The sequence below is a fragment of the Trachypithecus francoisi genome, unplaced genomic scaffold (assembly GCF_009764315.1).
Source record: "Trachypithecus francoisi isolate TF-2019V2 unplaced genomic scaffold, Tfra_2.0 Lachesis_group17, whole genome shotgun sequence".
NCBI classification, from domain to species: domain Eukaryota; kingdom Metazoa; phylum Chordata; class Mammalia; order Primates; family Cercopithecidae; genus Trachypithecus; species Trachypithecus francoisi.
The window spans coordinates 26,144,608-26,288,786 of NW_022681462.1; the positions used below are offsets into that span (position 1 = coordinate 26,144,608).

Sequence of the window (144,179 nt, forward strand, 5' to 3'; positions counted from 1 at the left end):
ATAAACCTTTTTTCTGAGAGCCTCAGCGGTTCCTTGTGTTCTTCAAATAACAGCTAGAAGTGAAGGTTAATTTTAATTTCACTGTCACCACCAGTAGGCTCATCTCTACCTACCACTGAAAGAAAGAAAACGAAAAGGTAATAAATGGTTAGGAAAAGAGAGTTTCTTTTTTTTCTTATTTTATTTTATTTTTAATTGATTTTTTTTTCTTTTTGAGACAGAGTCTTGCTCTGTTCCTACACTGGAGTACAGTGGTGTGATCATAACTTACTGCAGCCTCAAACTCCTGGGCTAAAGTAATCCTCCCACCTCAGCCTCCTGAGTCGCTAGGACTACACGCATGCATCACAACACCTGGCTAATTTTATACTTTTTTGTAGAGACAGGGTCTTGCTATGTTTCCCAGGCTCATCTCCTGGCCACAAGTGAGTCTCTCTAAATGCTGAGTTACAAGCATGAGCCACCTTAGCCAAGACATTTTTGTATATTCCCTATCTCAGTAACTAAATGATGGTTTTTCCCATAGACAGGAGATAAAGTGTGTCTGAGGGTCAAGTGTCTAGACGATATGAGTGAGATTGAGATGGTCTTGAAAGCAGAAATAATGGAATATATGATGTGACTATTTTGCAGACACAAGAGGCATACTTCCAATGTTTAAGTTTTAGAAGTTTACCTTTATTTGTTCAACCCTTGAGGGACTGAGAACCTGTATTTTATGAAGTTAAGAACGGCCAGTGCAATTCAAGAAGAAACGCCAGTGCCTTCAAAACCTGTAAGAATTTTGTAACATTCTGAGTGCTAAATCCAACTTGAAAAAATGCACTGCAAGCTCTATCACACAGTCACATCTAAGTTAATGTAGGAGAGATGGGAGAGACTCTAAAATTGAAAGAGATGAGGAAATGGTTAATGGTAGAGGAAAGAATAAATGAAATCAGATAAAACAGACCTTCACACACTTAAGAAAATTATCTTCATCACGAACAATCAATGCCTTGGCGATCTGTGGAACAGCATGCTGTAACGGGCTCTATTTCAAATTTTCTGAGACTTTATGCATTACTTTATTAACTCAAAAAACATTTGAGGAGACACTACTATGAAACAGGTCCTGCAGGTACACTGAGAAATCAGAGGTAAGATACAGTATAGCTGTCAGGGGCTTAGAGATTAGGGGACAAAGACAGGTACCAAAAAATCACATACAGTGTGTGTGTGCAAGGAGCAGTGGGGATGCAAAGGAAGAATTGACTCTATCTGGAAAAAGAAAGAAGGATATTCTTGTTCCAGGGTGAAAAAGAAATTCATATCTTTAAAATTTACAAAAAAAAGCCATGAGTTTTCAAATGTGCTGTTGACATGGGAAGACTATCACTTTGAAGGCTGATATTTTGGTGTTATTTTTAATGTTACATTTAATATTTAGGACAAGGAATGTATCCTGATATATACTGATTTGGGCTGTGATATAGTATGGCTGTGTGTGGCCCACCCAAATCTCATCTTGAATTGTAATCCCTACCTGTCAAGGGAGGTACCTGTAATCCCCATGTGTCAAGGGACAGAAGTGATTGGATTATGGGGGCAGTTCCCCACATACTGTTCTCAAGATAGTGAGCTGATAGTCACGAGATCTGACGGCTTTATAAATGGTAGTTTTTCCTGTGCTGACACATGCTCTCTCTCATCTGCCACTGTGTAGGACCTGCCTGCTTCCCCTTCTGCCATGATTGTAAGTTTCCTGGGACCTCCCCAGCCATACAGAACTATGAGTCAATTAAGCCTCTTTCCTTCATAAATTACCCATTCTTGGGTATCTCTTTATAGCAGTGTGAAAATGGACTAATACTGTAAATTGGTAACAGGAGTGGGGCGCTGCTATGAAGATACTAGAAAATGTGGAAGTGACTTTGGAACTGAGTAATGGGCAGAGCTTGGAACAGTTTGGAGAGCTCAGAAGAATATAGGAAGATGTAGGAATGTTTGGCCCTTCCTAAAGATTTGCTGAATGGTTTTGGCCAAAATGCTGGTAGTCATGTGGACAATGAAATCCAGGCTGAGATGGACTCACATGGAGATGAGGAATTTATTGCAAACTGCAGCAAAGGTCACATTCACTCTCTCACGTGCTGTCATGTAAGATGTGCCTGCTTCCCCTTCTACCATAATTATAAGTTTTCTGAAGCTTCCCCAGCCATGTGGAACTATGAGTCACTTAAACCTCTTTCCTTTATAAATTATCCAGTCTCAGGTATTTCTTTTTAGGATATTTAGGGTACTTCTTTTAATACAGGTTGGCAAACAATTAAAAGATTGACACCCCATATCTGATCACAGGTTTTCAGAGGAGTTCATTTTATAATTTGTGCAATCTCAACACTGGTTGAGAAGATAAGGAAACACATGGGAAATGAGGCTAATTTTGCTCTGCTCAAAGCTGATTAGAATAGTGAGTTTAGCTGCCTTTATCAGAACTGTCACTCTGATAAACATGATATTAAAGCTTTTGTGACAGCTATGATAATAGGTGGAAGGTATTGCCTGACTCACTTTACTTCAACAAAGTAGAATGTATATATATGTAAATAAAATATTAGAATAAAAAGGGAGAAGTACCATTAAAAGCATATAAATAAATTAGAAACTATTCAGCACAAGGAGCAAAAAGGCAAGGAACACGTTAACTTTGCATGTTCATTATCGTGAATTATTATAAGTGGGGATGAATGAATATCCTTTGTGAACATAAGGTAACTTCAATTGAAGCATAAGAAGTTAAAAGTAGTAAAGGGAAATGGTTACCTAAATAAGAGGATTACTCTGCTCTATAGAATTCCCTTTGAAGTTTTAGGATCAATTTTACTGATGAAGAATGAGTTAGGAATAAGCCTGTCTGAAGATAGAGTTGGAAGCAGAGACTTCAAGAGCCCTTCCAGCCTTCAATTCAGGGTTGTATTTCATCAGCCTCTCTCTCGTAATACAAAATACAATGTGGATGTTCCTGGACGGTGAGTGGCCCACTGTATGGTCATTCAGAAACCCAGGCTTCTTCCATTTTGTGGCTCCACCATCCTCTAGAGCCTCAGAATTCTTTGCTGAATCTTCTGCATCTAGCCAGCAGAGAGGATAGAAGATCATATGAGCCAACCAGCATCGAAATGGCAAATGTCAATTAGGTAGGCCTGCCACATTCCATTGGCAAAACTGTCACACAGCCACATCTACCCAAAATAGTGTCTTGGAAATATAGTCCATCTATGTGTCCAGAAAGCAGAGAGAACAGGGTTTGGTGAATACAATATAGTCTTTACCACAGTTCAACAAATATCTGCTGAAAGCATGTGATGGGTGCATCCTGCTGGGACCCAATAACAAGGCGACTCCCTGCCTTTGAGGTACAAGTGAACAATTTCACAACAGTATGGTAGGAACAAGGGGCATAACAAGCACAGTATATGTGGAAACTTAGAGGACAATACTTAGCCCAGCCTGGAGAAGTCTTGGAAGGCTTCCTGGTAGAGGAAACACTTGTGCTGAGTCTTGAGGATAGGTAGAAAAGTGGGAGAAAGAGGGGAAGGTATTTTAGACAGAAGCAACAATTGGGATAAAAAGTGTGGAAGAGAACTATAAGCCATTCGATATTATCAGAATGTAAAGGAATGAGCAACGAGGGGCAGGTGATGAAGCTGCAGGAGCCTTCTATGGAGAGCCTGGTATGTTATGTAGAAGTATTTGCACATTTTTAATAAGCAATGGGGGAAAAATGGGAGATTTAAAAGAGAGATTGGTATATGAGCAGCCATGCATTTAATAGAGGTCACATTGGTAGCTGTATTCAGTATGGCTTTGCCGGTGGCAAGACTTAGATAACAGTTTGGAGCCTTTTCCAGTTGTTTAGGCAGGAGATGATAAGGGCTTAGACAAAGCTGTACAGGAAGAATCAATGTAAGAAATATTAATGACTTAAAATTGGGAAGATTGTTAATTGTTATACATGAAACTTCAAGGAAAAGAAGGAAACTGGAATGGTCCCAGGCTTCTGATTTGGGTAACCTTGTAATTTGCCTTGTCATTAACTGTATTATTCCATTGTCACATTGCTATAAGAACTACCTGAGACTGGGTAGTTGTTTATAAAGAAAAGAGGAGGCCGGGCGCGGTGGCTCAAGCCTGTAATCCCGGCACTTTGGGAGGCCAAGACGGGCGGATCATGAGGTCAGGAGATTGAGACCATCCTGGCTAACATGGTGAAACCCCGTCTCTACTAAAAAATACAAAAAAACTAGCCGGGCGAGGTGGTGGGCGCCTGTAGTCCCAGCTACTCCGGAGGCTGAGGCAGGAGAATAGCATGAACCCAGGAGGCGGAGCTTGCAGTGAGCTGAGATCGGGCCACTGCACTCCAGCCTGGGCGACAGAGCGAGACTCCGTCTCAAAAAAAGAAAAAAAAGAAAAGAGGAATAATTGGCTCATCATTCCACAGGCTATATAGGAAGCATGGTTGCCAGGCCTCAGGAAACTTACAATGAGAGCAGAAGGTGAAGGAGAAGCAGGCACATCCTACATGGCAGAAGCAGGAGGAAGAGAGAGAAGAGGTGGGTGCTGCAGACTTTTAAATAGCAGGATCTCATGAGAACTCCCTCACTATCATAAAAACAGAAAGAGGCAAACTCACCCCTGTGATACAATCACCTCTGACCAGGCCCGCCCTCCAACATTAGAGATTACAAATTGACATGAGATTTGGGCAGGAGCACAGATCCAAACCATATCATTAACTGACAGAAAATATAGGTAGAAACATAGGTGTAGGGGGAAGATGAGTGCAGTTTTGGGAAGTTGTCCAGCTATCTATTGTAAACTTAGGGGCATACTGCATATAGAAATGTTTGCTCCTCTATCCTTTGGGAACAGTAATACATTCATAACCTGCTACATGTAAAAAGGACTCCTCAGGGTGGCCAACCTTAGGGTAGAGGTTGTATGGTAGTATATTTCTGAGACTTCATAAAAGTGGGAAAATAAACTTAGTGGCATAAAACTACTGCCAATTTACTGTGTTCATGGATTCTGTGGGCTAGGAAGTTGGACAGGGCTCAGCAGGGGTGATTTATCTCTGTTCTACAATGTCTAAGGCTTGGTTGGAAAGAGTCATATGGCTGGGGGCTGGAATAACTTGGAGATTTCTTCACTCACTGCTGGGGCATTGGTGGAGAGGACTGAAAGGCTGGCTTTGGCACTATCAAATGTCTAGCAGCATTCCTAGCCTCTAGCCACTAGATACAAATAGCATCCCACCCACCCAGCAGTAACAACCAAAATGTCTCCCTGACACTGCCAAATTTATCCCGTGGGACAATTGTCTCCTGTGGTTGAGGTCAGTGGGGTATATGAATATGAAACTTAGCCAGGACTGGAAAGAGATTTTTCAAGTCATCAGTGTGTAGGTGGTCTTTAGAGTCACTGCAATATATGAGATGTCTCAGGATGTAGGGTGAGAAGACCAGCGCTTCAAGGTTAGAAGGATGGACCCATATTGAAGGGTTGAGGAAAAGAAGATAAAGCATTAAGAAAAATAAAAAAGAAAACCTGTGAGAGAGAGTAGGAAAACCAAGAAAGACAGAAAAGAGTGGTGCAGTGGCTATTGCGAGTGCCTGCCTAGCATCCTATCTCCACTTTCCTCTTAGAGAAGCTCAGTCTCTTGACCACAATGACTGGTGATGTCATCCATTGACCTACACAAGCCAAGCCATAGATCCTTCCTGTGATTTTATATTTTAAGCCACAGAGTAAGGTGTTTCTTTTCTCTTCTGTCCTTATTTGAAACTATGTAAATCCCGAAGTCCCTATGGTGTGCTCCCTGCCACATGGCAAAGGTTCAGTTGAGTGCCTTTAGAGATGCCATGAGTTGAAAATGACCACCTGTCCCTTGCAGCTCAGGAAGAGGCTCTTAAGGGAAGTTGGTGGCAGCATTAATGCCTGAAGAGGATTTATTGGGCTCCTAAGTCATCTTTACTTCGAAAGTTATCTCAGAATTTTGTCCACTAGTGCTTCTTTGTGAAACTTCCAAAGACCAGGAAACCTGCACCAAAAAAGCATCTCTTCCACATTGTGTCTTGCTTCTGACTTCTGAGCTAAACAAGCCACGAACCTGTGCCAAATATGCACATACATAGTGGGTGAGCTGTGTGGGGGGCTTGATCAGAAGCAAGCACCTGAACACACTATATTACACAAATGTGTTACAATTTCATCTGCAGTAGAAGACAATGAAACCAGCGGCAGAAGGAAGCAAAATGGAGAGCTGAGAAAGAGCAACTTTTTGGTAGCATTTAAGATCCTGGATCCAGTCATCTCTGAAGCCTCAGATCCAGCCATGACCTTCCAGTTGTGTGGATCAATAAATGCTCTTAACTGGAATATCTTTCTGTTGCAAATGCAAGTGTTCTATTACAGAAATTAAAACCAGGTGTGAAGTGATAACCCTAAAATGTGGAATTGGTTGAATCAAGATAGGAAAGGTTGAAAAGCTGTAATCCTTGTTACATGAAAGTGAAGCAGCTGCTACCTGGTGTATTTTATGCCTCAGACAATGTCCCCACCACCATAATTACAAGAACATTATGGACTTGGTCAAAAGGATATGGGAGTGAGAACTGAGACAGGCATACACCCTGGAGCCCTCCCAAACACCTTAGCTACTGCATTCCCTACCCAATAAGGCTCATAATCCCACCCCATAATCAGCTTTGATGCTCCCTGGTGATGGAAATCAGCTCCCAATTGTTCCATTTTTCTAAGAAGTGGAGACAAGGATAGATGACATTAATCTAAAGCCCAGAGGAATCGGATGATTCCTGCAATTGTTGCTAAGGGACTGAAACCACAAGGGCAAGGATCCAGATTCAGGGATGCTGACTCAGCAAGATTTCTGGCACTTGTAACCAGCCAGCCAATGTTGCCAGCCACGCAAAATTATATAATCGGGCCAGCGACTGAGTGTTTCAAGTGAACTTTATTGCCCCCTTGGCAAGCAGAGATTATGATTATGATTGTTCGGTTCTTAAGACAGCCCTCCAAGAGTCCTTAAAACAAAAAGTGGGTTGCTAAAGCAGTAGAGACCTCACCGGAGGAAGTCTCCTGACCATCCTCTTAAACATGGTGACAAAGTCAATGAACAGGGGAGACCCTCGTAGCAGGAAGTCCCTGGAGTACCCAGATAGACTGACTAGGAACCCACTCCACATCAAAAGAAGGGAGTAAACAGAGAGACAGGTCTCACTCTTCCTGTTTACCAGCCTAGGGGATGTTCTGTCCTCTGTAACCTGTTTCTAAATGTGGCAGAGCCTGGCTTCTCTTCCTTCCCTAATAACTTCTTTTCATATAAGGGCTACCATCTTATTTCTAGCTTTAGGTAAGTCTTCTATTCCTCTATCTGCTTAACAACTATAGCAATCATACATATAACCTACAGAAAGTGAAAAGCCCATTATCACACAGGAACCATCTCCCCACTCTAATCCTTGAGGGGGTCTGGCAAAAGCCCATACCCATGTATATAAAAGAGCTGTCATTTAAGGTAAGGGTAACCACAGAGACAGACATGAAACCAAAAAGATTTTATGTAATGTTTATTTTTTTAATTCCCATCCTAACTTTGGCTTTAATCCTTACTTCCCATTTCCATTCTTTTCTTTGAAATCCAAACTTTTTTGAAAAAAACAAAGTGTTTAAAATCACAATTATCTAGAATCATAATAAAATTTTCTTGTCTCCAAAGAGGGGGAAAACACACCACTTTTATTTTTATGCAGCATTTTCAAATATGCATGTCAATATATATTTTATAAACTATTTAAAATAAAAACCCTTCATCCTTTGAGGTTATTGACATTTTCTAGTTCACTGACACATCTCCCATAATACAATAGTTCTATTCATTTTTCATGAATGAGATGGGAAGTATACTAAAAAATAGGATTTTAATCCCTGAGGTGCCAGTTAAAATGGACGGCGTTGCCCTTGCAAATCAAGATTTTAAAAATCAGCCTTAAATAATAAGCATGGATCACGCTATTTGAATCCGAATCACCTCCATGGCATGGAGTCATTTAGGAAATTGCATTTATTGGGTTAAGTTCACCCTGCTGTTCCCAGCCCTCACGCTATAATGATCTTTCCTTTTGCAAAGGAATAACACATAGCAAGGAAGTCTGCAGAAACTTCTGAGATCCTCAGAAATCAAGAGAAACCAAAGTCGCGTTTCTCCGATCTCCATCCACAGTGTTGGAGAGGGTTTTTCAGCACCATTTCAAGACCTGGAAGATTGATGAACTGCTTTGATTTTTCTACTTCTCCATACATTTGGCTAAAAAGGAGCAATCCCCCTGGCTAGAAAAGGGGCATGTCCTGGTTTTTCTCTGAAATCACAATATTAGCAGAGCTGGGTTCAGTTCCTTGTGCCCACTGTCCCTGCAGATCCTCTCCCTTCCAGGCGGCCTCCAGTGGTTTCCGGGGTCCTGCTGCTCCCTAATAGTAGCGGTTCAGGCTCCTGGTCCCGGGCACCTCAGGCTGGCCATTCATCCAGATCTCCCTAATGATGCGCTCGCGCTCCTCCAGCCGCTGGGCGCGCTCCAGCTCCTCCGCGGAGGTGAACACGTTCTTGTTCAAAGTCCTCTCGAAGCGGCGGTGTCTCCGCACGGAGAGATCGGACGCGGTGTCCTCACTACCGTCCTCGCTGTCGCTGCTGTCGCTGCTGCTCTCTCTGTCCTGCAGGAACTTCTTCTTGGGTCGCCGCCTGCAGTCTGTGTGGCAAGAGATCCTTATCACCAAAGCAGCCAGGGTCAGCACCAGCCCGATGCACACGCCAGAAACAAAGTACAAAGCTGCTCGCTCAGGATTTTCTGGAGGAAGAAGAGGAAAAGCAAGCATTTGAGAGATGACAATTCCATAGGCAGAGATCCAATATGACTCCAGCCTACACCTCTCACCAGGCTCCAAAGTTTTGATGGTTACAAATATTGTCCTCCCATGTGACATATTTTATAATGTATTCAAAATATAATTGACAAAGGGTGAATCTGTAAAAGTATATGAGATTCTGTCACTCTTCTTGCAACTTTGATTTAGAGATTATTCCCAAATGAAAAGGTAAAAGAAAGAAAAACAGTAATTATTTAGCACCTACTGTACACAAGCAGCTTTGCTTAGGTGTCATTTGTTTAAGAGATGTATCTTATCTAAAGCCTCTTTTCACCTAGACCAAAACATCTTTACTTGTGAATTTGCTCATGCACCCCAACTGAATTACCCTTTCATCACAGTCGCAGACAGCTTCTGAGATGAACCCCATCTCCTAGTATTCACACCTTTGTGCAATCCTCTCCTCTTAAGGGGTGGACCTAGTGACTGACTTCTAAGAAATACAGTTGACCCTTGAACACCATGGGTTTGAACTGCACAGGATACTTATACATGGATTTTTTTTCAAACAAACATGGATGGATCGAAAATACATTATCTGCGAGATGAGAAATCCACACATAAGGAGTGTCAGCTTTTCAAATACGTGGCTTCTGCAGGGTCAACTGCAGAACTTCAGTATGCATGCATGGATTGGGGTATACACAGGGATGCTGGAACCAATCCCCCGCATATACCAAGGGTCGACTGTAGGATATTGCAAAAAGCAATGGGTGAGTCTAAGATTAGGTTACATAAGACTGTGATTTTGTCTTGTTCTCTTGCTCTCTCCCTCTCTGGGGCTCTTCTTACTTGCTGGTTCTGATGAAGCCAGCTGCCATGTGTAAGCTGCCTTATGGAGAAATCCAAGTGGCAAGGAACTAAGGGTGGCCTCTGCCAACACCCTTTGAGGAACTGAATGGTGCCAACAGCCATGCGAATGAGCTTGGAAGTGAATCATCCCTCCATCTAGTCTTGAGGGGACCACAGTCCCGGCCTTGCAGCAGCCTGTGAAAAACCTTGAACCAAGGATCCCGGCTAAGCCACACCCTATTTCTGATCTGCAGAAACTGGGAGATAATAAATGTGTTCTGTTTTCAGCCACTAAGTTTTGGGGTAGTTTTGTAAAAAGCAATAGTTGCAATCAGTCACACATTGAAAGCCAGTATAGGTAATTAGGAGTGGCCTCAGCAGGTTAACTGATAGGGGAGGAGAAATTTGAGCTCTTTCCTTGGTAAGAGAAGATAACAGTCATTCTGTTGATGATCAGTATGCTTAATGGGCCTAGTTGTGACCCCTGTAAGATGTGCTTAACAGAATGGGAGTGTTTAGGCGAACAACTTTAATTTCTAGGTACCTACCAGGACAAAGCAACAGGCCTGGCCTTGAGGACACTGTACCCAATGTGTAGTCTTTTATCCCTCACCTGCCTCCCACCCATTTCCCCTGAGTCCCCAGAGTCTATTATATTATTCTTACGCCTTTGCATATATTTGGACAATTTTTGTAGGTTCTGGAAATTCAAAGACTTAAATAAGACTCAGTTCTTGCTCTCAGAATGCACCTAGTCTACTGGGGAGACAGATGAAAGCAATGGACAGAAAATAAAATAATGGGCTGTTAATGATGGAAGCACATTGTGGGGGCAACCAGCCCTAGGAGAGAGGGAGTCATGGGGGCATTTTGTGAGCATGAGGATGAGATGGAGACACTTGGACCAAACGCTAGGACGATTAGGTAAATTCAAGCCTACTGAAGACCAATGTGTTCCCCCTTATATGGCAAGTCAACACTAACCTACGTGCTGGTCTAGTGGCTTGTTCCAGGTCACGTTCACAAAGGTAACGGCATTAAGTTGTGTTTTCTATTTCTGTGTGCTACTTATTAGGATTCTTTCCAATTCAAATATAAAAACTTCATTTCGTTTCACCCTGGTTCCAGATTGTTAAGATTTTTTATAATCTTGATGTCGTCATCTAAATTAATCTCTCTGACTACACATTGGGTACAGTATACACTGCTCTGGTGATGGGTACACTAAAACCCCAGAAATCACCACTGAAGAACTTATCCATGTAACCACCACAAACCACCTGTACCCCCAAAAGTATTGAAATAAAAGGAAAGGAAAAAACTATTGTCCAAATATGTTCCTAAAATTTCATGAAATCCATTACATCATCAGCCTCAATCTTTAAAATAGCCCACTTATTTCTTTCTTCTCCTCCTTTCCTCCTTTGTTGGTTGTCTTTTATGAAATAAAAGGCAGAAGTAAAAAGAGGTACTGTTACATCCCTAGGCCACATGACAAGGTAGAAAGGCCCAAGCAAACAAACCCAAGTCTGTCCAGTTTCAAAGCCTATTCCCTTCTCATCATTTCCTGGTGCTTCCACATGGCATCAGTGTCAATGCTGAGGGGCCATATATTACACAAGGCTGTTGGGAGGATCAGCGTAGATAATGCATGTGAAAGTGCTTGGTAAAGGTCCCTTTCAGGGTAAATAAAAGGTGGTCTTGTAAGATCTAGCTAGAGCAATCAAGCAAGAGAAAAAAATAAAAGGCATTCAGATAGCAAGAGAGGAAGTCAAACTATCACTCTTTGCAGACAATACAATTCTATACCCAGAAAACCCTAAAAACTTTGCCAAAAGTCTCCTCAAACAGATAACTGACTTCAGTAAAGTTTCAGGATGCAAAATCAATACAAAAATCAGTAGCATTTCTATGCACCAACAATGTCCAAGCTGAGAGCCAAATCAAAAGGTAATTTCATTTATAATTGCCATAAAAATAATAAAATACCTAAAAAATAGCTACCCAAGGTGAAGGATCTCTACAACAAGAATTACAAAACACTGTTGAAAGAAATTAGAAATGTCACAAACAAATAGAAAAATACTCCATGCTCATGGACTGGAAGAATCAACATTAATAAAATGGCCATACTGCCCAAAGCAATTTACAGATTCAATGCTATTCCTATCAAACTACCAACGTCATTTTTCATAAAATTAGAAAAAAAAATGATTCTAAAATTCATATGGAAACAAAAGAGGGTTCAAATAGCCAAAGCAATCCTCGGGGGGTGGGGGGGGGGGGGGAAGAAAAGCCAGAGGCATCACACTACCCAACTTCCAGCTATATTGTAAGGCTACAGTAAGCAAACAGTATGGTAGTGGTACAAAAACCAACACATGGACCAATGGAACAGGATAAAGAACCCAGAAATAAAGCTGCACACCTATAGCCATCTGATCTCTGACAAAGTCAACAATAACAGCAAAGGGAAAAGATTCTCTATTATATAAATGGTTCTAGGATAACTGGCTAGTTATATGCAGAAGATTGAACCTGGACTCGTTCTTTTTACCATATACAAAAACTAACTCAAGAAGGATTAAAGACTTAAGTGTAAGACCTAAAACTATAAAATCTCTAGAAGAAAACGTAGGAAATACCATTCTGGACACTGGCCTTGGCAAAGAATTAATGGCCAAGTCTCCAAATGCAATTGTGACAAAAAGAAAAACTGACAAGTGGGATCTAACTGAACTAAAGAGCCTCTTCACAGCAAAATACACTATCAACAGAGTAAACAGACAGCCTACAGAATGGGAGAAAACATTCCTAAACTATGCATCTGACAAAGTCCTAATATCTAGAATCTATTTTAAAAACTTAAACAATTGAGTAAGCAAAAAATAAACAACTCCATTAAAAATGAGTATAGGACATGAAAAGACACTTTGCAAAGAAGACATGCATTCGGCTAACAAATATACGAAAAAACGCTTAACATCACTAATCATCAGAGAAATCACGATCAATACCAAAACCACAATGAGATACCATCTTGCATCAGTCAAAATGGCTATTACTAAAAGTAAAAAAATACCATGTTGACAAAGTTGTGCATAAAAGGGAACACCAGGCTGGGCATGGTAGCTCACACCTATAATCTCAACACTTTGAGGGCTGAGGTAGGCAGATCACTTGAGTTCGGGGAGCTTGAGACCAGCCTGGGCAACATGGTGGAAAACTCATCATTACAAAAAACACAAAAATTAACCAGGCATGCTGGTGCACACCTGTAGTCCCAGCTACTTCTGGGGCTGAGGCAGAAGGATCCCTTGAGCCAGGGAAGTAGAGGCTGCAGTGAGCCAAGATTGTACCATTATAATCCAGTCTGGGTGACAAAGTGAGATCCTATCTCAAAAAAAAAAAAAGTAGGAATTATAAATTAGTTCAGCCCCTGTGGAAAGCAGCATGGAGATTTCTCAAAGAACTTAAAACAGTACTATGATTTGACCCAGCAATCCCACTACTGGGTGTAAAGGAAAATAAATCTTTCTACAAAAAAGATACCTGCACTTGTATGTTTATTGCAGCACTAGCACTATTCACAATAGCAAAAACATGGAATCAACCTAGGTGCCCATCAACAGAGGACTGGATAAAGGAAATGTGGTACATATACACCATGGAATACTAAGCAGCCATAAAAGGAATCAAATCATGTGTTTTGCAGCAACATGGATGCAGCTGAAGGCTATTATCTTAAGCAAATTAACACAGGAATAGAAAATCAAATACTACATGTTGTCACTTATAAGTGGGAGCTAAAAGCTGGGTAAACATGGACATAAAGAAGGGAACAATAGACATTAGGAACTGTTAGAGGGGGAGGGTGGGGTGGGGGAATGGATTGGAAAACTACCTATCGGGTACTATGCTCATCACCTAAGTGATGGGATCATTCGTACACCAAACCTCAGTGACATGCAATTTACCCATGTAAGAAAACTGCACAGGTAACCCCAAACCTAAAATAAAAGTTAAAAAAAATCAGAAAAACAAAAAATCCAATAAGGAGGGAGTATGAGAACCTTCTGCACTACCTCTTCAATTTTTATGTTAATTCAAAACAACTGTATACAATGTGTATTAATTTTTTAAAATCTAGCAACACTGTTTCAGGAAAAGATCTGTTTTAGATATTATTTAACAATTAGCTTAATGTCTCACCATTAGATGGACATGCTGTTTACTTTTAAAAGTGAACCAAATGTTAAGTTGTCAATGTATCTGTACATCTAGTTGTAGCACTACTGAGTGACTTAATAAATTTAAATTTGCACCACACACACTTTTTTTTTTAAAGATGGTCTTCTCAGAACTTCTTTGCTTACAAATAGCATATTCCTATGCCAGGCGCTATGGGATCACATCAAAGGCCCCACCTTTATCTTAGGATTGATTTTTTCCTGGAGGAAATAATGACCAGAACAGTCCATGAACTCCACACCAATCTTCATTTATTTGTGATTTGCTCGTGTCTGCCTGATTATAATTAACATGCACAATGTGTACAAAAACATGCTATCTGATGACAGGCTGGAATGGGCTTGAGTCTTATCTAGATTCTAGAGCAACTTAGAAAATTCTTAAGCCCTCAGATAGAGAGAACATGTCTTGGGGCAAATAAAAGCCCTAGACTTGGCCTCCCTGGATTGAGTTAAATCCAATAATTTGCCTTTCTTTTGTAAAGTGGGAGGAAGGCATTGTCATTTATTAGTTAAGCGACCTTGAGCCAATCACAACCTCACTGGACCTTCAAGCCTGACAGGAGAGAGGGACATGCAATAAACATAATTGGAATTGAGCACAACCGAGTGAAATAATGGAAGCGGGCATGAGGTACCACTGGGGCAGTCTCAGAGAGTAAAGAATTGGAGAAAAGTCAGTGGGCACAGGAAATGGAAAACCAAAAAGTCATAAAGGGTCAGTCCAGAGTGGTCTTTACAAAACCTAGTTCTAGTGATAATTCAAAAGTCAAAATCACTGGGATAAAGCAAAATGAAGCCCATTTGCTGGAGAAATGGGTTCTGCTGTTTATCAAGATAAAATATCTCCCAAGGGTCAGGTCTTGGACCTGTCTACTTTGTCCAGAGTTCCCTAGGAGCCCTTTTCCTCTGAAAGAGCCTTGACTCTGCCTCAGAAATCTGCTCCCAATTGCTAACAGAATTGATTTTCTGCCACTAGTTGCATCAGGTAGGAATAAGGTCATTCTACTCAGGGTGACGGCTGGTTAGCTAGCCCAAGGTGCTGCCTCTGCCCACAAACTCATGAAGCCATCAGGCCACTGACTATGCCTAAGTCCCTGTCTGTCTAAAGGGGCCTGAGTTTCATCTCACCGCTCAGCCTTACTCGAGACAAGCAGTCTTCACAGTGGGAACATGTGCCTAAGAGGTGAACAGGCACAGCTGGTTTTAAGGAAATCTATTTCTAGACCTTACACAGCCATTTTCTTTATTCTTTCCTATATTGGATCTGCCTGAGAAGGTGCCTGTGGTGGAAGGCACGGGCTCACCTGTTCTACACCACCCACCACCCACTGCTTCCCCCATTTCACTAAACTCAAGTCAGACCTTTCCCCTACTCCACATCCCATCTTACTATGGTGCGCTGCCCAGAGTGCAAAACTGGCCACCAAGCAAAATAACAGTTCCAAATATTGAAATATTGATGTCAATGACAGGAGGCAAAAGCCCCAACAACTGGTAACACATCCTTTTCCAAGTCAGTTTCCAGTTCTTGGTTTTCAACAAAACTGAAGGAAGGCCTAATCAGGTTGTCAGCTGATAAATCAAAATAACTTTTGATGACGGATCACTCTGATTTTTGGCATATGATGAAAACTGAATTCAAAGACTGGAGTGACTTAATTATAACAAAACTTCTTTTGTTTTTGTCTGCACGTTTATATGAACAAACTTTCTCAGTACCCATAGCTATACAAATAAAAATCAGAAATACAACTGTCACTGAATCATGCCTCCTTCTGGCAATAAGTGATATTTATTCATGAATACATAAATACATAAACAAATTGAGGGGAAAGGAGGAAACTCATCCATCTCTTTAAGAGATACATTTCCTATAAATTTTAATTTGTATGCTTTTTTAATTTTTATGTTTAAAAACTCCTATGTACCTTCCAACTTCATACAGAATGTAACTCACATGATCTCATCCTCTTTTATCTCAAACATCTAGTTATCTCTCTTACCTCTCTCTATTTTTTCTTTCCCCCTCTCCCTTCCTCCCTCCCTCCCCTTTTCAACCTTCCCCTTTCTGCCTGAGGCTCCCTTCAGTCATCTGTGCCCAATGCCCAGAGTCATCTTTTTGACTCACTCTTTGGCTTCTAGTCATAAATTAATTAATCTCAGCCATTCTCATGTCTCTTCCATCTCTTTCCTACTCACTGCCATTTCCCCGCACCTGCAAGTTTTCTAACTCTGGATTCCATTTCCTTCCACCTTCAATTCATTTTGCACATGGATGTCAAAGCAACACTTTAAAATCTGACTCCTATTATTTGCCTTATTACTTTTACAAAAAAAAAAGAGGACACTCAAGGCTGTCAAAAATCTGGTTCCAAACTCCCTTTCAATCATATCCCCCCAAACTCTTCCACAGGAGCCTTTAGTCCAGACAAGCCAAAGACTTCATTGTCCACTCTTGACCCACAAACACACCCTCCTCTTCATGTTCATCCCTGATTGCTGGAATGCCAGAGTGTGGACCCCTTAGTGAATTTTTTCCAATAGATAATTAACCTTCAATAAAACTGAGTCTTTCTTACATTGATGTAGTGCTCAAGTGACATGCCTTGAACTTCACAAACGTTTAATTCCTTCTTTTGACAGTATGAAACATTCTAAAGGAGTTTTCTTAGAGTTCTATTAAAGGTCACTTTATTATGAGTGTGAAATAAAAATTCTACATAAGGTTATTGTGAAAATTCTCCCCTTAGGAAAAGAAGAATTTAAAGTAATCCTGCATATACTTTGGTTTAGGAGGTATGGCTTTGAGTTTATAAATTAGAAATGAGTTTATACTGCTTAGCATGCCCTGGCAACAAAAAAGGTTTTGATTTCTGGCCTTACTTTGGCTTCGCCTCTTTAATCAAGCGAAAGAAACTGAGCCAATTATAGTTACGCCACAGCTTTTCTGAGCTAGAATGAAATGAGCCAAAGAGAGGGACTGGCCCACTTCTGCTATAATGCCCTTGAAGAAGCCGCACAATGGGAAGCTGGCTCTGCTCTCATGGGTAAAGGAAGGGGCCTTGCAGGCAGAGTAAGTGGGAATCAGCAGGCGAAGGTCCTGTGATTGGCACTGTACATCCATTTTCTGTGGATGATCCTTCAGACCAAAGTCTTGTCCTCTGTCTCCTACACCACGAAGACTTGAAGAGAACCTGCTTAGGTAAGCCGTGATTCAGAAGGAGATACCAATACTGCATCTTCCCTCAGTCCCTTCAACCCAAGGAAGACAATTCCCCCACCAAGAGAAAATCTGCCTGGATCCCAGAGTGAGAGAAAGAGGACATGATAGAGAAAGAGTACATCAGTTACACTTGCTTTATTGCCCAACTTATGCAATAACTCAACCTCTCTTTTGTTAGTTTAAGTGTGTAGCATTAAAGGAACTTAATTTAACCAATCCATGTTGGTAGGTTAGAAATAAATTTGGGATAAGCTGTCTTTTAAAGCCTCTAGATAGCTCATGTATCCACTAAGGCAGCAAACATAACCCTGTCCTCTCTGGAGTATGAATCTGGAGCTCCATAAATCTATCTCCATTTCTTGGAGACTCCTATATTCCCTACAAGGGTTTTCAGACCATGAAGGTTTCTAACATAGTAACAATGGCCACATAATCCAGTGAAATACAAGTCAAGAGAAACCTATAAATGCTGAACAGATATAGCAGAGCTTGAGTTATACTCCTTCTACTTCCCAATCCCTTCACAAGTGGCACCTCTACATGCACCTTTTACCTATTCTGGAATCTAAGAATGCTTAAAAATATTAGGGTATATACAGATATACATATTGCATACATGCATGCACAAAGAGACATAGATATGCACTCAAGGGGAAGAAAGGGAGGGATGAGAACAGGAAGAAAGGCAAGAGGAAAAGAGGGAAAGAGGGAGGAAGACATTAAATAGATGATAGATACATACATACATGCATACATACATAGAGTGAGTGAGAGAGTTATCATTCACTGAATGCTTCTCTTTGCCAAGATCTGGAATAATTCCCTTATGCTGATCATCTGCAATACCTTCAGCCATTACCACTGTTTAGCAGGGTAAGTAGGGTTACTCTTGTTTAAAAGCTGAGGCTGAGATGAGGGTGTCAAATGTAATTCTGCCTGATACTCAAAAGTTCATGCTTTGACCAAAACAGAAAACAAAATTAAAGGCAGAAAAACAAGTAATTCTAGCTTTCACATACTGCCCTCACCCCACCTATTACATAGGCGTAACATCAAAGATAGTTTCTGAACTCCATCTTGGAAACCACTGTGCTCCCTCTGTAGCTTAATGAGTCCACCTTGTCCTGCCTCCCAGATCAGAAAACATCCCCTTTTGTCTCTAGCATCCAGATGTGGATTCCTGGACAAGCCCGGTAAGAGCAACCAGACTGGGTAAGGGAGTTCACTGGATCCCAAGTTGGTGACTCAGGTCTGATTTTCACAGCTGATACAATTAATGTCATGCCTCTTCATCCTTTTCCCACAAAATTCAAAACTGAAGCTCTAAGGTGATTGTTTTTTCTCTTCTCTAATACTTTCTGCTCCAGGTCACTTCCTCTTGGCCAGTGATCCACCCTGGTCTTGACTAGATCCAGACAGCTGTTAATTACCCAGGAAGCAGAGTGGGGAGGGCTATTGTCAGTTGTTTTCCCTTAATAAATAAAAATAAATGCATTGCTGTATCTTGTTTCCTGCAGGTCATTGTTTTCACGGGCAGGAAGAGGCCCTATGTAGAGGTCCTGAAGCTAATCTCATTTGCACCTTCAGAGGTCAGATCATGCCCAACGGACTCCTTGTAGGAGAGGGCAGCAGCAGCCAGCCCAGACCAGGCCAGCTGATCTCATGCAAGTGCAACCTTCTCTCTGCCTGGGCTTTCTTCTTGGTTCTGAAGCTTCCGATTCCTTGAGTGAAAAGGAAAAGCTTTTAAAATTGGTTTTGACAAATAGTGCATGTTTTCACTTAAATGTGAGAGCTAAAAAATTTGATCATATGCAGATAGAAAGTGGAAAGACAGATAACAGGCTGGGAAAGGTGAGTGGAGGGTAGCAGGGAGGATGAAGAGAAGCAGGTTACATGGTACAAACATACAGTTAGATAGAAGGAATAAATTCAGTGTTTGATAACAGAGCAGGGTGACTATACTTAATATAAATGTATTGTACTTGGGTTGATAGACACCCTAAATGCCCTGACTAGATCACTACACATTATATACATGTAACAAAATTTCACATGTGCCCCATACATTTGTACTAATAAAACACAATCTTAACCCCTCAAAATAATAAAATAAAAAAGTGGGTATTAAAGAGAATCATGGGGTTTGTGTGTAGTCAGGGAGTGCTCAGCAAAATCTCCTCTCCAAACTCTTTAGGCACTGTAAGAACATCTCTTGCCAGGCGCGGTGGCTCATGCCTGTAATCCCAGCACTTTGGGAGGTCGAGGCAGGCAGATCATGAGGTCAGTAGTTGGAGACCAGCCTGGCCAACATGGTGAAACCCCATCTCTACTAAAAATATAAAAATTGGCAGGGCGTGGTGGTGGGTGCCTATAATCCCAGCTACTTGGGAGGCTAAGGCAGGAGATCATTTGAACCCAGGAGGCAGAGGTTGCAGTGAGCCGAGATAATGCCATTGTACTCCAGTCTGGGCAATAGGGTGAGACTCTGCCAAAAAAAAAAAAAAGAAAAAGAAAAAGAACATCTCTTTATGGCATTCTGCCCCACCCCATAGGAAAGGGAAGACCTCCACTAACACTACTGCCTCTCTAAAATGCTGGAGGAAGCTTCCTTCCTTTTCCTTCCATCTCTGACTTGTTCTTCCCCAGGAAGGAGTATTGAGAAATCTCTGTTCCCATCTGTCTGGCTCTGACGTGTTCTCCTTTGAATTCACTGATTTCAGTTCATGTCCTTCGCAGGGACATCGATGAAGCTGGAAGTCATTATTCTCAGCAAACTAACACAGGAACAGAAAACCAAACACCACATGTTCTCACTCATAACTGGGAGTGGAACAATGAGAACACATGGACACAGGGAGGGGAACATCACACAGGGCCTGTCAGTGGGTGGGGGGCAAGGGGAGGAAGAGCATTAGGACAAATACCTAATGCATGCGGGGCTTGAAACCTAGATGACAGGTTGCTAGGTGCAGCAAACCACCATGGCACATGTATACCTGTGTAACAAACCTGCACGTTCTGCGCACGTATCCCAGAACTTAAAGTTAAATTTAAAAAAAAGAAAAAATTCACTCATTTCATCCCCTCCCACAGGCAATAGACACCCCCCAAGGAAGCATCCATTGCCCTGCCCCTCCTCCCAATCCACTGGCTCACTTTTCTTCCCCTGCAAGGGAAAGACCTACAATCCCATAGCTCCCCTAGAACTCAACAGACTAGGTAGAAGGCCCTGACACATTATTCCGTCCAGCATTACCACTGCTGAAATTGACACTGAAGAGGTCAACTTCAAAATTTGAATGCTTTTCTGGGTCCTTGAGTTTAGAAGAAGGGTGTGATTAATTAGCCCCTCCAGTCTGGGCAGCACTTTATGTGGTTGCGTTATAATTAGTTATGTAACCATTATCTTTCCCACATGACAGTGAGGATTCTGAAGGCAGAATCCATATGATTGATTCACTTTGGATTCTCTGGGCATTCAGCACAGTGTGTTGCTCATGGTGCGTATCTCACAATATTCATTGAATTAAATTATGAAGACACCATTTCCAAAAGTTCAGCTAATAAATTTGTTATATGTAGACACACATGTATGCATATGTATGTGGGTATGTGTATAAATATGTGCCAGTATAACATTAAAAGAGTAGGGAAATTTTGGGAGGCTGAGGCAGGTGGATCATGAGGTCAGGAGTTCAATATCAACCTGGCCAACATGGTGAAACCCTGTCTCTGCTAAAAATATGAAAAGAATTAGCCAGGCATGGTGGCATGCATCTGTAATCCCAGCTATTAGGGAGGCTGAGGCAGGAGAATCACTTGAACCTGGAAGGCAGAGGTTGCAGTGAGCCGAGATTGCACCACTGCACTCCAGTCTGAGTGACAGAGCAAGACTCTGCCTCAAAAAAAAAAAAAAAGTACGGAATTTTTTAAATTATAAAATCACCATAATTTCACAACCTGAATATAACTATACAGTGTGTAGTATAGTGAATTTTCCTTTGTTCTTTCTCTATCATATAAACATGCACATATTTATTCATATTTACCTGCTTATAGCCAGAGTATGTATATAGACATGTATATATAATTCATATATTTTCCTTTGCATACACTCTGCATGTACACTTCACATGTACACAGCATATAACACTATTCAGTATTGCTCCATGGTCTCCCTCCATCATGCCTAATAATGGCTACATAGTATTCTTCCCAGTGAAAGTGCCAGTTTACAAAAACTGCTTCCTGCCTTTGGATATTTAGGTTGTTATTATCTGGACAGAGGGAGGGAGGGAGGGAACAAAAAGAACAAAGGGACTAAAATGGCGCATTTCTGGGTTCTTCAGTTAACTTTCCCGCGCCCAGGAAAGACACAGGTTGACTGCGCAGGCGCAACCCGACCTCCCACGGAGAAAAACCGGAACCCGCCTAGCCGCGCCTACCGCCCTGCCCCTGACCCGCCTATGTCCCGCCCACTGCCCTCCCCCTCCCGGGCCCAGGACATAAAAGCCACTCCCGGCTGGTGCGCGGTGCGAACTTCCTTGGCCCCTGCTCGTGTGCGGACCTAGGAACCTCGACCGAGAATGCCGGAGCAACTTCATTGGTCTCCACCGCCGGAGACCGGTGAACCTCGCCCCTCCTTCACATTGGCAAGTTAATAAAGTTTTATTTTACCCTGCTTACTTGCCTATTCTCTGGCACTTACTCTGGTGGACGTCTGGAGTACTCTGGTGGTCATCTGGAGCAAATCAGGTGGTGCCAAAACCCGGGAGGAGACCCCTCCTCAGGGCCCCCCAAGGTCCGAGGAGCCTCCTCCTTCCACGCCCCAGACGGACCAGGACCTGGACATCGCTTTCCCCACCTCCAAGTCTCCTAGGGGTGAGGACCTTTTGCCTCCCTCTCATATTCCTTGGCCAGAAGTCCTGCACAGGCCCAAGGCTTTTTTCTGGTCACCAGGTGACCCAGGGAAGTTCCCAAAGGCAGAGACGTCTGCCCAAAGGAACTCCATTCCTTTCCGTGGGAGACCCGTCCAGGATGGAGACGTCCGCCTGGAAGTAATATCCATTCCGGCTCCAGGAGCCTCCCGCCGGTCTCTAGTGGCTCCAAAGGACACTTTGTAGCCAGGTAGAGTTCAGTTTCCATTTCCGCCTATAGGCGAGAGGAAGGCAATGGGAAACCCCCAATCCAAAATACCTAGAGACTCCCCTTTAGGGTGTCTTCTAAGAAATCTCAAAACTTTACAATTAGAACAAGATCTCAGGCGAAAGTGACTGGTGTTCCTCTCCACTGTGGCGTGGCCACAATGTAAATTAGACAATCAGTCTCAGTGGCCGCCTGAGGGCACCCTAGACCGTAACATTTTAACCGACCTCAGTAGTTTCTGCCAACGTTTAGGCAAGTGGTCCAAAATTAATTATATACAAGGATTTTGGGCCTTGCGTTCTCGTCCAGACCTGTGTACAGTGTTCCTTGGCTCAAGTCATGTTGGCTAAGGATGCAGGCCTAACAAAGTCCGAAAAAGAGGAGTCATCTTTCCTGTCTGAGTTGCCCGAAGACCTTACTTCCCCTCCCTCCCTTCCACTCCCGCCGTATACCTCACCACCTCTTTCGGCTCCACCTCCCCCTCCCGCTCTGGCGGTTGTTCCGCCTCCCTCCTCAGCCCCTCCCACCATTGTTGAGGCTACACTTCCCTCCGACCCCTCGGCACTTCCGCCTGGTCATCTTAGTTCGCCTATCTCTGCCCATACCCGCTCTAAAGATTGCCTAACTGCCTCCGCTCCTACTCCCACCCTATCCAACCCCCCTGCGGTCTTAGCACCCTTGCATGAGGTGGCCGGAGCAGAGGGTGTAGTTAGAGTTCATGTTCCCTTCTCACTAGCAGATCTTTCAAAGATTGAAAAATGCTTAGGAGATTTTTCTGCCAACCCTACAATTTACACCAAAGAATTTATATACCTTTGCCAGGCCTACGATTTAACCTGGCACGATCTCCAGGTTATTCTTACCTCTACTCTAAACCCTGAGGAGCAAGAGCGCATCCTAGTGGCTGCCAGGCAGCATGCCAACCAATTACACTTAACAGACCCTGCCTTCCCACTAGGGGAACAAGCAGTCCCCTCTATAGACCCAGACTGGAACTATCAAGTAGGCCAGCCAGGCCGCCGAAGACGAGATATGATGACTCAATGTCTTCTGGCTGGTATGCAGGTGGCCTCAAATAAGGTAGTAAACTTTAATAAACTAAAAGAAATTATTCAAGGTCCAGATGAGAATTTGGCCACATTTTTAAACATGCTAACTGAGGCTTTAATTCAATACACTCGGTTAGACCCAGCTTCCCCAGCCGCGGCCACTATTCTAGCATCATATTTTATTTCACAATCGGCCTTGGATATTCGGAAAAAACTCCAAAAGGCAGAGGATGGACCTCAAACTCCTATTCAGGACCTAGTCAAGTCGGCCTTCAAGGTCTATAATTCAAGGGAGGAAAGAGCTGAGGCCCAACGACAGGCCCGCCTGAAACAGAAGGTACAGCTCCAGACTCACGCCTTAGTTGCTGCTTTGCAGCCTAGCCGTAACCCAAAACCGGAGAGCAAAACCCCTGGGGGCTCAAAGACAATAAAAGGGGCTTGCTATAAATGCGATGACCCAGGGCATTGGGCTGATAGATGTTCCCAGAGTCCCCAACCGCCTGAGCCAATGCAGCCGTGCTACAAGTGCAGAGTAGCTGGACACTGGGCTAAAAAGTGTCCTAACCCTCATCTGCCAACAACTCCTTGTCCAGCGTGCCATGAAGAAGGGCACTGGAAGTCTGACTGCCCCACCCTGAAAAGGGGCATGGTGCCTCAACGTGATGTCCCTTCTCAGGACCCTGGGAGCTCCTTCCAGCTCTTACATCTGGATGACGACTGAAGGTGCCAGGACTCGGGGACCCCCATCACCCTCGCCGAGCTGCGGGTAACTCTCCTGGTAGCAGGTAAGACAATTAATTTTTTAATCGACAACGGGGCTACCTACTCTGTTTTGCCGTCTTTCGAAGGGCCTAGCCTTCCCTCCAATAGTTCTGTTGTAGGAGTCAATGGCTTCCTGTCCAGCCCTTGGAAAACCCCACCCCTTAATTGCTGCCTGGCCAACAACTATTTTGCACACTCGTTCCTCATTATCCCCTCATGCCCCACTCCCCTACTGGGCCGAGATGTTTTAAGTCAACTGAAAGCCTGTATCTCCATCCCTACTAGCGCCCCCCCACCCTACCCGCCATCTGCTTCTAGTATTGACTAACTCAAATGACTCCAACAATCCTACTAACCCTTTCCCCGATTTCCCCATTCCTATCGACCCCCAAGTGTGGGACACCTCCATTCCTGTCGTGGCGGACCATCATCCACCAATACGTATAAAACTTAAAAACTCATCTCAGTTTCCAACCCGCCCACAGTTCTCTCTCTCTCTCCACAACACTTACGAGGACTAAAACCAATCATTACTAGGTTACTCAGCCAACACATCCTCATCCCCATTCATTCTCCCTGTAACACCCCAATCCTACCTGTAAAGAAGGCAGATGGAACTTTTCGGTTAGTGCAGGATCTTCATCTTATCAACGAAGCTGTTTGTCCCACGCATCCGGTAGTTCCCAACCCCTATACCCTTCTTTCTCGCATTCCACCTAATACAACACACTTTACTGTACTGGATCTAAAAGATGCATTTTTCACTATTCCCCTACACTCAGATTGTCAGTTTCTCTTTGCTTTTACATGGGAAGACCCAGACACCCAAACCTCCACCCAACTGACATGGACAGTGCTTCCCCAAGGGTTCCAAGACAGCCCCAATTTCTTTGGGCAGGCCCTAGCAAAAGACGTAGCCTCCTGTCCTCTTACCAATAGTAAAATTCTCCAATATGTAGATGACCTTTTACTCTGTAGTCCCTCGGGACAGGACTCTCTTTTAGACACTGCGATCCTCCTTAATCATCTAGGATCCAAAGGTTACCGAATATCCAAACACAAAGATCAACTCTCACAACAATGTGTCATATATTTAGGTATTGAGATCACTCCTACGACGCACTCACTTACCACAGACCGCTTAACTCTAATACAAAATCTTTCTCCTCCTCAAGACGCTAAGGAAATTCAATCCTTCCTAGGCCTAGTAGGATTTTTCAGACACTGGATTCCTAATTTCGGAATCTTGGCTAAGCCTCTATATGCAGCTGTCAAGGAGACTCCCCAAGGACCTTTGTCTAACCCAAAGTTAATCTATAAACATTTCACTCACCTGAAAAACTGTCTTCTCTCACATCCTACTCTCTCACTCCCAGACTTCCAACGCCCCTTCCAGCTTTTCACAGAAGAAAGACAAAAGGTTGCAGTGGGTCTTTTAGCCCAATCTATAGGTGCCACCTACCGCCCCGTGGCCTATCTATCTAAACAATTAGACCCCATCGTACAAGGGTGGCAGCCCTGTCTTCAGGCCCTAGCAGCAGCAGTCTGCCTAACCCAAGAAGCAAAGAAACTCATTAGGGGTGGTAACCTAACAGTCTTCCCTACTCACCGCCTTCAAGATCTTATTGCCCACAGAAGTATTAGCCATCTAACCCCGTCCAGACTCCAACTCTTTCACCTCTTATTCATAGAAGACTCCACCATTGCCCTAGGAGTCTGTTCCTCTCTGAATCCAGCAATCCTACTTCCTGACCCTCTCAAGCAACCTCGCACTGAACACTCCTGTCCAGAACTTTTAGAGGCCCAACCACCTAGTCACTTACATTTACATGACCAGCCATTGGAAGGCTCACAGTTAACTCTATTTGTAGATGGCAGTTCTTTTATAAATTCTCTAGGAAACAGGCAGGAAACACGGTAGTTACATCTTCTGCCATCCTAGAAGCTAAGCCTTTACCACAAGGAACAACATCACAGCAGGCAGAACTTATCGCACTAACTAGGGCTCTCCTCCTATCCAGAGGAAAAACGGTAAACATATACACAGACTCCAAGTATGCCTTCTTGATTGCACACACCCACTCTGTCATCTGGAAAGAGAGAGGGTTCCTAACCACCAGTGGTACCCCTATAGTCAACAAAAAACAGATACTCAAACTGCTAGACGCTTTATCAGCACCTTCCAGAGCAGCCATCATACACTGTAAAGGTCATCAGACTCCATCTAACTCGGTGACGGCTGGCAATAACTTTGCCGACACCACTGCCAAGTCGGCAGCCGGATTCTCCACTCCCACGCTTCCCTCTATTTGTTTTCTCTCTCCTCAATATACCCCTATATACCCAAGAGGAAAAGATCAAACTATTACAAGATTCAACAGCCAAACTAGCTGCAGACACTTGGATTTACCTCAATAATAAATTAGTTGTTCCTGAAACTCAACTCCACACCATTCTAAAAGACATACATAATTCCCTACACATCGGACCCAAAGCTCTATATAACCTCCTAAGCCCCCTCATTCACTGCCCCACACTCATGAAACACCTAATTATAATCAACTGACAGTGCTCCACATGCCTCAAGTCAAACCCTCAAGGCGCATTGCGCAACCCCCATCCGAGCCATCAACTCAGAGGGCACCAACCAGGCGAAGATTGGCAAATTGACTTTACCCACATGCCAAGGCATAAAAAATTCATATATCTCTTAACCCTCGTTGATATGTTTTCAGGATGGATAGAAGCCTATCCTACTATAGGAGAAAGCACCAATATAGTTGCCTCCATACTCATTGAACACATTATTCCTAGGTTTGGCCTCCCGCTCACTCTTCAGTCTGACAATGGCCCAGCATTCATCTCCGAAGTAGTCCAGCAAGTGGCGACCCTTCTATACATTACCTGGAAACTCCACATCCCTTATAGACCTCAGTCCTCCGGTAAAGTAGAGAAGGCCAATGGGCTCATTAAGCAGCAACTCACCAAACTCTCCCTCGAGACTCGACAATCATGGGTAACTCTCCTTCCCCTGGCCCTAACCTGGCTGCGAGCAGCCCCACGCAGTCCAACAGGCCTCAGTCCGTTTGAATTAGTTTACGGCCGGCCCCTCAACCTCCAGCAGTTACCCACCCTTTCTTCCCCACTGGCAACTTATCTTCCATACCTCACCCTCTTGAGGCAACTCCTGAGACAACATGCAGAACTAGCACACCCCCCTCCAACAGACACCTATAGCCCACATCTCTCTCTCAGCCCAGGAGACCAAGTATGCTTAAAAGATATCCAAGCCAAAGATCTTCAGCCCAGGTGGAAAGGCCCCTATACTGTCCTCCTATCCACATACACAGCAGCCAAACTTCTAGGACAAACGCACTGGGTCCATATATCACAATTTAAAAAGGCCCCCACCGAAGACAATCAGTGGACATCTACTAGACTTACCCCTACCCGCCTCAAATTCACCAAACTCCCTCAACCACCACATGTTCCCTGACCTCTTGTGCTTATCCCGATTTCTCGCCATACTCTATATAAACATAACAGAATTCCAATATATTACCCCAGATCCCTACTTGCCTCCGGATGGTAGCCCATCACAGTGGTTTTCCCGCTTACCTTTATAGAACATCTTCAGTGGCAAGGTGTACTCTGTGATTACACTGAAGATGAAGTCTTATCTCATACTTACATCACTATCTTTCTCTTGTATTTCAATCTCTATTACTAACCCAACTTTCATATGGAGATTCTCTATAGTTGAAACTTGGTCATGCAAAAATAAACAGCACTCACAGCTACAAGGCACTGCTGACTGCCCCCCTTCAGGCTGCCAACCCCACCTTACTATAAATTTCACCCGATCGTGTTGCAGTGTGGCCGGAGCTAAGGCTCTCTGCTTCCTGCACAATCAGACACATTACAATTGTAAGACTTACTGGAAACAAAAGAACCTAGGATGCCCTTATATTTATTGTAAGATCCATTATGCAACCTTGAGACAGGCGAAACCCACTGCCCTCTTCACCGCTGCGAATCAATGGACCCCCCCTTCAATACCAATTAAATATCAAAGACCCATGGGACCCCCGATGGGTAGACGGCATCAAAGGTGGACTCTACACAGGCTACACAATTCTTAGTTCATATCCCATGGCTACTCTCCTGATAAAAAGAACACTTGTCCAGCAAAAATCCCTTCCTCAAAACATACAAGTCCTACAGAATTTAACCTTAGCCATACAATCACGAGTCAGGCCTAGTAGACACTAACATCCAAACCCTAAACAGGATTAAAGCAGAATTAAAAACCTACAATACCCTCTTCACCTCTGGACCACCGGTATGGCTGCTGCCTGTAATACAGCAGATGCTCCCATTCCTAATTCCCGTACTAATCCTCTGTCTTGTCTTATGTTTCGCTCCTGTTTTAATCAAATTTCTCCGAGCCAAAGTTCAAGAGATCACCCGTGTCGCCTTCAACCAGATGCTCCTACATCCCTATGTCCAGGTGCCAACCATAGACCCTCATAACAACGCCCCCTAACAGCAGGAAGCAGCTAGACAGACAACGACGCCCCCATCACTATAATCAATAAAAGGTTGGACTGTCTGGACAGAGGGAGGGAGGGAACAAAAAGAACAAAGGGACTAAAATGGCGCATTTCCGGGTTCTTCATTGTTAACTTTCCTGCGCCCGGGAAAGACACGGGTCGACTGCGCAGGCGCAACCCGACCTCCAATGGAGAAAAACCAGAACCCGCCTAGCCTGCGCCTACTGCCCCGCCCCCGACCCGCCTATGTCCCGCCCACTGCCCTCCCACTCTCGGGCCCAGGACATAAAAGCCGCTCCCGGCGGGCGTGGGAACTTCCTTGGCCCCTGCTCGTGTGCGGACCTAGGAACCTCGCCCGAGAATGCAGGAGCGACTTCGTCGGCCTCCACCGCCGGAGACCAGTGAACCTCGCCCCTCCTTCACATTGGCAAGTTAATAAAGTTTTCTTTTACCCTGCTTACTTGTCTATTCTCTGGCACTTACTCTGGTGGTCGTCTGGAGTACTCTGGTGGTCGTTTTTGGAGCAAATCAGTTATGAGGAAATATTTTGAAAAATAATAATAGAATAAATATTTTTGTGCTTAATGCTACTTCCTTTTTTGCTTGTTTATTGCCTTGCAATGGATTCTCAGGAAAGGAATCTCTGTGTCAAACAGGATACATATTATTATAGCTCTTGATACACATTGCCAAGTGCATTTTGAAAAGTGGTACACTAATTTATCTTGCTATCATCTGTGTACGAAAGTACTACTTTCACCAAACCCTCTTTAGCGGAGGATATTCCAACTGTTAAAAAATGTTACAAATTGTGAGCCCCTCCTCAGGGGTAGTACTGGAGGCCTGGGGTCCTGGCATTTCTCAGCCCATGCAGGAAGCTCCCTGATGAGTGTCTGAAACCATTTTTAGATTAACTTTTAGTACTCTACTGCATGCTTCTGAAACCAGAGTAGGCACAGCTTCAATCCTAGGCAGGGAGGATGCACAAAAGCAGAATGTCCATGATACATCTTTCTGGAGCAGCAATTTTACGGTGAGATTTGGAAGAAACAAAGTTTAATCATTTCCAAGAGAACATGTAAGAACTATCAAGTCTTAGGACACATGGCCAGGACCAGAAGGTGCCCAGTGAAGTGCTGGGGTGGGGCCCTGTCCCACAACCCTTGGACCAAATAAGAAGGAAAAGTAGAACCTGGAACTGAGGAAGCCCCAGCAACTCCAGACTCCATAGCCCTTTACCAAGACTCACAGGAAGAACAAAGGCAAAGGCAAGGCAAGAACTGCAGAGGAAGAACCTAGCACAGAAGTTTCCTAGGAGACTTCAACTGATGCATCAGCAAAACTGAAAGGCTAATGCCTGTCCACACATCCAAAAGCAGATCTGTCCTGGATCTGTTTTCAACACGTCAGCCAGCTATCAGGAAACCTGAGATGTGATTCTTCTACCTGGCAGAGCCTCCCATCAAGACATAAACTGGGCTCCCTCTTACCTTGTGGACAGCTGCCGTGTGGAGGTAGATCTATGGATTGGCCTCATGCTGCATTCAAGCACTTTGCCTAGGACCCAACAATCATTGCCAAGATGAAAGTCAGCAGCAGGTCTGAAGTTTGCTTTCATTATGTTCTCTAGCCTGTAACCAAGACAGTAATCCTGGCCACTTCTTCAAACCCGACGCAAGGCTGTGCTGATATAAATGCAAACTCAGCTCTATGCCTATCAACCATCTATGTGGCTAGGACTGCAAACTGAGTATTCAGGCACTAGGCAAGAGGTCTTCCCAGGTTTCCAACTAGACTTTCGAGAATTTCCAAAGATAATGACTTTGCTCCTTTCAGTGCCCATCCTCCAAAAATAATCAGAGGGGGCCTCTGGAAGCCATTTAGACTTTCAAGCCTCCTCCCTAGTGAAAATGGAGTTGGACACAAAAAGGCAACCTACTGACCTCAAAGGCACCAGCCCAGATACTGAGTATAGGGGCCCCCTATGACACACCTCATCTGAGCCACATCAAAGCCCAAACTGTTCCTTAACCTCTATCATCCAGACAGGCCAGAACAGCCCTTCAGAATTGTCTTGAGATGGGACAAGAGACAGTAGAGCTGCAGGTTCAGAATGGCTGCCTCATCCCTCCCTCCTGAAAAGTCTATACCTGCTGATCAGAGCCTCATACCTTAGGGAGGTCAGCCCTCCCAGTAAGTGTCCCCCTAAGAGGACCTTCTGGTCTTTTCCTCCTCTGAGGGGAGGAATGATACCCTCTGTGCCACAAAATATATAACTTCTACTCTCACATGACTTGATTGACTGATGAATGGATGCCCCGAGGAAGAAAGAGATGCAGAGGACAGCCTGTGTCGTGTCTTGTGAATTCCTGTTTCCCTAGCTGTGATGCCTGTGCAAATGGAGGAACCCCAAATAATATGGGGTGGTGGACGCACAGACACTGCCTAATAAAATTTAGTAAATTTAAATTGAATTTAAGGGGAATTTATCATATATCATATAAAAATTTAAGTTGCTGAATTTTATAAGAAAACTGAGTTAAAATGCATAAGGGCATTACAATATAATTTTAATAGGAAGCTATGAAAATTATCTGCACTTGCTGTGTAAATGACAGAATTTTGGGTAACTATGTAAGATCATTGATGGGCTTGAAAAGATATCCATTACTTAATTTTATCAGACATTTACTTTCAAATATTTGCTGTTCACCAGTTAACCAATACCCTCTCATGTTACTAAATTTTTTTTTATTCTGAGGGAGCACTTCTATGAAAACAATATTAAGATTGTGGCTAATTTTGGTTATTAAAATGATCAAATTGTTTGGTTAGTTTATGTTATTGTTAACCAAATGCTCCTATAGATAGCATATTGTATAGATGTTTTGATTCATCCTTTTACTCTAGGTCAATTTTCCTTAATTTTATTCATCAAATTGTATTTACTATAGATAAAAGAAACATTGTAGTTACCATGTACTCTGCAGATCTGCACTCTTTAAAAATACAAATTGTCAGTCAAAACTCACACCTATTTTATAAAAATTTGGATTTTAAATAATACTTTGAGGTAATTTCTATGCACATTAATGATTGTTAAGGGGGGTAATTCAATTCTTAAAAGAGGGGAAGTTTACATGGGTACACTGATTTGTCAGAAAGGTACAATTAAGATTGTACCTTTCAATGTGTAGGCATTTTATCTAAAAAATAATCGAAAACCTAATGAAGTGGAGGGTGGGAAATGGTTTGAAGTATAGATTAAACAAAAACAACATATGACGAATAGATGTTAAAGCTGGGTGACAGGTCTATTATATTTTTTGGTATTTTGTATATGTTTTTCATGTTCTGTAATAAAACACTTACATGAAATGACAGAGTTGATCTATACTTAGTTCTTAAGATTTTGGTTACCTTTGGAAGGAGAAGGAGAATGTGATTATCAGGGGAATGAGGAAGTCTGATTCTATTTCTTAGTTTCACAAGTTTATTTTGTTATAATTCGTCAGCTTTACATAAATGTTTTGTGCATATGTTTCTGTATGCATGTTATAAATCAATAAAAAATTAAATATTAAAAAATTTACAAATTACATATTAATACATGGTTACTTATATTCATTCTATAAACATTTACTGCAAGTCTTCAATGCCTTGGGCATAGCTTAAAGGCTAAGGACACAAAGGCCCTCGGCGCTCACAGGATTCACAGTCTAAAGGGGAATGAGAAAACCCAGAACTACAATACCTTCTCAAATGCCCAAATTTGTGACTATCAGTTGCGGAGGGTGAGGCTCCCTCACTCCTGAGAGACTGCCTCCCTCATACCAATGTCATGGGAAATGTGATTCAAATTCTGGTTAAATACTAAACAGTCAGCATAATTGTGCTTGCAGTTACACATTCAACGAATATTGGTTAAACAGGGAAAAATAATCACCCAAAACTCCTGCTCTGAAAAATATTACTATAAGCAAAGTCAAAAGACAAGTGACAAATTAGGAAAAATATCTGTAATATGTAACAGACACAAAGGACTAATATAGGAAAAGTGCCTAGAAAGAGTATTAAGAAAAAGATCAATAGAAAATGAAAGAGAGATATGGACAGTTCACAGAAAAAGAAATACAAATGGCTCTTTAACATATGAAAAATGGGGACTGGCACACTATAGCTCACAAGCCAAGTCTGCCCAGCCATAAGTTTTTGTAAATAAAATTTTATTGAACACGATGATGTCCATTCATTTGTGCATTATCTATGTCTCCCTTCGTGCGACAATGCAGAGTTGAGTTGTTACAGCAGAGACTGGCTCACAAGGCTGAAAATATTTACTGTCTCACCCTTTAAAGAAAAAGCTTCCTGACCTCTGATCTAGAGAAGCAGAAATTAAATAGCACTTAGATATTATTCTTCATCTATGAGATTGTCAAAGTTCAAAAGTTTGAAAACACTGTTGCAGGGGCTTCTCATATATCTTTTAAGAGTAAATTGGTAAAATTATTTAAATGATAATTTATTAATATTTTTCTCAGTTGATAATTTACATATACTTTGTTCCCACAGTTTTTCTTTGGGGCACTTATTCTACAAGAGCACTTGAACATACACATCATAGTTATTTATTGCAGCTCTGTTTGTTGCTCAGTTTGGAAAGATTTAAACCATTTTCATTGGACTGGTTAAACTATGGATGTCCATCTATATAATGGAATAATATGTAGTTGTCTAAAAGAATGAGGAAGGTCTCCACATGCTGATCTAAAATATCTCCATAATATATCATTCAGTGAAAATCGTGAAGGGCAAAACAGTATGCATGGTGTGCTACCTGTGCATAAAATGGAGGAGGAGAAAACTGTATCCTTGTATTTTCTTAATATCTGCATAAAGAACTCTGGAAGGATGCATAAAGGCCTGATGATGGGTCAAGTTTGGGAACTTGATGGAGGAAGCAGCTCTTGGGTAAGATGCCTCGCTACATGTCTTTTTATAATTATTTGGTTATTGAGCCATATTCATTCACTGATTAACTAAGCATCTGATGGGTGCCAGGCACTATTCTACATGCGCAGGACATAGCAGTCAATGAAAGAAACAAAAATCTCTCTTCTCCTAGGAGCTTATGTTCCAGCAGGGGAGATGATACTAAACAAATAAAATATATAGTATGGTGGATAATGGTAAGGTGATAAGGAGGAAAAATGGGGAAAAAAGGAAGAAGAATACGAAGTGCTGAATGTGTGTTGTGGCGAGAAGTGGATAGTGACGAGCAAAATTTACTGAGAAGGTGATTTATATATTTGCTTATTTTAAAATTTTATGGGTACATAGAAGCTATACATATTTATGGAGTACCCAAAGGTGACTTTTGAGAAACAAAGAAAACTTAAAGGAAATAGAAGAGTGTGGGAGAGTGTGGATGGGTGCCTAAGCCCATTGATTCAAGGTGGGGTAGGCTGAGGAGAGATGACCCTAAGAGAGTTCAGGAGACTGGGAGGGAGTCAACCTGTCCAGGACTAAAAGGGAGAATTCTTGGAAAAGGAAAAGACTGTGCCAAAGAAATGAGGTAAGAAAAAACCTGGCAAGTCGTTTAGAATAACTGGAGCAGAGGTCTTGGTCAGGGAGGGCAGTGACTAAATTAAAGCATGGAGTAGTAAAGGTCAACATTAAAAGCTCTGGTAAGCCACAGAAGGACTTTCAGAATGGGATGCCTCAAACTATCATCAAGTCCTTTCTTCCTTGCCTGCCTCTGCTCTAGGGCACGCTTTCTTAACCTCAGAACTGTTGATGTCTTGCCCCAGTAATTCTTTGTTGCAGGAGATTGTCCTGTGCATTGTAGGATGTTTCTCCATCCATTAGATGCCAGTAGCAGCCTGCACTTCTAAGCTGTGACACCCAAAAATATCTCCAGACATTGCCAGAAGTCCCCTTGCAGAGCAAAATCACACCTGATATGAACCACTGATCTAAAGATTGAAAAAGCTAAAATTCTCATTATTCCAGCCTCCCTTGCAGCTAGAAATGACCATGTGACACAGTCTTGGCCAGTGAAATCTGACAGGAGATCTACTGGAAACTCCTTCCATTTTCTGCCCTTTTTGATCTTGAATCAGCCTGAACAACAGCAGCCATTTGGCAGCCATGAGATAACAAACATAGAAAAAAGGCTTTGAGAATCACAGAGATATTGGCCCCTACATTTTTTATTGTATATATTTAAGGTGTAAAACCTGATGTTTTTCTATACATACATATTGTTAAATGATTATTCAAGTGAATAAACACGTTCATCACCTTCTTTTCATTTTTTGTGTGGTAAAAGCACCTAAAATCTATTCTCTTAGTACATTTTCAGTATACATATATTTTTAACTATCATCCTCATGCTATACATTAGAACTCTAGACTTATTCATCCCACAACACTGCAAGTTTGTATCTTTGGACATACTTCTCATTTCCTCCTCCATGCCCCGATAACTACTATTCTACTCTCTGTTTCTATGTATTCAACCTTTTTTTTAGGTTTTATGTGTAAGTGAGATCATACAGCATTTTTATTTCTGTCTCTGACTGGGTATATATCCAAAGAAAATGAAATCAGCATCTATAGAGATATCTGCACTCCCATACTTATTGTAGCCCTATTCATAATAGTCAAGATATAAAAACAACCAAAGCGTCCATCAATAGATGAATAGATTTTAAAAACTGTGGTGTATTTACAAAATGAAATATTATTCAGCCTTAACAAAGAAGGAGATACTGCCACTTGTGACAACATGGACAAAGCTGGAATATATTATACTGAGTAAAATAAGTCAGACAGGGAAAGAAAAAGACAGGCCTCTACGTGTTTGTGCTAATGAGCCAATGCTAGCAACCACCTACCTCCAGACTTCTTATTATGTGGGTAAGATAAAGTCTATGTATTTAGGCCACCAAGTTGAGGTTTTCATTTTTTGCAGTTGAAAACAATCCTGACTCTTAAACCACACAAACTTGTTTGGATTTTATCCCAGAGATAATGAGAATCCACTGAGGGATGCTAAAAAATAAAAAGAATTGCATCATCACATCTGCATTTTGGAAACATCATTTTGCTACAAAATACAGACTGTGAAACAAGATTGTAGAGGCAAGACCATGGCAAATACCATTATGATAAGGCAGACAAAACCATGATGGCGCTTGGAGCCAGTCAATCAACGATGGTGGGACTAAAGTGGATGCCATACATTTTAACAGGCAAAATGAATCGACCAAAACAAGCTGGATATGGGCAGTGAAGAAGATGCATCAAAGGTTAAAAATCCTATTTCTGGATTAGGTGATGCCCTAGATAGGTACATAAAAGAAATAGCATATTTAAAGAGAAGGACAATATTCTATTCTAGGCTGGAGTGAATTTGAAATGCTTATAGCACAACCAAATAGGTATTTTCAGGACACTTAGATAAGAAGCTCAGAAAGTTAGAAAAGACAGAGGCATGATAATTGTCTAATATATGTATGGTATAATTCAAAATTTAATATTTTAATAAAATAACATTACTTATTATGAATATCAATGAATTGTTAATAAAAATACAGCTAAGCCAAATAAAATTAAAAACACACATACCTGTACCCACACAATTCTGGCACCTGGTTATAATTTGTAGTAAAATGTGGTTACCTATACATATGAATATACATACATAAATGGGATTATAATGTATATGATGTGTGGTAACAGGCTTCATTTACCTAGTAGCATATCATAAACATCTTTCTACTTCCATTCACACTCACAAATTTTCCCTAATATTTTTACTGCATGTATTATAAATAATTCTGAGATGAATCATCCTCACAGTAAAATTTCTGTGTATATCCCTAATTATTTCCTTAGGAGACACTTCCAGAAGTGGGATTTCTGGCTAGCACATGTGTTTTTAAGAGCTTTGATGGATATTGCCAAATTATTTTTTAGAGAGGTTGTAGCAAATTCACAATCCCATCAGCACAATGTGCAAGTACTCATCTCCCCAGACTTTCTCCAAGACTAAAATTATATACTTAATCAGTCAAGTCTTTGAGAAATGTATAAAATAAAAATGCTAATCTCATTGCAGTTTCCATTTTGTATTTTTCTGCCAGAATTTGAGCTGTTCATGTTTTATTGACTATTTGTATTTCTTCTTTTGCCAACTGTTGATTCTTGTTTTTCGGCAACTTTCCTTTTGGGACACTTCTATTGATTTGTAAGAGTTCTTCATTTGTTATAAACTTTAACTCTTCTTCATTAATGTTTCATTTTCCCCTAGTTTGACACTTGTCATTTACTTGTAGGGCCCATTGTGGTAAGCAGATATTTACAATTATTGGAATGGCCAAGGTTTGAAATGTTTGTTGGGAAGAATGGGCACAAGATGTATCCAGAAATAAATAGGGAGATTAAAGTATGATGTGAAAAGCTCAGCTGAGATTGGAGACTATGAATTTCTAGTGGCTTCAAATGGCAAATTGTACTGGTGTTTGATAACTTGTGCAAAGTAAGAAAGGGTCACTTTTCCTAAGTCATCTAATATGAACCCTGGCTAGATTGGAACTGGAAAGTAAAACCAGTCCTTGCCTGAAGAGAAATCCAATCAGAACCTCAGTCCCTTTCTTTTTATGTAATATCCAGAGACCATCAGGCAAAACAAAAACAAAATATCAAATATTTTCAAACTCACTTAACCAGCAGAGGAGCGGTTTGGTCATTCAAACCACTGAGCATTTTCATGTAATTTTAAATGGCTCCTTTTATATAAACAGTATCTGTTTCCAACAAATGATCTTGAGGAGAAAGTCAGCCGTCTTCCTAAAGAGTACAACTTTGAACCAAAAAAGGGGTGAATATCAGACTCTCCCAACTCACATGCCTTCTTCTGTCTCCAACTCTCCCACAAGGTTACCAAACACCTTAGACACCCACCTAACAAAGAACACACACACACACACACACACACACACACACACAGAGAGAAAGTAAGCAGGATTCACTCAGTTGGGGTTTCACCTACTAGTTTACTCAGAAGCTACAGAAAGGAATATGGAAGTTATGTGTATTAGCAAATGTGTTGCTGAAATAAGGCACCACGTGGATAGGAGAGGAGGCAACAGATGTACTGGGAGAAAATAGGAGGGGCTGGGGCCCTGCGGGGTTGAAGATCTGGTAGAGCAGAATGAGGACATGAGGCAGCTACAAGATTAGGATATTTTCCACAATTTTCTTCCATCATACTTTTCATCATTGCTTCTAATTCAATTATTTGATTTTCTTCACTAAAAACAATGGTTATTTGTATCTTGAATATTCACCTACATATTTTAAATTTTCTTTATTAATTTCACTTATAATCAGGGAATGTTCTCCATTTCAGAATTGATTTTCAGTCATTGAGTCTACACACTGGATCCAAATTTTATTTTAGCCACACTGCTTTTCTATTTCTTTGCATTTTCTTTTCATCTCAGCCTATACTTACTTAAAGAAGCATTGTCTTCCTGCATCCCAAGTAATATTTAATTCAAGAGTATGGGGCAGGAAGGAGGAAGTTTGGAGGGGAGAGAAAAACAGGGCCATGTACTTTTCAGCCTTGACAAGATCACAAGACACATTGGTAAACACAGGACTATTCAATGAGTTACCACTTTCAATGGTCATAATTCAGGGTCATGTCGACTGAAATGGAAAATTGCCAGGTACCTCCTGTGCTGAGCAGAGGTCCAAAGTGCAGTGCTCTGTTTGCTCGCACGCGAGACATATTTTTGCAACAGCTGATTCACAGGTATCTTTTGGGTCTTCGGAAACTACAGACACTCTCCGCAAGCCCCACTTCATTTAGGGGATAGCTTCACTATAGAGCTAAGGAAATTATCCTTAAATTGCTTGTGAAAATGATGCCTGAATTTCAAAGCTCTTTTCCGCTCTTGTGTCCTTTCTCTCCAATGTTGCCTTGAAGCAAGAGCAAAGATGAGATTCCTCCAATGGGTGAGTGCCTAGAGAAGGGGGCCCTGGACTTCCTTAAGGGGAAAAAGGAGCTGACTGGTGACCTAGGCCTTCACTGATTCAAGAAGGCAGAGCCCTGGACCTGAGGCACAAGCAGACTACATGCTGCAGCTCGCCCAGCACAAGGCCCTGAGCAGTCCTCTTTTTTTGAAATCAGGTTGCACGTCATCCAAGATCCTCTCACAAAGAGAAGCCATGAACTTCCTTGGCTCATGGAACTCTCCACTTGGCTCAGATTTGCCACTGTAAATCATAATATCAGGTTTGCATTTCAACTCTTAGACCACCATGTGTCCACCCCGCCTAGAGAATTAGAAAGTAAAACCAGTCCTTGCCCAAAGGAAATCTAATTGAAACCCTAGTCCCTTCCTTTTTATACAATATATCCAGAGACATCAGGCAAAACAAAACAAAACAAAAACAAAAGCAAAGTATTACGAAATGAAAAACTCATTCAAGCAGCAGAGGCACAGTTTAGTCATTCAAACCAGTGAGCATTTTCATGTATTTTAAAATGACTCCTTTTATATGAACAACATCTGTTTTCAAGAATGATCTTGAGGAGAAAATCAACCATCTTACTAAAGAGTACAACTTTAAACCAACGAAGGGACAAATATCAGACTCTTCCATACTCCAGATGCCTTCTGTCTTCATCTCTTCTACAGCTTCATCAAATACCCCAGAAAGGCCCCAAACACAGAACATAAAAACACATACTCTCTCTCCCACATACACAGTCTCACACAGAGGCAGCCTGTGTGAGGTTAACTGCATAGAATAATCAGGCTGAGGTACTCCATCAGCCCCCACCTTGGTCAGAGTTAATGCATAGTGACAGAAGCCAACAGTAGCCCCGGGCTACTTCACTCACTCACTTGAGCAGCTAAACATTTTCTGCAAGACAAAGCTCTTAGAACCCTTCATTTTTCAAATTAGAGAATGACAAGCTTAATTTCCAACCAGGAGACCTTTCATCTCAAAACTCAGCATAGCCGAGCAGTAGCTATGATTATGTAGTGTGTCTTTCCTGAGAATAAGGCCAGAGATGGCCAACCAGGAGACAACCTTGGACCCAGCCCCAGACCTCAGTCCTGGCCCAGCGGAGACCAGGCACCTACCTGAGACAAAGGAATAGGCCGCTAGGATGTTGCTGAGCAAAGCCATCTCCACGTGCTCCGGGTTGTGGCTGAGGGGCAGCCTCATGGGACATCCAGAGGGGACCTCCTGGAGGTGCTTGGCTGAATCAATGTGGCCACTCTCCTTCTTCTCTTCTGTTTGGGAAAACAAAGTGAGTGATAAGGCACATTCTGCTGTCCTGAGGCCGTGTTCCAGGTAGCCTGGGCTCCTAAAGACATATTTTTGCAACAGCTGATTTGCAGGTGTCCTTTGGGGCTTTGGAAACTACAGACCCTCTCTGGCCAGCCCCACTTTATTTGCGCGATAGCTTCACTATAGATCTACGGAAATTATCCTTCAATTGCTTGTGAAAACTATGCTTGCAAAAACTAGCCAGGCTCCTAAAGAAAGACCAGCAAGCTCTCCAAGCCAGGGGTGTCACAAAGATTTGGGGTCTTGTGCTCTTTGTTCAAGTGAGCTTCCTGGCTTTCAAGGAAGTAGAAACTCCTTACATCCCTGATTTTCCTGACCTTTCTCCTTTCTCTTCCCCGTATCTTCCTAATTCCCACTAAAATCCCCCCTTACCTCTTCTGGAACTCTTTATTTCATTCTCCCTGGTTCACCTTTGAGGCACAGCCCATCAGGTTCAAATCATCATTACAGTCATCACTGTATTTTAACTACAAGCCACAGCCCTTTCCTCTCCTGCTGTGCTTTCCCCGGAGCCTGCAGTGATGACACTTGTGTACCTTGATCAGCTTGCCTCATCCCTCAGGTCACTAAATGTGTGCCTTTGGCAGTGGTTCAGAGCTGGCTATCCCAGAACTGCCAAAGCGGTTCCCATTCTAAAATACCTATGAGAATTTGGGAGTGGGAGCTGCTCCCTGCCTCTAGCTCCATGACTCCACCTGTGACTGTGATGGGCGAGTAGAACACACACATGGCCCAGACTGCCCATCCATAGAACCATCCCTCCAGAGATCAGAACACGGACTTGGGATCTCTGTGCTCAGCCTCTGGCTGGAGGAGCACATCCACTCCCCAGCTGCTGCAGCTCAAGCCTGGCATTAGCATTATCCAGTTACTCAGCAAAGGCTTTACAGAGCGCTCCTGAGCATGAAGTGGGAGAGAGGTGGCAAAGACCCAATGGCTCATTTGACACTGCTATGAACTGAAGGCAGGGAATTGAGTCACAGAGTGTAGAGGGGTGTCAGGCTTGGGGAATGAACCTGGGTTCTCAGTGGGTCACACACGTAACATGGGCCACAATTAGAAGGCCTGGAGAGCGGCAGTTCTATTAGGTAAATAGAATGGGCTACAACAGAACACTCTCAGGCTGGTATATTTCTACAGGCTTCAGGAAAAACCAAAACAAGAAAACACCAACCAACTCACAGGTACAAAGAAACAACCACAAAGTCCTTAGAGCATCCAGAGGCTCTGAGAGTGACAGGACAAGGAGTGGGAGCTCCAGGGGCTTTGAAAAGAGACTGGCTGCTGTTAAGGGACCCCTGAGCCTCTAAGCCAGAACAGAGCGCCTCTTTCAACAGTCATCTGTGTTCCTAAAATGTGACAACTGGAAGACACAGGTGAATGGTTAGAATCATCACCCTGAGTTCAGAGGCTGTTCTCCAGATCTAAGGACTTCAAGACCCAAGAAAAGAGTGAAGCTACTGGAACATGTCTGAGTGTGTAGTGAGCCATGTCTATTTCAAATCCATTCCCTCCTTCCTGTCTCCACTAATGCTACCAGGGTGCAAGTCTTATAATTTTATTTCTGGGAGTTTTGCAACAATCTCCTATCTGGCCTTTCTGCTGGTACCTCCTTCCTTCTCAGTATAGCCCCCATGCTTATTAACAGGGTCATTTTTCCATAGTACAAATAGGATCACATCACTCCACCACCCAACTCTAATGAGTTCCCATTGACCTTCTTAACACAATACACATCCACTTTCACAATATCTGACCCCTTCCTTACCTCCTAATGTGTCTCCATCCAAGCTGACAGTCACACACATATATATACACACAGATAATAAGAATGCTTAGAGCTTCAACAATACTAGATTACTTTTAGTTTCCCCAAGTAGAGCAAGCCCTTTCCTCTCTTCATGCTTTTGGTCACAGTCTTCCTTTTGCCTAAATGCCCCCCTTCTCTTCATCTGTCTGGCAAATGTTTCCTATAAGAAATAATTCAGAAGTTTTATGGCAGTCCCAAAATCTCAATGACGTTTTCTGCAGAAATAAAAAAATCCATAGTGAAATTCATATGGAATCTCAGGGGACCCCAAATAGTCAAAACAATCTTGAAAATTAACAAAGTTAGACATCTCACCCTTCCTGATTTCAAAATCTATTATAAATCTATAGTAATCAAAACAGCATAGGCCTAGCATATAAAAACAGACATGTAGTATAATGGAATAGAATAGAACATCCAAAAATAAACCCTTACATATATGTTCAGATTATTTTTGCAAGCATGCCAAGACCATTCAATGGGAAAAGACTGCCTTTTCAGCAAACAGTGTTGGAAAAACTGGATGTCCACGTGCAAAAGGATGAAGTTGGACCCTTACCTTATACTATATAAAAAATTAACTCAAAATGTATCAAAGACCTAAATGTAACAGCTAAAAATTTTAGAAGAAAATTTTAGAAGACTGTTAGAAGAAAACATAGGGGTAAAGATTCATGACATTGGGGTTGACAATGATTTCTTGGATGTGACACGAAAAGCACAGGCAACAAAAGCAAAAAAAGAAATGGACTCTATTAAAATTAAAAACTTCTGTGCATCACAGGGTACAACAGAGTGAAAAGGCAACCCACACAATGGGAGAAAATATTTGCAAATAATATATCTGATAAAGGGTTAATATCTAGACTGCTACCTATCCTAATTCCTAATATCAGGACTCCTACAACTCAACAACTAAAAACAAAGAGCTTAATTTAAAAATGGGCAACAGACTTGAAGCAATATTTCTCCAAAGATACACAAGTAGTCAACAGGCACATGAAAAGATGCTCCACCTAACCAAGTATTAATGAAATCAAAATCAAAACCACAGTGAAATATCATCTCATACCCATTAGGATGACTGCTATCAAAAATCAGAAAATAAGTATTGGAACTTGTACACTGTTGATGGGAAGGTAAAATTGTGCAGCCACTATGGAAAATAGGACGACTATTCCTTAAAAAATGTTTAAATAGAATTATCCTATGACCCAGCAATTCCACCTCTGGGCATATACTCAAAGGATTTTAAAGCAGAGACTTGAACAGAATTCATACACCAATGTTCAGAGCTGCATTATTCACAACAGCCAAAAGGTGGAAGTAACCCAAATGTCCATCCACAGATGGATGAATAAATAAAATGTTGTCCACACATACAATGCAATATTACTCACAGCCTTAAAAAGGAAGGCATAAACATGGATGAAACTTGAGGACATTAGGCTAAGTGAAATAAGCGAGTAAAAAAGGACAGATATTATATGATTCCACATGTATGAAGCACCAGCAGTGGTCATATTCACAGAGACAGAAAGTAGAGTAGCGGTTGTCAGGAGCAGAGGCAGGGAAAAGATAATTATTGAACAGGATACAGGGTACAAAGTTTCTGTTTTGCAAGATGAAAAGAGCTCTGGGGAAGGATGACAGTGATGGTTGCACAGTAATGTAAACATACTTAATGCCACTGAACTATACCCTTAACAGTAATTTAAGATAATGAATTTTGTTATATGTATTTTACCACAATTTAAAAGTTGTGTTGGTGAGGTAAAACAGTGAATTTTGAAGGTTACTTTATTTAAAGAATCTTGCAATCAAATTTTGGTTTTAAGTTAATAAGAATGATGGCAGAATTACCTTTTAGTGGTATTAAATTTGAAGTCAATAAAATTCTAATTCATATCACAATATGAATGTGGCTTAATTTTAAGTAAGAGATGTTATTGCACTTATTTTTAAAAATCGGATTGTAAATAAGTGTAATCTCTCATATTTATAGATTAACAGGAAAAAGATCATATGAATAGATGGAAAAATGCATTTGTGTAAAATTTAATAAAAATTCATGATTTAAGCAAAGGAAAGACTCCCATGAATCTTCCAAATGCCTTTCTTTGGTTATAAGAGTGTCTAGATATTCTTCTAATATTGTGCCTATGATATTGCGACTGGAACTGAGTGTCCCCTGGTATGTCACCCCCATACAGGTGACTGTGTCATTACATAGTGTTCAGGGGGTGATAATCTCATTATCCCTTTAGCTACCTGGGGAGAGGTGTGCTGTCAGGAGCAGAGAAGTTTCTGGTAAGAACAGTTCATCTCTGACGATGTTGGCATCAGCCAGTAGAGGTTCTAAAACTTGCTTGGCCCCAGTTGGCTTCTCAGACTCTGAAAGAAAAAAGCAGCAGCACAAAAACCATCCCATACCCAGGAGATCACATCATACCTTAGACCTGGTGTGCGTGTGAACCCAGCAGAGAAGCTTTGGTGGCTAGTGTCTGGATCCTTGGAAGGATGAATAGCATCCCCAAAGAGGAGAAAGCCCACTGACAGAGGTTAATCTGGAATTTGAACTAGACAGCCAGATAAACCAATCTCCCAAGGTCATAGCAGAAAGGATGCAAGAGGTAAAAGATCAAAGAAACATGCTTCCTTTCCACTCCTGTCAGCCAAAATCCACAAAACAGCTAGTGTGGGATGTGCCAATCTGGCCTCTCATCAGTGAAGTTTGCAGGCTAGCCTCTCTGGAACAGGAAGGGAGGGAATTCTGTTCCCTTCTAGCAATGCCCAGACGGGCCATGAAATAAAGTCTCACACAGCTCTGTAGGCACTAGAATCCTGGAAATGCTGATATGTAGATTCCTACACCCTGTGCCTTCCATGCTGAAGTGTCAAGGCCTCTACTCAGCCTAGGTAGGAAATCTCCCCTCTGTGTCCAGCTTCCCTTAGAAGCTTTCAGGAAGAATGAAATCAGTCATGGAGCTCTGAGCACTGAGCTGTCCCCACTTCACGTGTGCACACTCATTCATTCATTATCATCGCACCCTGCCAACTACTGCAGCTCCCGACTTCTGCTTATTGATGACTTTATAGAGACACATCTCAGCTGCTTCTTCCCCAAAAAGGATTGGTGGCACCATCCTATGTTAATTTTACAGGTCAAAAAAATAAGGGCGAGAAAGAAAAGAAAACTGGAAGCATGGGATCGGTAACTGTTTACAGACTCATGTACCAAAGTGCAGAAGTAGGTCTCTGAAGCCCATTGACCTTCCACTCTACACTTGTGAAAACCATCAGGCACTGACCCTAGGACAGTCACATGTTGTCTGAAGAGCAAAAGCTCAAATGGAAAAACAGTCCTCACATCACCAGCTGCGGAGAGGATACACATGGCCCCAGAGAAATAACTGAGCTGACAGAAACCCCGATTTTCTTTGTAGGGCAGATAAGCACCTGGGGATGATACATCTAACATGCCAGCCTGCCAGCCATTTGGTTTCCATTGCCCCATCAATCTTCCCCTCCCAACCATCACAAGGAATCATTTCCAGAGACATATCCTGGACCTTGTCATCATCTGGAAAGGTTTTACCTCTGAATATTGGGCTGTGAACTCCTTAAGGGCAGGGACCATGCCTTAATTCTTATCTTTGTTCTCAGAGTTTCCAACAATAAGTTCACAGAGCTAGTGCTCAGGGACTGTTTGCTGGATAAATGGCTCACACTGAGAAATCTCACTCTCCAATCAGAACCTCTATCCTACCTCTCTGATATGGTTTGGCTGTGTCCTCACTGAAATCTCATCTTGAAATATAGTTCCCACAATCCCCAAGTGTTGTAGGAGGGACCCAGTGAGGGGGGTAATTGAATCATGGGGCAAGTTCTCCTAGCAGTGAGTGAGTTCTCACTAGATCTGTTGGTTTTATAAGGGGCGTTTCCCCCTTTTGCTCAGTACTTCTCCATGATTGTAAGTTTCCTAAGGCCTCCCCAGCCACACAAAACTGTGAGTCAATTAAACCTCTTTCCTTTATAAATTACCCAGTCACGGGTATATCTTTATTAGCAGTGTGAGAATATTGCTATGCACTCTCCATACCTGAATCAAAGTAAACGTGCTTCCCAAGCTCTCTGAGGCTTCTATCTTGTCATTCCCTCCCTGCTCACTCAGTTTATCACTCTCATCCTAGATTCATCTTTTCTCTGCACCGCCTGGCTACTACAACTACACTACATGCTGCTCTCACCAGAACACTTCTGCTGCCCTCAACCTCAGGCCTAACTTCCAAAGCACTGCAACCCTCACGTGTCTTCTCTCCTCCCTACAGGCTAGTGCTTCTGCAAAAGTGTAATCATTCATATTTGCAGCATTGCAAATGCTGAATTTACAAAATCAATTGAGGCCCCCAGTGCTGCGAGGAAAGCCAGAATGTATGTCCCTGACATCTTACTTTCTCACTTTCTCATTCTTTAATCTTCTCATTCAATCTTCTCAGCTTTCCAGAGAAATAGAGGGCACCCTACATGAACTGTAACTTTCCTCCCTTCCATCTCATTCTGACCTTCCTTCCTTCTGTCTCTAAGGAGTTTTCACCTGTGCTTTCAAATTATTTCCTCCTTCTTCCTACAGGACATGGTTCCATTAATGAATGATTCTTCTTTGACTTTCCCTTTTCTGGCTGATCTCCATCTCTCTATATAAATGGGTAGGCAGATAGATGGATTGATAGATAGACAGGTAGATAAATAGATAATATGTATATAGAGTGATTACATATATTTGTAATCTCTTCCTCAAAATTTTAGTCTTTCACTTTCTCTTCACCTTCTTGCCCCATATATAAATACATATATACAAACACACATACATATATACATTCTATACTTATATACATGCACATATAAATATACAGTGTATATGTATGTATGCATGTATGTATATATGTATGTGTATATGAATATCTATTGTTTTTTCTCAAATATTTGCTCATTCTTTCCCAATCACTCTCTCAATCTATCTTTTGATCTACTGCCCTTATCTCTTTTTATCTACTATAAACTTAAGTAATGTCCCCCACCTTTAAACAATCTTCCCTTTGCTCAGCCTCCGCTGTAGTTTCTTATCACCCATTCTACTTTCCTTCATAGACATACATCTTCATAGGAAGTTATATCTCCTCTTTCCATTTCTTCCATCAGTCCATCCTTGGCCTAAAATATTTGGCTTCATATCCAGCCTATCTACCAAAGCATTGTTGGTAAGGTGGCCACAGTGAAACAATCAAGTCTGTGCTTCTAATGATTGCTCCAGCATGGAGAGTATGAGCTCCTGGATGTCAAGGGCGCTCTTGTGTCCCATCCTTCTGCATTTGTGGTAGCTAACACAATTCCTGGCACATAAGTGCTTTAAAACAAATTTCTGTCTCAGTGATGGGAGTCAAGGTGTGTGGGGCTAAGATTGTCAGACATGGGCCTTAAAGCAGAATGAACAATGTCCTCAATGACACTGATATAACTCCTGAGACCTCAAGAAAAATCTTTGTCTTTATTTGAACCTAAGGGAACCAGGGTTAAGAAATGATATGGTCCTAGACAAGACTCACTTGGCGGTAGCCACAGACCACAGGAATACCAATGCTGTTACAGCAGGGCTCTAACACAGAGCCCGAGGCCTTCACTTAGCACTATGCAGAGGTCAGTACCAAGGGTGGTTCACAAAAAGTTTCTAACTTTAACACATTGTGATGCTGTTTAGCCTGGAGGCTGCCTACCTTCCTATACCGAGGCAGAGCTTGCTTGTCTTAAATCAATAAATATTTATTAAGCCCACAGAACCATTTATTTAGAAAGCAATCTGCAGCTATTAAGGAACTGAGAATTCTCTGAAGATCCACATCTTACTCACGTCCATGCCCAGTGATTGACTCATAGGGCTTCCTTTGAATGACTAAGTCCAGAAATGAGCAAATGTGGTCAGCAATCTACCTACCTACACTGCAAACAGAATCAAGTATAAATGCAATGTAAATTAAGGGGACAGTTGGGAAAAGAATAATTAATTTCAATAATAAGGTAGCAATGCAGAGGACCCATAAAGACTTCAGAGAGGTAACATTCAAATTGAATGTTGAGCTACTGCATATTAATTTAACTACTGAGTATTAATTTAATAATGAATTATACTAATAGCCCACATTTATTGAGACCTTTCTCTTCAACCCGACAATTTGCAAAGTGCTATTTAATTTAAGTTTCATAACAGTCCCATGAGGTAGATGCTATTATCCTCATTTTTCAGATGGGAAAACTGAGCTATGGAGAGGTAAAGTTGCCCAAGATCACCTAGCTAGAAAATGATGAAGTTCAAATTTAAACAGTCCAACTCCAGTGCTCTTAACTTTGCTAGAGTAAAGAAAAGCACTGGAGACAGAGGGAAGAGCAGAAGCTAAAGTACATGGCACATCTTTAGCATGGGAGCAAAGGGATAGGCAGAGAAACTGAACAGAAGTCAAAGCTGCAAAGGCAAAGTTGGAATTGCATTTTGGTGGATCTGCAGTGCCTTGCAGAGGTTGAGCTTTATTTTATGGACAGTAAACAATATTAACAGGAGAATGACATGGTCAGTTCTGCTTTGTAGGAAGAAAACACTGGCAGAAGTGTGGAGGATGTGTTGGAGAAGCCAGAGATGGTCTGAAAGACTTATTGGGGGTCTAACTCAGTAGTCCAGGTAAAGGATGATGCACACCAAAAACCAAGGAGATAAAGTAGCTGAAGAAGCCAGCAACCCAGAAACCCAACACAACTGGTGCACAAAAAACAGACTCCCAACAAATGCCTGCTCTCTCTAGCCAGAGGACCAGGAAAGGAGTGTTCTAGCATGACAGAAAACTCTTGGACAATAGCCACTCTACTTCGGCCAAACATCATTTTAAAAAACAAAAAACCCATGGCCTCATCCACACCCACACCCATACCAGCAAAGCCTGAGTAGATAGCCTAGACTTTCACCCTTAAGACACTATAGCAAGAAACTCCAACACCCTTGCCAGAGTGATGTCAGAGAAAGCCCAAGGGGAGAGATGAGATTTTCATCTGAGATAGCTAGTGAGCTACCTTCCCTGGCAATATCAGTAAGGACTACATGGGAAGCCTGGACATCCACCCCCTCCTAGAAATAACTAGATACTCCTCCCCTTCTCCACTGGGGTATCAGAGGCAGCCTAGTCAGGACTCTCATCACTACCAGTGGTTATAAGCCCCACATCACTGGAGACCACATGGGATCCAGAACTCCCATCCCCATCCAGCAGTAATGAGGAGCCAATCAACTGATGTGAACACTAAGAAGATAAGGATAATAGAATTATCTGGTAAAGATTTTTAAACACCATGATTTTAAAAATACTTCAACAAGCAATTATGCACATGCTTAAAACAAATAAAGAAATTAAAAGCCTCAGCAAAGAAATAAAAAGTCTCTGCAAATAAAGAGAAAATATAAAGAAACAGAATTTTATAATTAAAAAAATACAATAATGAGCAGCATTTGGAGACTCACATTGTGAACTTGTGCTCCAAGAACCACCACAGGAACATACCAGGGAAACTGAAAGAATTCACAGACCCTTTGAAAGGAGTGGCTTGCCACTGCACACTCCATGAAACAGCCAAAAAAACAGTCAGTGCCCAAAGTGTAAGAGGAGGAAAGTCTGCCTCTGAACATACATCCTCACTGGGGAACCGGGAAATCCAGATCATGGAAGAAGGATTTAACTTTACCTAGAGCTGAAACGAATTTAGATAGCTGAGCAAAATACAAAAGAAGAAGAAGCCATGGGAAGTGCCCCGTAGGCCCTCCTGGTCCCCAGGGAAGCCCAGCGAAGCCATTTCTGACTTTGTCTCACAGGGTTCCTTGGGGAGGGCAGCCAGTGGAACTGGGGAAGGGCCACAGGGAGAAGGAGACTTCCGGCTGAACTCTGTAATAATTTTGATCAAGTATGAATTTTCCTAGGCAGAATCTGAGGGGTGAGGGTGAACAGGAAGTGCAGATATGAGCACAGAAGCTGCTGCAGTCAGGGAGGGGTGAGGCCTGAAAGCCTTGCTTGCTTTCTCAGCAGGGAGGCTTGTAGCCTGGGGCAAGATCTCAGCCCTGTGCACCAGAGGCCTGTAAACAAATTCAGCTCTGTTGGTTGTTGGCAGGACTAAGACTGGCCTTGCTGGCTGTGTGGGAGCTGGGTGAGGTCTGTCACTGCGAGCTTTCCCCCACTTCCCTGGCAATCTGTATGAAGCAGCGGAAGCAGCCATAATCCTCCTTGGAACGTAACTCCATTGGCCTGAGAACCACTGCCCCGTCCCCACAAGTGGTCTCTGCAGGCACCACCCAAGCAGAGTCTGAGCTCAGACACACCTAGCCCTACTCCCACGTGATGGTCTTTTTCTACCCACATTGGTAGCTGAAGACAAAAGACATAAACTTGCAGGAGCTCCATAGCCCCCCTACACCCGCCAGTGCCTGAGAAACCTGAATAGTTATCCCACTGACCTTAGGGCAAGCTTGCATCCCCCAATATTACCACAGCTGATGCTCTCTTTAAAGCGTCACCTCCTGGCTGGAGGACAACCAACTCAAGCCATTACAGCAACTCATTACGGAACCACCCTGCTCCAAGAAAGGAGAAAACAACAACTAATTTCACTATCCGTAATATCCTGGCTAACCAGAGGTCTTGAATCTGTCTATGTGACAACTTCGTTATAAGCATAACCAGTATTTAAGAAAACCAATGCACTAAACAAAACAATAATCAAGGACTCTCGCAGAATCCACCTCACTCTCCTGCTACCTCCACCAGAACAGGTGCTGGTATCCATGGCTGACAGACCTGAAGACAGATCGCATCACAGAACTCTTTGCAGACACTTCCTAGTACCAGCCTGGAGCCCGGTAGCTCAGCAAACCCTAACCCTAGCCCTAACCTTAAATATATATGCACCTAACACTGGAGATCCCAAATTTATAAAACAATTACCACTTGACCTAAGAAATGAGATAGACAGCAACACAATAATAGTGGGGAACTTCAATACCCCACTGACAGCACTAGACAGGTCATCAAGACAGAATATCAACAAAGAAACAATGGGCTTAAACTATACCCTAGAACAAATGAACTTAACAGATATTTACAGAACATTCTGCCCAACAACAGCAGAATATACATTCTATTCATCAGCACACAGAACATTCTCCAAGATAGACTAGACCACAAAACAAGTCTCAATTAATTTAAGAAAATCAAAATTATATTGACTACTCTCTCAGACCACAGTGGAATAAAACTGGAAATCAACTCCAAAAGGAACCCTCAAAACCCTGCAAGTATATGGAAATTAAGTAATCAGCTCCTGAATGATCTTTGGGTCAACAATGAAATAAAGATGGAAATTTAAAAATTGTCTGAACTGAATAATAATGAAATAATCTATCACAACCTCTGGGATACAGCAAAAGTCGTGTTAAGAGGAAATTTCACAGCATTAAATGCCTACATCAAAAAATCTGAAAGAGCTCAAATAGACAATCTAAGGTCACACCTCAAGGAACTAGAGAAACAAGAACAAACCAAACCCAAAACATAGGAGATAAAAAGAAACAACAAGGATCGCAATAGAACTAAATGAAATTGAAATAAACAAAAAACAACACAAAATACAAATGAAACAAAAAGCTGGTTATTTGAAAAGATAAACAAAATTGTTAGACCATTCATGAGATTAACCAAGAAAAGAGAGACGATCCATATAAACTCAATTGGAAAAGAAACAGAAGATATTACAACTGATACAACAGAAATACAAAGGATCATTCAAGGCTACAATGAACACTTTTATGCGCACAGACTAGAAAATCTAGAGGGAATGGGTAAATTCCTGGAAATATACAGCCCTCCTGGATTAAACCAGGAAGAAATAGAAACTCTGAATAGATCAGTAACAAGTAGCAAGATTGAAACAGTAACAAAAAAGTTGCCAGGAAAAAAAAAAAAAATCCAGGACCAGATGGATTCGCAGATGAATTCTACCAGGCTTTCAAAGAAGAATTGGTACCAATATTGCTAAAACTATTCCAAGAGATAGAGAAAGAGAATCCTTCTGAAATCATTCTATGAAGCCACTATCAGCCTAATACCAAAACCAGGAAAAGGCATAACAAAATAGAAAACTACAGACCAATATGCCTGAAGAACACAGATGCATAAACCCTCAACAAAATACTAGCTAACTGAATCCAACAGCATAGCAAAAATAATAATAATAATACACCATGATCAAGTGAGTTTTATACCAGGGATGCAGGGATAGTTTAACATACACAGGTCAATAAATGTGAAGCACCACATAAACAGAATTAAAAACAGAAATTGTATGATCATCTCAATAGACACAGAAAAAAAATCTGACATCTGACAAAATCTAGCATCCCTTTATGATTAAAACCCTGAGGAAAATCAGCATGGTAGGGACATACCTTAAGGTAATAAAAGCCATCTATGACAAATCCACAGCCAATATTATACTGAATGGGGAAAAGTTGAAAGCATTCCCCCGAGAACTGAAACAAGACAAAAATGCTCGCTTTCACCGCTTCAATTAAGCATAGTACTGGAAGTCCTAGTCAGAGCAATCAGACAAGAGAAAGAAATAAAGGTCATTCAAATTGGTAAAGAGGAAGTCAAATGGTCACTGTTTGACGATGATATTATCATATACCTGGAAAACCCTCAGGACTCATCCAAAAAGATCCTAGAACTGATAAATGAATTCAGTAAGGTTTCAGGATACAAAATCAATGTATACAAATCAATAACACTGCTATACAACAACAGTGACTAAGCTGAGAATCAAATCAAGAACTCAACCAACTTTACAATAGCTGCAAAAACAAAAATAAAGTACTTAGGAATATACCTAAACAAGGAATATTCACCTTACTCCTGCAAGAATAGCCATAATTTAAAAATCAAAAACGAATAGATGTCGGCATGGATGTGGTGAAAAGAGAATATTTATACACTACTGGTGGGAATGTAAACCAGTACAACCACTATACGACAGTACAGAGATTCCTTAAAGAATGAAAAGCAGATCTGCCATTTGATCCAGCAATCTCACTACTGAGTATCCACCCAGTGGAAAATAAGTCATTATATGGAAAAGACACTTGCACATGAATGTTTGTAGCAGCACAATTCATAACTGCAAAAATATGGAACCAGCCCAAATGCTCATCAATCAACGAGTGGATAAAGAATATGTAGTTATATATATATATATAAACTATATATATACAAATACATAAATAGTATTCCATATATGATGGAATACTATTCAGCCATAAAGAAATGATGACATTCTTAGCAACCTGGATTTAGTTGGAGACCATTATTATAAGTGAAGTAACTCAGGAATAGAAAACCACACATTGTATGTTCTCACTTTTAAGTGGGAGCTAAGCTTATGAGGATGCAAAGGCATAAGAATAATACAGTGCAGTTTGGGGACTTCGGGGAAGGCTGGGAGGAGGGTAAGGGGTAAAAGACTATACATTGGGTACAGTGTACACTGCTTGGGTGATACTTTCACCAAAATCTCAGAAATCACCATTAAAAAACTAAAACTTATCCATGTAATGGCCGCACATGGTAGCTCACGCCTGTAATCCCAGCACTTTGGGAGGCCAAGGTGGGCAGATCAGGAGGTCACAAGATCGCGACCATCCTGGCTAACACGGTGAAATCCCGTCTCTACTAAAAATACAAAAAAATTAGCCAGGCGTGGTGGCAGGCGCCTGTAGTCCCAGCTACTCGGGAGGCTGAGGCAGGAGAATGGCGTGAACCCAGGAGGCGGAGCTTGCAGTGAGCCAAGATCAGGCAGCTGCACTCCTGTCTGGCCGACAGAGCGAGACTCCGTCTCAAAAAAAAAAAAAAAAAAAAAAAAAGAGCTTATCTGTGTAATTAAACAGCACCTGTTCCCAAAAACTATTGAAATAAAAAAAAAAAAAAACATTTAAATAAAGAAAGGATAGGACACCTGGCATATGAAAAGAACTAAAGAAATAAAGGAACTGAATAAGGAGATAACTTGTAACACAGCCAGTGTTTATGTGAGTAAAACTTGGTATTGTAGGTCTGGTAATTAAAAGAAAAGGTCATGTTTATTTTTATTAACAACAATAATAAAAGCCAACATTTATTAAGTACATTCCACACACTAAAAAAATACAATAACCAAAATAAAAAGCTCAAAATAAATAAATGGGCTCGATGGTAAATGGAGGAGGCAGAGGAAACAATGAGTGATCTGAAAGACAGAATAATAGAAATTACTTAGTTGAACTACAGAGAGAAAACAGACTGGAAAAAAAAATGAACAGTCTTAGGGACCTGTGAGATTACTACAAAAGGTCTAACACTTGTGTCATTGGAGCTCCAGAATGAAAGAAGGATGAAGAGGAATTGAGAAAGTAATCAAAGAAATAATGACTTTTAAAAATCCAAATTTGTCAAGAAACATAAACTTATGGATTCAAGAAGCTGAGCAAATCTCAAGTGGAATAAATCCAAAGAAATCCATGTGAAGATACACTGTAATTTAACTTTCGAAAACTAAAGACTAAAGAGCCTGGGTGTGGTGGCTCAAGCCTGTAATCCCAGCACTTTAGGAAGCCAGGGTGGGCAGGTTACTTGAGCTCAGGTGTTTCAGACCAGCCTACGTAATATGGCAAAACCCCATCTTTATTAAAAATACAAAAATCAGCTGGGTATGGTGGCATACACCTGTGGGTCCCAGCTACTCAGGAGGCTGAGGTGGGAGGATCACTTGAGCCTAGGAGGTCGAGACTGCAGTAAACCGAGATTGCCCCACTGCACTACAGCCTGAGTGACACAGAGTGAGGCCCTGTTAAAAAAAAAGAAAAGAAGAAGAAGAAGAAGCAGGAGGAGGAGGAGGAGGAGGAGGAGGAGGAAGAAGAAGAAGAAGAAGAAGAAGAAAGAAAGAGAGAGAGAGAGAGAAAGAAAGAAAGAAAGAAAGAAAGAAAGAAAGAAGAAAGAAAGAAAGAAAGAAAGAAAGAAAAGAAAGAAAGAAAGAAAACCAAAGACAAAAAAAAATTGAAAGCTGCCTGAGAAAAATGACGTCTTAGCTACAGGGAAAAAACAATTCAGAACACAGAGGGTTTCTCATTGGAAACCATGTAAGTCAAAAGGCAGTAAGTAGCACAATATATATTTCAGGGGCTGAAAGAAATGAACTGTGAATCCAGAATCAATACCCAGCAAAACTCCCCTTCAAGATGTAGGGGAAACCAGACACTCTCCAATGAAGGAAAACTAAGAGAATTTGTCACCAGCAGACCTACCCAAAAAGAATTACTAAAGTCCTCTAAACAGAAAGAATTTTTAAAAGATATCATGAAATATCAAGAAGAAAGCACAAATATAGGTAAATACAGTAGGCTTTCTTTTTCCTCATGAGTTTTCTAAATTGCATTTAACAGTTGAAGCAAAAATGTTAACACTTTCTGATGCGGTTCTGAATGTATGTAAAGAAGACCAGGCACAGTTACTTACACCTGTAATCCCAGCGATTCGGGAGGCAGAGGCAGGAGGGTCACTTGATACCAGGAATTTCGACCAGCCTGGGCAACATGGTGAGACCCCAATCTCTAAAAAAAAAAATTATTATTTTATTTTATTTTATTTTATTTATTTTTGAGACGGGAGTCTCACTCTGTCGCCCAGGCTTGAGTGCAGTGGGGCGATCTCGGCAAGCTCCGCCTCCCGGGTTCACGCCATTCTCCTGCCTCAGCCTCCCGAGTAGCTGGGACTATAGGCGCCCGCCACCACGCCTGGCTAATTTTTTTGTATTTTTAGCAGAGACAGGGTTTCACCGTGTTAGCCACGATGGTCTCCATCTCCTGATCTCGTGATCCGCCCGCCTCGGCCTCCCAATAATTTAAAAAAACACTTAGCAGGGCATGGTGGCAAATGCCTACAGTCTCAGCTACTCCGAGGCAGTAAGATTGCTTAAGCCCAGGAATTCGAGCCTGCAGTGAGCTATGATTGTGCCACTGCACTCCAGTTTGGGCAGCAGAGAGAGACCTTGTCTGAAAAATAAAATAAAATTAAGTTAAAATGAAAAATTAATGTATGTAAAGGAAATATTTAAGGCACACTTTGGAGTAGGGCAAAGGGAAGCAAAGCAGGATAAGGTTTTTATGTTTCACTCAAACTGGTGAAATGGCACCAGCAGACGGTAAATAGCCATATATATATATATATATATATATATATAAAACAACCACTAGAAAAACTGTATGAAGAAATACATTTAAAAACACTACAAACAAATCAAAATGGGATTCTAAAACAATGTTCAAGTAACTAAAAAAAACAGAGAAACAAACAAACAAAAAACAGAAGACAAAAGACAAAATGGCAGACGTCAGCCCTAACATCTCAATACTGACATTAAGTGTAAATAATCTGAACACACCAATTAAAGATAGCTATTGGCAAAGTGGATTTTAAAAATGACCCTCTGTCGGATGCATAGTTTGCAAATATTTTCTCTCATTCTGTAAGTTGTTTGTTACTCTGTTAATACTTCTTTTGCTCTGCGGAAGCTTTTTAGTTTAATTGGGTCCCATTTATTTCTTTTGCTTCTGTTGCATCTGCTTTTGGGGTCTTAGTCACAGATTCTTTGCCTCAGTCAATGTCTAAAAGAGTTTTCCTAGGTTTTCTTCTAGCATTCTTATGGTTTCAGATATTATATTTAAGTCTTTAATCCATCTTGACTTAATTTTTGTATATGGTGAGAGATAGGGATCCAGTTTAATTCTTTTACATGTGACTATCCAATTTTCCCAGCACCATCCACTGAATAGGGTATCCTTTCCCTAGTTTATGTTTTTGTGTGCCTTGTCAAAGATCAGTCCAGAATCTCCAAGTCAAACAAATCAGCAAGAAAAAAAATCCCATTAAAAAGTGGGCAAATGATATAAATAGAAATTTCTCAAAAGAGGGTATACAAATGGCCAACAAATATATGAAAAAATGCTCAACATCACTTATCATCAGAGAAATGCAAATTAAACTCACAATGAGATGTCACTTATCCTCACTGGAATGGCCATTATTAAAAAGTCAAGAAGCAATAGATGGCATAGATATGGCAAAAAAAAAAAAAAAAAAAAAAGGACACTTGTTTATACACTGCTGATGGGAGGGCAAATTAGAACAACCTCTATGGAAAACCATATGGAGTTTTCTCAAATAACTAAAAGTAGATCTACCATTTGATGAAGCAATCCCACTACTGGGTATCTACCCAGAGGAAAAGAGATCATTATATAAAAAGACACTTGCACACATATGTTTACTGCAGCACAATTCACAATTGCAAGATATGGAATCAACCTAAGTACCATCAACCAATGAATAAATAAAGTGTGGTGTGTATGTAATTCATTCATCAGTTGAATGCCATAAAAAGAATAAAATAATGTCTTTTGCAGCAACTTGGATAGAACTGGAGGCCATTATCCTAAGTGAAATAACTCAAGAATGGAAAACCAAATGCCATGTGTTTTCACTTACAAGTAGAAACTAAGCTATGGGTACACAAAGGCATACAGTGGTATAATAGACAGTGGAGACTCAGAATGGGGAAGGATAGAGGGAGTGAGAGATGAAAACCTACCATTGGATACAACACACGCTATTCAGGTGATGGATACACTAAAATCCTAGACTTTACCACTGTATGATTCATCCATGTAACCAAAAGATACTTGTACCTCTAAAGCTATTGAAATAAAATGTTTTTAAAAACGATGTCCCAACTATACACTATAAGAAATTATAAAAAACCTTTCTTTGATTATTTTCTCAGTGCTAGGATTACTGGCACCACACGCAGCCACTGCCAGTATTGTTATATATGAAGTTAGTTTCTTACAGTGTATAGTTGAGACATGGTTTTTTATAGCCAAGGCGGGCAGATTGCTTGAGCCCAGGAGTTAGAGACCAGCCTGGGCAACATGGCGAAACCCCGTCTCTACAAAAAATACAAAAATTAGCCAGGCATGGTAATGCACATCTGTAGTCCCAGCTACTCAGGAGGCTGAGTAGGGAGGATGGCTTGAGCCCAGGTGGCAGAGGTTGCAATGAACTGAGAGCATGCCACTGCACTCCAGCCTGGCAACAGAGCAAGACCCTGTCTTAAAAACAAAACAAAGCAAAAAAAAAAACACCCCCCCCCCCAAAATAAAACAAAACACAAAAACAATATTGTCAGGTTTAAAGAAAAGGGATCAAAATCTTATATTATGCAACCATTAACCAAAAGAAAACAAGTCTAAATTGATATGTATTAAGTTTATAAAATAGACTTTAGAGCAAAGAAAATTACCAGAGTGCCTTTGAAAAAAAAAATCTATAAAATCGACAAACCTTTAGCAAGACTGACCAAAAAAGAAAGAAGTTACAAATTACCAATGTCAAAAACAAAACAGTAGATATCACTAACAGACCTTGCAGATAACAAAATAGTAAGGAAATACTAGGAACAACTCCTACACACATAAGTTTGACAATTCAGACAAAATGAACCAGTTCCTTGAAAAACACAAAGTACCACAACTCATCCAATATGACAGAGATAATTTGAATAGCCCCATAGCTATTAAAGAATTGAATTCGTAATTTTAAAACTTATGCCCCCCCAAAAAATACTTCAGGCCTAGATGGTTTCACTAGAAAATTCTAACAAATGTTTAAAGAAGAATTAACATGACTTCTATACAATCTCTTCCAGAAAATCAGAGAAGAGGCGGATATTTCCCAATGCATTTCATGAAGCTAGCATTACACAGATACCAACTCCAGATAAAGATAGTGCAAAAAAAGAACACTCAAAACCATCAGGAACATAGATACAATAAAAGAATCCTTAGCACAATATTAGCAAATAGAATTCAGCAACGTATAAAAAGGATTTTTTTCGTAGTGACTTTTTATGACATGACTATATGGGGCTTATTTCAAAAATGCAAGGCTTATTCAAAAATCAATTGATGTAATCTGCCATTAGTAACAGGCTAAAGAAGAAAAATCATGTTAATTGATGCAGAAAATTTTTTTCAAAAATTCAACACCTATTCATGATTTTTTAAAAATTCTCAGAAAAATATGAATAGAGGGGAATTGCCTCAACTTGATAAAGAGCATCTACAAAAGACCTATAGCTAACATTATACTTCATGATGAGATACTCAATGTTTACTCATCAAGATCAGAAATTAGGTAAAGATACCCACCCTCCCCACTCTTAAATCAACATAGCACTGTATGTTCTAACCATTACATTGAGGCAAGAAAAGGAACTAAAAGACACACAGATGAGAAAGGAAGAAATAAAACTGTCCCTATTTGCAAGTGATATGGCTGTCTATAGAGATCCCAAGGAATCTACCCAAAAAACCTCCAGGTACGACCTGTACATTTGTCCTTCCAAATCTCATGTTAAAATGTGTTCTCCAGTGTTGCAGGTGGGACCTGGTGGGAGGTGTTTGGATCATGGAGATGGATCCCTCATGAATGGCTTGGTGTTGCCCTTGTGGTAATAAGTGAGTTCTCATTCTATTAGTTTATGCAAGAGCTGACTGTTTAAAATAGCCTAGCATCTCTCTTGCTCCTTCTTACGATATAACATGACTGCTGTCCCTTAGTCTTCCGCTATGAGTAAAAGCTTCCTGAGGCCTCACCAGAAGCCAAGCAGATGCTGATGCTATGCTTGTACAGTCTGCAGAATGATGAGCCAAATAAACATCTTTTCTTTATATTACCCAGTCTCAGATGTTCCTTCTGCAAAACAGACTAATACATCTCTTAAAACTAGTGAGTTCAGTGGGGCATGGTGGCTCACACCTGTAATCCCAGCACTTTGGGAGACTGAGGCAGGTGGATCACCTAAGGTCAGGAGTTTGAGACCAGCCTGACCAATATGGTGAAACCCTGTCTCTACTAAAAATATGAAAGTTAGTTGGGCATGGTGGCATGCGCCTGTAGTCCCAGTTCCTCTGGAGGCTGAGACAGGAAAACTGCTCAAACCTGGGAGGCGGAGGTTGCACCACTGGGAGCCAAGATCACACCACTGCACTCCAGCCTGGGTGACAGAGCAAGACTCCATCCCCTGCAAAAAATTTTAAAATAAAATAAAACTAGTGAGTTCAGCAAGGTTGCAGGCAACACAAACTTATAAAAAATCAACTGTATTTCCATATACTAATAGTGAACACTAAAGTTAAAAAATATAACACCATTTACTGTTGCTTAAAGAATGAAATACAGTCCTGCACCACATTAATGAAGTTTTGGTCAATGACAGCCATGTTATATAAATGAGATCACAATATGCAACCTTTTGGGATTGGGTACATGAATATTTATAGTAGCTGTATTTGCAATAGCCCAAAACTGGAAACAATTCATACGTCCTTCAAAGAGTAAATGTTTAAACAAACTGTAGTACCTCTATACCATGTAATACTACTCAGCAACAAAAAAAGAACAAACTGTTGATACACAAGGCAACCTGGATGAATTCCAGAGGATTATTCTGAATTAAAAAACCCAATCCCAAAAGGTTGCATATTGTGTGATTTCATTTATACAATATTCTTGAAATGACAAAATCACAGAAATAGGGAATAAATTAGTAGTTTTCAGAGGTTAAGGAAGGACTGGGGTGAGAAAGAAAGTTATCGTAGCTAAAAAATAGCAACATGAGAAATCCTTGTCATGATGGAAATGTTCTGTATCTTGACTCTATCAATGTCAACATCCTGGTTGTTATATTGTACTACAGTTTTGCATGATGTCATCATTGGGGAAACTAGTTAAATGGAACATGGGAGCTCTGCATTATTTCTTGTGACTATGTATAAATTTAAAATTATCTCCAAAAAATGTCTAATTAAAAATACGTTTTAATGCATAATCATCCTCCTGAACCATAATCTGCCATTAAATCTTGAGAAATATTGATCTAAAAGTTCAACCAGGATATTCGGGGAAATATCCTCTTTCTCATGAGGAACAGCTGAAGGGACAGAAAATGTTTTATCTTGAGAAATCCTAAAGAAAATTATGAGAGTTTTCTTTTTCCAGAATATGAAGGGATTATACACATGAAATTAAACTTGGTGTGCTGCCAGTAAACAGAACACAGGCTGACGTACAAGAAAATGCACAAGCTTCAGGATTAACCACGCATGGATTTAAACCCAAGCTCCACCATGCCCTATTTTTAAGACTAGACAAGTTAGTTAACCTCCCCGACCTCCCATTTCCTCATCTTTAAAACAAGGCTAATGATTCACACTTCAATCCATCAATCAGCATCTAAGTAAAGAAATAGACACTGCTTCAGTATTTCCAACAGAAGGAAATTAATGCAGGGAATTGGTGGCAGTGGTGAAGACAGAAATATAGTTTACAGGTGATAGAAAAGCTGAGATTTGAAGATTATTGCGATAGATAACAGTCAAGAGTATAAAGATCTTCTTAAGTTCATATAACCTTGCATACTTACTAAGGATCAGGCAAAATGTGAAAAGTAAAAAATTAAACAATTTAAAAAAATAAAAAATTAAAAAAATTAAGTTTGACTTTAAAAAGATGAAATTAGTTGGAGTAAGGTCTTGGGATGGGGTCATGAAGTAATCAGATATTAGCAATAGTAGGCAGTGTGTAATTGAAGGCATAAAGGTAGGAGGCAATGTTGCCAGAGCCCAGGAGCCAGAGTCACCAGGAAGAATTAGGAACCATGGAGGACACAAATAGTGGGAGCTGGAGCCATAGAGGAGATGCAAACACTGCTGGCAAGGATGATTTAAGATGGGAGAGAGGGAAGAAATTATCTGGTTTCCTCTTTTCACTACCTTGCAAACTTCCAAGGGTAGAGAACTTTCCTCTAGCAGGAAGCCATAGATATGGAGCCTGGGGAAGGCAGCCTTCCAGGTCAGCCCCTGCTATCAAGGGCAGAGCAGGAATCAGAAGATAGACACACCTAGGTGTGGCCCACTCACAGGGTGTTTGTGAGGATGCAGGGCTTGTAAGATACCTGGCACAGAGTAATAGGTGCTCAAGAAATGGCAATTATTATTTTTCAGTGCCAATGTCGCATGATGACATTTAGAGCCACATTTTCTCATCATTTCATATCTGAATAGACGGAAGAACAAGCTGGGGCTCATGCCATGTAGACTTTGCCAAGAGTACTTATTTTTTCCAAATGAGCAGCACATCTGAGAAATGTGAAAAGCAGGCCTGTCCTAAAGTTTCATTGTATAAAGCAAATGTTGAGTTTCCACAGCTGCTGGATTCAGCCTACCCAGAGGAATAGTTTTCATGAAATATTAATCTCAGAGAAAGCCACACTGGGGTAAGCTTGCACAGTAATTCAAGCAGCATGTGCAAAATTTATTTAGCGTTTGGCTGGGCATGGTTTTAATTATGTGAAGTCTTCAGAATGAGAAGAAAGTGATTGAAGATGTTTAAGTCAGTCATGGAGGCTGTGGATGCTCCAAGACTCTCTCCAACTTTGGTTTATTTCTGCAGTCCCCAAACTATAAATACACAGGAAGCTCCCATGGAATCAGATGATGGCACTATAAGAATCAAGACGCAGCTAGCAGTAAAAACAGAAGACACCAACACCTGCAGTCCAGAGAACTCCAGTGTAACATAAAGGCGGGTGTCTATTCATGGTTCCCTACAACCAAGGTAGGGACAGAAAGGTGAGAATCCACAGGATTGTCCAAAACCTGGGAAGCAGCATGCAAGACGCTTTCATCAAAGGTCCCAAGTGAGTACAAGATGCAGAGTGTGTTGTGTACCTGATGGACATCTCATACTTCCTGGGAGTCACTGGCATGGTGTGATGTTGAACGTGAGGTAGCATCTGGAAGGGCAGAGAGGGCCAGGACCCCTCTCTGAGGACAACACAGGCATGGGGATGGACTGGGCCTTGCATACAGTAGAGCTAAGCCAACCTGCAGGGTTCTAAAACTGTCAACAACCGGCAGCCACATAATGTCCTCTTGGCTGATGGAACAGATAGAAAACTCAGAAGTTATTTTTAAAGACCGGTTTTCAGACTCTAGGTTCTGTTCGTAAATATTAGGGCCCTAGCACCAGCCTAGGGGGAGAGGCTTCTATCCCAAGAGGGACTATACGAGTTGGAACCTCAGAAAGGGACCACTAATTTTCAGAGACAATCAAAAGCTAGTCCTGTGAGGGAAGACATAGGAGATGGAGATAGGCAGGGAGGTTCTCATGATCAGTCCATAGAATTGATGCCCTAATCTCTATGCCCTCACAGGGGTCAGGGAGACCTGCTGAGTTATTTACTGCCTCAAGTTAGATAAGTCTGGGCATCAAGGTGGGCTGGTCCTAGCTAGGAGGAGTGGAGGAGGAAGCTAGACTGTGCTGACCTGGAGTCCAGAACACTGAGGTTATTGGGGGAGGAGTCTCCACTTGCGCTTCCCAGAGATCCCTCCAGCTCAACATGTTCTAAATTCATTCCCCCAGCTCACCTGCCTCCTCTTTTCTGTACAGTGTTCATAGTATCCTGAGGATTCCAGTCACACAGGCTCAAACCTGAGGATCATCCTGGACCCTTCCTCTCCCTTGCCCTGAAAATCCTACCTCCTATCCTTTCTAACCCTCCATCCCCACTGTCACTCCCCTAATTCAGAAATTTCTCTCCTTTCTTCCCCCCTCCACCCCAATCTCATATAATGTTGTGATATGATTCGGCTCTGTGTCCCCACCCAAATCTCATCTTGTAATTCCGATAATCCCCATGTGTTATGGGAGGGACCCGGTGGGAGATGATTGAATCATGGGGGTGGGTCTTTCCCATGCTGTTCTTGCAATAGTGAATGGGTCTCACGAGATCTGATGGTTTTAAAAATGGGAGTTTCTCTCCACAAGCCCACTCTTTGCCTGCTGCCATCCACGTAAGATGTGACTTGCTCCTCCTTGCCTTCTGCCATGACTGTGAGGCCTCCCCAGCTACGTGGAACTGTAAGTCCAATGAACCTCTTCCTTTTGTAAATTGCCCAGTCTCTAGTATGTCTTTATCAGTAGTGTGAAAACGGACTAATACACGGTGCTAGGTTGAGCATTTGGAAACAGTGTTCTAACAATGCCACTCATCTGTTCCAAAACTGCCAAAGGATCCACACTGCCTTGAGTGAAATTCAAATGTGAGACTGTAAATCAAAGCGCTTCATGAGTTCTTACCAACCTACCTTTCCATCACAGCCCAACATCAGGCAAACAGAACCACTCTCTTCTCCGTTCATTTCCCACTTGGTTCTACTTCTGGGTTTTGCTCTGCTTGGCATGTGTTTTCCTGCATCACTGCATTTCCGAGTCTTACCCACCCTTCAAAGTTCATGTCACATCACCTCCTGCAAGAACATTCTCTGATCCTCTCCTGCATGCATAATCACTCCCTCTTTTGGACTCCTGCAACCCTGTGTGCCACTCTTTCGCATTGAGTAAAAGTATGTGCTTTTCATATATTTCCATTGGGCGATAAGCTCTTTGAAAATAAGAGCCTTACATCAGATTCACCCTTCATGGAGAAGACGTAGGGATACCCAAGAACTTTGAGTTTGGCTGGTTTATAGGAAATACAACAAAGTTTGCGGGAATAATTTTGGAAAGGTAGGTTGGAATCATATTGTGACTTCAGGGTAATAGTCAAAAGTGCTTGGGAGTCATCTGCAGAAGTATGAAGCTAGACAAGGCAATCCTGAGAAAAAATATCGAATGTGAAGGGAAAGTGCCCATCCCTGGAACCACAGGGAACACTAGCCTGCAAGTGTCCACTGGAAAATAAAAAAATCACAGAGACTGGCAGGAAATGGCTGTATAGAATGGAAGTCAATCACAACATCCATACCACATTGGGCATACAAAGAATTTCAGCCCTGTTGGTCAACCACAATACATGCACTTGAATAATTCTGACCGAATCCTGTATGGCTTTTTTCTCTAGAATTGCAAATAGGGAAGACCATGCTGACAGACTTGTGGATCCTTAATTCAGGGTATTTTAAAAGGCAATCACTTGCCAACATTCTATTCCTAATCAGTGGGGCCTCCCAAGCCCAGTACACTGGAGGTATCTACAGATGTGGAGAACTCGCAGAAGTAAGGCCTGACCAAGGAACACACAAATGGGAACAAGGAGCATTCCTGGTCATCTGATTTGTTTCTGTGTTGGCTTCCCAGTCCCAAAAGTGACTTCTAAGGTCATTACAATTATTAAAACCAGAGAACAAGCACAGGGACCCTGATGAAGTCAGCAGGAAGTGAGTGGGAAAACAAAACAAAACAAAACAAAAACCTTGGCCTGGAAGTCTGGAAGCCCAGAGCAGCACCCCTGCCCCACCCCGCAAGGAGCTGGAGGGGAGAGAAGTTCTGAGTGGGAAGTGTGCCAGCCTCCCTGGGTGGGACCTGTGTGGCTTCTTGGGGAAGTGGGTGGCTTCTACCTGAGACCTTCCTAATCATTCCTCACCGGGGGAACTAGTCCTACAACCACATAGGACTTACCCTGTGTCAATTCCATTTAATTCAGCACAGACAAACTGCTGAGCTCCCCAGAGATGAAAGCCCTGACCTGGGCAGATGTTTACCTGATCAAAACAGGGAGGTCTTCCCAAGCCAGCCCTGATAAAGGTCCCACCTGAGACCACAATTTTCTTACACCTTATTCTAATACAATGGAGGTCAACTTATTCATTTCCAGGGTTCTAGAAATGTTTGATTCAAACTATATTTAAAAAATATTTTTAAAATGGTAAACATAGACAAGTGTGTGATACCAAATGTGAACAATCATAGACCCCAGTGGTTCACATGAGCCACAGGCTATAATATACTCATGCCCGCTTCAGAATAAAGGTTCTTCTGCCAAAACCATGAATATGTTTGAACACATGTAGATGTGTCATTAATTGGGAGAGCTGTAGTTCCAAAAAGATCTTTCAACAGTTCAGATCCATGCAAGTATTCTGATGCTGTAAAATTGTATGAGCAAGTATACTACCATCACCCTGGCCCCTAACGCCATGCTCGATTAAAGGCCAGGAAGGACTCAGGGACTTCCTTGGAATGTATACTCTTATAAAGACATAATACTAAACTATACAGTAATATGTGACCACATAACATGTTGTACCATGGTAAGTATTACCAGTAGCATTATTATTAGTATTGTTAGTATTACCAGTAGCATGCTTATTTTGATCTTAGACTGATCTTAGACTGATTGGCAGACATTAAAAAATCTGAACAAGACCAACAGCAATGTAGGGCCATTCTATGACTGCTTCTCTTGTGGCCGATAGTGTCAATGATGAAACTGACAAGTGAAGTTTGAGCTCAAAATGCCAGATTAAACATGTTTTGCTGTGTTAAAGGCTTTAAGTGATTACTACAGAGAAACAAACACTGGAGTTTCTGAAAAAAAATTAATAACATAATTAACCTCTCATGATGATACGACATAATTTTGGGAAGAATTTTCTGCCAAAGATATAAATTGGTGAATCTAAGTGAAAGAATCTGTTCCTTTGCATTAGACCTCTTATAATTAAACAATTGTTACATAGTGTTAGTGAGTCAACATTAAAGCCAATTCCTATATTTTTCATGTCTCTAGATCATTGAAATCAGAATAGCCTGAATCTGTAAGGTATCCTATTTAAAAGTGCTATAATTTCCAATATCCAGTTGTTGCATATTGTACAACCAATATAAAATACAGGGGTGTACTTGATAGTGAGAATGTCATGAGGCTGCAATTTTCATCCCAAAACCTCAAATTTTCATAACATTCTCATTGTTTTCATTAACTGTATGTTAAAAACTAAGTTTATCAAACTGATATAAATAACAAAATGTTGGTTTGCTCTGTTATACTCATTGATATTCCACATAAGATTTCACTGAAGAGTTTTAATGCTGAAAAGTTTCCAAAAATCACTGTAACATTTAATATATAGGAAAAATCCAAAATATGAAGCAGGAAAAGACGTAAGAAACAGATCTTTTTGGTTAGAAAAGCAGAAGTAGAAAAGGGTGAAGGTAATTCAACCACAACTCCAGATACAAGCTTTTTTTTTTTTTTTTTCTTTTTTTTCTTTTTTATTATACTTTAAGTTCTAGGGTACATGTGCATAACGTCTATATCATGTATAACTCCCCAATGCAATCCCTCCCTCCTCCCCCCTCCCCCTGATAGGCCCCAGTGTGTGATGTTCCCCTTCCCGAGTCCAAGTGATCTCATTGTTCAGTTCCCACCTATGAGTGAGAACATGCGGTGTTTGGTTTTCTCTTCTAGATACAAGCTTAAGAATGAAAAAAATTGCTTTTTGAATTAATCAATGAAGCAGAAATAGTATGTCCCTTGCTCCTGGAATTGGGAGAGGAGAAACTTTGGGACTGGAGAAACAGAGAAGGTCGTAGAGGAAGTTTTGCTTTCTCGATGAGAACCATCTTCCTATAGGCAAATAAGAAGGCTTCTCTGTGGGAAGCAGGGCAGATCAAAGAGATGATGGTCAGTGGGGAGCCAAGTGTAGCCACTGATCATTAGGGCCAGCATAACTGAGGTGTCAGCACAACGGAAAGGAGGCCTTGAGCAGTGAGGTTTCTGGACTTGTGGTAGAGAAAAAGTGGTGACCAGACATGTGATTCCGGAGAAGGAGGTTAAAGGGAAGGTGCAGCCTGGAGGGCAGAAGCAAACCACAGGACACAGAAATCATTCATTCACTCATTAATTGATGAAGCTCCTATTTATACAGGCATTTGATTGGACACTGCAGTTACAAAGATGAATAAGCCTCAGTCAGTGTCTCCTAGGGGGAGGAGAGGTTGTTACCAAGGAGAAGCCCAAGGAGCTACAAGGATGGCAGAGGAAGGGGTCATAGCTTCCTGGAAGAAGTACCCCTAGAGGTCAGTCTCAAAGAAGAAGCAGGAGGTAATCAAGCAGATAATAGCTGAGAATGGGGGAGGAGGAGCACCTCTCAACTCAAAGAGCATTCCTGGAGAAAGACACAATTTGAGAGAGAGAATTGTATAGCTGGGGAAGAGCAAGTGGACGAAAATGAGTGAGGCACAAAGTGAAAGTAAGGGAAAGTGAGAGAGGAAACTGTTGAGGGAGCTGGGGCCAGGTCATGGGAGGCCTGGTGTGTTCTGCAAGGCAGCTCAGACTCTCTCCTAGCAGCAGTAGGGAGCCACTGAGGATGCTAAGCTGGGAAGCTACACTCACACTTCCCTATTCAATTTCTCCACACTATTTGCTTGTGTGGCCTCCCATAAGCATTCACCAAGAGCAGGAACTACTTTTTTCATCTTTTCACCTTTATTTCCTTGGAGCTTAGCATAGTCCCCAGAATGCAACAGGAACTCAGCATTTATTGTTATATGAACTAATGAATGAACGAGCAAAGTGCTAAGTAGGGAAAGAAGAGGCTGGCGGGGAGAAATGCAGTGAGTGAAGATGAGAGAACACTGTCAAATACACAGGCTAAGAAAATCTGAAATGTAGTAATAAAAGTATATGTAAATATAGACAAAATCTTCATGTGCCAAGCAGTGTATACAGGAAGTGGATGGAAAAACTGACCAGAGATGAAGATACCTTGGAGAAGGAACTGGATTGAGATCCACTCAGGGACCTTGGTCAGAGGAAGCTCCTGAATTCCTCTTGGGAAAGGGTCATGTTAGGGGTTGAATTGTGTCTTTCCCCCTAAAAATATGGGGAACTCCTAACTTCCAACACCTCAAAATGTGTCCTTATTTGGAAATAGGGTCTTTACAGATTTAATCAAATTAAGACAAAGGCATTAAGGCGGGTCTCAACCCAATATAACTGGAGTTCTTATAAAAAGGAAATTTGATCACAGACACACAAACAGCAAAGATGATGTGAAAAGACACGGAAGACAGCCATCAATATGCAAAAAAATACTTAAGGCTACCAGAAACCATGGGAGAAGCCTCAGACAGATCTTTCCCTAGAGCCTTCAGAGAGGGCATGGCCCTGCTGACATCTTGATTTTGGCCTTCTGGCCTCCAGAACCATGAGACGATACATTTCTATTATTCTAAGCCACCTACTTTGTGATATTTTATTATAGGAACCCTAGGAAATGCATATAGGTTGGCAGTTAAAACAGATTAACACTTGCAGTCGACTTTGGTATTTGTCTTCCCTACGTGCATTCCCTTGTCCTCCTTGCTGGATGGGTCTTAGAAGGAACAGAGGGAAAAGAAGGGAGCTGCACAGGCTCATGGATGGGGCTTCTTGCCACCCACTGGGTGAGGGGAAAAGATTCTGCATCTCAGGAATGGTACAGGCTTTGACACGAGACCTGGGTTAAATCTTAGCTCCATTTACCAGCTATATGGCTTTAGGCAAATGACTTGCAATTTTCAAACTTCAGTTTGAAATAGGAAATACAACTTACATTATAAAGAATTCTTAAGAATTATGCTTAACAAGGAGATAATCTATGTAATGCACCAAGCACGATGTCTAGTGACCAGCAGGTGACCTCCCAGATGTGCGCATGATTCTGAGTCACACACCCAGAATACCCAAGATTTTTTTTTCCTTCTCTGGAAGAATCAGTCCACTGAGCATAAAAGAAACAACTAGACATGTTCTCATCAAATTGATCTGCAGTCCTGTCATTTTTACTTTGGAGCACACCACAAACCATTTCTCCCCATCGTCCCTTCCTTAAGTTCCCTGAATTAAAGCAATAGCTCCTAACTGGCTCCCTACCTCCATTCTTTCCCCATCCTCCAATGCAGCATTCACAGAGTCACCCACCAGAATTATCACTCTAGAGCACGGGCTGGTAAACTACTGCTCATGGGTAAATCCAGCCCACTGCCTGTTTTTGTTTATAAAGTTTTATTATCACATAGCCACACTCATTTGCATATTGTATGTGGCTGCTTATGCACTATGGTGGCAGAGCTGAGTAGCTCTGACACACTGTAGGTCCACAAAGCTTAGAATACCAACTATCTGATCATTTACAGAAAAAGTGTGCCAGGCCCTTGGTAACTTGCCATTCCCTTCAGTGACTTGCTTCTTATACAAAACCTACATTGAGTAGTTGGCCCTTGCCTGTCCTTCCTGGCTCATTTCTCTTTTATTTATTTTTTGAGACAGGGTCTCATTCTGTCGCTCAGGCTACAATGCACCATCTTGGCTCACCGCCAGCTCCACTTCCTGGGCTCAAGTGATTCTCCCACCTCAGCCTCCCAAACAGCTAGAATTACAGGCTCACACCACCATGCCTGGCTAATTTTTTTGTATTTTTAGTAGAGATGAGGTTTTGCCATGTTGGCCTGGCTGGTGTTGAACTCCTGGGCTCAAGCAATCTGCCTGCCTCGACCTCCCACAGTGCTGAGATTATAGGCATGAGTCACCCTGTCTGGCCTCCTGGCTCATTTCTTGCCACTCCCCTATGTCCCACTCTTGCTGATTAAGAGTCCCCCCAAACACCACATGTTGCCTCCACCTGTAACATCTCTACTCCCTTTCTGCATGAAAAAATTTCACATATTCTTCAAGATTATTTTTAAATGTCCTTTCCCTCTGAAGCCTTCCAGACCTATTCAAGGGTCAGGCACTCCTTCCTTAGAGCTCCTTTAGCACACTGTGACATCCCTTCAATAGACAGCATGTTGTAGAGAGTGAATATGAGTCTACAGATCTTTCTCCTTCGCTGGACACCCCCAACCTAAGCCTCTCTCATTTCCTCCTGGAGCACACTGTTCTTGTCCAGGATAGCAGTTACCAGTTTGTAATCATCATGTATTTTATCTGTCTATTTATGTCTTAAATGCCCACCCCTAGTAACTGTGAGTCCCGAGAAGGCAGGAACTAAGACTGTCAGAATCACCATCACTTTACCATCACCTAGCCTGGAGCCAGCCACGTAGTTGTTCAAATTATTAAATGAATTGATGATTGGCTAAACACAAACTATATATATATATATATATTTTTTTTTTCTTTACTAATAAATCAAATACAAGTGAAAGAGAATCTAAGGTACCATAGCTGTTGCTTTATGGGCACACAGGGTACTGCCTCCCAAACCCTTTTGCACCCTGCCACAATCCAGAAGATTGGATGGGCAGAAGCACCACTGATAGCTTAGATGTAGATATCTGACGCATGTATACAGCCCTGTGCACTCATTTGTGGGAATCAGTGTGGAGCGTGTACATAGGCCTTTTTCATGACAGAAAATTCAGACCCTGTGGAATAGGAATAAAGCCAAGTACGGGATTACGTAACTTCACTGAACCCCATTTGTGTGGAGTCATACAGCATCCCAGCTATATCTTCCTGGGGAAGCACCTCCACCACTCCTTGTCTACTGAGGAAAAGTGGGGCAGAACACCTGCAGCTTCTTCTCTCCAAGGGAAGAAGGAGGTCCCTAACGAGAGTGCCCTGTGTCCATCACACCCACACCCAGCCAAAGGGACTCTGCACATGCCCACATCCAGGTGAGAGACCTGGCTGGGAGGAGAGTTGGGAGGTGTCTGGCAGGTATGATCCTTCCTTGCCTCCTATAGTGTCCTCCAGTACCTTCAAGCTGTCCTCCAGGGAACGTTCAAGCTGGAAATGTGACTCTTGAATGATGCACTGTTTACTTTTCCTGACACCTGAAGGCTCAAGAGCAAGCGAATAATTCAGCTGAGCTGCTGCTTTGTGTGGGGAAAGAAAAATATCCCAAGGCCATTTCCCGTGTGACCTTTTGGATTCAGGATGGTGCCCTTTGGGAGAGCCCTTTCCATAAAGGCCCTCTGTGAAAGTGTGTGCATTTCACTGAGATGTTTCCAAGAAGAGCAAAGATGCCATTTCAACCAAGGCAAATATATGAAGTTGGCAGCCAAACCCTAATTCCAGCTCTAAGCCTCAGGGATGTCAGCACCATGAACATGAACCAAGGCAAAGCTGAATTTCTTGTTTAAGTCAGGCTTTTAACCCTCTATGGTATCTGCCTCTGGTCTGAACAAAAGAATCTTAAGTATGAAAACAGAGGTCTTCTTTGCCCCTAGATAAAAACATCTTCTGGGATGGCTTCTGGGAGGCTCTGGGATGCAACCTCTAAGCCTGGTAACAAAGAATTTATAGGAAATGCCCGTATTTTTCCATTATTAAGAACTTAAATGGCAGTGGTCAAATCCTCTAGGGTCATTCCAAGCCGAGGGTTGTCACTCCGGTAAATCTCATAACGGGCCTTTCAGTTCCTACAAGATCTAAACAACTCTCTGTCTCCTCTCATATATTTGTCTTCATCCCCAACTACCTTTCCCGTTGCTCAGAGAAGCAGGTGTCTCTTCTCCAGTCCAAAGCTGGTGTCTCCTCCCCACAACCCCACTATGCTCTAGGTCCTCTTCCTTCCTCCTGAAACCTTGGTGCTGCTGCCATCCTTACCTCTAGGTATCTACACAGCAGATGCCAATTCCCCATGCCTGAAGTGGAGCTTCAGCACATCATGCTCTCTTGGAGAATACTTTGAGGCAAATTCAGTGGATGATATACTGAATGCACCTGAATCTGACATGGTCTGGACTTAACAATAAGTGAGTTGTTAATGCCCACCACTGGGCATTGTGAAAGAAATTTTCTCTGCTCCACCTAATAAAAGCTGAAGACCTGAAACACTTATCCAGAATTTCTATAATGATGTCCAACTATCAACATGGAAGCCATCCAGAATATGAAGAGAAATATTAGAAATCTGTGTGGAAAAGAGAAGCGAAGATGGAGACACCTCTCCCAGCATGCAGAGTCCATTTGTGGTCACTCTCTATAACATGTGCTGGTCGGATAGGCGCGGTGGCTCACGCCGGTTATCCCAGCACTTTGGGAGGCCAAGGTGGGCAGATCATGAGGTCAGGAGTTCAAGACCAGCCTGACCAGCATGGTGAAACCCTGTCTTTACTAACAATACAAAAAATTAGCCAGGCATAGTAGCGTGTGTCTGTAATCCCAGCTACTTGGGATGCTGAGGCAGGAGAATCACTTGAACCCAGGAGGCAGAGGTTGCAATGAACCAAGATTGCGCCACTGCATTCCAGCCTGGGTGGCAGAGCAAGACTCTGTCTCAAATAAAAAAAAAAAAAAAGTGCTGGTCTTTTCCATCTTTAAAACACTATTTCTACCTAATACCTCTAGCTGCTATCTTTTCTCTCTTGTTACTTTTATAGCCAAACTTCTAAAAATAATTGCTAAAGTTTGGTATGTCCACTTCCTCACCTCACGTTTGTTCATCAGCTCCCCTCATCTGTTAGACTCCCCTCACCAAGTCGTCAATAGCTTCGGAATTTCCAAATCCGTGGACATTTCAGATCTCTCGTTCTTCCATATCATTTGAAGCTGTTGATCCCCCTCTCCTGGAAACTCTCCTCTTCCACATCCCAGTCTCCCATTTCCTCCTGCCTTTCTGCACATCCCCTTCCCTGTTGACTTCACTGGATCCTCTCCTTCCTTCCCTGAGGTCAGTGTTGTGCCCTAGTACCGCCATTCTCAGAAGCAATCTGGCACAGGCCTGGCATCCTGATAACTGACTTAAAATCCTAGGTCCATGACTTATAGTTGTGTGACCTTGGGCAAATTACTTACCATCTATCTCTGTGCCTAGGTTTACTCAGCTGTAATATAGGTAAAATAATAGTAGTACTTCCTAACAATGGTTGTTGAGAGGATTAATACACATAAAGTGTTTAGAACATACAGTACACACTCAATAAACATAAGCTATTATAATTCCTCTTTCCATACTCCATAACCCTCTGTAACCAACTGATCCACACCATGACTTCACTACTTTGGTTAAAGTTTGCTTGTGGGCCAGGCACAGTAGATCACACCTGTAATTCTGGCACTTTGGGGGACTGAGGCAGGAGGATCGCTTGAGGCCAGGAGTTCAAAATCAGCCTGGTCAACATAGTGAGACCCTGCTCTACAAAAAGTTTTACAAATTAGCTGGACATGGTGGCATATGACTGTAGTGTCAGCTACTCAGGAGGCTGAATCAGGAGGATTGCCTGAGCCCAAGGGTTCAAGTTCAAGAGTGCAGTGAGCTATGATTGTGCTGCTGTATGCTGGCCTGGTCAAAAAGTGAGACTCTGTCTCTTAAAAAAAAAAAGTTAGCTTTCTTGTAAATCTTGAAGACTTTTCTCCTGAATGTCAAACCTAGAAAACGTCTGCCCACTAGCCATCTCTCCCGGACTATCATAATACTTCAAACTCAGCATATCTGAAACTGAGTTCATCATCCTTCCTATAAATCCTGCTCCCTCCTCCCCGTCCCTTCTCTCTCCTAATGAATAGTCCCACTATCCTTCCCACTGGCTGCCAGGCCAAAATGTCAGAATCATCCTAGACTCCTGCCCCTCCCTTACTCCCCCGTTCAGTCACCAAATCATGCCAACTTTATTGCCAAAGGCTTTCTTAAGTCTGTCCAATTCTCCACCCTAATTACCAGTGTCTTATTAGGACCTCATTATTTCTCACCTAGATGGTAGTAAGTCACAATAATATTAAAAATAATACTGGCCACTAGTATGACATGCCAATTACAAATAAACCACTGTAGTAGACATTTCACATACTTCATTGTATGTAACCCTGACTACTATGCATGTCACCCATAAGGGAGGAAGTAGAGTCCACTGTTTTCAGATAAGACAGAGGCTCAGAGACATTTGCTAAACAGCCCAAGTTACAGGGAGTGTGGCTAGGAAGGAGGCTGAGATGTATCTGACTCCAAATCCCAGGCTTTTTCATCCCCTAAACTGCAATAACATGCTACCTGGTCTTCTTGCCACCTATATTATTCTTCTCTAATATTTACTCTATTGCCAGAACAGTATTAGAACAAAACTTTGACCCAGTCTCTCCTCCGTGTGAAATCCTGCAGTAGCTCCCCAGTATCTTCAAAGTAAAATTCCAATTCTCTAGTAAATTCAGATGTGGTTACCTTGCCCCTTCACAAACTGACTTCCTTTGTCCCCAGCCATGCCTATCTGCCTTCCCTTCTTGAAACAGCCCTGGCCTGCTCACCCGGACATGCTGGACTTCTCACCGGCCCATCTGCCTAGGCTCCACTTCTCCTCTCATCAGTCTGGATGCTCCATCTCAGCCTCTTTGATGCATGTTGTCTTGGACTCACCTGCTCTCCAAGCTGAATTTAGATGTCCCTTCTGTGGGTGCATGTAGCACTCTGTGATTGCCTCTAGTATGGCACTTTAGTGTAGTACAACATTCGTTGACTGAGCATCTACCATATGCCAGAGTTTACAGCAGGCTCTGGTGATTTGGGAATCAACAAGACATATGTCCTGCTTTCAGAGAACTTACTGTAATGAGAGATGGACAGCAAAACATTGCATTACTATCTCTGATTCCCTTGTCTGTCTCCACAATGGATGCTGAGCTCCTTGGGCACAAAGAGTATCTTGTCCATCTCTGCTTCCAAGGCCTGGAACTGTGCCTGGCACACGAGGGTGTCAGTAAGTGTTGGCAGCTTGAGCTGAGCAGAAACACCAAGATCACCAAGCTGTCTCTGTGAACACATGAGCACACCCAAAGGGACACTCTTACTTTCATGTGTGTCTTTTTCAGACTAAATGTCTGAGTCATTGTCTTCTGAAGTTCCCTGAGATCCTACAGTGCACCCTGCGTTTGACATGCAGCAGGGTCTAACACTGGCGAATGCCCAGGCTAACCATTCCTGCCCTGTGTGACTGACCCACTAGGAGATTAAGGGACCGAGGCCTCACAGCAAGTAAATGGCATTGCTGACTCTCTTCCAGTGCTCATTCTGTCTGCTCTCAGGTTCACAGCCACATCTCAGTGCAGCAAAGAAGGATGCCACTGTCAGAGGTTGCTCGGCCAAGTGGCACTCAGGATGGGGGAACTCAGGAAAGAAATGCACCCTTCTTCCAGTAAGAGGACCTATCTGCCTCCTCCCATGGGCTGCCACGGCCTGTCTTGTCTTGACAAGATGAGCATGTTTGTGGAGGTGCCCACACAAAGACAGCTTTAGGCAGCCCTTTAGATCGAAGTCCCCTTGCAGAAACAAGATCCCCTGAAGTCTGTTCCCTGCAGCTACCGCCGGCCCCATCTGAATGACAAGGGCAAGAGGGGGCAGGGCAAAAGGGGAGAGGCTTAAATTACAGCAGGTGTTTTGTAAAAAGTCTTCTTCTCCTTGCAAGTTTATGGTTGCTTCTCTACTAAGCAGCATTTCCCCCTCCTCTCACCATGGAGGGCAAAGTGCAGGCTGCCTTGGTGATCAAAGACAGGGCAAGAGGAGGAAGAGAGTTTGTGAACCCCAGAACAAAGAGCGTCTCACTTCCCCCAGGCACAGCCTCAGATGCCAGCCTGGGGAGAAGGAAAGGGGGAAAAGTGGGGAGGAAATGGCCATTCCTATCCCAACCACAGTGGCCTATACTCTTTCACCTCCTTTTTCGAAAACAGATTTTCTAAAAGTATCTTTGATGATAACAGCTCTCTGGAGACTATCTGGAGCAGGATAAAGGGCTCAGAGTTTGGTGCCCTGTACCTGATCCTGTCTCTGCCTTTTAGTTGTGGGTGTGATCCTGATTCCTCCTCTAATACAGACCTCAGAGGGTGTTTGTCAGGATCCATGCAATAAAGGCAGCTAAAGCCCCAGCACAGTGCCTGGCACCCACCCCAGGTTATAATTGATCTCTAGGAACCACTCCTGGGACCACTTCCCTGGAGGAAAGATGGTCCCCAGAAGACAGCATTCTTCTCCCTGTCTCTAATCCCTGATCACTGGCTGGACTGAGTCTTCTTCTGTACTTATATCTTCTCTGTCATGGCACTAATCCACCATACTGTGTTGTGTGTTTTCTTGTCTCTCTCTTCCTTCAGACCATGAGCATCTTGAGGTCCAGGAATGGGAATTGCATGCTAGAGTATTCATTCACTCATCTATCACTTACTAAGTGCCTCCTATGTGCCAGGGGGTCACTAAGTGGTGAATAAATGAGTAAAGCCTGGGGATGACCTATAAAAGGACCTACATCAATTGTCTAATCAATAAGCATATGCACCCGTCCTCTATGGGGAGCGCAATGCAATCAGCACATGCAAAAGGCTTTGGGCTTAAAGAAAGACTGCAAATGGGAATGCAATTCCCAGGAAATGTGTCAATCCTAATAGCTGTTGATCTGCTGGATCCCAGGTTGGATTTTATATGAAAGAAACTTTAGCATCAAAACTCAATCTCTCTCTCTCTATCTCTCCCTCCACCCCCCCCCCCACTGCCTCCCCCCTTCCTTCCCTCTGTTTCCCCATCCCTGTCTAAGACTGGAGAAATTTAGCAATTGCTTAGCAATTCATACAGACTTTTGGATGCTCTAAAGGTAAAACCCAGACTCTGGAGGGGCCACTCACACAGCTCATCAGCTAGGGCTTTGAAAAGAACACAAAACAACTATCCACAACCTCCCAGCTCAGCTTTGTTTTTGATGTGATTTCTTTGCTTACTAGAGACAGTGTCCCTCCCTGACCGGTGGGTTCTGGTCCCACTGCCCCAGGACGAAACAAGGCCAGCAGAGATAAGAGGCAGAGCCACTATTCAGAGCTCAGCACACCTGAGCTTTAAATGCCCACTCCATTGTCTCAAAACAGTACAGAGACAGACTCCTGGACTGGCAAAATGTCAAAGTCACTTCCCCAGGCCCATCTCTGCCCCCCAGCCCCCACCATATGCCTACATGTCTTCCAGGCCCTTTCTTGACTCTTATACATGCTGTTTCCTATTTGTAATGCTCTTTAATCACCAGTCCCTTCAAACCCACCAAGCTCCCGCTTACATGTTAAGGCCGAGCTCAAACATCTTTCTGATGCCTTTCCTGACTCTTCTAGCAGAGATGGTGCTGGTTCCTTTGAGCTCCCAATTCTCTGCTCAGATATCTTATTCTATATAACACACTCTGATGATCTATTCACATGGCCAACATATGTCATGGACTGCAATCTTGATGGTATAAACCAGGTCTTTTTCATCTTTGTGTCTCTAGCACCTGCACAGAGCTACTTATTGCACGTGTATTCCAAGTCCACACTAATACCTCAAGATTCTGCCACCACTCTAGTCTGACACCAAATGCCCTTTACAGCACTAAACAGGGTTTCACGCAGAGTCAAACAACAGAGTGCGTTTCACAGAGAATGCAGCTCAAGACATAAACAGGGTAAAGTGTATCTCTCTAGAACTAGACACACAAAGCAGGGGCCAGCTTCATCAGAAAGTCTGCCGCAGGTCAGTTAAGAGGTGCTACCCAAAGTGGCAGCCAACAAGATGTGACATCAGAGGCCTCAAGACCTGGCACCAAGCCTGACATTTCTACCCTGGGCTAGTTTATCTTCTGTGCCAAGCTACAAAAGCCTCAGTATAAATACAAGGGATGCCCAAACATCTTGGGTCTCACTTTTACTCAAGTCATTCATATCCTAAAGAAATCTGTTTCTCAGGTCAGTCAGCTAGTGACCTAGGAGAGGGGATAACGCCAGGAGACAGTATGAGTCTGGTGTGGGAAGGGGAAGGCAGTGCTATAGAGCAGTGGTTCCCAACCTTTTTGGTTCCAGGGACCAGTTTCCTAGAAGACAATTTTTCCACGGATGGGGGAGATGGTTTCAGGATGAAACTGTTCCACCTCAGATCATCAAACATTAGATTCTCATAAGGAGTGCACAACCTAGATCCCTCACACATGCAGTTTGCAATAGGGTTCACACTCCTACGAGAATCTAATGCAGCTGCTGATCTGACAGGAGGCGGAGCTCAGGCGATGGCCTGTTCCTAACAGGCCAGGGACCAGCCAAGGGTTTGAGGACCCCGCCGTGGGGATCTGAAGAGTCTTGGATGTCAATGGACAGGAAAGTTCTCACCCTACTCAACCCTCAAAAGCAGCACTTACTAGAGTGTTTCCCTGGCCCCTAAAAAACCCACAAGGCTTTACACGCGCCAGGTGACCTCATCCCACTGAAGTTTTGGAGACGACCTGCCAAAACAAGCAAACTCAGGGGGATTACAGCTGTGCAGGACAGCTGTGGAGGAAGCCAGAGTAGACAAATGTGCAGGTCTTTGTGTAAGGCAGTCTAGCCCACACAGCAAGTGGCCCAGGGACTAGCAAGGAGTGGGCTCGGCTTTAAAAGCCAAGGCTGCATTAGAAGCAATAAAAGATTCCAAGTTAGTTTAGTGATCAGTTGTAACAAAGTATCCAGTGTAAAACACAACTTACCAAGAGGATCGGTGAATGTTTTCTTTTTTTTTTTTTTTTTTTTGAGACGGAGTCTCGCTCTCCCGGGCTGGAGTGCAGTGGCCGGATCTCAGCTCACTGCAAGCTCCGCCTCCCGGGTTTACGCCATTCTCCTGCCTCAGCCTCCCGAGTAGCTGGGACTACAGGCGCCCGCCACCTCGCCCGGCTAGATTTTTGTATTTTTTTAGTAGAGACGGGGTTTCACCGTGTTAGCCAGGATGGTCTCGATCTCCTGACCTCGTGATCCGCCCGTCTTGGCCTCCCAAAGTGCTGGGATTACAGGCTTGAGCCACCGCGCCCGGCCGAATGTTTTCTACTTCTCCAAATCTGCCTCTCCAACAGAGAATTTAATATTTAATAATATGGGTTATTAAATTCCCTTAGCCAGTTTTACCTTCAATAGATAAATGAACCTTGCAATACGTGGAGAGAAAGTGTACTTTGCATCTGATCAAGTATAATGTGGGAGATTGAGCTGGTGGCATTTATTCATCCATCCGTCATTCATCAATTGGTTTCACCAATATTTACATGCTAGGTGCACACTGCACAGGGCACATGCTTGGTAAGGACAAAGCTGGGGTCACAGAGTTTTTGACCCCAAGTGTGCACCTCTCTCCTCCAGGCAGGTGTGTGTTGACTCCATCCCCCCCATCCCAAAAAAAAGTTAATGCTCTTCTAGCCCTGACTATGTACACTTAGGCTCAATTTAGCATAAAGATCAGTGGTGCTGGGAACTAACCCCAATGTCCTGCCCCTCTGTGGCTTGGGGCAAAGCAAGGAGGCAAGGAAAGGAACAAGAGTTGTAAAAATAACGTCATAGTCTTAAATCACAAGCATGACACAGGTGGAAAACCCAGTGGACTTAGGCTCTCATTAATACACTCAACAAACCTTATCTCACATTAACTGAGCACTTACTATATGCCAAGCACCGGGCTAAGCCCTTTACCTGCATAGTGTGAAAAGTATGTGTTTTCAAATCCAGATGTCTGTGTGAATCTTGGCCCTACCACTCATTAGCTCCATCACTCTGGGCAAACTGCTTAGCCTCTCTGTGCCTCTGTTTCTTTGTCTGGAAAATAGGGCAATACCAGTAGTAACTGTAAAGGACATTACAGGGTTTAAATGAGTAAAAACGTATAAAATGCTGAACTTGAACCATGTCCTGCAATTAGCTAGGCACTCAGTATTAAGATGAATGATTATTATTCCATTAGTTAGTCATACTAGTCTGCAGAGAAGGTATGCTATTTCTTCTTACCAAGAAGGCTTTGCGAGACTGAGTCAAGTTGACCAAGGTCAAGTAATTAACTTTTAACAGAGTTAATAAGTGGCAGAACTGAGATTTGAACACAAGAAGCCTGACTCCAAAGCCTGAAAGCTTAGCCATCATCACGAGCATGAACGGCACTAAGTTAGATTCTAAGTATGTAAGACCAGGAGAGAGAGAAACAAAATACTGCAAGAGAGATATATTAAAAAAAAAAAAAAAAAAAAAGGTGGGGCAGGGGAGGGGAGATGGGAGGCTGAGGCTAAGGTTTCCTCGCAACCTGGGGCAGGGCAGAGAGCAACAAAATTGTCTGTAGGAACTGAAGAATGATGCTTCACCCAAAAGGAAACTTGACTTCTAGTCTCAAAGATTGATTGCCAGCCGAGGAGGAAGAAGGGCATTCCAAAAAGTCAGGACCTAGAATACCAAAAGAATAGTGGGTTGAGGGAATGTCAGGAACATAGAGGAAGTGGCATAAGGTGAGGTCAATTGTGAAGAGCCATGTGTACAAGGTCGGGGTTTACATTTTATTCTGTAAAGACAGTGATTGTCAAACTTTAAGATGCAGAGGAATTACCTTCAGTGCTTGTAAAACACCTGCAGATTCCCAATTCCCATCCTTTCTGTTAGCAATGGGGAACCAACAAGGGTATTAAGGCAATATAGCAGATGACCTGCTGTGGATTTGGCAACAGAATTCTGGCACTGGAATGGAGGGAAAGACGGACAAAGACTAGTATAATCAGCCAAACTAGAGCAGATAAAAGGATGAGAGCTGGAAATAATGGCACTCTTCATGAAGTGATACATTAAACCTGGGCTTCTTAACCTCAGCACTATTAACATTTTAGGCTAGATAATTCTTAAACCCTGGAAGCAGAGTGGGGGAGAGGGAAGATGTCTTGTGCAATACAGGATATTTGGCAGTATCCCTGGCCTCTACCCACCAGATGAATGAGATCCTCTTCTACTTACATGATGACAGCCAAATATGTCTCCAGACATTGCCAGATGTCACTTGGGAAGTAAAATCAAAATTCCAGTTGAAAACCATTACTTTAATAAGCCCTAGCATCCCTGCTTTACAGATGAGGAAATCCAGCTACAGAAAGGTACAGAAAGGCCCCAGCCAGGATTCAAGCTGGTGGTCTCACTCCAGGGCCTGGGCTCTTAGCTACTGCGCTTGACTGCCTTTATGGAAAAGAGATTCAAGCCAGCCTTCTGAACAGTATTACACATTTTGTGACAGACCAGATGCCAAGAAGGGGATGAATTAATAAGGTTCAAAGGTGAAATCTCAGTGCTTGCCGCTGAACTCAGAGGACAGTATCTACTAAATAAGTAGTTTGGGTTTGAATAGAATCAAGGTGTATTAGGGCAAAACGGAAAAAACTCTAGTCCCTTGTACTGTGAGCAAGGAGGTAGGGGGTTGGGGGGACCGTTCTTGCTCAAACTGACAAAAGGAATCTTCTGTAGGGCTGGACTTGAAATGTGTGTATGGTATAGACCAGCTAGGACCCAAATCCTGGCTGGGCCCTTTCCTAGCTAGCTGTTTGGCCCCATCTCATTTTGCCCGTTTGTAAAATAGGGGTAAGAGTCCCTATGCGTAGGCTTGTTATGAGAACTCAGGCAGTTAATAAGAGCAACATGGCAAGCCAGCACGATGTGGTTGGCACTCCTCTCCTTCCAGGACATCCTCATTTCCTCCATGCCCCAACGCGCTCCGTATTGCGTGCCAACACCTCCCCTTACCCCCCAATAGTAGGGGTGGGGACCCTCACGCAGACCCCCCCCAGATAGAGCGGCGTGGACTGTCTGCGCGCCCCCCTCCACCAGCAGAACGTCCCACTGGGACTTTAGGGGGCGCCAACAGCCTTTCACTCCCCAATTCACTCGGCTTTCGGGGTCCTGGGGGTCGCCAAATGCGCGCGACGAGTTGGCTGCCCCCGAAACAAACCAGGTAAAGAGTCCACGGTGCAGCACGTTCTGCAGGTCCGCCCCCCGCAGGTTTGGGATCGAAGCCAGTCAGGCTCAGCCCAGCTCCCACAGGCGCAGGAGAGAAGCGCCAGATTTGGGAACGACCTGCTCTCCGAAGCTGGGCTGCAGAGGCAGGGAGCTGAGAGTTGTTCTATCCAGAAAGAAGCAGTGGGGCGAGAGAAGAAACAGGAAAGTGGGAGGAAGACGCGGCAAAAAAGAAAGCGCTGGGAAGCAGAGTTCCCTGTGGGACACAGCCTGCAACACCTGGGCAGGGGCTTGGGAACAAAGCAGCGGCTTCAGGTCAGAAGTGCTCTGGGTATTTCCGAAAAGAGGGCGCTCCGGAGAAGCGGAGTCCGCTGGGGATGCCGGGCGCCCCAGAGCCCAGGGTGCGCTCTCGGGCGCCGCTTACCTTCGCTGGGGCCCCGGCGCGCACTTCCGGGGACTGGGCTCGGGGCGCGCAGGGCCGAGCAGGGGGACCTGGAGCTGATCACCGAGGGGCGGACGCGACAAAGCGCTTTCCGGCACCAGCACCTCGGAAAGTAATCCCGCCGGAGGGGCCGCCGGGGTCAGGGCTGGCCTGGGGACGTGGGGTCCCGGCCTGGGTGCTCACGGGCGGCGGCGCCAAGCCCCGCAGAAGCTGGAGGAGCCCGAGTCAGTGGGAGGAAAAGGTTGTCTCATTTCCTTCGATCTCCCCCCTCCTCCACCCGCTTGGCTCCGGACCTGCCCTCCCTCTCCCCCGCCCCCTTCTGCAAGCCAGCGGCCCATGTGGGCGCCCGCAAGACGCGAAACCTGAACGGCTGCAGCGTGCGGCACCTCCCTCCGCGCCAAAGTTAGTTCACGCTCCCAACTCCCGCCTGCCTCCCCGCGCTGCCCACTGTCTGCAGGGCTGGGGAGGCTCCCCATCGGCAGTCCCCACCTATCCCGGTCCTCCAGCCTTTCCTCCTGCTGGGACGAGCCCAGATTTGAAAGCAGACCTCCAAGCCCCTGCCAGCATCCATCCTCTCATTCCTGTCCCGTCGCCTGCTTTGAGCCTGTATTCAGCCACTGAACTCAGACAGGAAATAACCACTTACTTTGTTAAATTTGATCAACTTTTTTTTTTTTTTTTTTTTTTTCTGAGTGGAAAGTTAAAGCCTGATGCATAATCTCGAAGGAATGTTCATTTTTATCGGAAGAAATGCAGCTGAGGCCTGTGTTTGGCCTTTCTCTTTCAGGGTTAGGGTCTTGTTTGTTAAAATCAACAAGTATTTATTGAGAGTGATAGGCGCTGAACTGCGCGATGGAAACGCAGAAACAACCAGAGGGACACTCTATTCCTAGACAATCGTCATAGGGGGTGACTGCAGGGAGAGAGCAGGTCCCAGGATGCCGTGGTCTCTTAAGAGATGGGTCACGGAGTGAAAGAGTCTTCTACTGAATCAGAATAAAAGCATGGACAGAGGGAAGACAGAATAGGAAAGTCCTCAGGAGGCGGTCTAGCTAAGAACACGGCCAGGGCAGTGAGTGATGGTGGGAAACGGGAGGCGGGGTAATGTGCCAGTCCCTTAGGAAAAGAGAGGAGCTGCTAGAAGCAGTGGGATGGAACTGACAAGATCTGATGCCCAAGGGCTTGAAAGTGAGAAGATGAGGAGAGGATGAAGGAGAGAGATAACTCCCAGGCCTCTGGCTAGAGTAGCCAGTGACCAAGTGGATGACTAGAACCTCAGAGTACTTTCTGGAGCCGCTACTCCAAGTGTGGTCCAGAGACTGGCAGTACTAACACCACATGGAAGCTTGATGGAAATGAAGACCCTTGGGCTGCACTTGAACCACTGGATTAGTATCTGCAGCTTAACAAGATCCCTAGATGATTCAAATGTGCATTAGAATTTGTAAGCACTGCCCACTAGACCACTGACTGTATATTATACTGTATATTAGATTGACTGTATATTAGACTATGGAGCCCTGGGTGTATATTAGAAACACCTGGGGAGCTTTAAAAACCAATAGGAGGCCCCAGCTCCACCCTCACAAATATTTCTTTATTTGTCTGGGGTGGAGCTCCCACATCGGTTTTTTTCAAATTCTCTCAAGATGATCTCATACAGCCAGAGATGAGAGCCACTGTTATAGACTTACTCAAAAGCTACTTCATCTTACCTTGAAATGCTGCTGTTCAGAAAGGAAAACAATGCCTATCTGTAGATGACAATGTAAAGACAGGTTATCCCACTCTCATGCAGAGGCAACTGGTCTGGCAGAAAGGGCCCTTGTTTCCTAAACTAATCAGGGAACAAGGTTCTAGCCTCAGACATCACTAAATTACTCTCTAAACTTGAGAAAGTACTCCCCTCTCCAATCTCTGTTTCCTTATCTGTAAAAAGAATACACACTTGCCTGACTCCGAATTCCACACTCTGGCATGCAAAGTGCCATCATCAGAGCTCCCCCTAACTCTCCAGCTTTCCAGCAGGCATATGGAGAGGCTGTGTTGAGAAGTGGGGTTTCCTAATATAATACTATGTGTGTTAGCCAAGGGCACAGCCCTGTATGAATATCAGAGATCAGAGGTTTGTGTGCCGAGCACAGGAGCACACATACAATCAGTGCTCAGTAAATGTGTGTTGAATGAACTAATTAGTAAAGAAAAAAATAGGGCACAGATGCCCCTGTTGGGACGAGCCCAGATTTGAAAGCAGACCTCCAAGACCTCCAAGTGTTGGTACTTAGTACGTGCCATTAGGATTGAAAGCCACTTCTGTAGGAAATGCAGAGACAAATGTGTAGACTTTCTTTAGACGGGCCCTAATCTTGAGCCTATTCATTTGCCCCCCAGGCTGGAGAAAGGACAACAGGAAGCACTCTGACCCAATCTAGCTCTGGATTTAAAAATACTACCACTACTAAGAACTGCTAATATGTGTTGGTACTTAGTACGTGCCAGTCACTGGGCTGTGTCTCACTTATAAACATTGCCTCATTTTATTAAAATGAAGCAGATACTGTTGAACCCCCTACACTTCAACAGATTTTGGGAATCACAGGTATGGAAAGACTAGAGCTGCCATCTAGATTATGTCCTGCCTCTGGTTGTGCAGCAGGACAGAAGTGTATCCGTTGCTAGCCTGAGAGTCCCTCTTGGGGTTCCTGCGGGTCATTCTCCAGAACATGCATCCCTGCACGAAGGCCAACATTGAGATAAATGACTACTTAAGGATCCTACAGAGGCAGATTCTACCAGGAGCTACGTCAGGGAGCCTATGGGTTATGGCTGCACCTTGGAAAGAAACCCCTCAAAGCTATTAACTTCATGCTTGCATGCACACGTGTGTTCATGTGTGTGTGTATGCTTTTAATGAGAGCCTCTTAGATACCAAACACTATGCCAGTCCTTTTCACATACATTTCTTTTAATCAGCACAGCATCTTGATTGGCTAAGTATTCTTGTTCTCTCATTTTATAAATAAGAAAACTGGAACAACATGAAGATCTGTTCATCTCTGTAGCCCAAGTTTCTTGAGTGTACATGCTATTGCATCGTTGTTCATGTCCACCACCTCTGCCTACCCCATTCTATGAAGGTGAGAATCTTCATTTCAAGTCCCATTCACTTGTTATGGTTACAAGTCATTGAAACTCTCTGTGCCTCATTTTCCTACCCACAAAATAAATTGTCTTTGGTTGCTGTTTTCTGAAGGTACTGTGTGTGGCTTCACACTCTAGGCTGAGAGGCAATGAAGGGAGATAGCCCATAGACTGTTAAGAGAAACTGAAAACACTGGGTTGATGTATTCCAGGATGAGAGGGCCCATTGCTTCATCAATGGCAAAATTATTATAAAATAGAGAAATAGCTATTTTCCATTTCTAGGGAGACATATTTATGGAACAGTGCCAAATATCAATTAAGACTTTAGGTCAGATGTGAGAAAGGGGCATTAAACCTTTCTAGACTAAGGAAGATTCTCAATGACTACCTTTTGAAGCTGTCTATCCTGGTCTCATAGGGTCTGCTGGATAGGCCTTCAGGGTGGAGGTGGTCAGGGAACACAGGAGAGGTTGGAATGCACAGGCTGATACAGGAAGGGCAGAGGAGTAGGGAGTCCATGTGCACAGGCACAGCGTACAGCTCCAGATCTAACCAGAGATGAAGAATTAGAGGAAGAAAAGGGTTCATCCCAGGAAACTAGGATCTGCAGCTCAGGATCTCAAGTAACCACTTCATGCCTGGTTGCAGGCCCAAGGCTGAGAGCTGGAGCTCGCAGTGCGAGCAGCTTTTGCAGATGTGGGCAGGTAATGCCAGCAGAGTGCACAGGGCTCCCACGGCGCTGGTGGTCAGAGCAGGGAACCGCAATCCCCCCACCCTGGTGTTGTGGCCAACAGCACATCCAGTTCATGGGAAAACTCTAGAAGCCAGGGCCCCTTCAGCTAATACAAAGAAGATGTGATAGTTTTAACGCTCAGTGAGTGGAGGCTGTGGCATTCCCTCAGTGGCACAAATGTCGTGATGACAAGATTTGATAGGAGGATCATGTTCCACCCATGTCACCACTGAGCCCTATCCATCAGCTACTGTTAGACAAGACTCTAGCCACATTCCTCTTGCTTCTGCTTCCAAAACTCCATCTGCATTTGCATAGCAGTAATTTGATGATTTTACACAAAGCTCATTGTGGCAAATATTTACTAGTTTTTGCTTCAAATAGAAATACAACCTCAGACTTTGATTACCCCCATTTTACTGATGAACAAAGGCACAACACCCGAAGGCAGCCAAAAACAAAAACAAACTGAGTTACCAGTTGAGCGAAGGTGAAACCCTTAGACTCCTATGGTTTACCCAAAAATAATGAGCTGCTAAAGGCACCACAAGATGCTTGCGGTGAGAATATGTTCAGATATGTCTTCAACCAAAATCATCTGGCACTGTGTAACCCATGTGTCTATCAATGCAGTTCAGCTTACCTGTCATTTCCTGGAGACTGCCTGCCCTGCATAGAGAACTGTCCTAGACACCATAGGCAACCTTGCTGCACGATATACTCAGTTCTCACCTGGGGCATGTTCTGAAATCACAAGCTGGGCTCCAGACCAGACCAATTGAATCAGAATCTCTAGGAGTAGGGCTTTTTTAAAAAAACCTTTCCAGATAATTACAATGTGCCATTAGGATTGAAAGCCACTTCTGGCCGGGCGCGGTGGCTCAAGCCTGTAATCCCAGCACTTTGGGAGGCCGAGACGGGCGGATCACGAGGTCAGGAGATCGAGACCATCCTGGCGAACACGGTGAAACCCCGTCTCTACTAAAAAAATACAAAAAACTAGCCGGGCGAGGTGGCGGCGCCTGTAGTCCCAACTACTCGGGAGGCTGAGGCAGGAGAATGGCGTAAACCCGGGAGGCGGAGCTTGCAGTGAGCTGAGATCCGGCCACTGCACTCCAGCCCGGGCGATAGAGCGAGACTCCGTCTCAAAAAAAAAAAAAAAAAAAAAAAAAAAAGAAAGCCACTTCTGTAGGAAATGCAGAGACAAATTTCAAACAGTAAGGAGTTCAGTCTAGTAATGGATGATCTTCAAACATCACCAGGAGAAGAACATCAAACTGCTCTCCTGTGTGCAGAGTATTAAGACAATGCCAAATGGACAAAAATCCCTGGACTTTTCTCTGCCATAAGTGAGTGAAATCATCCCCACGTGGTAGGATGTGGGGATTTTCCTATCCCACAAGGTAGGAAATTTGGTTTTGTCCCAAGAAAGTACAAGTGATTGAAACCAGAATCCTTGCCTGCTTCCACTATGGCACTGCTATTTACAAGAAGCCTTCAAACTTCCAGCTCTTATTAATTCCAGAAGTAGTAAATGATCTCCAGGAGTGATGGAGCAAGGCAGGCATGTAAAGCGAATAATGAAAGACAAAGGAAATTGCCTCATGGCCTGATGAGAGGCTAATGGATGTGCAGACAGAGACACCAATGTGTCACCATTAATGATGTCACTTTAGGAAAATCAGGAGGCCGAAAATTTGTTTTTCATGCCTCGCCCTACGGTCATTTCCTATCCATTCATCTTAACAAAAGTGAACTTGAAAAGAAACTGTACACTTGTTTAAAATGTTAGTTTGGGGAAATGAAGACGACCTTTCTCTTTCTCTCTTTCTCCTTCTCTCTCTCTCTATCTCTCTCTTTCTCCTGTTGTCTCACTTTTGCTATTACATTTCCTAGCAAAGTAATGGGACTTCTGTTAAGGTTCATGGATAGTCATTAACCAAGTGGCATTTACATTCACTCGTTCATTCCACGACAGCCTGCTGAAATGAAACAAGTTATTTGATAGTATTAGCTACTAACATCGCCTAGACACCAAAGATCAAAGAATGCGGTATGCCTTATTTATAGTACAACCTTTCGCCAACTTTTTATAAGGTCTAATGGATGCATTTAATTGCCAAATAAATCAATGTTGACAGTTATACCCCCTCTGCAATCCTAGATTCCGGATACAGGCAACCAAATTATAAAAACCCATGTTCTCGAGTCCTTGTCTTTTTTTTTCAGAAAGCAAAGTTTTACCTGTACAAAGGAATATGAGAGAATGCCAGGAGCACAAGTCAGTTGTTCAAAAGAACTTTTCATGGAACTAAAACCTCCAGGGAATATAAGCCACACAGCTAAGTTTCCACGTGCTCTAATCACTTCTCTCACCTTTTCAAATGTGTAATGTGCCCGAAAAGGATGAAATATTGAATAAATATCATCAATTAAGTATCCTCTTTATCTGTTCTATTGTGGAGTGGGGGTTTATCTCGTTGAATTATTTCCTCACAGGCCCTAGTCAGAAGAATAGAGATTTAAATACTCTTGGATCAAACACTTTATCTCGCTTGGTGTAATAGAGTAGAAATCAAAATATTTCTCTAGCCAGTTGCTGCTGCCCAATACAACATTTCTTGTGATTAATGATAGACTTTTAATCAAAACATATTCACCATTTCAACCATAAACATAGCTTAGTATACAGTTTGCTTCTTTATTATTATTTTTTTCCATTTTCTATAGGGAAATTCTTATGCCCAGGCTGACACCTCCTCTACATTTTTCATCTTGGCAAACAATGTTAAATAAGCATAAACAGAACTTAAACAAATCATCCATACACAACACTCTCTTTCTAACCAACAGGAAGCCACTGTAAAAATGAGAGATTTCAATTATAAAAAATGAGATAATGAAACTATGAAACATGCCTAGAGAAAATGCTAATAGTTGTTCTTTAAGAAAATTCAAGTTAGATCCCAAGTCACAATATACATGGGCCCCAAAAAGTTGCGAATAAGATAAATATTTTTAAAATAAGATAAATCTGTCTATTTTTATATTGTAAATACCATTGACTTTCATTATAAAATTGAGATATCCTACTACATTTTAATCTCATGACCTGTTTGAAAAATTATCCTGCATGTCTAGGAAACTATACATTTTTTAGAGAAAAAGGATACATAACAGTTTGGAATAAAGTGTAAGTTTTGAGTTAAAATAGCTCAACCTCATAGCATACCTGAACTGGACACTGAGTCCTATGTTAGGGTTCCATTATGAGACTGCCTGCAACTCTTCCAAATTCCTCAAAGACCTATTTTCTGTAACTCTGTGAAAGGTGTCAACTTGAGAAATTAAGAGTAATTTGGTTTGAAAGATAAGTGGGCAAAACACAGGACAGACAACAAATCATACCGAGCTCTTAATCTCCCTGAAGAGTGTACACTAACCAGAACAGATTATTGAGAGGATCCCAAACTTCTGAAACCCCCATAGTGAATGCTTTTAATCCATTCTTTGATTCATAGATTTCATGGTTGCAAATTCTAGAACACTGTATCCTTATGCACAGGTATGCTAGATCTAGTAAAACCAACTGGATGGCAATGTGTTCATGTCCCCAGTGCCCAAATTGGAGTGATTTCCATTGCTTAAACCAGTGTCTGTGACCAGCAACCAGTTGGTCTCCTGTGTCTGAACACATCTGATGGAGTTTGAGATCTACTGTAGACGTAAATGAGGAATCTAAGATTTTGATCCTAACAGAAGAAGAGCTAATAAATGAAAGGCTGATTCACTTGCTTCATTTTTCGTCCACACTGGGAATCTGTTAAATTAGCAGGTTTGATTAATGTATTAACAATACAATACTCTTGATTTATTTTAAATGGCTTGCTATACTTCCCAGAAGCATAAGGTTTACTTATAATGAGATGTGCAGGGCAACAGAGCTTCCTATGACTTCAAACTCCCTGGGCACATGGGAAGTTTGGTCTGGGGGGCTTTTCTCTGTGCCAAAGCCCCTGCTTGCCAGACCCTTCCTCCTCATCCTTATTTCCTCTCTCCTCTTTAATCTTCCCACTGCCTCCTTCCTCTGCCTTGAACATACCTGAAGCTCACCCATGTTTACGTTAATAATGTATTATTATTAGGTAATCAATAATAAATCAGTTACTAAATAATCAATACTTATTAAATGATTAAAATTTAATAATTAAACGATATTTAATATTAATATTAAATTATAATTATTAGATAATAATAAATAATTATTAAATAAACCTTCAAGATTCTGGACCCATTTCTAGATATTGTTCTTTTTTGATTTTAATTTTATTTTATTATTTTGGGGTCATAGGTGATTTTTGATTACATAGATAAATTCTTCAGTGGTGATTTCTGAGATGTTAGTGCACCTGTCACCCGGGCAGTAGACACTGTACCCAGTGTGTAGTCTTTTATCCCTCACCTCCCTTCGGACCTTCCCCTTCAAGTCCCCAAAGTTTATTATATCATTCCATGCCTTTGCATCCTCATAGTTTGGCTCTCATTCATAAGTGAGAGCATACAATATTTGGTTTTCCATTCCTGAGTTACTTCACTTAGAATAATGGCCTCCAGCTCCATTCAAGTTGCTGCAAAAGACATTATTCTGTTCCTTTTTAATGGCTGAGTAGTATTCCATGGTGTACATACACCACATTTTCTTTATCCGTTGGTCGGTTGATGAGCACTTAAATATGCAAAGATATGGGACCATAGTTTGCAATTGCAAATTTCGCTGCTATAAACCTGCATTGCATGTGTCTTTTTCACATAATGACTTCTTTTCCTTTGGGTAGATACCCAGTAGTGGGACTGCTGGATCGAATGGTAGTTCTACTTTTAGAACTATAAGGAATCTCCATACTGTTTTCCATAGTGGTTGTATGAATTTACATTCCCAACAGCAGTGTAAAAGTGTTCCCTTTTCATCACATCCATGACAACATATATTGTTTTTTGACTTTTTAATTATTTAATTATAATTTAATATTTTAATAATTTTTAATTATTTCTAGATATTTTTCTTTACTTAATTCTTTTCATAACCAAACTTCTCAAACAAATGGTATTCACTTGCCTCACTTTCTTAATCCCCTTCAATCCTCAGCTCACGGTAGTCTGGTTTTTGTCCCCAACACGCCACTGAAACTGCCCTCATTAAAGCCCCCTGTGGCTGCCTCCTGCTAATGCGCTTCATCTCCCTGCAGTACTTGCGGCTGTAGCCACACCCCCTCCTCCTCTCACTTCTGTGCTTCTCCATTTCCTAGATCCCCTCCTACCTTTGTGATCATTCCTCCTCTGTGCCCTTCTTTAACTGGCTTTGCCTGGTAACAGACACATCTGTTTGCTTCACTAAAATGCTTCAGGGGTTGCCCACCTCTTACAAGATAAAATCAGGTCTCCTTAGCATGGAATGCAACATCCTTCAGGGTCAGCCCCTACATATCTCTCCCAACCATTCTGTACCAACCCATCTTCTGCTTCAGCCATGTCAACCTTTTTGCAGTTTCACAAACAGGTTATGCTATTTCATACTTCTGTACCTTTGTACAGAGTGTTCTTGACTCCACCCCCGTCCTCCACTAAGGAATTCCAGCTCATCTTTTAAGACTGAGGACAAAGGTGAGCAATTCTGGGAAGCTTTGTCTGCCCCCAAACAGAGGCAGCAACCCCACCTGGGTCCTGGGCATCTGTGACACATTTTCACTGTAGAGCTCTGCACTCTGTTACATCTCCCGGATCTGAGTCCTGTGAGGGCAATAGGTTCTTGTTCATCTCTCTGCCTCAAGTTTGCACACTGCACCTACCACATGATTAGTGGACAAGAAATGCATGCTTCTTTTACTTCTCTAATTTAATATAATTTGCCCTGAGCTTCCTATTCATTTCATAGAAAGTCTTAATTTCAGTTTTTACTGGGGCATGTCCCCTCCCCAGAGTCAGATGGAAGTCCAGAATCAGGTAGAGGTGCATGACGCAGAGCAGGCAAAGAGACTCTACCTAGTCACCACATCCAGGCTTGTTTTCCAAAACACCATGGAGCCCTGAGGCAAGTTCTTCTGAGGCTTGGGCCTTGGAGATTCTTTTCACAGAAGTTCTCAAGGTCACAGACCTTAATGTTTAGTTATTTCTTCCCCAGTGCCACCTTCAGCCCCTCAGCTGCCCTCATTGTTGGTGCTGTTGGAAAGCAAGATCCAGATGATCATACTTCAAGGGCACCCCAGTGACTCTATTCTTTCTCTCATTTTCAGAGACTCCCTTAGTCTCCAGTCAGGGTGCACACCTTCAGAAATACAAAGCTCCCACTCCTGCCCATCACAGAGCAGCACGATTCTCCTCAAGGTGCATAGGGAGCTGAAACAAAAACAGAAATAGGGATGTCTCCTACTGGAAAATCTGTTTTCAGCCCTGCAATGAAACAGGTCTCAAAGACAAGGGCATGACGGGGTCTTACTACCTTTTTGAGGCAAAGAGTACCCTCAGTGAAGAAACTAAGACACAGGTAAATATCTCAATATATTACTCTACCATATAACCACCCACGAATTTCTTTATTTACTTAATTAAAAGCATAAATGGCCATGAAAAACACAAATGGAATTGCTCTCCCAAAGAAAGACACCTCTACCTGGCAGCCCTCACCACTCGGCCTAATCCTCCTTCTCATTCCTTCCCTGAGGAGGAAGCCCTAAAATGCCTGGGATTCCCTGTCTGTGGCCCGGGAACACTACTCACATGGCCAAGTTTATTTGGGCTGCTGACTTGGGCTGCTGACGCAGGGTATTTGCAGCTGCTGCACTAACCCACTTTTTCTCATGGATGATTTTAATCTCTTTAATTTTTGCCCAGCCTGTGAGAAAACTGAAAGCGTGGTTGGGAGGGGGCGGGAGATAGACGTTACAGGTCATGAGCTGAGTGGCAGCTAAATCCTGTGGGAGGAAGCGAACGCGAGTGTAATCCTTTCAGGAAAACAAGTATTACTGGAGAGGAGAAAGCTGCCAATGTAACTTTGTTCCAAGAATAAATAGCACATTTTCCCTCAGTGTTTGCTTTTCTCTCTTTGATCCTCTTGAAGCCCTCTGGAAATGCCTGGCCAGCAATTTTTCTCCCTTCTGAGGCTGGGGAGAAGGAGCCACAAGCACTCACTTGAGATTCCTTAAATGAAGGCGTATGGAGGGGCTCCCAGGCAATGCTGGAGCCCTGAGGCCTGTGGAAGCCCCGGATTCAGACATTGTCGTGAAGTTTAATTACCACAAATATGCCACGTTTTTCCAAACATGCAGTCATCATGCCCAGAAGCAGTTTAAAAGGGAATAATAATAGATAGGGTATACCTGACTAAAGCCACTGGGAGCCATGGGAGTTTGAAAATGGGAAAGGAAAGGCAAAGCTCAAGTGAGTTAATGTTTAGCTTTGGTCCCAAGCAAAATAAATGCCTGCACACAGTGAGGCTGACAAGAGCATGCCCTCACTACAGGGAGTTTATGGCTCAAGTGCTCTAGAAACCACAGTCCTTAGTTACTCACATAGTTTCCCCTTCTTTTCCCAGATAGTTTTATTCCCAGGGAGTTGCAGGCAGGGCAATGCCAATGAAAGATGAAAGCCATGCCATCAGATAGACTTGCATTCAGTTTTGGTTCTCCCACTTACTAGTTGTACTAAGTATGACAAGTTAAGTACTCAGTGTCCTCATCTGTCCCATGGGAATAATAATACTTCTCTTACAGGATGGTCATGAAGAATATATGAGATGATGGATGTAAACATTTAGGATCATGCTTGACTCTGAGTGTTCAAATGTCAATTCCCTTCCACTACTGCCTCCCCATAGCATCATTCAAATCAGAAAACACTTACTAAGCACTGATTCATGGAAAGACTTATAGCAGGCTTATGCAGGAAGCCAAGTATAAAACCCACTCAATAAGAAATGACATTCGAAATGAAGATTCAAGCCTGAAAAGTGTCAAATAACAGGCAAATGTGATGTCATAAAACTGCACATGAGACACTGATCAATAGCCAGTCCTGACAGTCTGTCTTAGGAATCCCCCAGAGAATTGAGATAGCTAAGTAAAGCTTTGTGGCGAGGGCTGGGCTTGCTCTGGACAGAGCAGCAAGGAACAGCTAAGAAAAGGCAATAGACTTATTCGACTTAAGTAGGTACACCTTAAGGGATTTTTGGGGAGATATCTGGAAAGAAAATTGGGAAGTCTGGTGAGTTAAAGATGATGAAAAATTCTCCATCACTCTCCGCATTGACAGATAGAGTCTATGTCTCTTCTTGAATCTGGGCAAATTCAGTGGCTGCTTAACAAATAGGACGTGGCAGGAATGATGCTGTGCCAGTTTCAGACCTAGCCTTGGAGAGAATCAGTAGCTTTTGCTTCCTGCTTCTGGCTACTTCTGCTCTGTAGACACTGCCTCTTAGAATCTAGCCATCATGCTGTGAAAAACCCAAGCCAAATGGAAAAGCCACGTGTGACTCTTCAATCAAAAGCCCAGCTGAGCTCCCAGCCAACAGACAATAATAAGAACAATCATGTGAGTGACCCATCTTGTATACTCCAACCCAATCAAGGCCCCAGATGACTGAAAGTCCCATTTGCAGCAGAAGAACCACCCAACTGATTCCAGTAAACCCACGGAATTTGAGAGATAATAAAATGTCACCTGCTCTTAGATACAAATTTGGCAGTCGTATATTGTACAACACTAAATAACTGACACAGGAAAGGACTCATGGGAGGCACTGAACATCAAACACCATAGTCTAAATTCATCACCATAATCATAGAAACTATTAGCAAATGATCACTAAATGCCAGACACTATGAGGTAAGTTTTTATAACTTTTAAAACTTAACCTGCTTATACACCGGATAAGTAGGTACTATTATTCATATTTAATAGTCAAGTAAACTAAAATTTAGAAAGGTTTAGAAATTTGCTCAAGATTTTACAGATTTTATAGCCAGAAAATAGTAGAGATGAGATTCAAAGCAGTTATATTCTGAACACTCTCAAATCTGCCATCTTGTTTCTACAAGGTGAATAAGCAATGGGCGTACTGATAATCTTGACAGATACAAACAACTCTCCAGCTGCAAATTGTCAACCAGTTTGAAAAACCACAAGCCGCCTGGGCTTGTCAAATAATTCCATGCAAAACAATGGCAATAGTTTTAACTCTCGTTGTTCAGTGACTATATAGGTATATAAGACAATTTGGGATGAATAAAAATGATGAGTTTATTTAGGAAAATAGAAGCCACTTGTATTAGTTACCTATTTCTGTATAATCACCCTCACAAAAACAAAAATAGTAGCTTGTAACAACAATGATCACTTATTATCTCTCATGGTTTTGATGGATCAGAATTTAGGAGTGGCTCAACTAGGAAGCTCTTAGCTTGGGGTCTCTCAGGGAGTTGTAGTCCATTGTTGGCTGGGGTTTAAGTCATCTGATGACTTGCCTGGAATTGAGGGTCCACTCCAAGGCAGTTCACATCTTCAGCTGGCAGGTTGGTGCCTGTTATTTGTGGGAGGCCCCAGTTCTTCATCAGGTGGGCCTCTCCAGAGGGTTATTTGAGTGTCTTCATGGCTTGACAACTGGCTTCCTCCCAAGCAAGTTTTCCAAAAGGCAGAAGCCACAGTGCCTTTTAGAATGTAACCTCAGAAGTTACACATCAACCCTACCATGTTATTCTATGGATTATCTAGGGTCATCTCTGATTCAGTGTGGGAGGGGACTCCACAAAATTGTGACTACAAGGAGAAAGCAATCATTAGGGGCCATCTTAGAGACTGGCAACCATACTTCTCTATCCCAAGTACTTTGGCTTTAAAGCAGGACAGTTGAGGCTTTTATATGTGTCTGTAGGGCTAAGGAACAAAGGTTAAAGAAGTCACTTGGGATGACCCCAGACTGCATTACCAACATAAGAAATTCTGAAGCAATCATTTGAAAGCTGTTTCAAATATGAGAACATTTTAGGACACTCCTACCATCTATCTCAGCCAGCAGCTCAGAAGTGAGAGATTCTCTAGAGGGCACCGCTGGGCTATCTCAGGTTCCCACAGCAGCAAAGAGGGTCATTCACAAGAGAGTATCCTGAATGAGCTGCTAAGAACCTTATATATGCTTTCTACATATAGAAGTGTGGCCTTTCTCACTCCTCTGCCTTCCCCTCTCAGGCAAATACCTCCCACTGACTGACATCAACTTAGGACCACAAGAAGCAAAAGATTCCAGGAAATGTCACTTCTGGCCTCTTATTGGTGATGCAAGGAGTCCATGGAAGTAGGTGGTGGTGATGCTAAGCTGAGCACAGGTAATCCAGCACAGACTTGGGGGAGTTTCCAGCCAATGAAGCATGTATGTGCTATGCATTTTGGCTTGAAATTCTCCCTCTGCTCCAAAATAGTAATAAACTGTAAATATATAAATGTATATATGAAAATGGAAAAAAGCATTTCCATGAACAAGACAGTAATGAACGGGAAATGAAGCTATGAAGCTATAGATCCAAAACTTGGGAGATATGCTTAGAATTCTACCCCTTTAAGTGGTTCAAGTCCTGAAGGGTGATGGGAATTAAAAGCACCCTGTGCCTGATAAATAATCAGAGTGGAGCTCAGTCCTGGAAAGAAGGTTACTAAAAGATGAGGCCACCGGCTAGGGCTATGTCTTATTCAAATGGCATGCTTATGGCCTTATTCCAAGTGATTGTCACCCATCCCTAGTCTGAAAAAGAGAAAGGCCTTATGTGTATCATTTCCTCACTGAAATTCACCACTTCCTTATATTAGCTTCATCTTTTTAACCCTCTCCCCATTTTATTAGATTTATCAACATATTTTCCTGAAATTTTTGCTCCTTGTTGTACATCCCATTTCTTCCCTGTGAATTTACATCTCTTCTTGCTAAAGCGCATCTTTTAGTAACTCTTTCAAGGGTTTGAAAAGGTAAATGCTAATGATTTTTATGTTTCTGAAAATATCTTTATTTTTTCCCCTCTTGTAAAATAATTTGGGTATAAGATTCTAGGTTGACAGTGATATTCCTTCTTAACTTTGAAGATATTGTTCTGTATCTCCTGGCATCTGTTGTTACTAATGAAATGTCTTTTGTTAGTTTAATTTTTCTTTCCTTTTTCTCTATTAACTTTTAAGAATTTCTCTTTATCCTTCTTGTTCTATTAACTAATTGATATTTCTGATTGTGGGTGTATTTCATTCTGCCCAGCACCCTATGTGTTCTTACACTGATAAAGCTCATGTTTTACTTTAGTTCTAACATGTTGTTATGATTTCTTATAGTATCAATTTTCTGCCATGTGTCATTTCTTTTATTTTGTACCTGTTAATTCCCTATTTAATTTGTGTTGAAAACTTTTACTTGCCTTCCATGTCACCTTATTCACTTTTTAGACAACTTTTTAGCTCTCTAGAGAGTTCTGTGTGATTCCTAACATACTATATCCCAGCTGACCAATTATCTGTAAAGAGTTTCCAATCTAGACTTTATCCCATGTATTGATGTATATTTTAAATTTCAGACGATATATTGACATTTCCAAGATTGATGACTCTTTTTTTTTTTTCTATGCCAGGATTTTTCATGTCCAGGATTCACATCTAAATTGTTTTTGTTTCACAATTCTTTGTACTTTTTAAAAGATATTATTCTGTCCTTTAACTTTTGGGATATTGTATTCATTAATTTAATAGCCTATTTTGTAGGGTTTACTATGTGCTAGTCATATTAATTCCTGGTATCAATTCTATAGTAGTACTTTTATTATCCACACATTATAGATCAGGAAACTGTACAGAAAAATAATTGAGTAAAAGTCAGTCTTCTAGAAAAGAGATTAAGATAGAGAAGTGTGAATCTGAAGGAGGACATGGAAGCTATCTGACACAATATCATTATCAAATTAATTTATATATGCTATGCAATTCTGATCAAAACGTCAATAGGTATTTTCATTGAAATGAGCAAATTGATTCTAAATTGTTTATAGAAGATCAAAGGGCCAAGATCTAGCCAAGATATTTCTGAAAAAGAAGAACAGAAACAAAGAACTTTACCTACAAGTGATACAGGCTTACTATGAAGTACAGTAATAAGACAGTAAGCAAGTAAGACAGGAACAGACCAGCAACAGACACGTGACTCAATGGAACAAAATTAAAAACCCAGAAACAACTCCAAGTATAAAAAAGTCTTTGGCATAAAGTAGATGAGGCAGTGTAAATAAATCACTGGGGGAAAGACAGAGTGTTTAATAAGTGAAATTGGGAGAACTTTATTTCCACATGGAAATTTCTATAGCTGGAAAATACCATTAGATCTTTATTTTACACCATTACAAGGATAATTGTACCTATGTGACCTTGGAAAGAAGAACATACAAACAAGATACAAAAAAGCAGAAATGGTAAAGGTTTAATTAATCTGACTATATCAACACTAAAACTTCAGTACAAGAAGACCACTATTTTAAAAGTTTGTGTTTTTAAAAAGAGAAATTGACACAATAGAAGACAATTTCAACATATTTAATTACTAAAGTGGAATAATAAAGTTAAGTAAACTCTACTTTTTATTCTGTAAGACTTGCTTCTACAAAGTAAGAAAAAGAAAAGCAATGCAATAAAAAAAGAGGGGCAAGCGTTCCTTAGGTTCACAAAAGAACATAAATGGATGATTAGCATATGAAAATATAAGTAATGGGAAAATGAAATGTAAAACAACACTGAGCTTCCATTTAACATGTCTCAATAGGACAAAAGCTGAAAGTCTGACATATTCCTGTTGGCCAGGATAAAAAGCAAAACAAACAAGAATTGTCAAACACTGCAAATAGAAGTACAATTTGGTTCAGCACCTTGGGTACCTGTTCCATAATAACTGGAACCCAGGATTTGGCAATCCAGTAATTTCAGTTATAGGTTAACACATCAGATAAAGTCCTGTACCTGTACTCTAGAAGACAGAGTAGTATTTATTTCAGCTCTTTTTAGAGTCACAAAATATTTGAAACATCCCAAATGTCCATCAGAAGGAAACCAGATAAGTAAGCAGATAAGTATTGGTGTATTACCGATGACAGACTATCATAAGACAATTAAGATGACTGAACTATAATTTGCATATAGCAATGAAAATAAATTCCAACAAAGTATGTTGTGTAGAAAAAGTTGCCTAACACTGTGTACTATATCATACCATTTAAGTATATTTTACAAAACAAGAATTTTATATTATTTGTGGCTACTATATGTTTTTATACTTTTCCATAACAAATGCATGATACTGCTGCTACTGGGGAAGGTAGAAAGTGAATGAAGTTGGAGAGGTGAGCAAAAGAGAATTCAATTTTATTGCAATGTTTTATTTAAAAATAAGCAAATATGATTAAATGCTAGCATTTATTTATTTTTAGAGTTGACGTCATAGTCTGAATGTTTGTGTTTTCACAGAATTCATATGTTGAAACCTAATCCCTAATGTTAGAGTATTTGGAGATACGGACTTTAGAAGGTGGATTAGGTCATGAGGGCAGAACTTTCATGAGTGGGATTAGTATCCATATAAGAGAAACCCTCGGATAGCCAAAGGTTAGTTAATAGAAACAAAAGTACGGCTAGACACAAAGAATAAGTTTCAGTGTTGTGTAGCACTATAGGGTGATTCTAATTCACAATTGGAACTCCTATTCAGAGAGTTACAAGAGAGGATTTTGAATTTACCCAATACAAAGAAATAAACATTTGAAGTGATGGATTTGTTAATTACCCTGATTTATCAATACATATTGTGTATTAAAATATCATACCATATCTCATAAATATGTACAATTATTATGTTAATTAAAAATAATAATAAAAGAAAAAAGAGACCACAGAGAGCTCCCTTGGTCCTTCTGTCACGTGAGGACACAGTGAAAACTAGAAAATGGGCGTTCACCAGGCCTGAATCTACTGGCACCATAATCTTGGCCTTCCCAGCCTCCAGAACTGTGAGAAATAGATTTCTGTTCTTTATAAGCCACCCAGTATATGGTGTTTTGTTATAGCAACCCAAACTAGGATAGTTGAATATATTGATTTTTATTATTTGTAATTATTTTACATTTTTCTCCTATTAAAAAATCACAGGGAGGGAGGCAGAACAAGATGACCGAATAGAACCCTCCAGTGATCACACCCTCCACAGGAACACCAAATGAAGTAGCTATCCACACAAGAGAGTACCTTGATAAAAAACAAAAATCAGGCTAGCAATCATGGTACCCAGTTTCAATATCATAGTAAGCTGAGAGGAACTGAAGAGGGCAGGAAAGACAATCTTGAATTGCAAACCCCATTCCCCAGCAGCGGCTGCATGGTGCAGAGAGAGTATCTATGTGCTTGGGGGAAAGAAAGTGCAGTGATTGTGGGACTTTGCATTGGAACTCAGTGCTGACTTGCCACAGCAGAAAACAACACAGGCCACAATTCAGCTAGAATACATGGAGGCAGCACTTAGAACAAGACTAGCCAGAGGGAAGTTGTCCATTCCAGCAGTTGGAGCCTGAGTCCTGCACCACAGGTTAAAGCACTCTGGGGTTCTAAATAAACCTGAAAGGGAGTCTAGGCCACAGGGACTATAATTGCTGGGCTGTGTTGGGCCCAGAGCCAGTGGATGTGAGATGCATGCAACCTAGTCAGACACTAGCCTGAGTAGCCAAGGGAGTGCTTGTATCACCTCTCCCCCAACTCCTAGAAGCACATCTCACAGTTCCAGGAGAGACTCTTCCTTTCCACTAGAGGAGAGGAGAGGGGATAGTAAAGAGGACTTTGTCTTGCAACTTGGATTCCAGCTCAGCCACGGTAGACTAGGATATCAGGCAGAGTCCTGAGGTTCCTCATTCAAGTCCAAGCTTCTGGACATTTCTGGACACACCCTTGGCCACAAAGGAAACTGTTGCCTTGAAGGGAAGGACCCAGTCCTGACAGGGTTCATCAACTCCTGACTAAAGAGCCCTTGGGCCTTTAATAAACATCAGTGGCATGTAGGTGGTACTCACTGCAGGCCATAGGTAAGATTCAGAGATGTGCTGGCTTCAGGAGTGTCCCAGAACATTCTCGGCTGTGGTGGCTAAGGGGAGAGGCTCTTTCTGCTTGAGGAAAAAAGAGGGAAGAGTAAAGGGAACTTTGTCTTGAAGCTTGGGCATCAGTGCAGCCACAGAGGTGTAGAGCACCATGCATGCTCCTGGAGTCCCCAGTTTCAGACCTTGGCTCCTGGATACCATTTCCGTACCCATCCTGAGCCACAGAGGAGCCTCCTGCCCTGAGGGGAGAACCCAGGCTGGCAGCATTTACCACAAGCTGACTGAAGAGCCCTTGGGACTTGAGTGAACATTGGCGGTAGTGTGGCAGTACTCACGGTGGGCCTGGAACACTGGTGACCATAGAAAAAGATGTCTCCCACATGGGAAAATGATATGGAAGAGTAGGAAGGACTTTGTCTTGTGGCTTGGGTATCAACTCAGCCACAGCAGAATAGAGAACCGAGTAGGTTGCTACGGTTCTCAACTCTAGGCCTGATTTTTGGGTTTCTGGACCTGCCCTGGGACAGGGGGAACCTCACTGCCTTGAAAAGGAGGACACAAGCCTGGCTGGATTTACCACCTTATGACTGAAGAGCCCTTGGGCCTCAAGAGAACATCAGTGATAGCTAGGCAGTTGTCACCACAGGCCTTGGGCAAGACCCAGTGTTGTAATGGCTTCAGATAGGACCTAGCACAGTCCCAGTGGTGGTGGCTATAGGAGTGCTTGTGTCACCCCTCCCCAAGCTCCTGGCAGCTCATCATAGAGGCAAAGACTGTTGGGGAGAAAAAAGAGTCTCTGTCTGGTAATCCAGGGAGTTCTTACAGATCTTACTCAAGACCACCAAAATGGCACCCCTATGAATCTGCAAGAGTCATAGCATTACTGGACTTGGGATGCTCCCCAATGCAGATATAGCTGCAGTGACCAAAGATTTAGATCACAACACTCAATTCCCTTTGAATACTTGGAAAGCCTTCACAAAGAGGAAGGGTACAAACAAGCCCAGACTGAAAACTACAATAAATACCTAACTCTTGAATGCCCAGACATTGATGACATCCACAAACATCAAGATCATCCAGAAAAACATGACCTCACCAAGCAAACTCAGTAAGGCAACAGTAACCAATTCCAGAGTGACAGAGATAAGTGACTATATGACTTTTCAGATAGATGATTCAAAATTGTTGTTTTGAGGAAGCTCGATAAAATTCAAGATAACAGATAGAAGAAATGCATAATCCTATCAGATAAATTTAACAAATAAACAAATTTTTTTTTTTTAAAAATTAAGCAGAAATTCTAGAGGTGAAAAATTCAATTGATATACTAAAGAGTGCATCATGGCCGGGTGCGGTGGCTCACACCTGTAATCCCAGCACTTTGGGAGGCTGAGGCAGGTGGATCATGAGGTCAGGAGATCGAGACCATCCTGGCTAACATGTTGAAACCCTGTCTCTACTAAAAATACAAAAAGTTAGCCAGGCATGGTGGCATGCATCTGTAGTCCCAGCTACTCAGGAGGCTGAGGAAGGAGAATTGCTTCAACCCAGGAGGCAGAGGTTGCAGTGAGCCAAGATTGCACCACTACACTCCAGTCTGGCAACAGAGTGAGACCCTGTCAAAAAAAAAAAAAAAAAAAAAAAAGAATGCATCAAAGTCTTTCAACAACAGAATTGATCAAATCGAGGAAAGAATTAGAGAGCTTGGAGACACGCTAATTGAAAATACACCGTCAGAGAAAAAAAAAAAAAACAGAAAAAAAAACCACTAAAGCATGCCTACAAAGTCTAGAAAATAGCCTCCAAAGGGCAAATCTAAGACTTATTGGTCTTAAAGAGGAGGTAAAGAGAGAGATTGGGGTAGAAAGTTTATTCAAAGGGATGATAACAACTTTCCAAACCTAGAGGAAAGTATCAGCATTCAAATACAAGAAGGTTATAGAACACCTAACAGATTTAATCTAAATAAGACTACCTCAAGACACTTAATAATCAAACTCCCAACTGTCAAGGATAAATAAAGGATTCTGAAATCAGCAAGAGAAAAGAAACAAACAGCAGACAGTGGAGCTCCCATAAGTCTGGCAGTAGACTTCAGTGGAAACTTTACAGGCCAGGAGACAGAGTTATGACATATTTAAAGTGCTGAAGGGGAAAAAAAACCTTTTATCCTAAAATGGTATATCCAGAGGAAATATTTTTCAAACATGAAGGTGAAATAAAGACTTCCCCAGACAAATGAAAGCTAAGGGATTTCATCAGCACCAGATCTGTCCTGCAAGAAGTGCTAAAGGGAGTTCTTTAATCAGAAAGAAAATGACATCAGTGAGCAATAAGAAATCATCTGAAGGTATAACACTCACTGGTAATAGTAAGTACACAGACAAACACCAAATATTATAACGTTGTAATTGTGGTGTGTAAACTACTCATATCTTGAGTAGAAAGACTAAAAGATTAACATCAAAAATAATAGCTATAACAACTTTTCAAGTGATAGACAATATAATAAAATATAAATAGAAACAAAAATTTAAAAGTGGGGGGATGAAGTTAATGTGTAGAGTTTTTAAATTAGTTTTCTCTTTGCTTTTTAATTTGTTTTTCAATCTTTGTTAAATTGTCATCGGTTTAAAATAATGGGCTATAAAATGTGATTTTCAAGTCCCGTGATAACCTGAAATCAAAAAACCTACAATAGATACACAAAAAAATTAAAAGGCAGAAATTAGAACATACCACCAGAGAAAATCACCTTCACAAAAAGGAAGACAGGAAGGAAGAAATATGGATGGAAAGAAAAGACAACAGAAAAACCAAAAAACAAATAATAAACTGGCATGAGTAAGTCCCTACTTATCAGTAATTATATTGAATGTAAATGGACTAAACTCTTCAATCAAAAATCATAGAGTGACTGAAAGGATATAAAAATAATACCCAACAATGTGTTGTCTACAACAAACACACTTTACTGATAAAGACACACGTAGACTGAAAATAAAGGAAGAGAAAAAGGCATTCTATGCAAATAGAAACAAAACAAGCAGAAATAGCTATACCTACATCATACAAAATAAGTTTCAAGAAAAAAAGTGATAAAAAGAGACAAATAAGGTCATTATATAATAATAAAGGGGTCAAATTAGCAAAAAAAGTAACAATTGTAAATATATATGCATTCAACATTGGACCACGCAGTTGTATAAAACAAATATTATTAGAACTAAAGAGACACACACACTCCAATACACTAATAGTTGGACAATTCAACACCCTAGTTTCAGCACTGGACGGATCATCCAGACAGAAAATCAACAAAGAAACATCAGATTTTATCTGCACTATAGACCAAATGAACTTAACAGATATTTACAGAACATGTCATCCAGTGGCTACAGAATACACATTCTTCTCCTGAGCACATGAATCATTCTCAAGGACAGTCCATATGTTAGGCCACAAAACAAGTCTTAAAACATTCAAAAAATTGAAGTCATATATAACCATAATGAAATAAAATTAGAAATCAATAACAAGAATAATTTTGGAAACTATATAAATACATGGAAATTATACAATGTGCTACTGAATAACCCGGGGGTCAATGAAGAAATTAAGAAGGAAATTTAAAAATTTATTGAAACAAATGAAAACAGAAGCACAACATACCAAAACCTACATGATACAATGAAAGCAGTACTAAGAAGAAAGTTTATAGCAATAATCACCTACATCAAAAAAAGTAGAAAAACTTCAAATAAACAACATAATGGATGCATCCTAAAGAAGTAGAAATGCAAGAGCAAACCAAACTCCAAATTAGTAGATAAAAAGAAATAATAAAGATCAAACCATAAATAAATGAAATTGAAATAAAAAATACAAAAGAGCAACAAAACAAAAAGTTGGTTTCTTCAAAACATAAACAAAATCAACAAACCTTTAACCAGACTAAGAAGACCCAAATAAATAAAATCAGAGATGAAAAAGGAGACATTACAACTGATACCACAGAAATTAAAAGGATCATTAAAGACTATTATGTGCAACTATATGCCAATAAATTGGAAAGCCTAGAAGAAATGGATAGATTCCTGGATACATACAACCTACCAAGCTTGAACCGTGAAGAAGTCAAACACCTGAATAGACTGATAGCAAGTAATGAAATTCAAGCCATAATAAAAAGTTTCCCAGCAAAGAAAAGCCTAGAATTCAATTATTTCACTGCTGTATTTTACTAAACATTTAAAGAATTAATCAATTGACTCAAACTATTCTGAGGAATAGAGGAAGAGGGAATACTTCCAAACTCATTCTGTAAGGCCAGTATTACCCTGATATCAAAACAGACAAAGACATATCAAAAAAAAAAAAAATACAGGCCAATATCCCTAATAAAGATGAATGCAGAAATCCTTAACAAAATACAAACTGAATTCAATAACACATTAAAAAGATCATTCATCATGACCAAGTTGGATTTATCACTGGTATGCAAGGAAGGTTCAACATATGTGAATCAATCAGTGTCATCATATCAACAGAATGAAGGACAAAAATCATATGATCATTTCAATTGATGCTGAAAAGGTATTTGATAAAATTCAACATTCCTTTCTGATAAAAATCCAACCCTCGAAAAATAGGTAGAGATAGAACATACCTCAATACAAGACAAGATGTATATGACAGACCCATAGCTAGTATCATACTGAATGGGAAAAAACTGAAAGCCTTTCCTCTAAGACCTGGAACAAGACAAGATGTCCACTTTCACCACTGTTATTCAACATAGTACTGGAAGTCCTAGCTAGAGCAATCAGACAAGAGAAAGAAATAAAGGGCATCCAAATTGAAAAGAAAGAAACCAAATTATCCTTATTTACAGATGATACAATCTTATATTTGAAAAAACCTAAAGACTCCACCAAAAAACCATTAGAACTGATAAACAAAATTCAGTAAAGTTGCAGGATACAAAATCAACACAGAAAAATCAGTAGCCTTTCTATATGCCAACAGCAAACAATCTGAAAATAAGTCAAGAAAGTAATCCCATTTAAAATAGCTGCAAATAAAATAAGATACCTAGAAATAAACTTAGCCAAAGAAAAAAAATAGTTCTACAATGAAAACTATGAAACAGTGATACAAGAAGTTGAAGAGGACACAAAAAATGGAAATATATTAATATTCATTGATTGGAAGAATCAATATTGTTTAAATATCCATACTACTCACAGCAATCTACAGATTCAATGCAATCCCTATCAAAATGCCAAAGACATTATTCACAGAAATAGAAAAAGTAATCCTAAAATTTTTATGTGGAACCATGAAAGACCCAGAATAGCCAAAGCCATCCTGAGCAAAAAGAACAAACTGAAGGAATCACATTACTAGACTTCAAATAATGCTATAGAGCTATGTAACAGAAACAGCATAGTGCTGGCATAAAAACAGACACATAGACCAATGGATCAGGACAGAAAACCCAGAAATAAATCCACATATCTGCAGTGAATTCATTTTTGACAAAGGTTTCAAGAACATACATTGGGGAAACGATAATCTCTTCAATAAATGGTGCTAGAAAACTAGATATCCCATGCAGAAGAATAAAACCAGACCCCTATTTTGTCATATGCAAAAATTAAATCAAAGTGAATTAAAGACTTAAATATAAGAGCTCAAACAATAAAACTGCTAAAAGAAAACACTGAGGCAATACTCTAGGACATTGGTCTGGGCAACGGTTTCTTGAGTAACCCATAAGCACAGGCAAGCAAATCAAAAATGAACGAGTGGGATCACATAAGTCTAAACACTTCCACACAGCAAAGAAAACAACAAATTGAAGAAATAACGCACAGCATGGGAGAAAATATTTGCAAACCATCTGTCTGGCAAGTGTTTAATAACCAAAATATATAAGGAGTTAAACAACTCTATAGAAAAATGTCTAATAATCCAATTAAAAATGGGCAAAAGATCTGAATAGACAGTTCTCAAAAGAAGACATACAAATGGCAAACAGATATATGAAAATGTGCTCAACATCATTGATCATCAGAGGAATGCAAATCAAAACTACAATGAAATATCATTTCATCCCAGTCAAAATGGTTTTTATCCAAAAAGCCAATGGCAAAGACTGGCAATAACAAATGCTGTTGAGAATGTGGATGAAGGAACACTCATACACTGCTGGTGGGAATGTAATTGGTACAGCCACTGTGGAGAACATTATGGAGATTCCTCAAAAATGGAACTACCATACGCTTGAGCAATCCCGCTGCTAGGTGTATACTCAAAAGAAATAAAATTATTATATCAAAGAGATATCTGCACTACCATGGTTATTGCAATACTATTCACAATAGCCAAGATTTGGAATCAAGCTAAACCTCCATCAACAGATGAACGGATAAAGAAAATGTGGTACGCATACACAATGGTGTGCTAATTAGCCATAATAAATATCAGATCTTGTCATTTGCAACCGCATGGATAGAACGGGAGGACATTAAGTGAAATAAGCTGGGAACAGAAAGACAAACTTCACATGTTCTCACTCCTTTGTGGGAGCTAAAAACTAAAACAATTTAACTCCTTGAAATAGAGAGTATAATGATGGTTATCAGAGGCTGGGAAAGGTAGTGGGGGTTGGGGAGGAAGTATGGATAGTTAATCTGTGCAAAAATATAGTTAGATAGAATTGATAAGATCTAGTATTTGATAGCTCAACAGGGTGATTATAGTCAACAATAATGTATTGTGAATTTAAAAATAACTAAAAGAGTATAATTGGAATGTTTGTAACACAAAGAAAGAGATGCTTGAGGTAATGGATACCTCATTTATCCTGATGTGATTATTATTCATTGTATACCTGTATTAAAATATCTCATTTACCCCTAAATATATACCTCTTGTATGTACCAATAGAAATTAAAAAGAAAGAGAAAAAAAAAGAAAGAAATCAAAGGGATATTTCCCTTTCTATCAAAACATGTGAAACCATAAAGATGTTTTAATGTTTTCTTATGTCTGAGATGTGCTAAGCGTCAAAGAGAATAGCACCAAACACTGAGGCTGAGCTCATCTAGAAGCCCCAGGGTTTCAGAAAACAGCCATGATGGAATTAGTGGCCTTGAGTTGGTTAGAACACCCCCACTCTGGAAGAGCAATGTCAAATGCTGCCAACCTGCCTTCATCAGCTGCCTTGAAGGAGTCTTCTTTCCTTTAGAGTCTTCCTAACTCACGTGCTAACCATGTCTAGATCAACCCATGGGCAAAATTTAGGAAAATCCAACCAGGGATGCATACAGGAAATAGCCCAGTGGTGCATAAAATTTGCAGCCATACCAATTCCTAAACTAGAGCATGCATCCACCTGGCTGAATTTCCTCGGAGTCAGGATTAGTAAGGAGGGGTTTATTTCTCCAGTAAATGCTCAGTCTCCCAAGGGACTTAATTACCTAATCTGGATGGTTCCCAAATTCTTTCTATACTAAGTTCTGACTATAACTGTGCTGGCAGTGGTAAGCTGATATCAATTAAGTGAAGTTAATTCTCCAGGCTCAAATCTATACCATGCCAGTTTGCTGAAGGAACTTGCAGAATGTGATTAAGGAAGTAGTCAGTAATTCCCGAGAACAAGTAGAGATTGATAAAATAACCAAATTTTCAAATAGGAAAAAGTTACTCCCAGTAATTACATGCCAATTAGATGGAGCCTAGAACATATTAGTGAATGTGAAAATAGAAATATAAATGAGAGATACTATTCAAGTGGTTAAGTGTGTGAGTTTTCAAATTAGGCAGGCCTTAGCAGATCTCTCATTATATCACATTTTTATACTCAGAATGATATTGTTGTGTATGAGGAGGAATCTTTCAGTCTGTGAATAATCATACAAAGCCACTACCACTATGTCAGTCTTAAGGGTGGCCGAGTTGTTTATAACCAAGGTGCCCCTTTGTTTAATATGTTTATTTTTTATTGATGGTTTAGATCAATTCATAATAAAGATACATAAACATTTAAGCCTCCATAGAATTATATTGTCAGACTGAGATAATCTGTATTCTGTGGAAGACAGTAACTGTATAACTTTCATTATCACCTCCCCTAAAGAGAACATTTTAATTTAATTTACTCTTTACCTGAGAGAAATTAAATACCAAGGAATAAGATTTTGATGAGTAAGATTGAGCTTTGGAGAACCACAAACCATTGTAAAGTCTAAGGTTTCTTCACTCATCAGTGTGAGTCAATAGAGAAATACAGCTGCTAAGGAGGTACTACAGTCATGAGTTGTGTCAAAAATCCAAGTGTTGACGATGGAAGTCAAGTATTGAATAGGTAGCGGGAATTCTCATGTACTCTGTATTAGTGAGACTTCCGGAGTGTTGAATCCAGGTCTCAGCAACAAACCACCAGTGAGGTTCCACCAGGCACAAGCAGATTTGTGAAGCTTTCAAATACCACAGGAGGAGCCAGATTATATGAGGAACTGAATCATAAAGAAAAAATCCAAGGGACTCAGAATGATTAGACTGAATAAAAATAAAGGTTTAAGGAACATGATTGTGATGTTAAAATATTTAAAAAAGTAACACAGAGGGAAAATTGTGACTCAAGAATCCACCCACAAAATGGGTGCCATTTATAAGGTATGAGAAAGACATTGTTAGCTATGCAAAAACACAGAAAATGCACAACTCAGCAGCCTTTCTGAATAAACTATTTGTCACCAGGTTCTAAAAGTTGATCTTAAATGCAATATGGTATAATGGATTGCATCCTAGAAGAGAAGAAAATGATATGAGGGAAAAACCGGGAAATCTGAAAAAAGTTTCTACTTTAGTCAGTGTATGGTACCAATGTCAATTTCTTAGTTTTGATAAATGTGCCATGATTATAAATAATACATTTATTCAGATTTTTCTGTTTTTATCTTTTAAATATTTGAACTTTATGTTGATGATACTTCTGAAGTTTCTAGTCAAGTTCTAGTCAACAAATCACCAACTTAGGAAACTAATTTTTAAAACATTTTAAAAAGCCATACATACAAAGATGGTACATCATTATGTACACTGGTAAAAATTTGGAAGCAAAATGTTCAACAATATATGAGTAGTTATATCATGGTACATCTCTATGATTAAATGTCTTAAAGCCATTACAGATGTTTATGAAGTTGGTATGAACATGAGGAAATGATTATGATATAATATGAAATTTAAAAGCAGAATACAAATCTGAATGTAGCCCAAATTGCTGTACTACTTAAATGAATAGAAAAAAAAAAAAAGATTAGGTTGATCACGAGGTCAAGAGATGGAGACCATCCTGGCCAACATGGTGAAACCCCGTCTCTAATAAAAATACAAAAATTAGTGGCATGAGCCTGGAGTCCCAGCTCTCGGGAGGCTGAGGCAGGAGAATCTCTTGAACCCAGGAGGCGGAGGTTGCAGTGAGCTGAGATCGCACCACTGCACTCCAACCTGGTCACAGAGCAAGACTCCGCCTCAAAAAAAAAAAAAAAAAAGAAAGAAAAAGAAAACAAGATACTCAGAAATAATGTGTATTTTCTCTGGATTTTGTTTCTTTCTCTTTTTCTTTTTCTGTATTTTCTAGTTTTCTCTAATAAGCATATATTACTTTGATCATCAAAAAAAAAAAAAAAATCCTTAAAAGTATTTGAGCTAGTTTCATCATGTAAATAGTTAGAGGTCAAAACCTATCCTCTCTCCCCCAGACTTTGACTAACTATACAATGTTAAAAGGCTGAGAATGAAAGCCATAAGATTGCACAACATAAAATAACTCAGAAGGATTTTTTTTAAAGAACATAGGACATAGCTAAATCTATTAGTCCTGGAAAGAAACTGTCGGTGCTTCTAAGCAGTCACAATGACTTAAGAGGCAAGATAGAGGAGGATGCCAAAGATATCTCAACTGGAGATAAGTGTACTACACACAAAGATGGAAAACAAACCAGAGGGAGAAGGATGAGAATCTGTTCCAGACTTTGGACAATAAACCAAAATTATATCTTAGTGCAGGCAAAAATTCTAAAAGAAGCGTGGCAATAATCCAATCTGAAAAGTATATAGTGGCAGATGGCATTTATCCAGCATAAAGATTTATGTCTCATCACCAAAAATGCTTCATGTAATGGTCAAATACAGAGCAGAGAAAATTCAAGTCAGAGAGCTGTAATGTCAAAGGCAAAACAGAACACAAAGTATGCAAGGATTGCAACTGTATCCAGAAGAGGCTTTACTTGAATGAGCCAGTCATTCCCTCCCCATGAGGGTTCCTTGGAGAATGCTGAAGAAAACAGAACCTCATGCACAGATGAAAGAGCATTAACTTATTTAGATAGGGAAAAGGTGGTATGGCCAAATGATACCAGGACCTGTGCCCATCTTCCAAATGGTCCTGGGTATGGCTGCAGAGATATCCTAATATGGCTGCAGAGATCAGCCATGAGTCAGAAACCTTTCAAAGATACCCTATCCAGTTGAGCATTTCGTTTTTCCAGTGATGGGCCATATGTGTGTGTGTACTGTTCATAAGTTTTACTGAGGTCTGTGTGCTAGCTAGAAACATAAATTTGTTAGCTCCAATACCAAAGTAGATCAAAGCACATTTTAATAAATGTTGCTCTACAAAACATTCATAGGCCTGGTACCAGTCTCAATTCAGCTTTGGTGTTGTCAATTATAGAACTGATATCAACAAGCTAAGTCATTATCAAAACTATGGAATATATTCACAATTTAGTCTAGTATCTATATCCTTGTCCCAAAACTTCAGGCATGTGAGCTCTCGGTGCATACAAAGTATGTGTGTGTGTATGTGTGTGTGTGTATGCTCTTGGTGCATACAAAGTATATATACATATATATATACACACTTTAAGTTGTGGGATACATGTGCAGAACGTGCAGGTTTGTGACATAGGTATACACGTGCCATGGTGGTTTGCTGCACCCATCAACCTGTCATCTACATTAGTTATTTCTTCTAATGCTATCCCTCCCCTAGCTCCCTATACCCCAACAGGCCCCAGTGTGGGATGTTCCCCTCCCTGTGTCCATGTGTTCTCATTGTTCAGCTCCCACTTACAAGTGAGAACACGGAGTGTTTGGATTTCTGTTCCTGTGTTAGTTTACTGAGAATGAAGGTTTCTGACTTCATCCATGTACCTGTAAAGGACATGAACTCATCCTTTTTTATGGCTGCATAGTATTCTGTGGTATATATGTGCCACATTTTCTTTATCCAGTCTATCATTGATGGGCATTTGGGTTGGTTCCAAGCCTTTGTTATTGTGAAGAGTGCTGCAATAAACATATGTGTGCATGTGTCTTTATAGTACATACAAAGTACTTCTAATGCAAACATCCACACTGCTCAGGTTAATGTTTAGCAGTTCTGAATATCTGGAGGTTTCCATTCCAAAAGCAGCTACACAAAATTAAAGAATGATTCATATACATTTTAAAAAAAATTATGGGATGCTCTTTTACAGTGACTTCATTTCCAGGAAATATCTACAATTTCCACAAATCTGTATTTCCAATGAACTCAGGGCAGTTTGATAAAGAAAAATATGCCCAGTTTGAATCTAAATACCTTAACTTCCTTCAATAAATTAGAGGTCTTTCTATTCTGTCTTTGTGCTGAAAAAAAATTAGAGATCTTTTTTACTTTTCCCTCATAATTTCAAGGTTAATGTGTTCAGATGTTATTTCACACCATTAAAGATATACAGTTCTTTCAGTCATTGGTAGGCTGATGGATGAGGTTTCTCGGGCATATTCATTTTCCGAAATCATTGATCTGAGAACAAAGTTAAGTAAACCTCCTCTGACTACATTAAATAAAATAAACTTCTATTTTCTGCTTCAAGTTATTGAAGTATTCCTTAAGTTAGCACTGATGAAAGTATAGTCCTGAAAAAAATTCAGTCTTGCTTACCTTATCTAACCATGTGAGAAATAGATATAAACATTCACAGGAAAAAATTCCTGAATAGAAGATCAATGGAAGTTGGGGTCGCTCATATTCTTTGTTGATATAAATGTACATGCCGGTTCTTTTAACTGGTGTGGTTCACCTGTGGCATGTAAACTAAGTTTTCCCAAGGTATTGTATATATTATCAGGGAGAAGGGGAGCCCACTAGAAATTACCCCATGATCAAATAACACATTGACCAAGATATAGAGTAAATATTTTTATCTTTTCCCATTCTCATAGGCAGGATCAGAAAATAGAGACTTTGGACCCCCTCACAGTAAGTAAAAGACAAAGGAGAAATTAAGGACTGCTCACCAAGGCCCACAGCCATGAGCAGGATTTACCCTACCCCCATGCAGCAAGGTCTGATCAAGGAGACGTTGCAAGGGCACATATTTGTCATGGGCATGAGCAACTTACAAAAATACTGCCCCTGAGCCATAAGCCACAAGCCAAACCTGCTCTGTGTGATTTATGACTTGTTTGTTTCCACTTAATAGCCAGGTTTGTTAAAGGACAGTTTTGTTCCCAGAGGAATCATTAGTGAATGAAAGCTATGGAAGTGTTGCAACTTGAAAATTGACTCAGACATGAATATGCAAATTATATTCAAACACAATAGATAAATGCAGCTTATAAGCAAGCCAGGATGGGGGCCTTAGGGAAATTCGAGTAGACCGTACTGTCAGAGATAAATTTGAAGATGGATTTTTTTTTTTTACTTTATCTGGTTTTCCTCCTTTTATTTACCCCCTTTAGTGTAAGTAAATAATCAGTCCAGCCTAGATGGACTGATGACAAGTGACCTGGATGAGAATATTTACATTAATGAGGCAAACCCTCCAATCTCCTTCTGCTCTTTCTTGTCCAAGAGAAGTGTTTAATATTTCAGAAGTATCTCACTGAACAGTGCAATATAAATCAGGTAGGATGACTTCTGAGCTTCTGGTTCAAGATGGCTGACAGATCACATGTGGCAACCTCTTTCTTCACCCCAACTTCTTAGAAAGGATAACTTACTCTGGGAAATAAGATGTACTCTCAGTGGACCAAAAATCAGGGAAAAAAAATCACTAAAACATAGAACACATATAGAATTAGAATGAAGAAGAAAACCATAAGCAACATGCACACAGGAGAGGGCAAATACAACAGGTGAGATAACTCTATTGGGCATACCCTACCAGGAAGGAGCAGTTACTCACAGGACAAGGGTATACTGGAATCACTAACAGGCTTATTACTTAAGGCCCCACAGAAAAAGCCACCAGGTATATGGAATCCTCCTCTCCTTCCACCTTCCCACCTTCCCACCCTTCCTTCTCATACTTACAGGGTTGTCAGGTGCCCAAGGCAATTAGGCAACAGAGCTGTTTGCCCTTAGAGATGAGCACTGAGTATGTGCATTTGGATAGAGAAGCAGTCTAACTATCAAAGCAACATCGCTGGCAGTCATTGGCCCTTCCCTAGGCTCACTACACACATGAAGTATCAGTGCAGCATCACGGAATGCCTCTCTCTCCTGCCTCTCACCCTATGCTATGTACACTTGTGAGTACATAATGAATGAATAGCAATTAACAGGAAAAAACAAATACAAAAAATCACTTGCAATCACAAATCATTAAACATTTGAGAAAAGCTAGCACCATTAAAAAGAGGCACTCTCAAACTCAATGAATAGATGAATCTGACTAATGGAAAACAGAGGTAATAAGTCAAGTAGCAAAAACAACCACAAGACAAAGTTAAAGGAGACATATTCAGAGAAAATATTTGCAATGAATATGAAAGGAACAGTATGCAGGATATAAAAAGAATTCCAATAAGTCAAAAAGAAAAAGCTGTCTCCACCATGTGAGAATACAGTGAGAGGACAGTCATCTGCAAGTCAGGAAGAGAGCCCGCATCAGAACCCAACCATGCTGGCACTCTAATCTCAAACATTCCAGCCTCCAGAACAATGAGAAATAAAAGTCTGTTATTTAAGTCAAGAAGAAGGAGACAGACTAGGAGAGTGAGGAGGAGACAAACAATGCAATAGGAAAATAGACAAATATTCTAAATAAATAATTAATAGAAATAAAAATATAAAAATAGTTTAACCTCTCTACTAATTGAAGAAGTGAAAATTGAAATGAAATATTTTTACCTTTGAGTTAAATGTTTCTTAATATAAAATGATGGCAAAAATAAGGGGAAATAGTTGTTACATAATGATTCAGACAATTTGGAGGGAGATTGGAAAATATCCGCTAAAATTAAAGTTTCAGATTCTTTGACAAAGCCATTTCATTGCTCTGTATAAATTCTAGAGAAACATTCACATATGTACACAGAGTCATGTGTATAAAAATATTTGTGGCCACATTATTGTAATAATAAAATCTTAGAAATAACCTTAGTGTCTGTTAGTAGGGTAATTATTAAATAGTATGGCACATCCATATTATAGAAAATAAACAGAAAAAATGAGTTTTCTTCATTTATACTGATATGGAAAACTCTCTAAGACATGTTATTAAGTGAATAAAGCCATTTTAGAATAGTACATACCATAAATTCCATTTGTGTGAAAAATTAAAACATAAAAATGTTAAAGTTTCACGAGTACACATGTGCATGTAAATATGTATGTAAAAATTTGAAAGGATACACATATGCAATTCACCCTGGAGAGGAAAATGAGAAGTGGCAAACAGGGATTTCAGCATTATTTGCCGTATTTGAATTATTTATAAACAGAATGTATACACATATTACTTGTACAAAAGGTAAAAACTTCTAAATGTAGAAATAAAATTAAATGATTGATCTAATAGGGAAATAATTACCTAAAAACTGAATAAAGAAAACTCACCACCCAGGATACCAACACAAGAAGCACTGGTGGCTATTTTTGCATAAAAGATGAAAGAAAGCAGCCATAAAGAAAGTTTATGTTCTTCCCCCAAGGAAAAGAATGGCAATCAATGGCAAGTCGCTGCTGCATAGATGCAGCCCCATCTATGTGCTGACTGGGAAGGTAACGCAGTGCTTCCTCTCTTTGATTACCAGGGGTCTTGACTTCTGTACTAAAATAAGAGAGAAAAATAATCTCTAAAAAACAGTTTTAATAGATACCACCTTTACTGAGTGTAGGAAAGTGACACTAATTTCCCTGAGGGATTATCTCACACCACTGGCTTTTCAGAAAAATTGCCTTTCAGGCATGTCTATAAGACAGCCCTGTAAAAGGACAATACTCCATGAAGTATTTTAAACATTGTTAACTAGAATTTTCTTTGTTAGTCTATGTCCCAGCATTCATAATTATGAGTTGCATATGATAAGCAAACAAAAGCCACTACCATTCAACTGATAGCATCATTTTCTCAACAGTTACTGGCTGTTCTGAGAATACTGACAGGCTCCTGACAAGTTTACTGGGGGTAAAAGTGCTAATTCCTGCAATAATAAGGAGAGAATTTTGTCATTAATAAGTCTTTGAAGTAGGAAAAAAAAAATTCAAATTGGATAAGAGGCACAATCCTAATCCCAAAGCCACAAAAGAATGAGAAAATTTCAGAGGGATAAGCCTGCAATCTCTGCCTAGATCAATCAGGCTAGACTAGACTACACTACCACAACAAACATCCCCCAAATCTCAGTGGCTTCAAACAATAAAAATCTCTTTATTGCTAATACTACATGTCCATCGTAAGTCAGTAAGGAGGTCCTGTACATCACAGTCACTCATGAACACGTACTAACAGAGCAACTGCCATTCAGAAAGTTGCCACTCCCACCATCCAGATAGAAAGGAGAATTCTGGAGGACCTTGCACTGGTAATGAAATGTTCTGGCCCAGAAGTAACACACATCACTTCTGATCATTGGCCAGAGCTAGGTATATGGTCCTACTTAATCACAGGATGCAAGAAAGTGCAATTCTACCATGCGCCCAGAAGAAGGAAGAGCTATAAATAGTTGGCAAGCAACATTAATAACTCATATTAGCCTGGCCCAGGGGCATCAGAGACATCTACATTGAGGATCCCAAGCCAACACCAAGTTGAAGCACAGGTCTGGAGAGAACCTGGAGGCCTCAGGTTGGCTTAACCAAGAAGTAGAAAAAACTCATCCTGCCCAAGAAACTTAACATAAGTGGAAAATTCCAGTAATGTCTAGTTTAGAATAATCTGTGCATGTAGGTGATGCTGGGATGTTTCTCCAAATTCCTCACAAATGATTCATGATCAGTAGTTTTAAAAGCTAGCTGGTCATCAGAATCACTGGGGATGCTTTAGAAACTAGAAATGTCCAAGATCAACAAACCAGCAGGGGGAAAAAAAAAGAAAGAAAAAAAGAGATGTCTGAGTCTTACTCCTAAGAATTTTAATTCAATATACAGTTGGAATAGGTCCCAAGAATCTACATACTTAATCCTCCGTAGTAAAATAAAAAGGCTTATTCGGTCCTTGTCCCCCATTTCTGGCACTGAGCTTCTAATACACTTGGAATTTTCTGACTGATAGAAATGTTAGGGATGTCTCATTATTCATAACACACTCTTTTCAAACATATCTGAGTCTATATTAATGAGGTGACTCATGGTGGGCCTGAGATAACTTCTCATGGGTTCCAGGAGGATCAGCCATGTGAGTGGAGGGTTGAAACTTTCAGTTCCACTCTTGAACCTCCCGGGAGGGGAGAGGAGCTGGAAATTGAGTCAAATTACAAATGGCCAATAATTTAATCAATTATGCCCTTGTAACAGAACCTCCATTTTAAAAAAAACACCTAAAAGATGGGGCTCAGAGAGCTTCCAAATTGGCAAACACATTCCCAAAGGTTCTCGTACTTAGGACCATCCCAAACCTTGTGCTATGTACCTCTTCATCTAGCTGTTCATTTGTATCCTTTATAATCAACTTCAATAGTAATTATAACATTTTTCTGAGTTCTGTGAGTTGTCCTAACAAATTATCAAAACTTGGATGGGGAGAGGTTATGAAAACCCCCAAGTTTGTGGCCAATTTGATAACTTTGGGGGCTTGATACTTGTAACTGGCACCTTAAGTGAGAGCAGTCTTGTGGGACTGACACCTTAACCCTGTGTTGCCTGACGCTCACTCCAGGTGGTTAGCGTCAAAATTGAATTACATTGTAGATGAGTCAGAGAGTTGGTTGAGTAGAGGACACCTCTTACTTCACACCCCAGGGATTCTCATGATCATTAGGTTTGGTGACTTCTGCTGAAGACATTGAGTCATCCAGCCATCCTCATGCAGGGTGATTTACCAGCATGTCCAACCTCACAGAGCGATGAGTGACCAGGAGACTCACAGGGAACCACTGAGCTCCAGCAAAATAGAGTGAAAGAAACGCTGGCTGAGAGTCAGAATGCCCACAACTCGGTCCCTGTTCTGGTTACCTAGTGTTGTGTAGAAAACCATCCCAAAACTCAGTGGCTTCACATAGCAACAAATATCTAGTTTGCTCATTAATCTGCATTGTGGGGAGAACTCAAAGCAGACGGCTGTTCTTGTTCCATGTGTTTCCAACAAGGACGTCTTGAATGGAGCTGGAGGATCCGCTTCCTAGTTGGCTCCAAAATGCTGACTGTCCGCAGAGGCTGCTGACCAGGGACCGTAACTCCTTCCCACGTGTGTCTCTGAGGCTGCTGGAGCTTCCTCGCAGTATGGCATTTGGGTTCCGAGAGTCCAGGTTCCCAGAGCAGGAAGTGGAAGCCGCTGGTCCCGTAAGGCCTGAGGCCAGAAACTGGCACAGTGTCACTTAGGCAGGCCAAACAATTACAGAGCCTGTCCAGAATCGGAGTGGGGTGGGGTGGGGCGAAGTGGTGCGGGAGGGATGTAGTTCCCACCACTAAATGGAAGAAATATCAAGGCATTTTCGGTCACCTTTTTTGTTTTCCAGTCACCTTTCCCCGCCTTCCCGCCCCTCCCCCCAGTTATTCTCTTTGACTTTTCCCCTTCCCAATCCTGCCCTTTGCATCCAGCAGGGGGCGGCGGCCGTGAGGAAGACAGGAGTCCCAGGGAGTCCCAGGAGCGCGCAGTGGGTGGAGCTGGACTGCGAGTTCCACTTCCATGCAGCCTGCGCGGGCCTCGCGACTGGAGATGGCCAACCTGCTGTACCACAGCCAGCACCACATCAAAATCTGGTTCCAGAACCGGCATATGAAGTACAAGAAGGACCATGGGCCAAGGAGATGGCCTCGTCGTGGGGGGCCCCTCTTCCTAGCAGTGCAAGCCGTCCAGGCCGGCTTCAGGAACGCCCTGCACTCCATGACCCCCGCCCTCCTTTCGCTAAGCCCACCAGAATGCCTGCTCGCTGTCCTCCAACTACCAGCCACCCCTCCAAGGCTGCAGCGCCATGCAGAAGCAGCCAGCCCCAACCCTGGCGCCCAATTATAAGCCCCAGGTCCTCCAAGCCAACCGAGACGCCTACAGGACGCCCACCATGCAGGGCAGCCTTGTGTACCTGGGCCAACTGGCTGTCATCTTTAATCCACCGTAATCTCTGCTCTGACCTGTGGGCCTCAGGCTTCTCACCTGTGAAATCAGAGTCAAACTGGATTATCTTTGAGGTCCCCACCAATCTTCAAAGGCTGTGAATCACTAGTTCTGATGTATAATTTGCTGACTCACAAGCCCAGTCTGTGAGTCCACATCCTTTGTAGGCTTGTACATGGTGACAGCTGATCTCAGCCAGCCAGACACAGCAACGACGCTAGTCACCCAGGCTCCTCTGCATTTCCCTCCAAACTCACTGCTGTTTTTCCTCACGAAGCCAAAGTCGTCTTCTAATTCCTGGAACCTGACAACACCTGCTCTGAGGGTTTCCTAACCTTCTACATCATTCTTGCCCTTTCTCATGGGCAATAACTCATAAGCAAAACTTGTAACCAGTGGAGGTGATTTCAAAAAGAGACCAACACAGCTCACAAGTGCAATGAAAGGGTTCAATGAGTGGGCTCCAAATCCAGACAATCTGGGTTCAAACACCTGCACCATCACATTCTAGCTGTGAAACCTGGTATAGAGTGACTTCCCTTTTTAAATTTCATTTTTTCCATTTTTAAAATGGTAATAGAAGGTCGGGCACAGGGACTCATGCCTGTAATCCCAGGACTTTGGGAGGCCCAGGTGGGCAGATCACTTGAGGTCAGGAGTTCGAGATCCTGGCCAGTATGGTGAAACCCTGTCTCTACTAAAAATACAAAAATTAGCTGGGCATGGTGGCAGGCACCTGTAATCCCAGCTACTCAGGGGCTGAGGCAGGAGAACTGCTTGAACCTGGGAGGCAGAGTTTACAGTGAGCCAAGATGGCGCCACTGCACTCCAGCCTGGGCGACAGAGCAAGACTCCATCTCAAGAATAAAAATAGCTGACCGCGGTGGCTCACACCTGTAATCCCAGCACTTTGGGAGGCTGAGGCGGGCAGATCACCTGAGGTCATAAGTTCAAGACCAGTCTGGCTAACATGGTGAAACCCCATCTCTACTAAAAATACAAAAATTAGCAAAGTGCGGTGGCACGTGCTTATAGTCCCAGCTACTTGGGAGGTTGAGGTAGGAGAATTGCTTGAACCTGAGAGACAGATGCTGTAGTGAGCTGAGATTGTGCCACTGCACTACAGCCTGGGCAACAGAGCAAGACTCTGTCTCAAAAAAATAAAATTAAACAAATAATTAAATTAAATTAAATTAAAAATGGTGATAGAAATAGAATTTACCTCATAGAGTTGTACCAAGGGTTACCTGAGATATGCATATAAGATGCATAGAGCCTACTCCCTAACGGGCACTTGATAAATATTAGCCATTGTTTTTACTAAGCCGTAATGCAACATTCACCCTGACCATGGTTTGCTCTTCACTTCCTAGAGGCAGAGAGAGTGGACCTTGTGGGAGCAAGCAGTAGGAGGCTCAGAACTGCCGTACTGCAGTAGGCCTGGCCACTGACCACTGCCCCCTCCACACCCCCAGATAAAAGAAAAGATGACAGAGTTAGCATCTCACTCCTGCTCTCCAAGCATCAGAGTGGGAATCCCACATTAGCCAGGCATCACTGGTCAGTCATTTTCTGATCCCAGTGTGGACAAACATCTCATATCCTATGCCACCCAGAGCCTGGACAGATTTGTTGAGTGTCTACCATGAGTCCACCAGACGCTGAATGTGCTGAGGCTACAGTAGTGAGCTAGCCAGCCAAGCATCCTGCCCTCAGGGAGAACACGTTCCATTGCTCTACCTTACTTGAAAGGCACCCCTTTCAGAGACATGGGTATAGAGGCTTTTGGCTGACTCATTCTGGTCTGCTTTGACCTCCCATTTCACCTTCTAGATAGAATCTGCGGCTTTCTCTGATACTTGAAAGCGGGCTTGACAGACTATCTTGGGGACGAGGGTATGGGATAGGACGGGGAAGATGTGTACTCTGTGGACAACACTTGTATGGACATGCAGGAATAGTTCAGTAATGCACTAAAGTGTAATTCCTCAGTGTTATTACAAAACTGCCAGCTCATTTCTGAAGAAATACAAAGTACAAACAAACTCGCCTTGTTTGCTTTATCAATGCTGTACTGTAGTGCTGAGTTTAACGAGGCGGGTGGCCCCAACATCTTGTAATAGCCCTGCTGACTCTGAGAGGTGGCTGCAGGTCTCCAGTACTTGCTGAACAAGGAACAGAAGCAGTGTCAAATATTAAGGGAGGAATTCACATGTGGAAGAACCAGAAAACACAGCGTCTGGGGCTCTAAGGGGCAAAGGTCAGCTCTCAGGAAAGGAGGGACGCAGGCTGGCTCAGTGACAGTCATGCACACAGGGTTCTTGGCAGACACACATACTCTGGCCCTTCCTTCACAGTCACTCCCTGTGTAGGATTCTTTTTTTTTTTTTTTTTTTTTTTTTTATTATACTTTAAGTTCTAGGGTACATGTGCATAACGTGCAGGTTTGTTACATATGTATACTGTGCCATGTTGGTGTGCTGCACCCATCAACTCGTCAGCACCATCAATTCATCATTTATATCAGGTATAACTCCCAATGCAATCCCTCCCCCCTACCCCCTCCCCATGATAGGCCCCGATGTGTGATGTTCCCCTTCCCGAGTCCAAGTGATCTCATTGTTCAGTTCCCACCTATGAGTGAGAACATGCGGTGTTTGGTTTTCTGTTCTTGTGATAGTTTGCTAAGAATGATGGTTTCCAGCTGCATCCATGTCCCTACAAAGGACGCAAACTCATCCTTTTTTATGGCTGCATAATATTCCATGGTGTATATGTGCCACATTTTCTTAATCCAGTCTGTCACTGATGGACATTGGGTTGATTCCAAGTCTTTGCTATTGTGAATAGTGCCGCAATAAACATAGTGTGCATGTGTCTTTATAGCAGCATGATTTATAATCCCTTGGGTATATACCCAGTAGTGGGATGGCTGGGTCATATGGTACATCTAGTTCTAGATCCTTGAGGAATCGCCATACTGTTTTCCATAATGGTTGAACTAGTTTACAATCCCACCAACAGTGTAAAAGTGTTCCTATTTCTCCACATCCTCTCCAGCGCCTGTTGTTTCCTGACTTTTGAATGACTGCCATTCTAACTGGTGTGAGATGGTATCTCATTGTGGTTTTGATTTGCATTTCTCTGATGGCGAGTGATGATGAGCATTTTTTCATGTGTCTGTTGGCTGTATGAATGTCTTCTTTTGAGAAATGTCTGTTTATATCCTTTGCCCACTTTTTGATGGGGTTGTTTGTTTTTTTCTTATAAATTTGTTTGAGTTCTTTGTAGGTTCTGGATATTAGCCCTTTGTCAGATGAGTAGATTGCAAAAATTTTCTCCCATTCTGTAGGTTGCCTGTTCACTCTGATGGTAGTTTCTTTTGCTGTGCAGAAGCTCTTTAGTTTAATCAGATCCCATTTGTCAATTTTGGCTTTTGTTGCCATTGCTTTTGGTGTTTTAGACATAAAGTCCTTGCCCATGCCTATGTCCTGAATGGTACTACCTAGGTTTTCTTCTAGGGTTTTTATGGTATTAGATCTAACATTTAAGTCTCTAATCCATCTTGAATTAATTTTTGTATAAGGAGTAAGGAAAGGATCCAGTTTCAGCTTTCTACTTATGGCTAGCCAATTTTCCTGGCACCATTTATTAAATAGGGAATCCTTTCCCCATTTCTGGATTCTCTCAGGTTTGTCAAAGATCAGATGGCTGTAGATGTGTGGTATTATTTCTAAGGACTCTGTTCTGTTCCATTGGTCTATATCTCTGTTTTGGTACCAGTACCATGCTGTTTTGGTTACTGTAGCCTTGTAGTATAGTTTGAAGTCAGGTAGCATGATGCCTCCAGCTTTGTTCTTTTGACTTAGGATTGTCTTGGCAATGCGGGCTCTTTTTTGGTTCCATATGAACTTTAAAGCAGTTTTTTCCAATTCTGTGAAGAAAGTCATTGGTAGCTTGATGGGAATGGCATTGAATCTATAAATTACCTTGGGCAGTATGGCCATTTTCACGATATTGATTCTTCCTATCCATGAGCATGGTATGTTCTTCCATTTGTTTGTGTCCTCTTTGATTTCACTGAGCAGTGGTTTGTAGTTCTCCTTGAAGAGGTCCTTTACATCCCCTGTAAGTTGGATTCCTAGGTATTTTATTCTCTTTGAAGCAATTGTGAATGGAAGTTCATTCATGATTTGGCTCTCTGTTTGTCTGTTACTGGTGTATAAGAATGCTTGTGATTTTTGCACATTAATTTTGTATCCTGAGACTTTGCTGAAGTTGCTTATCAGCTTAAGGAGATTTTGGGCTGAGACAATGGGGTTTTCTAAATATACAATCATGTCATCTGCAAACAGGGACAATTTGACTTCTTCTTTTCCTAACTGGATACCCTTGATTTCTTTCTCTTGCCTGATTGCCCCAGCCAGAACTTCCAACACTATGTTGAATAGGAGTGGTGAGAGAGGGCATCCCTGTCTTGTGCCAGTTTTCAAAGGGAATTTTTCCAGTTTTTGCCCATTCAGTATGATATTGGCTGTGGGTTTGTCATAAATAGCTCTTATTATTTTGAGGTACGTTCCATCAATACCAAATTTATTGAGCGTTTTTAGCATGAAGGGCTGTTGAATTTTGTCAAAAGCCTTTTCTGCATCTATTGAGATAATCATGTGGTTGTTGTCTTTGGTTCTGTTTATATGCTGGATTACGTTTATTGATTTGCGAATGTTGAACCAGCCTTGCATTCCCGGGATGAAGCCCACTTGATCATGGTGGATAAGCTTTTTGATGTGCTGCTGAATCCGGTTTACCAGTATTTTATTGAGGATTTTTGCATCGATGTTCATCAAAGATATTGGTCTAAAATTCTCTTTTTTTGTTGTGTCTCTGCCAGGCTTTGGTATCAGGATGATGTTGGCCTCATAAAATGAGTTAGGGAGGATTCCCTCTTTTTCTATTGATTGGAATAGTTTCAGAAGGAATGGTACCAGCTCCTCCTTGTACCTCTGGTAGAATTCAGCTGTGAATCCATCTGGTCCTGGACTTTTTTTGGTGGGTAGGCTATTAATTATTGCCTCAATTTCAGAGCCTGCTATTGGTCTATTCAGGGATTCAACTTCTTCCTGGTTTAGTCTTGGAAGAGTGTAAGTGTCCAGGAAATTATCCATTTCTTCTAGATTTTCTAGTTGATTTGCATAGAGGTGTTTATAGTATTCTCTGATGGTAGTTTGTATTTCTGTGGGGTCAGTGGTGATATCCCCTTTATCATTTTTTATTGCGTCTATTTGATTCCTCTCTCTTTTCTTCTTTATTAGTCTTGCTAGTGGTCTGTCAATTTTGTTGATCTTTTCAAAAAACCAACTCCTGGATTCATTGATTTTTTGGAGGGTTTTTTTGTGTCTCTATCTCCTTCAGTTCTGCTCTGATCTTAGTTATTTCTTGCCTTCTGCTAGCTTTTGAATGTGTTTGCTCTTGCTTCTCCCGTTCTTTTAATTGTGATGTTAGAGTGTCAATTTTAGATCTTTCCAGCTTTCTCTTGTGGGCACTTAGTGCTATAAATTTCCCTCTACACACTGCTTTAAATGTGTCCCAGAGATTCTGGTATGTTTTATCTTTGTTCTCTTTGGTTTCAAAGAACATCTTTATTTCTGCCTTCATTTCGTTATGTACTCAGTAGTCATTCAGGAGCAGGTTGTTCAGTTTCCATGTAGTTGAGCGGTTTTGATTGAGTTTCTTAGTCCTGAGTTCTAGTTTGATTGCACTGTGGTCTGAGAGACAGTTTGTTATAATTTCTGTTCTTTTACATTTGCTGAGGAGTGCTTTACTTCCAATTATGTGGTCAATTTTGGAATAAGTGCGATGTGGTGCTGAGAAGAATGTATATTCTGTTGATTTGGGGTGGAGAGTTCTATAGATGTCTATTAGGTCCGCTTGGTGCAGAGATGAGTTCAATTCCTGGATATCCTTGTTAACTTTCTGTCTCATTGATCTGTCTAATGTTGACAGTGGAGTGTTGAAGTCTCCCATTATTATTGTATGGGAGTCTAAGTCTCTTTGTAAGTCTCTAAGGACTTGCTTTATGAATTTGGGTGCTCCTGTATTGGGTGCATATATATTCAGGAGAGTTAGCTGTTCCTGTTGAATTGATCCCTTTACCATTATGTAATGGCCTTCTTTGTCTCCTTTGATCTTTGATGGTTTAAAGTCTATTTTATCAGAGACTAGGATTGCAACCCCTGCTTTTTTTTGTTCTCCATTTGCTTGGTAGATCTTCCTCCATCCCTTTATTTTGAGCCTATGCATGTCTCTGCATGTGAGATGGGTCTCCTGAATACAGCAGACTGATGGGTCTTGACTCTTTATCCAGTTTGCCAGTCTGTGTCTTTTCATTGGAGCATTTAGTCCATTTACATTTAAGGTTGATATTGTTATGTGTGAACTTAATCCTGCCATTATGATATTAACTGGTTATTTTGCTCATTAGTTGATGCAGTTTCTTCCTAGCCTGGATGGTCTTTACATTTTGGCATGTTTTTGCAATGGCTGTTACCAGTTGTTCCTTTCCATGTTTAGGGCTTCCTTCAGGGTCTCTTGTAAGGCAGGCCTGGTGGTGACAAAATCTCTAAGCATTTGCTTATCTGTAAAGGATTTTATTTCTCCTTTACTGATGAAACTTAGTTTGGCTGGATATGAAATTCTGGGTTGAAAATTCTTTTCTTTAAGAATGTTGAATATTGGCCCCCACTCTCTTCTGGCTTGTAGAGTTTCTGCCGAGAGGTCTGCTGTTAGTCTGATGGGCTTCCCTTTGTGGGTAACCCGACCTTTCTCTCTGGCTGCCCTTAAGATTTTTTCCTTCATTTCAACTTTGGTGAATCTGGCAATTATGTGTCTTGGAGTTGCTCTTCTGAGGAGTATCTTTGTGGCGTTCTCTGTATTTCCTGAATTTGAATGTTGGCCTGCCCTACTAGGTTGGGGAAGTTCTCCTGGATGATATCCTGAAGAGTGTTTTCCAACTTGGTTCCATTTTCCCCCTCACTTTCAGGCACCCCAATCAGACGTAGATTTGGTCTTTTTACATAATCCCATACTTCTTGCAGGCTTTGTTCATTTCTTTTTCTTCTTTTTTCTTTTGGTTTCTCTTCTCGCTTCATTTCATTCATTTGATCCTCAATCGCTGATACTCTTTCTTCCAGTTGATGGAGTCAGTTGCTGAAGCTTGTGGATTTGTCACGTATTTCTCGTGTCATGGTTTTCATCTCTGTCATTTCGTTTATGACCTTCTCTGCATTAATTACTCTAGCTATCAATTCTTTCACTCTTTTTTCAAGATTTTAGTTTCTTTGCGCTGGGTACGTAATTCCTCCTTTAGCTCTGAGAAGTTTGATGGACTGAAGCCTTCTTCTCTCATCTCGTCAAAGTCATTCTCTGACCAGCTTTGATCCGCTGCTGGTGATGAGCTGCGGTCTTTTGCAGGGGGAGATGCGCTCTTATTTGTTGAATTTCCAGCTTTTCTGCCCTGCTTCTTCCCCATCTTTGTGGTTTTATCTGCCTCTGGTCTTTGATGATGGTGATGTACTGATGGGGTTTTGGTATAGGTGTTCTTCCTGTTTGATAGTTTTCCTTCTAACAGTCAGGACCCTCAGCTGTAGGTCTGTTGGAGATTGCTTGAGGTCCACTCCAGACCCTGTTTGCCTGGGTATCAGCAGCAGAGGTTGCAGAAGATAGAATTTTGCTGAACAGCGAGTGTACCTCTCTGATTCTTACTTGGAAGCTTCCTCTCAGGGGTGTACTCCACCCTGTGAGGTGTGGGGTGTCAGACTGCCCCTAGTGGGGGATGTCTCCCAGTTAGGCTACTCAGGGGTCAGGGACCCACTTGAGCAGGCAGTCTGTCCGTTCTCAGATCTCAACCTCCATGTTGGGAGATCCACTGCTCTCTTCAAAGCTGTCAGACAGAGTCGTTTGCGTCTGCACAGGGTTCTGCTGCTTTTTTTGTTGTTGTTGTTTAGCTGTGCCCTGTCCCCAGAGGTGTGTTCTACAGAGACAGGCAGGTTTCCTTGAGCTGCTGTGAGCGCCACCCAGTTCGAGCTTCCCAGCGGCTTTGTTTACCTACTTAAGCCTCAGCAATGGTGGGCGCCCCTCCCCCAGCCTCGCTGCTGCCTTGCGGTTAGATCGCAGACTGCTGTGCTAGCAATGAGGGAGGCTCTGTGGCCGTGGGACCCTCCTGGCCAGGTGTGGGTATAATCTCCTGGTGTGCCCGTTTGCTTAAAGTGCAGTATTGGGGTGGGAGTTACCCAATTTTCCAGGTGTTGTGTGTCTCAGTTCCCCTGGCTAGGAAAAAGGATTCCCTTCCCCCTTGTGCTTCCCAGGTGAGGCGATGCCTCGCCCTGCTTCAGCTCTCCCTGGTTGGGCTGCAGCAGCTGACCAGCACCAATTGTCTGGCACTCCCTAGTGAGATGACCCGAGTACCTCAGTTGAAAATGCAGAAATCACCGGTCTTCTGTGTCGCTCATGCTGGGAGTTGGAGACTGAAGCTGTTCCTATTTGGCCATCTTGCTCCGCCCCTTATCTGTGTGGGATTCTTAACCATGACCTTCCTCAAGGCTTCCCTTCTCAGGTCACTTGCCTACTTGCTGTGAGTACCCCATGCTGTGTCTCCTTGCTTTTAGATCCTAAAGCTATGTAGCCCAGACCTGTCCCTTGAGCCCTCTAACCCATCTATCCAAGGCCTCCTGAATATCTTCCCCCAAATGTCCCATGTCCCTTCAAACTCAAACTCTAAACTGTTATTAGGTGTCGAATTGCTCCCCCTCCCCAAAAGATGTGTTGAAGCCTAACCTGTAAATGTGACCTCAGTTGGAAACAGGGTCTTTGCAGATATAATCAAGAAGTCATTAGGGTGGGTCCTAATCCAATACATGTCTGGCACCCTTATAAGAAAAGGAAAATGTCATATGACATTTTGCAAAGATGCACAGCGACTAGGCACAGAGATGCACAGGGAGGCCGTGTGATGACAGAGGTAGAAGCTGGAGCGATGCAGCTGCAAGCCAACAACACCAAGGGCTGTTGACCACTGCCAGAAGCCAGGGAGGAGGCCAGGAAGGAAGGCTTTGCCCCGTCAGGTTTCAGAGGAAGCATGGCCCTGCTGGCACCTTTATTTTGAACTTCCAGCCTCCAGAACTGTGAGAGACGATTTCTTTTGTTTAAGCCACACAGTTTGTGTAACCTTGTTATGGCAGCCCTATGAAATGAGTGGCCTAAGCTGAGTTCATTGTTTTTTATTTTTCTCAAAATACCTTCTCTTCCAGTGTTTCTTGTAATAAATGAAATGAGTTGCCAAATCAGAAATGTAAAGGTCATTTTTATTCCCAGTCCCCACCACAGCCTGTCAAGCACCCAGTCATGCCAACTTGATCTCCTTTGTATTTCACCAATCTTTCCTCGATTGAGCTCACTTCTGTCTCTGCCCTGGTTCAGACTGATAACTTCATCAGGAGATTGTAGAAAACTCCTTTCTTTTGTGCCCCTGGCCAATTTCCCTTTATCTAACATCATCTCCTATCCCCACCCTAACTCATCTTTATTTTGTCAGTGTGATCCTAAGCCCTTCATGTCACACCACTGCTTAAGTCTTTTTCAATAGTTGCCTGTGTCTACCTTCAATATAAACTCTAAACCCATAGCATTACCTGCAGGACCCTACATGAATGATTTGGTTTCAGTATGATTGCTTCCATTTATTATCCTTCATATACTCCTTTCCTCAACCTTGAACTTTATGCTCAAGCAAGACTAAATCTCTTGAGATTTTCAGAATATGTTCTCTTAGCTTTTGCAGGAGCTGGTCCTTATGCCAGAAACATCACTCTATCCTCTTATTTTCCTGGTAAATATCTATTCATCCTTCAAGTCTTTGATTAAGTGCTTTCTCAGTGGTGAATGCTTCCAGACTTTCCCCAGGCTATTTTGGGTAGGTTATATTCCCTCTATTCCATGACAATAATTATATTCTTATATTCTAACTAGGCTGTTTACATGCTTGTTGTTCCACTACACAATTTTAAGGGAATAGACTGTGGGGTTTCTTTTTTTGTATCTCTAATGTTCGGCATTCATTTCTTTCTTCTTTCATTTATTCATTCAACAAATATTTGTTGTATTTAGCACCTACAATTACCTAAACATGTCTTTGAGGACACCGTGAGGAACAGTACACCTGCCCTCCTAGAACATACAGTCTAATATGGAATAAGACTAAAGTAAACAGGTGATCACAAGGAAGCCAACAATATCGCCAAGGAGACAAGCACAAGGTGCTGTAGGAATAGGTAGGCAGTACCTTGCTGAGCCTCAGAGATTCCCAAGGTGGATGAGGTCAAGGTGTATGAGAGGGCTGCCTTGTGTCAAGAATGCTCCTGGTTCTGTACAGCTGGAGAACAGAGGGAAACAGCAGAAAAGGGGAACGGCTGGTGCTGTATGCACGGACCAGATCCCAAGGGCCTTGTAAGTCAGCTAAAGAGAGTGGACTTCATCCTGATGGCCCAGTGAGTCATAGGAGTGTTTTAAGCACTTTGTCCTTTTTTTCCCTTTTAAATTTCCTGTATCCAATAGTTTTTAATTAAAAAAAAAACCTTGTAATAGGCAAAACAGCCAAAGATAGAGAAACAGGAAGTTTAAAATCACTTCTTATTTCTATGTCCTGAGGCAACTTATGCCATTAAACTATGCTTATCCAAATTGGCATAAATACATGCAAACACAGAACAGACATGTGTGTTGAGGTTTTTTTTGTTTGTTCAACATTTTTATAATGATTAAGTCATAGTATACATATTTTCTCATAACATGCTTTTTTTCATTTAATATAAGACTAGCATGTCTCTCCATGCATAAACATATATATGTAACATATAACATACAGATTCACATGGTGAGAGTGTGTGTGTGTGTGTGTGTGTGTGTTTTAATAGGATCTCGCTATTTTTCCCAGACTGATCTTGAATTTTTTTGACTCAAGCAATCCTCCCACTTCAGCTACCCAAGTGACTGGGATCACAAGCACCCACCACTGCAGCTGGCTCGTGTGAATATACTGATAGATCTAACTCATTCATTTTTCTTTGTGATAACTACATGATAGCCCACAGCATGGAAGTACCATGCTTATTTGGCCATTTTATTATTGGTGACTAATTGCGCATTGCCCAATATTTTGCCACAGTGAACAATGCTACTGTAAACATCCTTGTCAACATATTCTTGGGTACCAATGACTTTATATCTACTGGAATGACCACCCACAGTAGGGTTCCTGATTTAATGGGTGTGCATTTTGAGCTTTCATAGGCATTGCTAGATTATTTTTCCCTGGAGGCTTGAGTAGTTCACGTTCCCACTAGCAAGATATAAAAGTGCTGATTCACAGGATGTTTCTGATCTTTTTAATTTTTGCCTATATGCGGAATAAAGAACTAAATTTTATTTTCTCTGACTTATCTATCCCATCTAAATTTTTATTTCCTCTTTTGTGAATTCCTTGTTCATATTTTTTCCTGTTGCTTTTGGCCATTTCATTACCAATTTTTATGAGCTTTGGGTAAGTTAAGGATCATATCCTTTCATATGTGCTGCAAATGTTTATCTGAGACTATAGCTTGTCTTTTGACTTTGCTTATAATGTTTTCTTCTTGTAATTTGAAAAAATAAGTGATAAAATGTGTCATTTGTTTTCTCCTTGTTGGATTCTGGAATTCTTGCTACCAGTAAATTTATCCCCTCTATGCCAAAGTTATAGAAACTTTCCACTAGATTTTCTTCAAATACTTTGTGTTTACTTATTCACGTTTATATCTTTAACCAAAACCCATCTCACTTTTTTTCCCTAGATGAAGAGCCAATTAGGTCAGCACTGTTTCTTGAATCAATCATAACTTTCCTGCTGAATTGAAATGTTGTCTTTATCAAATACTACTTTTGCAAACATATGGTAGCCATTCCTGGATTCTAGCCTGTTCCAGTGGACCACTTGTTCATGTGCCAAAACATATTATTTTGATGAAAATCACTTTATCTTAAATGTCAATATTTGGTAAGGCAAACGTGCCCTATTTTCTTTTTCAGAATTATCTGTCAAAGTCTACAAGGCTATATGACAATATCCCACCACAATTATGCTTTTTAATTAAATTAATCTTGTGTTTCAAAGAGGAAGTGGCTAAGAGTCTTAGCTAATCCTGGATGGCTATGAATGAACACCCAGTCATTCATGTAGGCAGAGTCACCCCAGGTGCCCTCACTCAGTCTCACATTCTCCTTCCTGCACACTAAACGACTCAGAAGTCCTCCGGAGCTCAGGACCCTGATAGCTAGTCTCCCCTTTCTTTCAAGTCTCAGGGTCTTCTCACCCAGATCCCAGGGGCCTTTCTGCCCCCTGCCATCCTCTGACAACTCTGTCCCAGGCTAAAAATAGTTGCCTGCTTGGGGCTTTCTTCTCCTTTAGGCTCCTGCTAGCTCCAAGCACAATGGGGCAGAGGACCAAATCTGTGCACCCTGATAACTGCTGTTCTACATTTCCGCAGCTGCTTATCATACATCCATGTGCCAGGCTCCTCTCTAGCCCAAACTCTCCTTCTAGTAGTTGTTTCCCTGCTTGTAGACCACCCTTTGGTTCTCCCTAGGACACCACTCCTGATCCTCCTTGAGATGGACTCAGTCCTGACCTCCTCCTCATAAGTAGTGCTGATGGCTGGAGGAGAAGGATAACGTCAGAATCATGGTGCTATGGGTTGAACTGTATACCCCTAAAATTCACACATTGAAATCTAATTCCCAGTGCTGCAGAATATGATCTCATTTGGAAATAGAGTCATTTCTGATCGAATTAGTTAAAACGAAGTCATGGTGTGGGGTGGTTAACCAACATGACTGGTATTCTTATATAAAGGTGAAACTTGAACATGGAGACATCCACACAGGGGGAACACCATATGAAGATGAAGGCAGAGATTGGGGTGACACTTCTAAAAGCCAAAGAATGCCAAAGATTGCTGACAAACCACCAGAAGCTAAGGGAGAGGCAAGGAACAGCTTCTCTTGCATAGCCCTGAAAAAGAACCAACCCTACTGCTATCTTGATCTTGGACTTCTAGCCTCCAGAACTGTGAGAAAATAAATTTCTGTTGTTTAAGTCACACAGTCTATAGTACTTTGTTGCAGCAGCTCTAGGGAGCCAATACACACAGCAACCCAACGCAGATGAAGGTGGGCTGCCTTCCCCCACCTGAGCCCTTCTCTCTGCTTTTTGCTTGGGTCAGGTAGGGAGTCAGATCACAACAAGCTTCAAAATGTGTTTTTGGCTAATAACACTGGCCCCAGACTCTTGCCTGGTATGAAGGTTTAGCAGAGAAACTCAGGGTCCCATTGCCACCCACAGCCTGGTCCTCCAGGCAGAAGCAAGTCGCAGGCTCTGCCTTCCCAGTTGGGAGCATCATATCCAAGCTTTGGTGCTTCAGCAGGAAACAAGCAGTTAGCAACTGCTCTGCAAGCTATCCAAGCGTGACATGCTGAGGTTTCTATGACTTATCCTCTAGTGCCTCCCCCACTGTCTGTCATTCCGACCACACAGGAATCCTCACTCTTCTGACCTATGGGCATTCATCAGGACTGTGGCCAGTTGTTCCTCCTGACGCCCTAGTGCCTAGCTCAGTGTCTGACCCACAGTAAATGCTCAGTCTTTATTTACTGGATGGGTGGATGGATGGACAAAGGTACAGGAGACCCTCTGGACTAAGCTTTCTCCAGTATATGATTCAACCTAGAAGCAGAGAAGGCATTACCGAGAGTAGCTTCTAGGAACTGAGTCAGTCACTGAGTTGCCGCAGGCATGTATTCGCGCCATATGGACCCTGGACTCTTTCTCATTCTCTCTGGGCTGAAGGTTGGCTTCCAAGTTCCTTTCCACTAGTGCGCCCTCTTGGCAGCTCTTTACAGCCAACTTCACACAAAGGAGGTTTAAACAGCATCTGGCAAGTCTCCCTGGAATTCACAATCAGCTTGCCCCACCCCAAAAATCTACCAAATACTTCAGACAGAACTCAGAGTGGAGGCCCTGCATTTAAAAATGGATCTCTTTTCCTGATGCATCCACATCTCCTTTTGTTTTGAAAGCACAAGCTCATATTGAAACAACCATCCCAGAAAAATGTGTGGAGGGAAAAAAAAACAAAACAAAGCAAAACAAAGCAAACCAAACAACAAAACAACAACGACAAAAATATTCAGAGGTCTCCCTGTCCTTATGTTCCAGAAAGTTCCATATATGGGGATTGCAGTGGGAAGGGCAGTTGCCAGTGTTGTGGAGAGACTTCCAGAGACATTGGGGACTTGAGAGTGGGAAATGGCAAGAAAAGTGCCCTGAGCTCCGGCCCAACTTGGCTTTTAAAGAGAACCCCGCCACTCATTAACTGGCCTTAAAACCTGCTAAGTGAAAAAGTAAAATAAATGAGCTCATTAAATCCGGAAGGAGGGAAGACCTGGAGGCTTAACCAAGGAAATTCCCAACACCCACTTAGAAAAACAAGGGGGTTTTAGGCTCAGTTAGATTCATGGCCAGGAGTGGGGGCTGGCCCTCAAACAAGGAGGTTGAGTCATGCTGTACCACCATGCAGGGCTCAGCCATTTCCAGCTCTGCAAACAGGAGCCTGGATAAGGAGCTGCTGCTGCTTGTAGTGTGGCCGGGATGGTTGGTGCGGTTTACCAAATCGAGTGGTCCACATCCTAGTCAAACTCATGGGGAAATCAGTTGAGAAATATAGTGGGAAGTTCCAGGAGGATGACAAGTTCTTGAGAGAATTATGACTTCAACCCAGACTGTGGTAACTGCCTGTAACAAATACAGCCTGAGATTCGGCTTAATAAAGGCTGTTCATATGTACCATCCATTCCTCCCCGATTTATCACTCACTTCCTGAGGACCATCTATGTGCTGGCACCATGCTAGATGCTGCCCCTTCAGGCCTAACTTGTTAGTATTGCTCCCATCAACCTGTCCAGGTTCCTATTCATGGTCCCTGCTTCACCCATGACCATAGCCCTCTTTGGTTGTGGGGTTCTGCAGGTTTCCTTCAGATCTCCTTGTTCTTGAATGAGTGGAGCTCAGATGATTCCTGGCATCTGCTCTCGTCTTGGGTAAAATATTCCCTTCCAGGTGTGGCAGCCCCAGGCCTACACAAACAATGACTGTACTTAGAATAATACCTGCTGTACTGATGCATGGGCAAGAACAATGGGAATGCTGAGGAAAGAGTGCCTAACCACATGTGTGTGTTTGCTGGGAGGCATCAGGGAAAGAAAGCCTTGTCCAGAAAAGGTCACTTGTCAGACTTTCTGCAGAGGGATGAGGGTGGGAGGATGAAGGCACAGAAATGTGATAAGGACAGTCCGATGAAGAAGAAACCCACCCACTGCCAAGGAAAACATGTGGTCAAGTTTATTCTGTGCCCTTTGCTCCTACCCACTGATTCTCTTTCCCCAGGGACTGCATGTCAGATCCATTTTCATTTGTCAAAGTTATCATTTGTCAAAACTTGAAATCTCACAAGGAAATCTACTATCTGGTGAGATCCATTCCCAATTACCTTCTCTTTACCTTCCTCTTCCAACATGGACACCATACTCAGAGGCAACATTTAATTATGAGAAGAGAATGAGTTTTAGAGTCTCAAGATCTTGAATCCCAGCTCAGCTAATAACTAGCTGTGTGACATTGGACTAGTTCTTTAACCTCTCCAAGCCACGTTTTCCTCGTGTGTAAAATGGGTATAATAATACTTTCCAAACGGTGTGGTCGTGAGGATTAGAAATAACAGAGACAAAGTGCTCCTCAAAATGCTTTGCATATAGCTTATGTCCAAGGATGGCAGCTCATGTTATCTGATTGTGAGCTGGACTGTCTCACCCTAAGAGCCCTCTGCTCCCTTCAGTGACTGGCTCCTACTCAGCAAAGGGGGGATATGGCTTAGTGCCTGGCATGACAGCCAGCACTCTCTCTGACTTCCATGTCTGACGCAAAAACACTGGGTTTCCCAGTCTGCATCTCCAGGGAGTCTACCTTTGCTCCTAGAAGCTTTAAAAACTAATTGTCATGCATGAACAAGCTCTTGGAATCCAAAGTCACTTCCTTAACAGTCAGAAGGGTCAGCCTCCTACACGATTTTCAAATGTGCTCCCAGAGCTCTACTCTGAAGGTCAGGACTACAGACTGTTCTAGAGTTCAAAGCATGTTAGACACATTGTTACTCTGTCTTAGGCAGGTGACTTACAAGAGGGGTGCTTGTAAAAGATTTAAAAATTAAATCTGTAGTCCCCTTTCCTGGTGAAAATAGCGCCAGCTTCTTTGGCTTGCAGACCAGGAGGGAAAACCAGCCTGGCTTCCATGAGGGATGCTAACCTGGGGAGAGGAGAAGTGGCGGGGAGGAGGTCGAGCACCCTGGGATGCCCTAAGAGGTCACTGAGGGTATTTTTCTCAGACGTCTAGATGGATGGCAAGTAGCTCTGTTGTCCAGGAAGGGGAGGTGGTAACAGGACCCTTTGTGTTTTTGAGTTGACAACAAGAGAACGCTGGGATTCACAGGAGCCTGAGCTGCCCTGGGGCTCCTGGGACGAGCTGGCACCTGGAAGGCGACTGTGAAAGGAAACTGGCAGCGGAACTCAGCTGAGCTGCAACCTCGTGAGCTCAAGTGGAGGTCACCCCTGGCTGAGGTTACCGCTGAGGGAATGGGGTCATCCTCCCTAGAGAACCTCCGCGGCTGTACAGGGATACAGACAAAAGCCGCTTTGTGGAAGGCTGAGGGACCGTCCAACGACGCCACCGTGTGGCAGCGCCGGGCAGCGGCAGACAGCGCATCCCGGTTCTCACACACACCTGGATCTTGACAGGTGAGTCTCGAGGAGATGCTCTTTTTATGATAACGGGGTAACGGGACACTACTTGCCATGCAATTTGGAAAAATGAGAGAGGTTTGCTCACATTTTCACTCCAAGTGTGTGGAGCAGATGAATTTAGTCCCAGGCAGTAGTAGCCACACCCTAAAAATTGATGACTTAAAGACAATTCAAAGAGAATGAAATAAAGACTGCTTAAACATTAGGGCTGTCCAGGCCCTGGGATGTTTCCAGGTTCCTGGTTCAAAGAACAAGCGTCGTGTGAGTAAATGAGTGAATGAGGAAAGGAGTGAGTGAGTTGAGAATTTCTGAATTGCCACCGGGAACCCTGTTAGGGTTTTCATCCCCACTGCAGATCTGACAGGACTTTCCCTGCCTCCACCGAGGCACAGGTATGTTCGAGGGTAAGACAGCTCCAAATATGTACAATTCACAAAGAAAATTTCCCAGAACAGCTTCAACAATACTTGAACACTGTCCCCTACTTGAGAACGTAGAAGGATCTGTATAAGTATCCACAGAGGAGGGAAGGCAGGGGAACTGTGAAAGGTTCTTTGGAGTGCACTGTTGACAAGTCTCCACTCCTTTTGGAAGAGTGTGAAGGGGATGCCTCCTTCACTAAAGCCTAGTGAGAGGGCTTCCTTGGGAGCAGTAAGCGGCCTTGCACTGTGTTCTCACAGGCTGGGGACACAGAAAATGCATGTCTGACTCACATTGAGACGACTGAGGAAGCCTGTGCAACAGCATAGACAATACTTCTCCGGAACTGGGCTGCACTCCCAGAATTCCTCAGAACAGGAATATGTGCTTCCCAGACCACGAAGAGGTGGGAAAGCCAGATGGTGCAGTTGCAAGACCTGCCTGAGAGCACAGCCTTGGGGGTTGAGGGGCTCCCCACAGTGAGATTCAGTGCTGAATGGGCCATCATTGAATCAGGGGTTTAGGGGTAGAGGAAGAAGATATTCAGAAGGCTGAATGCACTGCCCACATCACAGAGCTGTGGTCAGAGGCACAAGCAGGGATCCTCTAAAAAGCCCAGGAATGCACCACTGGAGAAGAGGTCAGCTTCAGATATCAGCCTTGCAGGCAGGCTCCATCAGACACAGGTACCCACTCTAGGAGACCCTGCCCTTGTTCCCTAATGAACCTGCCTCCAGCCTCACTGCCAACCTTCTTTAGCAAGTTTGTGGAACATGAGCTGAGAACAAGATAAGTTGACCATTGTGTCTTCTCAGAAAGCAGGGTTTTCTATGCCTTCTCTCCAGCTAGAAGGAAGAAAAAAGATTGAATGATAATTTAGGTTCCCATTTAAGAGACAGGGTCCTGTTCTGTCACCCAGTGGTGTAATCATAGCTCACTGCAGCCTTGAACTACTGGGTTCAAAGGCTCCTTCCACGTCAGCCTCTCCAGTAGGTAGCACTACAAGTGCAAGCCTCTGTGCCTGACTAAATTATTATTATTATTTATTTTGCAGAAAGTGGTTTCAACGTCTTGCCCAGGCTGGTCTCAAACTCCTGGAGTCAAGCAATCCTCCCAGGTTGACCTCCCAAAGTGCTGGAATTACAGGTTTAGTCAGGTTCTGAGTTCTTATTATTACACAAACTAGCCTTTTATAGACTATTTACAACTAAGTAATTGCAATATTGTTACTACCTGATTGTGAGCAGAAAAGTCAAGAGTCTAGGGCAAATAAAATTTAAAAGGATGGTAGGAAGCCAAAACGAAAGATGAGTTTTGATTAGGACACACTTGTGTTTGCTCAACATTCAGGTTGTGATATGTACAACAAATCTTTATCTGGAATTTTGTCTGTGCTGACGCTTTGAAGGACAGAAGAGGAGAAGGAGGAGATAGAGCCCCTACCTTACCACCACCATCCTCCAACCATCTCCCATCACCATCCTCCAACCATCCCCCACCACCATCCTCCAACCACCTCCCACAACCATCCTCCAACCATCTCCCACCACCATCCTCCAATCATCTCCCACCAGCATCCTCCAACCATCCCCCACCACCATCCTCCAACCATCCCCCACCACCATCCTCCAACCATCCCCCACCACCATCCTCCAACCATCTCCCACCACCATCCTCCAATCATCTCCCACCACCATCCTCCAATCATCTCCCACCACCATCCTCCAACCATCTCCCACCACCATCCTCCAATCATCTCCCACTACCATCCTCCAACCATCCCCCACCACCATCCTCCAACCATCTCCCACCACCATCCTCCAACCATCTCCCGCCACCACCCTCCATCATCTCCCACCACCACCCTCCAACCATCCCCCACCACCATCCTCCAACCATCTCCCACCAGCATCCTCCAACCATTTCCCAACACCATCCTCTATCATCTCCCACCATCACCCTCCAACCATCTCCCACCATCACCCTCCAACCATCTCCCACCACTATCCTCCAACCATCTCCCACCGTCATCCTCCAACCATTTCCCACCACCATCCTCTATCATCTCTCACCATCACCCTCCAATCATCTCCCACCACCATCCTCCAACCATCTCCCACCACCATCCTGCAACCATCTCCCACCACCATCCTCCAACCATTTCCCACTACCATCCTCTATCATCTCCCACCATCACCCACCATCTCCCACCATCCATCCTCTATCTCCCACCATCACCCTCCAACCACGTCCCACCACCATCCTCCAACCATCTCCCACCACCATCCTCCAACCATTTCTCACCACCATCCTCCATCGTCTCTCACCATCGTCCTCTATCATCTCCCACCATCACCCTCCAACCATCTCCCACCATCACTCTCCAACCATCTCCCACCACCATCCTCCAACCATCTCCCACCATCATCCTCCAACCATCTCCCACCACCATCCTCCAACCATCTCCCACCACCACCCTCCAACAATCTCCCACCACCATCCTCCATCATGTCCCACCATCACCTTCCTACCATCTCCCACCACCATCCTCCAACAATATCCCACCACCGTCCTCCAACCATCTTCATGGTACCAGCCCCTCTCTAGTGCCTCATGTCTCTCCTCTTCTCACATCCTGCCCCTGCCTCTGTAGCCTCTCCAGCATCCATTCCTCTCTGACTTAGCTCCTTCATCCTCCCTGCTGCTGCTGGGACAGATCAATCAGTAATCACCACCATCTGAAGTCCATCTCCCCTCCCACCTCTCATCCTGTCCTTACATAGAGGTGGGACTCTGACATTATGTTCATTTTACAGGTGAGGGAGACCAGATCAGGATGGGCAATGACTTATGAATGCCGATTAGTGGTGTCAGAACTACAAAGGGTGTCTCTGACTTGGGGTATATTCACTTAACAGAACACATTCCATTATTACATCTTATCCATCAATTATTCTACTTTTCAACTGTTCACATTTCTTCAGTTATCAACCGTAGCCCCCGCATTTCTAACTCAGAACAGTGGGCTGGGGTCCTACCCTGCACAGCTGAGGCATGACTTGCAGTTTAGAGATGAGAGCACAGAGAAGGGGAGAGAATGAAGTGCCTCTCTCAAGCTCCTCCAGACCTGCAAAGGCTCAGATGTGTTCCATGTCCTAGTGAATGGTCACACTCTTACACCCAAGGGCCCAAGCCAGAACCCTGAGAGCTGTCATAGCTGCTGCCTCTGTCTCTTATCCCTCACATCATCAGCATCCTTGGATTCTCTCCCTTCCTCTTAGTTTCTGCTGCTTCTGCCTTAGCTCAGACCTCACCACTTTAACAAATACAGTAGCTCCCAAATGTTCTCCCTACATCAAATCTGCTCCCCTCACTCATCTGACTCCCCACTCCAAGGACAGCGTCCTCCCTAAGCATTCACCCAATATGCATTGACTGAGCAGTCCTATCTGTTGAACACTATGTGTATCAATGTCCAGTTGAGGTGCACGGGTCATTCCAGGGAGTTCAACAGGAAACTGAATACAAAGAACTAGTTACAATGGTGTAGGGACAGCTGAAAAGCCAAGCAGGGGACAATGAAGCCAGAACTGGCAATAGCAGGAGGCTATTAACATCCCCAATGCTAAAGGGACAAAAGGAGGAAGATGGTGTTGTCAGAGCTGGAAGCAGTGGCCACTTGGCAGGAGCTTGAGCCTTGGAGACAGGAGTTGTCCAGTAGGAGATGGAGCCTTAGAGGAGATACGGTCATTGTCAGTGGTGCCTCTCCAAGCAGAGCAAAGGGGAGAGAAATACTCTGACCTTTCCCTTCCTCCCACCAGCACCTCCCATTGGCCAAACCCAGCAGGAAGCCAACCCCCAAGTGAGCCTGGGAAATGTAACTTGCAAGGGTGAGCCTCTGTGACGCAGAGCAGAGAAGCTGCGGGGATCTGAAAGCAAACATGGTCTTTCCAGGACAAGCTCTGTGCTGGGAACTGGGGTGAAAAAAATCAAACTGGACAATCACAGCCCAGAGACACCCATAAGCTATACCAATAGTTCCAGTGCAGTGTGGTAAGGGATTAGGGATCTGTGTGGTGCTGGGAAGGGCCTGCAGCGGGGCAGATAAGTAAAGACTCTTGGAGGAGGTGATATCTGAGCTGAAACGCAAAGGATGAATCAGTTAACCAGATGAAAATGAGGGTGGGTTTGGGAAGGCCATTTTAGGGTAGAGTATGCTTGAAGGCAAGGGTCAGAGAAAGACCATGACTTCACAAGGAATCCTTTGGTGGCTCCTCATTGTATATAGGAGAAAATCTAAGACCCTCTCCAGGCAGTAGAAGGCCCTGCCGTCTCCAGTCTCAGCTCCACCTCCAGTCTACCCCTGAGACTCTAGGCGCTCTACACTTCTGTCTGTGCACATAGTTCTCGTGATTTCCTGTTGGTGCCTTTGCACAAGCATTTCTCACTTGTTCCCTGGTAAGAGTTCAAATGTCAGCTACTCTGTGAACTTTTCTGATGTCCCTAAGTGAAGTTATGATCCTCTGGGACCTTTGTACATTGCACTTACACATGTATTTATGGATTTGTTTCTACAGCCGACTGCTCCTAAGGACCTATGAATAAGGTCCTTGAGGGAATGCCTGCATATTTACCCTATATATCCTGCATGCCTGCAAAGCACACGGCACAAAGTAGGCACTCAAAAAATTGGACAAGGGTGGAGAAAGGAGGAAGATAGGCAAGAAGCATCCATGGTATGTTGATTTCAAGGTCATACCACTGCAACTCTTGAAAGTATTCATGTTTATGTTGGAACTCAGAGAATTTTTCAAAGTTATATTAAGATGTAATCACGCCAGAATTGGCCGGGCGCGGTGGCTCAAGCCTGTAATCCCAGCACTTTGGGAGACCGAGACGGGCGGATCACGAGGTCAGGAGATCGAGACCATCCTGGCTAACACGGTGAAACCCCGTCTCTACTAAAAAATACAAAAAACTAGCCGGGCGAGGTGGCGGGCGCCTGTAGTCCCAGCTACTCCGGAGGCTGAGGCAGGAGAATGGCGTAAACTCGGGAGGTGGAGCTTGCAGTGAGCTGAGATCCGGCCACTGCACTCCAGCCTGGGCGACAGAGCAAAACTCCGTCTCCAAAAAAAAAAAAAAAAAAAAAGATGTAATCACGCCACACTTTTGTGAACATAAATTTCATCTTCAAAGTGAATATTCTATGGTTTCTTTCAAGGTTATATTGCACTTCACAATCTACCCACATGGCATGATGAACTTGTCGTCAGGGAGATGACATTTCCCTAGCATTTTCTTATCTCCGCCTGCTCCTAGAGGCCACTTCAGCAAGCTCTGAGACTTCACTGCACACAACCAATTTCTACCTTTCCAGGCTCCAGAAGGTACTTCTGCTTATCTTTTTCTCTTGCAAAACACCCAGATTAGCTTTCAAAATTGCAGCTAAAGCTAAAGCAAATAGCTTATAAGAAAGGCAGAGGCGGGTCACAAATAATTATACCTGATTTGTCCCCAGCTGCCTCTACTCGCCACATTCTCCAGTGCAGCTTGGCACAGCTTCAGAGTTGTTCATTCTCTGGCCTAAATGTCCACCAGTAGGGTCTCAGCCAAATGAAGTATGGTGCAACCACATGATTTAACACTAGACAGATATTAACAATGGTGTCGAAGGTGCATGGTTACTGACACAGGAGAATGTTCGTGATAGCCTCCTAAGTTACATACACATGACTTTTTACTTTATTTATTTGAGACAAGATCTTCCCCTGTCACTCAGAATGGAGTTCAGTGGTACTATGATGGCTCACTGCAGCCTCAACCACCTGGACTTAAGCAACCCTCCCACCTCAGCCTCTTGAGTAGCTGGGACAGGTGTGCATGCCATCACACCGGGCTAATTTTTGTATTTTTTTTGTAGAGACAGGGTTTTGCCATGCTGCCCCGGCTGGTCTCAAACTCCTGAGCTCCAGAGATCCTCTTGCCTCAGCCTCCTAAAGTGCTGGGATTATAGTATGAGCCACCACACCCAGCCACACATGACTTTCTGTGCAGAAAAAAAGGGCTAAAGCCAGGCGCGGTGGCTCAAGCCTGTAATCCCAGCACTTTGGGAGGCCGAGACGGGCGGATCACGAG

At 42.1% G+C, this 144,179-nt stretch overlaps 1 protein-coding gene and 1 non-coding gene across 8 annotated transcripts; one reads left to right on the forward strand and one right to left on the reverse strand.

The window, feature by feature from the left end:
- The first annotated feature begins 4,873 nt into the window (after positions 1-4,873).
- LOC117063184 lies at positions 4,874-5,006 on the forward strand. The gene has a single exon (XR_004428792.1). It is a non-coding gene; the product is annotated as a small nucleolar RNA U109 (small nucleolar RNA).
- A 2,608-nt stretch (positions 5,007-7,614) lies between these two features.
- Positions 7,615-83,719, reverse strand: EVA1A (eva-1 homolog A, regulator of programmed cell death). Of its 7 annotated transcripts, none has more exons than XM_033175245.1 (4): positions 83,648-83,714; positions 83,083-83,310; positions 39,928-40,080; positions 7,615-8,903 (listed from the first exon to the last, which is right to left on the reverse strand). In XM_033175245.1, exons 3-4 carry the CDS (start codon positions 40,010-40,012, stop codon positions 8,530-8,532), a joined length of 459 nt encoding a protein of 152 aa, XP_033031136.1. In that variant the 5' UTR covers positions 40,013-40,080; positions 83,083-83,310; positions 83,648-83,714; the 3' UTR covers positions 7,615-8,529. The 7 variants fall into 7 exon arrangements, with proteins under 7 accessions (XP_033031136.1, XP_033031135.1, XP_033031138.1 ...); XM_033175244.1 differs by lacking the exon at positions 83,648-83,714 and adding an exon at positions 44,220-44,342 and having other exon boundaries at positions 83,083-83,537; XM_033175247.1 differs by lacking the exon at positions 83,083-83,310 and having other exon boundaries at positions 83,648-83,719.
- Between the last annotated feature and the right edge of the window lie 60,460 nt (positions 83,720-144,179).

Bases quoted from the DNA above. Each gene is read 5' to 3' on its own strand.
- EVA1A (XM_033175247.1), bottom strand. From the start codon at position 40,012: ATGAGGCTGCCCCTCAGCCACAACCCGGAGCACGTGGAGATGGCTTTG. The intron at 8,904-39,927 runs GTAGGTGCCTGG...TTCTTCCTCCAG, and splicing joins GGCCTATTCCTTTGTCTCAG to AAAATCCTGAGCGAGCAGCT.